Genomic DNA, 121,896 nt, shown 5'->3' with positions numbered 1-121,896 from the left:
CGTGCAGGATGAATGTTGCAAAGCCATTGTGGTTGTTTGTAAGGGTGAACAACTGCCATGATGCTGCAAGATTAGTAGTTTCGGGTCTTGTTTGCAAACCCTAGGGGCACTTGTTCCATTACTTCAAACATTTGCTAAGGGAATGCTCATAACCTGGAGATTATCTGTAATTTTTCATTTCTAATGATGGAGCAAAATGGGTCTGCACCATTCTATTCACTATTTCTAATATTTTTATTCAGAATTTTGTTTTGCATAAAGAACAGCAATATGATGATTGTGGAAGGATTGGTAGGACTTTTATTGTTCATGTAAAATGCCATGGAAAGCGGAGGTGGGGATACTGTCTCAATGATAGATAGACATAAAGGCAAATCAGAATGCTGCTTATTATGAGCTCACCATTGTCAGTCATAGCATTTTTGGAAACGGAACAATTTGGCTGTGAAGAAAGATTAGTATTCACTTCCCAATTTGGTTTGAGATGTATGGGACCAACTTCCATCAGCTCTAGGAATTCTTCACCAAACAAAAGTTAAAATCTAGGAAAAATAATTGATTCCAGGTACAAACACAAGCAAAGTTTGAATTAACATACATTTTATACAAAGAAAACCAGCAGTGCCATTGTATTACAGGTTCCTCTATATTTTTATGCAATGAAAGTACATATTGCATATTGATCTGAACAACAAATATTGAATGCAAAACGGATCTGAGGAATCAAAAGATGTAGATCCCTTGACTTTGACACTAGAAGTGTGAATTTGACTAAAAATTAATAGGAAACTTGACTAGGCTGGAATACTAAGATGCAATTGGTCTTTTTTCATTCTTCAATAAAGATACTTTCTACAAAGCTGGCTGTACAGGTTTCATGAGCAAATTAAATAATATACTCAGCAAAAGGCACTGATTCCAATTTTTTTATGAGTGTCATGACACCAATTAGCAAGACATAATGGTGTTCTGAGGAGTGCTTTTTCAAAGAACATGGTATAAGTGGGGTAACTTGATTCCTCAAGCCATTTTTCTTATACATATTTACTTATAAAGACATCATGACGAATTGGGCCGCCTTTCACGGGTTTATGGCAGTTCTAATCACGTACTAACGTGTCTGTTGGACCAGAGGCCCATCAATTCCGGCACGAGGTAGCATGAAGTTCATTGGGCAGGAATACGCCGTCCCCAAATCATTGTTACCCGCGTGCAGAAACTTCAACTCCCAGAATCCCAGGCAGCGGTAACAAAACACGCCCTAAATTCTATTCTTAACACAATAAAGCGGATGATTTTGGAATAAATCTTCAAGAAAGTACGCTTGCTAAATAGCTTTCTTCCACGGCGCCGTGTGTCTTAAAGGAGCGTCCCTCTCTCTTTCCTCTTCCTCCGGTTCCCTGGAGAGCAAAAGGACTGAAAGGAGAAAAGGGCGGGCAGAGGGAGGGTGGTGCTCAGCCAGTGTTTTAAAAATCAATACACAAAGCGATAAATATTGAACTCGAGGGACCGGTGGAAGAGAGGGATGCCCCTCATGCTTTAGGCCCCACCGTTTTCGCCAACCAGGGGTCTTCCAATCAGCCACCGCCTCCTACCACCAGCCTTGGGCGCTTTCCCAAGCCTTTTTCACCTGAGCGCAACCGCGGGCGATGACGAAACCTCGGCAACCCCGCCTATTGCCGGTGATCACGTGGATGCAAACGCTTCATACAAGCCAGGATTTGGTCAGCTGTTGCTGCATTTGTTAGCTTTGTGGTGGCGCGCGAGGAGCTTGAGAGTCGTGCTGGTTGCTGCTTTTTGCCCGTTCCCTTCGCTCCTGCCGAGCCGCGGTAGCCCGGTAAGTAATTTGAGGCTGGAAAGAGAGGACGGACGAAAAGATGGGGAGATATAATAGGAACGTGGCGGGAATCGCCTTTCCTACAACGAGGTTGCCCTTGCACGTCGATTAGATTCTTGTACTTCCAAATGGGTTAGACTTCAAGCCCCATTATCCCCAGACAGCGCTGAGTGGGTATTGTGAAATCCCAAACCCTTTCAGGAAGCAGCCGGTTCAGAGAGAGGAAGCTGCTATCCTGGGCCGCCAGTTTCTGAATGGATAGAGACCCTCCGCTCTTTCTTTCCCGCATGAAGACGTTCCTTCGTGTTTTTAAATTTGATTTGATTCCACCCTTCACTCTGATTGCGCTTTTATAGTGATTTGGTATCACCAAAGTGGCTTAACGGAGGAATTTCCATTCCATCATTAACTTTGCCGCCCTGAAAGATTCGCTCCGAAAGTACGGCGCATAGAATCCTTGTCAAATGAGCTCTGGAACCCGAACTGGACCAGAATTAAATCTTGTACTATCGTTTTATTTCCTGGGATCTGATACTTTTGCCCAGGGTGAAAAGATTAGTCAAAGAGAATAATGATTATAATCACAGGGAACAGTATGATTTCCTCTGCTGCATCTGTTTGGAAGGACGTCACTATGATTAATTCTTCCTATATTATTACAGCACTGACTGTAATGAGGAGGCAAATTTATCAGAGCAGGGATAGACTTAGACATCCTTGTCGTTGTCCCCCCGAATTTCGCATTCGTGAAAAACACTGGAAATTAAAACAATGGTATTCTGGGAGCATTTACTTTTTACTGAATTAAGTTTTTCCTCAGTGCTGCAAGATAGACCACTTCTCCCACGTCTCATAGATGTGTGTAAAATATAGTCAGATTTATTCTATGGTGTGATCAAAACTAAAAAGCCCATTGAAAGTAATCATCTTTTTAAATGTGTTGTAAAGAAAAGGGTAATCTGATATAAGTAAATATATAGATTTAAAACCTATTCAGTTATTAAGAAAGAGATGTTGGCTTTGCAGAACCAGCTTAAATTAATCTTTTTGAGTGAATAGAAATAAGTTTGTACTATTTGGAGATAAAATAGCCTTTCTCAGAATATGAACTAAGCAAGGAACAGAAATCAAATCATAAGAAAATTGCTGAAGACAATGGGATGACCTGATTTCTGAAAAGAAAAGTCTATGTATTATATATTCAAACTTGGAACATGGGCTGCACTGCTTGCCTCTATCTCTGAGTGTATAACTACATTTCTGGTGTGAGCCTAACATGTTCATTTGATTTAAGAAGATTTTTTAAAATATATGAACATATGAAGAGGAACTCCAAAATCAGCTGAATTCTCCAGAATTCTTCATCATATAAGAGGTTTGGATAACTTGTATGTTTTTAAAAACATCTTTTTTAAAACAGAACTGTATATTAAAAATATCATTAAAATTGCTTCTAATGTTCTGTAGTTGTGAAGGATTTTGGTATTTTTTTTACATTAAATTAATGTATGAAATGGATGGGTACTATTGTCTTGCCACTCCCCAGTATTCTGTGTTTTGTATTAATGCTTTCAGTGCTTGCGAGAAGAACTCACCACAATTCATTTGTGCCTTTGTGTCATTGTTGATTCCTGAAGAGTTCAGCATTAGTCCCTGCTGTTTTCCTCACTAGAATTTGGAAGGGGTTTGCCTTTGCTTGCTTCCTAGATTGAAAGAGTGTAAGTGGACCAAGGTTGCCTCATTGGCATTGTGCCTCAGATGGAAATAGTATTTATGATCACCAGATTTGTGGCACAGTGCCTTAACTGCTACACCAAACATGCTCAGAATTATTTCAGGCAAACTGGTAGAACTTTATGTATATAAATTAATATACATTCTTATATATATATGGCTGCATGTGTTATAAATATGATAGATTCATATTTAATAACTATTTTAATAATAGTTTAAAAGCATTGTTGCTAGTGCCAGCAGTTGCCAACCGGTGGGCCGCAGCCCACTGGTAGGCTGTGAGAAAATTTTGGTGGGCCACAGAGAAATCTCACCCCAGAGCACCCCCCCCCAAAGCAATTAATCCAGGCTGCGCAGAAATACAAGGCTGCGCTGCCCACATGGCCTGTGAAAACCCTCCCTACCCACTCACTCCTTATCCAGCAAACTTGCCTGCTAAATCACTATTTTTCCTTTTTCCGACCATCATCTGTTCTGCTGTGCCGGGAGACTTAGATTAGCTAGGAAGCAGGAAATGGTTGGATTAATTGCTTTCCAGCTAAGCATAGCCGAACCTCCCTTAGGACTGAAGGTTTGCTTGCAAGCAAATTCAGTGCAGACTCACGGCAAGCAAATTTGAGAGACTGAGCTAGCCGATGGCAGATAGATAGATCACTGAATGATTCTGTGAATAACTCAATCTGCCTGCTTTGCCTGATTTTGGATAAAAGTTGCTTTTTTATATAAAAAATTCAATATTTACATGCATGGTGTGTTGTGAGTTAATTTTATGAGTTTGCTTGCAAGCAAATTTTATGTGACAGACTGAGCTACCCAATTGCAGATAGATAGATTTCTGAATGAATCTGTGATTCTGTGAGCAACTCAATCTGCCTGCCTGCCTGATTTTGGGTAAAAGTTGCTCTTTTTTAAATAAAAAATCCAATATTTATATAAATATTTATAATATTTACATACAAGCCATGCCCAGCCAGTCACATGACCACCAAACCACACCCACAAATTAAGCCACACCCACAGAACCACATAGTGGTCCCTGGGATCTAAAATTATGAGTTTGGTGGTCCCTGAGGTCCAAAAGGTTGGCGACCCCTGACTAGTGCCATTCAACCACAATCTTATCTAATGTCAATCCTTTGTGGTAGGTAAGAGATTCCTACAATGCTCTTTACTGTTGTAGGGTAGAGCAGTGATCCCCAACCTTTTTTATGCCGCGGCCCGGTATCCCCAACCTTTTTTATGGCGCGGCCTGGTACCGGCATCAGCTGGGCGCCGCCATCTTGTTTTGATGAAAAAGTGCTTCCGGTGAGCTTTCTACCCGGAAAAGCTCACCGGAAGCACTTTTTCATCAAAACAAGATGGTGGCGCCCAGCAAGCCAGCGGCCCGGTAGGACTTGTTCCACGGACCAGTACCGGTCCGCGGACCGGTGGTTGGGGACCCCTGGGGTAGAGTAACAGAATCTTGACCCTCCTCTTTCAGAGTTTATCTCTACTCCATCTTAAACAAATCCTCATCTTCGAGTATAAGTTTTTTTCTCCCATTTGTTTTTTTCTCAAGAATGCTTTTCCCAGTAATCTCTTCAGGGATAACCCTTTTAATAGTTCACTCATTCCTTTTCCATTCCCAATGAAATTGGGTATTTGGAAACTAGAAAAAGGGCCTGAAGAAAAGAAGCTAAGGCAGAAGCAAGTGTGGTCTAATTGGCACCTTGTTTGATTCCCCCAAATCCTTCCTATAGTAGGTGGAAGCATGGATTTCACCCTGGCATTTAGGGGGATTGGGAGAAACTTAAGAGCAACATAGGTGCTTTAAAAAGCTTAAGAGCAATATATGTGCCTTAAACATTGCCCATTTGATCCATTAAAATACCAGCTGAACCCCCACCCTATAAAAATGAGCTTTCCTTTGGAATAGGGAACTTGACATGCTGTGCAATCTGTTGTGGCCTCAAAATATGTGATTGGGTTTAATATAGATATTCAGCTGAACACACCTAGATTCCTCTTATGCTATGACAGTTTAACAGACTGGCCAAATACCGTTTGATGTTCTTAGCTATAAACTAAGTTCTGTTTCTAGATATAAGGTGTTGTCCAAAGGTTAAGCAAAGCAACTTTAGCATCTTGTGTAACTGAACACTCCACAGCACTTTAAAAGGAATATTAATACAGGAGGAAAGTACAGTACAACTTGTTAGTCTTATATGAGAGGATTCAGTTACTTGAGAATAGAATACATTTGGTGGCACTAGAGCAGTTTGGTCTAGTGGTTAAGGCACCAAGCTAGAAACCAGGAGACTAAGTTGTGACTTTTGTCGCAAAAGCCATCTGAGTGACTTTTGGCCAGTCAATTTCTGTCAACCCAACTCATCTCACAATGTTTTGTTGTGTGGAAGATAGGAGGAGGAAGAAGTATTAGATATGTTTAGCATCTTGAGTTATTTATAACAATAATATAGATGGGATAATAAGTTACATCTTACCCACCTGTATCCAGGTGATATCTTTTATATTACATCTCTGCAATGTTAAAAAAAGCCAGTAAATCGTCTTTTAACAATTCCACTCTTCAGCTGTGAAGCCAGTGTGTACTTATCCTCAGGAATAAAACTCAGGAATAAAATAAGTTTTTCAGGAAAAAAAAGGTTTTTCAAAATTCTCCACTAGTTTTTTTGGACAGAAAAATTGAGTAGATGATGTGTCTATATTTCTTGAGAGGGAGAAAACATTCTCCAACAATTTCTCAAGAAGTATTGCTTTTGAAAGAGTTTAGCAAAAAGATTTTTTATTTGGAATTGATTGAAGGGTAGGAAACTAGAGAAGCTTCAGGCTGCTGAAGTTATTATGAAGTTATTATGATTATATGAAGAAAGCCAAGACATCCACATTCACCTATCTGCCATCTTGATATGAAGTAGAGTAGTTTGTTTATTAATTTATATGGCTGCCCATTGAAAGTATGTACCATGCATCAGTCAAGTAAAACATTAATTAAATAAAACAATCATTACCTAAAACCATAATAAAATAATTACTAAAAGAGCATTAAAAGCTATAAAAGCAGAACTAGAATAAGAAAAGAAAATGATAGATGGAGAGATGTTAATAACACAGCCTTTTCATGAGATCCTGAAATCCATTGGCTTGCTTCCATAAACAAGTCTTGAGGGACCTCCAAAAGCTCAGAGGTGATGAGGCCAACCTTATCTCTGGGGGGGAGAAGATTCTACAATCCAGGCAGTGTTGGCCTCATCACTCCTGAGAAGAAAAGGTCTGATGCTGTAGTCTGCCAAATGTAGCTCCCTAATTAAATGATTAGTGGTAAGTCAAGGACTACCTGTAGCAAATCTCTTTTCATCGGATAAAATAAATGGTAAAAAGCAGTGCAGGAGGTTTTTTTCTGCCTGGCATTATCAAAATGTAAGATTAGTTCATACCTTCTAAAGAGATGAAACTATTGCTGTATGATTGGTTACTTAATTTGCGGGTTTTATATTCCATTAGTGATGGGGGGATTCTCTATGATACAGTATGTATTACTAACTTCTATATATTTTACATGTTGTATTTCCCTAAAAATATGATCTACCCTGAAGTTTGATTTTTACATGTGCACCCAATATAAGCCCTACCCCCCCCCAAATAAGCCCTAATTAAGACCCCGCCCACTCCAGGGTGTACAGGTAAAAATTAAGGTAGTGTGGGAATGCGGGGATGGAGCTGCCCTACTATTTATTTCAGACAGTTTCAGCCAGGCCTCGCACACCCCAACACCTGCCTTGCTGGCCCATTTCTTCTGCCAGCAAGGCTGGCAAGGCTTTCTTGAAGGCCTCTATAGCCAATAACTGAGCTCCGGATTGTCAGCTGCAGAAAAAGTAGTTCCTAAAAGCCTCTGACAGTGAAAAGTAGGTCGGGGCAACAGGTGTAAGTGAGGGAGTAAGTGGATGACATCCCCTGAAAATGGTGCCTCTTTGGTGGCAAAAAAATATAAGACAGGGTCTTATTTTCGGGGGGAAATGGGTAGTAGCTTTCACTTCTATATACTTTGCCTTAAACCAACAGTCTTAAAACTTGGCAAATTTAAGACTTGTGGAGTTCAACTCCCAGAATTCCTGAGCTAACATGACTGGAGGAGGAATTCTGGCAGTTGAAGTCCACAAGTCTTAAATCTATCAGGTTTGAAGACCCCTGCCTTAAACTATACTTTGTCTTGCTCCATATGAATCAAAGCATCAAAATGTCTTAGATCATGTCTACCAATGCACCCCATAATTAAAAAACTTGCAGTATCTCATATCATAGGACCACAAATCTTGCTGGCCTACAATTAGTAAATTGTAATTCAGCATACATAAGAAGTGACAGGTTGTAGGGAAACAGTACTGATAATCAAGAGAGAAGCAGTTGAGGCATTTTTGCTAAATTATAATTCCTTTATACTGAGTGTGTTTAAAGCAGAGACTTGATAACATCTACCAACGAGTCACCATTCACATTTTCTATGGCTTCTTTGTACATTACAGGAAGTGGGTAACTATTTCTAACTATTTTTTCAAGTAGACAGCCTACTGTTTGGATTTTGCACAGCATGCTAGGTTAGGCTAAAGTAGTTTATATAGTTCATTGTTTAGCGCATTATAAAATCCAGATATTGGCTTAGCATGTTGTGTAGATTTCTGTGGGAATAATATGTCATGTTAATACAGGTATCAAGTTCCAATAATTCAGATTTAAGTGTTAGGATAATCTGTAAACAAAGCATATCTGTGTTATAAGGGATATTTAGGGTTGATGTCCATTTATTGGCATTCTGAGTTTGTAATTATTAAATATTTTATAGATTTGTTCTATCCCTATTAATAAGACAAAAAGGGTACCTTATGTTGAGTGTTAATACTTGCTTCATATTTCATTAGGCAATGTACAAATTATTCATCTTTTATCATTTTTTCTTTATCAAAAACCAATGACATACAAATAAAAATAGATTATTAATGCAATATTTTAGCAGACGATCAAAATGTCAAAAATAGTTTTCAACTTTCTGAATTCTCTAGAGTAGGCAAATATTTTTGTATCTCCTGAAAGGTAGACTGAAAACTCCATAATTTATTGGAGACTTAAATTCAGAACTCTTCTGTGCTATGTTGACATTATAATCACTATTTAACATTAGCTCTCCTAGCTCTGAAAAACTACAGTTGCATGCCTCTCCCATTTCAGTCATTGAAAGAAATCAGTTCTATTGGTGTTTCAGTGACATTTTCTGAATGGTTAGCTAAGTGAATCAACATTCATATGGAATTATCAAGCTCATATGTACATGCTTTGTTTTGATTAGCTTGTTATTTTCTGAACTTAGGTTTAAAAAGAATAAAATTTCTTTTTTGTATTTACATTACTATTTATTTTGTTTTCAAGATCTCTATTTAACATGTGACATCACAGTTTTTCCTGGATGTTTATCATTTTTCACCTTGAAAATTGGCACATATCTTAATCATTGGATGTAAATATGCTCCATTTGGTTATCCAAATATGTGATGTAATTTGTCCCTGTGTTTCCTCTCTCCATGAAGGCTCGCTGCATTCCCTGATTTGTCCATCTGTGTTGGATTAGAGTTTTTCACAACAAATGTGATGGCTTGAGAAAGATTGGCTCATACACAACTCATATAGAGTTATGAGCAGTTTGACAGTGGAAGCAAGGTGACTCAAGTTGACCTGGGTTCCATATTAGAGACCTGCCGCTTAAATCTCTTTGAAATCAGTGGGGATTTTAGACAATATAAATTGTCTTGTAAATAGTATTTGAATCTGAGGGAGGGAAGGGCAAGGCTTCAGTGAAACTCATAAGCTTCTATCCTAATTCCTCTCAATTCTTTCCAAATTATTCATTATTTTGGCCTCTAAAACCTATGTCAAAGGAGGCATTAAAAAATAATGAGAACACCAGATCTATTTTAGCTCCCCTTCTCTCTCATTTGTTTACACAGGTATAAAATTTCAGTTTAGTTGGAGACTAGATTATCTTACTCAGGTGGGCAAGTTAGCCCTGCATGAATGTATGTAATGAGCCAATTTATATCTCTTTCAGGAGCTTTGTAAAACTGGCAGGAGATAATGAGGCCATTACAAACATCTGACAGATTGATTCCCCTGAATTCTTTGCAATTTAATTGCTGAAACTACATAGAAATATGGCTAAATATTTCTATGTAGTTTCATAGAAATATAGCTAAATAAATAATATCATATTACTGCATTTTACAGATTCTATTTTTTCACAGTTTTGTAATAGCAGTATAGTTTTTTTTCATAGCATGAACAGCCTTAATCTTTTACATTATTGCAAAAGTGGATTTATTATTTTATTTATTTATTGGATTTCAGTCTAATTCCCCCCCACCCCCAAAATGAATCCATACAGTATTTAAAAGAGTAAAATGATTCAAAATTGTCATAATTGTCTGGATAAAATTATATAAATAATATGGTAACAACAGATCTGAGAACAGTCCTAGGTCTTTCTTAAGAGCTTCCTGGAACATTTGGAGAATGGGTATCATTCATGTCTCTGGACCGAGGCTGTTTCAGAGTGCAGGGGAGGAGAAGAGTCAAGAGGGCATAGAAAAACCACCTCTAGGCCATAAGACTCTATCCCATTAGCAGGTACCATTTTTGAAGCAATGAATTGTGGTTGTTCTGACAATTGGGGCTGCTCCGCAGTGGTGGGATTCAAATTTTTTTACTACTGATTCTGTGGGTGTGGCTTGGTAGGTGTGGCTTGGCTTGGTGGGCGTGGCAGGGGAAGGATACTATAAAATCCCCATTCCCTTCCCACTCCTGGGGGAAGGTTGCTGCAAAATCCCCATTCCCTCCACACTCCACTAACCTGCTTTCCAGCTCTGTTCTCCTGTGCAGGGCAACAAAAGAAGACCCAGCAGATCAGCTGGGACTCGGGAGGCAGAGAATAGATGTGGGTGGAGCAGTCAGAGGTGGTTTTGGCCGGTTCTCCGAACTGCTCAAAATTTCCACTACCGGTTCTCCAGAACTGGTCAGAACTTGCTGAATACCACCTCTGCTGCTCCCACCATGAAACCGTGTGGCCTAGGGATGGAACTGTTCCTGACTACCTGCAGGGATGCTGAGGGGTGGAGCAACTTTGCCTCCTTCTCCAAGCTCTAACGATCTTCCAAAGGTAAATGTGAGATGGAGGTAGGCAGAAGAGTGTAGGGCCCAGTGGGATGGGAAACAAAGCTAAGACCTTCAGTGACGTAGTATGTGTGTGTGTGTGTGTGTGTATGTGGGAAGGGAAAAAATAGGCTTAAGGATTACAAAGACCCTGAGGTATAGGAAGAGGAACCCAGGGTGCCTTAGGGAGTGGGCAAGATTGCGGCAGGTAAGCCTGACCAGAGGTAGGCATCCCACAGCCTCCCTCATCCCACAGGTATTCCATGTTCTGCATAATGACCTGTGTGGTTGCTTAAGTAGGAAAAGCTGAAAATTCTGGTTATGTTCAGAAAAGGTTTCTAAATGTAAGTATGATAAAAAGAAATATTGCACTGACTTCTCACATTGTATGAAGTTGACAGGTGATCTTTCTGGTTTTGGCTTCTTAAGTTTTGCAGACTCAACCACTTTAATTTGTAAATCGTGTTTGTGGCTTAGCATATGGTGTAATCCCAGCTAGTATGATGTCTGCTTGAGATAAGATAAGAAAATGCAAGGTCAAATAGAAAAAGCTTTTTGAATTGGGTATACAGTATAGGTGAAGAATGAAGCTGAAGAGTTCTACTCAAAACAAGGCATTCATCTACTGATTTGAATTTCCCCGGACAAATAGCAGACACGTTTACAGTAAATAACTGACAGGCATCTTCTTTCTTTTAATCATTCTCAGATTTCATGTCCGGCAACCTAGTTAAAAATGAGATAGGATCTGAATAACAATATTTTATTATTTTGGTTTGTTACACAGTAAGACAAATGTTCACACTGGATTTGGCATTTTAGTCCACCTACCAGACCTGAGATAGGCAGATGTGGATGTATTAAGGATATCATTGCATGATGTAAGTTATTCTGAGTAAAGCAGACTTTTGCAATTGCACCCACGTGTGCCTTACTGTTGGTACAGTTAGTCCTCGACTTACAGGCACAATTGAGCCCAAAATTTCCGTTTGCTAAGCAAAACAGTTGTTAAGTGAGTTTTGCCCCAATTTGCTATCTTGCCACATTTGTTTAAGTGAATCCTTGCAGTACTTAGTAACATGGTTGTTAAATGAATCTGGATTCCCCATTTATTTGTCAGGTCAAAAAGTTGATCACATGGCTCCGGGACAATGCAACCATTATAAATATCTGAAACATCTGAATTGTGATTATGTGACTATGGGGATGCTGCAACGATTGTGAAAAATGTTCATAAGTCACTTTTTTTCGGTGTAACTTCAAATGGTTACTGAATAAACTGTTGTAAGTCAAGGATTACCTGTACTACTTTGCTTCCTTTGTCTTTCTATTTCTATTTTGTCATCTCCAGTTCTTTCTCTCCTATTCTGTGTCTCCAGGTACTGCTATGTCTACTATCAAGACTTCTTTGTTTTTTTCTCATTGACATTTTGTTACATCTGAGGTGTTATGTGGCAGGTGTCTGTTTGATTTCTAAAATCTCAGAGCATTTCAGGTTCTCCATTTTCTATTACTTTCTATATTTTATGATCCTATCAGTTCTTGCTTTCTGGCAAATGCAGATCTTTCCATGCACCATGTTGCTACTTTGTCATGCCATTTTGTTAGTAGTCAGTCTTTTTGTAGCAGCTAGCCAATCTATTATTTTTAAATTTATTTGCTGCCCGTTTTGCTCTTTGAAGTGACTTTGAGGCCATATCCTATTTTATTGTAAAGCTTGCCTGCCTTAAAGTATTTTCATTTCTTAATACTGATTTCTTCCTTCAACTTCTTGTTAGCATCATGTCTTTGAACTCTACATGGGGATAAGAAGATCAAAGTAGTGATTGACTACACTATAGCACTTTTCTTGGAAACATCTCCACCTGTCACCCTCAACACTTGTGCAGACACACGCACATTGCAAGTCACATGGCAAGCTTATAAATATGGCAAGTCACATATTATGCATTTACTGGAGAGTAAACTGATGAAAGCACTCCCTAGTGCCTCTAGATTTAGGCACTAGAAGCACTAGGGTGTGCCATCCTTAGTTTACTCTCCTGTAAATGCATGATATGTGACTTGCCATATTGATAAGGTTGATAACTTGATAAATTTGACCAGGGAGCAGATATATGAGAGCACCTACATATTTTCAATTTTTAAAATATGCTACAAATTAGAAAAGACTAAAGGTCATAATGCATCTGCAATAGTCTAAATTCTTTCCAACTTTCTCCAAATTCTCAATAACTTTTCTTTGCAATTGATAGCCTGTAGAGATTCTCAGTCATCCAGGCCATGGTTGTCCCAAAGGTGACAGGCAATGTACTTTCTTGTTTTTTTTCATTTGAAGACGTTTCGCTTCTCACCCAAGAATCTTCAGCTCTGACAGGAAAGTGGGGAATAGAAGGATTTATATTCCTTGCAGTCAGCTGGTAATTTACATCCTTTTAGAGGGTCATTGAAGCACTTGGAGGTTTATCTGTGTCTTCAGGGTCACCTGAGTAGTGCTCCTGGTTCCTGTAATCTGCAATTTTTCCTCTGGAAACAAAGTTTGTAATTGATACACTTATATTTCAGTTTGCAACATGACATTCATATCTGTTCCAATCCGGGGAGGAACTGGAACTCTGTATTCATAGAAATAAAGAACAGATTTAGGAAAAAAAATACTTGGGGAAGATCCCTGTAAACAGTTCTACGTCTTAAATTAAGTCAATGGAGCCCCTCTCCCTCATAAGTCAGTGCAGATTCACAGCCTAGAGGTACTAGTATGTTGATCCATAATGTAGATTTTAATGGAATGGAATACTTTATTTGACCAAATATGATTAGACAGAGGGAGTTTAGCTCCAGTGCAGAAGCTGACAGTGTACATGCAACAGAGTAATCATCATCATCATCATCATCTTAATAAGAAGGGATAGTAAAGAAGATAAGGAGGATATAAGAATGTTATAGAATAGAATAGAATAGAATAGAATACCTTTATTGTCATTACATTTTACAAATACAATGAAATTTGAAAGCTACTCCAGCACAGTACCCCAAACATCACATCACAATCACACTACAGAGTATATAATAATAATAATAATAATAATAATAATAATAATAATAATAATAATAATAATAATAATAATAACAACAACAACAACAACAATAATAATAACAACAACAACAACAACAACAATAATAATAATAATAATAATAATACCACCTAGTCTAAAGCCATATAACATGGATGAATGTATATAGACATTAGACAGTACTTTGAGAATTGGGTATTCAGCAGTATTATGGCATGGAGGAAGAAAGTGTCCCTGTGTCTAATTTTGGCATGCAGTGCCCTATAGCAGCATCTCAAGGAGAGGAGTTAAAACAGTTTATATCCCAGATATGAAGGGTCTGTAGATATTTTCTCAACCTCAAAATATATCTCTTAATTACAAATACCTCCTTACCTTTAGCATTGTCCAACCATCAGAAATAATTAAAAACAAACAGGAATTGAAAAGTAACATAACTAAGGTATTTCTCACTTTACTGTAAGTCTTTCATACATTACACAATGAAGTACACACTCATCTGAAAGATGGCTAAGTGCATGGCTAGCACATGTCTGCCTGCTTTCATTTCTGTTAGTTTACAAAATATTGTTTTAATATTTATTTTCTGTTTTATGAATTACGAAAATTAATGATGAATGGATATAGAGATACAGCAATTTGATATAATTTAATACCTAAAAATGTTTATTTGTTTTCCTTTGAAGCCTTGAGATTCTACTTCCTTAGTCAGTTACCTTGCATAAGCACAACACAAATTAGTGTTTCTCTGGCTAACTACAAAAGAATGTGAAAATACTGTTTGCTGTTGTCACATGAATGTATGATGTTGAATTATGTCAACATCATTCCTGGATAGAAAAGATAGAATCTAAAAAGAGATTAAATAATTTTCATCCATAAATATTTTATACTTCCAAAATAATGTCCAGAAATATTTTAACAAAAAGAAATTTGTAATATTTTAGATCAAATCACCACATTGCATAAGTATATCCTCTCTGAATATTTTGCAAATAGAAAGTTCAGAATTCATTGGCGATAGCCCTGCTTATTGAAACATATTCATTCCTTATCTATTCAACAGCATAAACTAAGAATGAAAACTAAAAAAATATAAAGGAACAATGAGGAACATATAAAATAATTTGTTTAAATTAACTTAAAATTATTTGTTTAAAAACACTAGAATTATGATTGATTTAAGCTAGTTCAACTTGAAACTGACTGGGCAGTGTATAGTTAAAATCAGCATATTTCCTGAAAACAATAGAATTTTCCCTCCTGTGCCTTTTTACTAGGGACCTAAAGTAATCACATCAGGTCCTCTACTTCAGGGGTCCCCAACCGCCGGTCCGCGGACCGGTACCGGGCATGGAACAAGCCTTACCGGGCCGCTGGTTGCTGGCGCCGCCATCTTTTTGGTAAAAAAGCAATTTTTTCGTCAAAAAGATGGCGGCGCCAGCGCTTCAGTGAGCTTTCCGGGTAGAAAGCCATTTCTACCGAAAAAGCTCACCAGAAGCGCTAGCGCCACTCATTTTGACGAAAATCACTTCCGTGACGTCACCGGAAGTGATTTTTCGTCAAAAAGATGGCGGCGCCCAGCTGACGCTGAACCGGACCGCGGCGCCCAGCTGACGCCGGAACCGGGCCGCGGCGTCGAAAGGTTGGGGATCCCTGCTCTACTTTATATATTGGAGCATTGTTTCTCAACATTGGCAACTTTTAGATGCGTGTACTTCAAATTAGCCTTCTAGTTGGGTAAGTCTGGGAGTTAATCCATACATCTGAAAATTGCCAAATTTGAGAAACTCTTTAGGGCTGGAGATTAGGTCAATGTGAAGGCTAATTTGGTGGAATAGTTAAGACACCTGATTAACAATTGGGAGATAGTGAGTTATACAACAGTCCTCCTTTATACACAAAGACAGCTGTGTGAACTTGGACCAGTCTCCCAGTCTTAGTCCTAGGAGGCAGTGGCAAACTACTTCTGAAGATACTACCAAGAAACTGGTAGAGACCGATTCAGGCAGTTTCCAGGAGCCAAAAATTGTCTAGAAGAAGAAGAAGAAAACAGATTTTGAAAAAAAGAGTTAATAATAGTAATAGCACTTAGACTTATATACTGCTTCACAGTGCTTTACAGCCCTCTCTAAGCGGTTTGCAGAGTCAGCATATTGCCCCCAACAATCTGGGTCCTCATTTTACTCACCTCGGAAGGATGGAAGGCTGAGTCAATCTTGAGCCTGGTGTGATTTGAACTGCCAAATTGCAGGTAGCCGGCAGTCAGCAGAAGTAATTTGCAGTACTACATTCTAACCATTGTGCACCAAGGCTTTAAAAATTTTTAAGAGATATTATTTGGCCCACATCAATTTCCTGGTTAGTTTTGTGATTAAGAGAAATGTGACTATTTTATTATACTGTTTTTCTGTCACAAGACCAATGTCAACTATTTCCATGATCTTCTATCTATGCAGTATCAAATATAGTTTTCACATCCTGTTGTTCTCTATTCTGAGAGAACTGTAGCTGGCATCCTCCATACTTTTGCTTGTGCCCATTTTTTGCAGAGGTAGAAGAATATCCTATGAAAAACTTCAGATAAAATTGTTTCTATCTAGTAGAATTTTACAAGGCTTGCAGTGCTTAGTACTTTTATTCTAAATTGAGTTCCCTAGGTTTCCACATAGACACACTGCACTAGAAAGAGGTTTCACAGCGGTTGCCGTTCATCTGTGTGTGGATGCTTAATTTAGATTTAGGATGGATACCAAAGAACAAAAACACTAAAAGAAGATGCCAGGATGGTAATAAACCTTTTAAAAAGTTTATTAAGAATTTTCCCTTAAATATACAGGTAGAGCCGTGGCACAGTGGGTAGAATGCAGTATTGCAGGCTAATTCTGCTAACTGCCAGCAGTTTGGCAGTTTGAATCTCATCAGGCTCAAGGTCGACTCAGCTTTCCAGCCCTCCAAGGTCGGCAAAATGAGGAGGCATATTGTTGGGGGCAATAGGCTGTCTCTGTAAGCTGCTTAGAGAGGGCTGTAAAGCACTGTAAAGTGGTATATAAGTCGAAGTGCTATTGCTAGTCTGTGCTAGTCATGATTGATGTCATGATCATAATAGAGACTGGGACAGTTGTCTTTAAGCAGCCAGTCATTAAGCAAGATGTTGGGTGACTGCAATTTGTGACCTTCCATGCTGGCTTATCTTGTTGACTTTGTTTGCTAGCTAGGAAGATCACAAATGGCAATCCTGTGATGTGGGATGTCACAATCATTGTAAATGTGCAATTATTGCCAAGTGCCCAAATTAGATCATGTGACTATAGGAGCACTGATGAAGTCAGTACAAAGATTAGCTGTAAGTGTTGTGTTGTACAGTGTACTACTGTACTACTGTTTTTCAGTGCTACTGTAACTTTGAATGGTTGCTAAACAAATGGTTGTAAGTCAAGGTTTATCTATATTTACAGTACCAGAAAAATATGATTCCTGTCAACTGAGTGAACCCCAAACAGTAGGGTGAGCCCAAAACTGGGAAAGGTTTTTGAAATAGTCACAAGAAGTTGGGGGAAAGGTAACTCTTATAGCATCTCCCACACACTCACACTTTCTTTCCTGCCCTTCGAAATTCTAACCCCAATGTTTGGATAATTATCAAATGGAAATTAATGTTTATATTTAGACACATTGGAGAGGTGGATATTGCAAGAAGTAAGAAAGTACACAATGGGGACTGCGCATTGAAGGAATGTGCAAATAAAAGCCTGTAAGATGAAACTGATTAGGGCCCTTTCAGTTTCACATAGTAGCTGTGAATGGACCAAACCTTCTAATTAACAAGTTCAGGTTAATAGCTGAGTTTGTTAACTTGTAGTGGACTCTTTTTAGGAATCAGATCTGAGGTGAAGAAAAGCAGCTCAGAAAGATATGTTTAGGCAGTTTCTCCACTTTGGGGAAAAAGAAATACGGTCAGGAAGTCATGCTGAGTATATAGAGATACAGTAGTTGTCTAACCCAATTTAAAGCTAATTTTACTATTCAGCATTAAATTATTATCAATCACATAGCTACTGTTCATGAAATCTGTTATGGTTGAACATTAGCATTACATGAGAATTGGGAAGTCATGTTAAGATGGTAAATAAAGACAAAGTTAACCACAGCATGAAAACCATGGATTGTTTTGGGCTTTTTCTGTTCTGGCCATGTTTTTGCCATGATATGTGAACCAAAATTAAGACTAGCTTGAGCTGCTGTGTTGCAAGTTCAGTTTTCCATCTCATGGGTATAAGTGCGAATTCCTTTATGGGTCCAGGCCATGGTCCATGGCCTGTTAGGAACTGGGCCACACAGCTGGAGATGAATGGCAGGCAAGCGAGTGAAATTAAAACTCTCCTCTCCCTGGTCCATGGAAAAATTTGTCTTCCAGGAAACTGGTCCCTGGTGCCAAACAGGGACCACTGCTGTATAGAACCAAACAAGCTCTAGGTAAAATATGCTTTCTATAACCTATTTGAGATAATAAGAGAACCTACTTTGACCATCATGCAATTACTTTTCTCTTCCCCCACCCCACCCCAATGGAACAAAGTAATAAATACTGGTTGGAGAGCTGTCACAAAATGGATAAGATATCAGAAGATTTTGGAGGGGCAACAATTTTCCAAGTTACCTTGTGCAGTACTCATGGTAAATACTTAGTGTGTCACAAGATATGATGAATAAGTCCACCAGGCTCATGTCTCATAATCATCATTGTACCAGCCTGCTGGAAACTTCATGTACAATGGCATTAGTAATTTTGCTTTATGTTCATAAAGCATTTCTTGTTCTAGTACCTGTGTTTTATTTTAAAACTCTGCTTGCTTATGTTCTTAGTCCAGTTCCTGAACATTTTGTTTACTTCTGCACTCAGCTGAAAACTGGCTGGATGTGTTTTTAATCCTTTCAGCACTAAGGACTAAGCAAACATAATTAAGCTGCATTTGCAAAAAGCTCTTGCTTTCTTTCACTAAGTGTAGAAAACGTGGTCAGAATGTACTTTCCATGTACAAGATCCTATGTCTGAACACTGGCATTTTCAGGAGGGCTATAAAAATAGCCAGTCTGGAAGAACCATTCTGATAGACAGGCTAGGGATCAGTCTACCTAGATAGAAAGTGCCATTGAAAAACAGCAAGTCAGTATTTGTTATAGTTATTTTTTGGCAATCTTCAGAAAGCTTAAAATCACTCAGATCTGATTAGTACTGAGATGGTACTTGGTTAGGACATATAAAAATATATATAATGTCTCGGAGATACATGTTCGGCTTGTGAAGACAGCAGGTGTCTTATGTTCACTGTAGCATTTTGAAGCTGTTTTGAGTAGTTACAGGGTTAATATAGTTCATTACAAAATGGCTTGGAAGGTTCCATAGCTTCTTCACCATAGATAAGGGAGCAACAACTGCTTAAAGGGCATTCTGGAACAGTGTTTCACAAACATGAACAATTTTAAGATGTGTGGACTTTACTCCCAGAATTCCTCAGCCTGTATGTGGTTTAATTGAAGCATGAAGTGAAGTTTGGACAAAAATTTGGGCCAATGAAATAATAAACATACCTATATTTTCTGGTGTTCAATAATGTTGGGTAACCCACATTTGTTGTCTTTTATTCAAGGGAAGAGCTCTTCGATTGCACTAAGACAGTGGCATGGCATATCTCTTTCCTTTTTATTGCCCGTGGTTAATGTAATTTTTGATTCAGTTTGATGTTATTATCTCCCATCACGATTTGGAGACAAACTAGTGTGCATAATTCAGCCTCATATCTCAAGAAAACCATTTAAGCATGTGGTTTGGGTGTTTTTATCTGTGTTCCCTGACTTTTCCCAGTGCAAAGAAAGGGAAATGTTAAGGGAAACTCCATTCCTGTTTTCTCTGAAAGAGACTTGGCTGTACACTATATTTTTTGATTGCAAAAAAGAGAAGGGGAATCTCATTTTTGAATAAGGGCCACAAAAGTATCATATTCATTTAAAGTCTGCCTTTTTAATATATTTTTCTCTGCTTATGAACTAAACAGCAGTTTTTGTACAATTAGATGTATGCTAATATATACAGTATATGTGTTTTCTTAAGTTTTCGTGGGTACTTACATGTATGGTATTCAGCTTTGTTCGGGTATTTTCCCACGTCATTATAGTTGTGCTTTTAAAGTTGTAGCAACGTTTCGGCAGAATCACATCTGCCATCATCAGGCTTCTGTATTGTGTTCGTCTGTGAGCCTGATGATGGCAGATGCGATTCTGCAAACGTTGTTACAACTTTAAAAGCACAACTATAATGACGGGAAAATAATCAACAAAGCTGAATGCCATACATGTAATACCGAAAAATTAAGATATGTGTGTATATACACACACATACATATACATACACACACACACACACACACACACACACACACACACACACACACACATATATATATATATATATATATATATATATATATATATATATATATATACACACATACACACACACACACACACAGACACACATATTCCCCTTGGCATTTAAGAGTTCATAATAGTATGTTTGAGCTACTTTCAGAAAATGTCATATTATTTGTATGTTTATTCTATTGTTTACATGTTTTATTGATTTTTTTTAATTGTACACTGCCCAGGTGTGCATTGCATGCTTTGTGGCAGGGATATATTTTAAATATCTAATAACCCAGCCCAGGAGTAATGGTGTTTTTTATTTATTTTTTGTTATATTTTTCACCAAAATGTTTTGGGCAGTGTGTTCATCTTTACAATAACCATATGAAGTAGGAAAAAAGATCACTGGGCCAAGGCCATTTAGAGGAAGCTTCATGACAGCATGGGATTCAACCGTGTGTCTTTCCATTTCACTTCTGCCTATTCCAGAATACGGAATTGGCAAATTAAAGTACCCTTTTCAATGGTAGTATATTAGTTTGATATAGTAGCTAGAACACCAGACTACAAATAAGTAAACCCCGAGTTCTTGTTCCACTTTAGGCACAAAGCCAGCTTGGTGACCTTGTGCCAGTCAATCTTTCTCAGCTCCAAGAAGCAGCCAATGGCAAACTACTTCCAAAATCAAGCCAAGAAAATTGAAAGCATTTAAAAAGTGATCCAATTCCTTCAGTTGTATTTAACCAGGATTTATTACTTTTTATGTTTTAGATAGATTTAGATACGGCTTTGAAGATGACCCCAAAGCATGAAAAACAGGTAAGCACTGCAGTGTTAACATTTTAAAAATACAGCACTAAACTGGTTTTTGCCTCAGTGAAAGTGGAAGTACAACCAACTGCTATGAATGAACTGTGCAACTCAATTTCCCCTTTTCAGATATTTTTGTAGCATCTTAGGACATAAAGAAGATTGTGTAACTGCTACTCTGAAGAAATGGCAAAAAGCCCTTTTCACTGAATATGAAATGCACGAAGCCACACATGTATGGCATTTGAAAGTACAGTTGCAACCAGAGGAAATTTCACTGTCACTTTCTGTTTCTTAAGGTTTGAAAGCAAAGAAAAGCTAGAGAACCTCTGGCATGTATATTTCTTTAAAATATTAAACTTTCTTGAAGTAAGTTTTTCCCAACTGAAATTTCTGACCTAATTGTGAATATAGAGATTAGAGAGGTTCTGGACAAAATGTCTCTTGTTTCCATCAGAGGACCCTGACAATTTTACTTGGCAGCAGGGATGATACTAGTCAACTAAGTCAAGGCTCTCATTTTAATTTCCCACAGGATCCTGGTAGGTTATACAGAAATGTTTTTCTTGTAGGTGAACAATTATAGTGTTTTTGCCCTGTTGCTATTATTTTTCTTAGCTATTTTCCCTTTAGCAAACATAGCTTCTATTTGTATCAGTGTGTTTTTAATCTTAAATAACTTTGCTAGATATTTATACACACACATAAGCACCCCTCCCTTCCTTTACAACAATACAGTAATATCTAAAACTAAATGGTCTATCCACTGAATGGGTATTATAATGTTCAGAGCTTGAGAACCATGAACATTACAAAGATTTGATTATGAATCGGAACAGGGATGATATTTCTTGGGTATTATGCTTAGTGCAGTTAATATATGCATGAAGTTTATTGAGACTTTCTCTCATTTGGGAATCTTTGTAACCCAGATTCCTTTCATGGTAACCCAGTCTTCTTTGTAACCCAGATTCCTTTCATGGTAACCCAGTCTTCCTTTCATGGTAAACCAGATTCAAAAATCAATACCAGGTACATAATACTACTATTATTATTATAAAATCTTGCAAATATGAATGTGTATTCAAGTCAGCCGCTTATCTTTGCCAGGTCCACTTGTTGCTATTCTCCCGGTACTTGAAAGGCAAAGGGAGTGGTGGAAATGGCAAAAGGGAGTGGCTGGCTTGAGTGTGGTGAAGACAATGTGGGGGGTGAAAAGCAGAGCATGAAATGCATTAGTCATGGAGGATACCTTAAGAGACTCAAGACAGAAGCTGATTGTTTCCCCTTGGGAAGACACAAGGACACCCATTGCTTCCCCTTGGGCCCATGCCTCTCTTGCCTGCTTAACAACCCATGCATTTGTTTAATGACTGTGTTGGGGAGAGCAGAGATGGCGATAAGTGAGACAATCACATGGGTGCTTCACTTAACAACCCTCTGACTTCAGTCAGTATAGGAGGAGCTCCATTACAGCCATAGGTCGAGGAATACCTGTAAAATTAAAATGTCTAATTAAGAATAGTGTCCAATCTTTAAATGTATATTGTATAAATCTTAAGACTAAATTTATTTTGACTTCTTGTTTTCCTTCTATTAGCATTAGTCTTACCTAACAGTTTCTTAGAGAACTAATTTGGTACAGTGGTTAAGACATCAAGGCAGTATGAAGCCAGCTAGGTGAACCTGGGCCTTCCAATGTCAGCCATTGGAAGATGACATTGGCAAACCACTTGTGAAAAATTTTGCCAAGAAAACTGTAGGAACCTGTCCACTGTCTCTGAGATTCAGGCGTGATTGAATACAATGGAAAAAAACAACAATTTACTACAGAGCTTGAAGGAATTGAGTAGCAAATAATGAATGATTTCAGGAAGAAAACTGCTGAATTGTCAACATGTTTTGTAACTAACTGACATTTTTCCCATTGTTGCTTCCCCTTCCCTCTTGAGAGGTCTACTTCTCTTTGGGATCCTGGTTAGACTGCTTCATTCCTTCAACCTGTCCACTAATACCTGGAGGGACAGGAAAGACTGCTTAAATGAAAGACCCAAAGGTGCAAGGCTATAGAATCTACCTTGGCTGGGATACCAATTAGTGATACATGCACATTCTCCTATTTGGGTTTGCACTGTGGCTCACCACTTGATGGCATGTACTGGATTTATTCCAAGTGCGCATTAGACTTTGTGCCGACAGTAATTTTTTTCTGTGCTCTTCATTTCTTGCTTATACTGCAATGTGCTATACATTAAACAATTAATACATAAGACTTAAACTTAGGACTTTGGAACTGAACCTTTAAACAAATACCAGTACCTTTTTAATCAATAGTTTAAACATTGTTTTTCAACATCAGCAAAGGTATTTAGTATTTCTGGATATTATGACAAGTTACCTGTAAAGAAATAATGACATTTGTTTCCATTTTTTCAGCAATAATATTGCCTGAAGGAGACTAACTGAAAAATACAAAACCTTTATTTGTAAAAAAATACATTTCCTGGTTGGAAATACACAGCATTATCTAACTTAGAATTTCCCCCTTGGCTAGTTGACAAGAGATGAGTCATTGCTTTCAAAGTAGTTGATTGGTGTAACATTTGTCTGAATGTTGTTTTTCCTCTTTCAGAATGATTACTAATACGTATAACTTACAGTGACAAAAATATTTTTAGTCAGTGGAGAGGAGAACTTTGTTAAGACTCTTTATCCAGTAATTGCTTTATTATGCTCTTGCAGGAATTTGTAACAGTATTGGTGCGAGATCCCAGGTTACAGAAGGAAGATTTTTGGCATTCCTATATAGATTATGAAATCTTCATTCATGTAAGTAGTTATGCTCTTCTGTGAAAATGGTTTTTAAGGCATTTCTAATATTTGAACTATATATGTGATAAGCTATGTGGAGGGTGGTCATGAACGATTCACTACCCATCCCAATTGTGGAATGTAAGAATTTTGAAATATGATCTATACTTTTCTTAAAGTCTACAGGATAGGGAAGGCTGTCTTAGAAAATGAATGGAAGTTGAACCTTTAGGACAGTAGAGGACAAAACAATAGCTTTCCTAATTTAAATTGCTACTCAAATAATTCCTGGCCAGCATATAAAAAAGCTGTTCCTATTTTTCAAGGATAGAATCATAAATGCATCTTTGGTTTAAAATATTACGGGGATTAGTGTTTTTTTATTTGATTGATTTCATTGTGATTTCTTGTTTGATTTTTGTGAACTGCCCAGAGTTTAGTTTCATACAAGTTTCATAAATTATTATTGAATGATTCCTCTGTTTTTGTTTCTTTTTTTCCTGACTTGAATTATTTTCTTCCTTTTTATAACTCTTCACACTGAAGTCAACAACTTTGCAGGAATATCCTGCTTTAGTAACAAAACCTTGCAAATCCTAAATGTGCATTCAGGCCAGCCGCTTACTTTTGCCAGTTCCACTCTCTGCTGTTTTTCAATGCTTGAGGTCAAAGGCAGTGGTGTTAATGGCAAAAGTGAGTGGCTGGCCTGAGTGTGGTGAAGGCAAAGTAGGTAGCAAGAAGCAAAGCACAAAATGCCTTAGGGCATGGGGGAGATTAGATTTAGTGCCATGGAAAAGCTGGAGAATTTTGTGTGCTGAATATTTATACTGAATATTTTAACATTTTTGCTAATAATTTTTTTTTGGGGTGGGTGGGTGGAGGAATCGAGAGTTATCCTTTGTCAAATGTAAGAATTTTCTCACTGGCAGAGGGATAGATAGAGATGGAACAAGAAAGAAAGGTCAGTGGAAATTTACTGCCAGTCTAGTTAGTCAAAATCTTGCATTGTCAGATTATTGGTTCTGGGAAAATACTGTGTCACTAAACTCAACTAATGTACCAAACGCATTCTGTGTTTCTGCAGACAAATAGCATGTGTTTTACAAGAAAAACATCTTGTGTCCGACGCCGTTTTCGAGAATTTGTGTGGCTCAGACAGAAACTTCAAAGCAATGCTGTATTAATGTAAGTAATTTACAAAATACTAAAATAATTCAAAATTTATACAGTGGTATAATCCTAATTGTAATCTGGCGCATTTCAGTGAATAGGTAGAACCTGTAAAATCCAAAAGATCGTTTATCTATATATATATAAAAGCCAAGTACCACTCATTCATCATGAAATCTCCAGAATTATAAAGTCTACAAAATTTGAAATTTGGCACGTATGTTCCTCTTGGCTTCTAGATGCTTGTTAAGAAAGGAGTTTTCAAAATGACCATCAGATCATTAGTATTTCTTATACAATTATTAACACACTCTGATGCTAAGGAGTTCTACTCCCCCCTCCCCAGCTGAAAAGAACTCTGTTCCAACTGCCAGTTGCCTTATAGTAACACACTCTGATGCTGAGGAGTTAGACATTCTACTCTAAATTAATTTGGCAACATTACATATTAAAAATCTCAAAGTCCTCAAAATCCCATGTCCTTGTGAGAGGTGGTAACAGGATAAAGTAAGAGATTGCTAAGATTGCTAAATTATGGCGTAGCCTGGTGCCATAGGACTATTATGGCAGCCATGAAGGGCAGCCTGAAATGGCCTGGCTAAGGGGCTTTGGTGAAGTTGCAACAGACTCTGCAAGCTGGCTATTATATTATAATATTATATAATATTATATTATATTATATTATATTATATTATATTATAATATAATATATTATAATATAATATAATATAATATAATATAATATAATATATATAATATAATATAATATAATATAATATAATATAATATAATATAATATAATTAATATAATATAATATAATATAATATAATATAATATAATATAATATAATATAATATAATAATATAATATAATATAATATAATATAATATAATATTTATTATATTATATTATATAAATATATTAATTATATTATATTATTATATTATATTATATTATATTATATTATATTATATTATATTATATTATATTATATTATATTATATTATATTTATTATATTATTATATTATATTTATTATATTATATTATATTATATTATATTATATTATATTATATTATATTATATTATATTATATTTATTATATTATATTATATTATATTATATTATATTATATTTATTATATTATATTATATTATATTATTATATTATATTTATTATATTATATTATATTATATTATATTATATTATATTTATTATATTATATTATATTATATTATATTATATTATATTATTATATTATATTATATTATATTATATTATATTATATTATATTATATTATATTATATTATATTATATTATTATATTAATTATATTATATTATATTATATTATTATATTATTATACAGCTACACAAATCCACATGTGATACAAATGGACTGATCCAATGAGAAATGATCCCAGCAATTGTCAAAAGACCAATAGATAGGGCAACAAAATACAAAACAGGAACTTTGAATATGACCAGCATGGCAAATAAAATAGAAATTTTGGAAAGAATGGAAAGAAGAGGGATTAAGATCATGGGACTAGCCGATATAAGACACAAAGAACAAGGAAATTCAGAAAGGATACTTATCTACTAAGGAAGGGACGTAGCAAAAAATAGAATGGGCTGGGCAGATTCAGATATAGCAAAATGCATCCTAGACATTAACAACTATTCAGACACAATATCATCATCATCGCCATTGTCTTTCCACTGCAGGATGAAGGCCTCTTTCACATGTTTCCAATCAATACAGTCTTGAGCTTTCTTTTGCCAATTGGGCCCACAACACTTGCTGATGTTATTCGATCCATCTTTTAGGTTTCTTTCATGGAAGGTTTTTATCAAGTGGGATCCATTCTATGACTGCCATCAGTTCTTCTTGCTTCTTTCATTTCAATTCTTTTACTCTTTTGATGATATTGTATACTTTTGCTTGTTCTCTAATCCATGTGCAGGTCTTTCTGTCTTGTCTTCTAATGCTGAATATATATCTTTCCATGGCTGTTTTGCACCACTCATAGCCTTTGTCTCAATTGTGAGGTTAGTGTCAATGTTTCAACAGCATGTGTTAGAGCAGGTAGCACAAGCCGATTGAAAATTTCTGTCTTCAGTCATGGGAGTAAATTGTTTTTGAAAATTGTGCTTAGCTTGCTAAATACCCACCAACCACATTTAACACACCATTCAATTTCCTTTATAGTATCACCTAAGATCTATCGGCCAAGTTTTATGTAGTGGCTGACTACACCTACAGTAGGTCTCCAGTCATTAAAAAAATCCACTCTTTGGTGAATTTATTAAACATAACCAGGCACTTTTTCAGGTTTATTTTTAAGCCAAATGATTCTTCTGCTTTTGCAGCTCTTGTATGCATCTTTGTAGCTCTTCTGGATCTTGTGAGAAGAAAATAACATCATCTGCAAATCTTAAGTGATTTAATTAGGCACCATTAATTTTTATTTCTATCTTTTGTCCAATCTAGTTTGCAAAATACTTTTTCAAGGCAGGCTGAGAAAAGGATAGGTGATATTGTTGTACACCTCATTCTATGTTGATTTCCACTAAGATCATTATGGCAAATTGTCACTATTGTTTTTTCATATAGATTGTAATAAGTTTATGTAAGCAGTGTCTATGCCTTGGTTGATCAATTAAATATTGCTTGCTGAAATACTTAGTCAAAAACCTTTTTGTAGTCAATGAAAGCCACGCACAGAACATGGGATTGTGTCTTTCAATGACTTGCTGAACAACCTGGAAGTAATCCACTGTTCTACTTCTTAATGCACTTCTAAACCTTGTTTGCTCATTTGGCTGTGCATCATTTAATGTTTTCAATATTCTTATTGCTATTCTCTTGGTGAAAACCTTATAGATGACTGAAAGATGACTTATTGGGTGATAATTTTTAAAATCATCCTGGCCCCTGTCTTGTGTGAAAGAATCACTTTAGCATTTTTCCATGCATCAGGTATTTTTTCATCTCTTAGGTATCTCAAGTATATTTCTTTAGTATCTTGTGTAAACTGTGATCGCCAGTTTTTAACATTTCAACCATAACAATCATTTTCTGAAGCTTTGCCTTTTTTAAAAATTTATTTTGAGGCATTTGATACTTCCTCCACTAAAATATCTGACATTTCCTTTTTCATGGGTGTTGTTACTTTTGAGTGGACTTGATCTTTGTATAACTCTGAATAGAATTTTCCAATTATTTCAAACATTTCCTATCTTGTTCTACACAGAGAACCATCTTCATGTTTTAATGCACAGACCTTCTTTCTTGTATTTATAAGCTTGCATTTTGCTCTATTAATCCCTTTGTTTTGTTCAATTGTATTTTTCACAAGTTTTAAATGTTCCTTCTTGACAGACTAATAATACTGAAAATCAAAACTGGAGAGAAAATTGAAACATGTACAATTATATGCCCCATGTAGTGATAATACACAGAAGAACAAAAGGATGAATTTTTCAATGAACCACTGAGGGCATAGGAAAAAATGGAAGCTAACACTGTACTGTATGTAATGGGAGATTTCAGTGCTAGAGTAGGTAGTAATAAAAGGGAGTGAGCAGTTCATTTGCCCATGTGTTGCTAAGAACAGTGTGAAAAGAATGAGAATGGGCAAAAGATGCTAGATTTACATAGTGAACACCATCTTTTTATTACTAATACCTTTTTTGAACATTGAGACTCACGACATATAAATTGAATGAAAGCACTACTAAGTCAGGTCAATTACACATTAAGAAAAGTAAAAAGAAGATACAGAACACTTGATGCAAAAGCAAAAAAAAAAAAAGATATAGAATATTTGATGCAAAAGCAATCCTTGGTGGAGTATGTGATACCAATCACAAGACTATAGTGCTAATAAAAAAGGTAATCTTAATATTAACAGAAAAATACAAAATAAAAATTAGAAAATAATTAATATAGAAAGATTTAAACAGCTACACTAGAAGAGTTACAACAAAAGGTGAAGACACCATTTAATTAACAGTCACCAGAGGTGGGAAATGTGGAGGATGAATGGAAAGGATACAGAACTCCCCGGCTTAACATCATAGAAGAACTATATGGAAAAAGGAAAAGTGGAAAAAGGCAGAATGAACAAACACAGTGGTATGAAGAGGCTAAAGAAGCAATAAAGTTGAAAAAAAGAGTTATGCACATAGTCCTCGACTTACAATAAATAGTTCATTTAGTGACAATTTGAAGTTATAAAGATGCTGGAAAAAGTGACATGACCTTTTTTTCACAACCTTTGCAGCATCCCCATGATCATGTGATCAAAATTCTTGCCAACTGGTTCATACTTATGACCGTTGCAATATTCCAGGGTCATGTGATCCCCTTTTGCAACCTACTGACAAATAAAGTCAATGGGGAAAGCCAGATTCATGTAACAACAGGTTACTAACTTATCAGTTGCAGTGATTCACTTCACAACTTTGGCAAGAAATGTCATTTAGCAAATGTCTCACTTAACAACATAATTTTGGGCTCAATTGTGGTCCTAAGTTGAAGACTATCTGTATAAATGTTGGTAAAATCAGAGAAAGAAGATTGTATAAACTACAGATTACAGTGTAGAGATGCCAATAGGATAATTAAGAAAGCAAAATGAGAATCCTGAGAGTGCTTGGGAAAATCTTTAGTAGACAATGAGAGAACAACCTGCACAATGTTTTACAAAGTAGTCAAAACTATATGGAAAAGAGAGAATTATAACCTCACAGAAATAATTAATGATAAGAATAAAAGGTCACTAATAAAACCATCAGAAATAATAGAAAGGTGGAGAGAATGCTTCAAAGAATTCTTCAATCCCCTAGGAAAGTATCATGAAGTATCATGCAAGACTACAATATAATAGCACTAGAACCAGAAATATTGATTGAACAAGTGGCAAGATTTGTTTAAAGAGTCATGTAACTATAAATCACCAGAATGGGCTACCAACAGAAATAATTCAAACACTTGGGGAAAATAACATCAATAGCTACATAGAATCTGTAATGCAGCATGGACTTAACTAAACTGCATCTAGTGACTGGCAACATGCAATAATAATATTACTATGGAAAAAGAAATGGAGCAAATGAGAGTGCACACAATACTGAGGCATCTCACTCTTGACATGCAAGGAAAGTGTATGCCAAAATAATAAAAATGAGATTAAGACCCACAATGAGCGGAACAACAGGTGGACTTTAGGGGAGACAGAAACTGTACAGATGCAGCTAATATAACTAAAATAGCACACAATAAGAACCTCTTAATCACATTTGTAGACTAAAAGAAAGCATTTTATAGAGTTGATAGGAAATTACTATGGCAAACAATGACCAATATAGAGTAAGTGATCATCTATTACAGGGGTGTCAAACTCATGTCGTCATGGCAGCATCACATGACATATCAGGACTTTTTCCCCCTTCGATAAACTGGGCATGGACGTGGCCAGTGCATGATGCATCCGGCCCGCAGGCTGGGAGTTTGACAGCCCTGATCTATTAGATTATATACAAGCTTACATACCGTGTTTCTCCAACAATACGGCCTCCACCAATAGGAAGGCCCAGCATGTTTTTTGGGCATAAAATCAAATTAAGCCCTCCCCCAAATTTAGGCCTATTTTAAAATATGCAAAATAAGAGGGGAAGGGCGGGAGCTTGCCGTTAGGAGCGCCCAGCGAGCCGAATTCCTCGCCACCAGCCGCTCTAACAGGCGATCATGGCCAAGCACAGAAGCTCCCTACTCCCACCTTTGCTGCAGACACCTTTGGCACCCGCCGCTGTTGCTTTCCCTTCTGCCCATTCCGCTGCCACGTTTGGAGATGGCGCTTCCGTGTTTGGAGTGCACGCCGCCATTTCAGAGCTCAAGCGCGAAGTGGCAGCTCAAAGCTGTGATGATGCGATCTTTTTTATTTTGGTCATGCGAAGTTCAAAGCGAGCAAGAGGGAGACTGCGATGCCTCCATCCGAGATGGCAACCTCACTAGTGGATCACTGGCGTGGCTGGAAGCCGAATCGGCGGGATACGATGGCGATCTTTTTGGAGAGAGAGGAAAGGGAGAGAAGAGTTGCGGCGTAATTTGCAGGAGGAAGTGGGTGTACCCACGACAGGAGCCCAAGGAAGAAGGGCTGGTAGGCAACGGAGAGCGTCCGCGTAGCTCCGGAAGCAGCCTAGAGCGCGCCGGGAAAGGCGCAGATGCTGCCTTGTAGTCCCCAACCCAACTGCGTGCGCCGCCTTTAGTTATGTGCGCTCCGCGCTTTGGGCATGTGATGATCGCTTCCGTGTGATCGCGACCCTGTCCTTTCCACCTGGCGCCCTTGCTGCTTTCTGGCTCTTTAGCAAGGCATCGCGGTCTCCCTCTCATGCTCGCTCTGAACCGCGCAGACCAAAATAAAAGATCGCCCACCGTCATGTTTTGAGCTTCCACATTTGGAAGCTTCATGCCGCCATTGGAGCTCCAAACAGCGGCAGTGCTCCAAACACGAAGCCGGTTGCTAAAGAGCCAGAAAGCTGCAAGGGCGCCAGGTGGAAAGGACAGGGTCGCGATCACGGAGATGCCCAAAGCGCGGGCGCACATAACTAAAGGCGGCGCACGCAGTTGGCTTGGGGACTGCAAGGCAGCATCTGCGCCTCTTCCGGGCGCGTCTCTAGGCTGCTTCCGAGCTACGGGACGCTCTCCGTTGCCTACCAGCCCTTCTTCCTTGGGCTCCCTGCCGTGGGGTACACCCACTTCCTCCTGCAAATTCGCCTCGCAACTCTTTTCTCCCTTTCCTCTCGCTCAAAAGATCGCCATCATATCCCGCCGATTCGGGCTTCCAGCCACGTTGTGATCCACTAGTGAGGTTGCCATCTCGGATGGAGGCATCGCCATGATCTCCCTCTCTTGCTCGCTTTGAACTTGCGCGGACCAAAATAAAAAGATCGCCCGCGTCATGTTTGGAGCTGCCACTTCCGCGTTTGGAGCTCCAAATGGCGGCGGCACTCCAAACACAGAAGCGGCAGCTCCAAATGTGGCAGCGGAATGGGCAGAAGGAAAGCAACAGCGGCGGGTGCCAAAAGGTGTCTGCAGCAAAGGTGGGAGTAGGGAGCTCTCTGTGCTTGGCCATGATCGCCCGTTAGGAGCGGCTGTTGGCGAGGATGCAAGGGGGGGAATTAAGTCACCCCCGAAAAGACGGCCTAGCCGTTTTTTCGGGGCTCAAAAAAAAATAAGGCCCGGCCTTATTATGTGAGAAACACGGTAGCACTTGCAGAAGTGTAGTTCAGAACAAACCAAGCTACATAATAATATCTGGAGTAAAACATGGTTGCATTTTATCACCTCTATTATTTATTTTACACTGACAGCATAAGCAAAGAAGCCAAGCTCAGAAAAGACAATAATATCAAAGAACTATTCTTTCCAGATGATCAAGCATTGATAGCAAGTACAGCTAAAGAACTGCAACAACAACTCATGTCCATGAATCAAGAATGTAAGACAAATAATAATGAGAATTAGTAAACAAAAAACAAGTGATGGTAATCAGAAGAGAAAAGTATACCTTAAACATAGTAATAGAGGAAATAAGCATAAAACAAGTATCAGAGTTCAAATATTTAGAAACAGCATTTACTGAAACGTGGGAATTGCATACCATATAAGGCATACATACAAAGAGGAGAAGGTCAAAGAGCATGAGGCAGACCCAGAAGAAGATGGAAGACATCTTCAAAGCAGCATTATATAACAATATGCATGGTCAAATAGTCTGTATATAAAAGAATATATGTTTAGAGTTGCTTTTCTGTTCCTATTTCCCATTTCTCAGCACTTCAGTAAGCAGCATAATTTCAGGAAATAGAACCGTTTTCATTGAATTGACAGTTTAGACACTTAACAAAACCATACTTTCTAACCCAAATGTGAAAATTCACAAATCAGAGTTTATCAATGCAGGTATCATATCAAACTATTTTAAAACTTTCCTAACCATGAATTCAAATATTAAGTCATTGTTTTCAAGGGCTTTACTTTATCCTTGACTTTACTTTATCCTTTATCCTCAGACTTGGAATAACCCTTTCTTAGGAGGGAATGTCATTTTCTTGGGATAGAACAGAATAATTTTAATCCAATAACATATCCAATAAATAATACTCCTGGATCAAAGTGATAATCCAATAAATTCTGACAAGCAGTCAATTGGGAAGTGAAATTCACTTAACAACCATGTAACTAACTTAACAATTGCAGTGATTCACCTAACAACTATGGCAAGAAAGTTTGAAAAATGGACTAAAATTCACTTAACTTTCTCACTTAGCAACAGGAATTTTGGAATTTTGTGGTTGTAAGTCGAGGACTATTTGTACACAAATCTCAATTCTGTCCATTCATTATTTTCCATGGCGGGCTGTAAAAAATAGCCATCTTTACAACAAATGAACAGAGCTGACATTTGAATTGACTCATAAAAATCATGAATCCGTTTTTTTTCTTTTTCTTTTTGATAAGAATCCAGTATTTCTTTTCTAATTTAAGTTATGTATTCATTTGGAACACTAATTATTCTTTTCTTTTCTTAAAAGACAATTACCAGACCTTCCATCTAAAACTCCCTTTTTTAATTCAAATAATTCTCAACATGTGGACCAGCGTCGCCAAGGATTGCAAGAATTTCTCCAAAAGTGAGTAGATTGACTTGAGAGTTGTTTGTTGCTTATTGACTTTAATGAAGTTGTTACTTTCCTATACCTGGAATACCAGTTCATCTCTTGTGCACGGCAGCCACCTTGTGGCCATAATTATGAATTTGTACTTCTAATCTTCTGTGGAGGAAGATTACATAGCACACGTGCTTTCTTTACTCTTTCTTGCCTTTGAATTTTTTTGGTTTCCTTTTTGAACCAACAATTTGCTAAATAATGTATTGTTGTTATTTAATTTGAAAACCAAGTTCTTTTAAAATAGCAATACATGAATTAATCTTTTAGCAATACAAAAGAAAAGCAATAGAATTTAATTAAAGCTGAAGTCCATACAAGGCAAAAATATGTTCCATAATCAATCATGGTGGAGGTAATAAAGAACCAGCATTCTCTGATATTTTTAAAGAAAAATGGCAGTAAAGCTTTCACTAGTTGAATATTAGACATTCATCAGATTAGATAAAGTATGACAGACCATCGGCCACATGACTTTTTCTGTGATTCTCAGAAAATTTAAATATTGATATTTATTAACATTAATGTTAATACTAGCTTTATATTTTCTTTCTAAAAAAAACTTAGATGTTTTGGTTTTAGAAAACTGTTTTAGAGTATAAAGGAAGATGACCTGTACAATAACCAATTAGTTAGGCAAAATGGATTGAAACATTTTAATTGTTAACCTTTAGGTCAGGGGTGTCCAACCTTGGCAACTTTAAGACTTGTGGACTTCAACTCCCAGGATTCCTCAGCCAGCAAAGCTGGCTGAGGAATTCTGGGGCTGAAGTCCACAAGTCTTAAAGTTGCCAGGTTGGACATCCCTGCTTTAGGTAGACCAGGCAAGGAAATCATCTCCACATGAAGGCTAAAACACAAAAGGCTTTGAGATACCTCCTAAATTACAAAGAGAAAACTAAATTAGTTTTTGATGCCAAATATATCCATGGTATATGGATGACTTGGAGTATGCGATAGATTATATGGAAACAGGAGTCCTGTAATTATCTTGACTGTAAGCTATGTAAAATAGCATTATCAGCATCTTGAAAGACAATTGGCAACCAATAAGCTATTTCAACATGGAGATAATCAAGAATCTCAAGAGGCTCCATTCATCAACCATCTTGCCATGGTTGGGCCTAGCTACATTTTTTTCACATTTCAAGGACTTCCTAGGAAGAGCGCAATAAAATAGTTCAGGCTTGAGGTTATATTAATTGAATATAACCAGCACATTGATGACATCAGACAGATGGTATATAAGACATGTAATTTTGCCCCAAATGACACTGAGTTTGGAATAAATCCAAAATAACTTGTTTGCTAAATTTAACAGATTTAACAGATAATCAGAGTTGGACGTCCCTTGTAGGTCATCTAGTCCAACCCCCCACCCAAGCGGGAGACACTAAAGACCACCCAGTTGCTAATAACAGCTCAGATGGCATCAGGGCATCAGCCAAATGTTTTGCAAGTTTGATTTTCCACCTGGCAGCCTAGAAGAACACTCTTAAGATAGTTCTCTGTGAATTCATCCAGAGAGAAGCCTCACAGCTTTTTCCTTCTAGTTAATTACAGCAGCATAAACCTCCCAATAAAACCTATATGTTTAGTCAGATTTGTTCCTGAACCCGTACCAAAGTTGCTCTAGTGAGCTATCTTCATATTTTATTTATATTGTATTTATATCTTCTATTCTATACCTTGATGTGATAATGCTATCTTGTCAAAGTATAGAAGTGTTACAAATTCAAATATTTGAATTTGAGTAATACTGAGCTCACATGTCTAACATTTTAGGTAAACAAGATTTATGGAGAAAGAAGAGTTATAGATTACATAAATCTTGATAACTGGATATATTTATTTTAATACTGAGTTTATCTCTTAAATTCTTTAGAATGGAATTTCTTGAACCTCTTGCTAATCACCTAATGATACACTGACAAGTGGTCAGCTCATCTTCATGATAAAGATTGTGCTCATATTATGAAACCACTACTCTCTTTTGCTGAGAAATCATTATATGATTTCCATTATCTCCTCCCCACATCAGATCCCAGGTGAAAAGTTCATAGCAATAGCAACAGCACTTAGACTTATATACTACTTCATACTGCTTTGCAGCCCTCTCTGAGCAGTTTGCAGAATCAGACTATTGTTCCCAACAATTTGGGCATTCATTTTACTGGCCTCGGAAGGATGGAAGGCTGAGTTAGTCTTGAACTTTGTCCTTGTCACTTCTTGAAGACTCACCAGTGGTGGCTCACTACTACTGGCAAGTCTCTAATTCCTGGAAACTATCAGATTTGGAGTAGAATTGATTTCTTCTTGCAGAGTGTAGCAATGCTATCTTGCATGGGTACTCAAGTGTGAAATACATAAAAAAGAAAGAAAGAACCAAGTATACCATAAATACCAACTGACTTCCAGGCAACAGTAGTTCTGATGTTTATATCCCAAATGGCTTCCAATCTAGGAACGTGTATTTAACTTACCTTGTGACCCAATTCCTCCTTTCAGTAGTTTATAGCAGGAGAAATTAACTTTGTGCCTGTTATTTGCTAGGGTTCCCTGCAGGTTTCCATGGTTAAAGGAATTAAACAAGTACAGGTAGTCCTTAACTTACTATCACAATTGCCCCAAAATTTCTGTTGAAATTAATGAGACATTTGTTAAGTAAGTTTAGCCCTATTTTACAACATTTGTTGCCACAGTTGTTAGGTGAATCACTGCAGTTGATAAGTTAGTTACCTGGTTGTTAAATGAATCTGGCTTCTCCATTGACTTTGCTTGTCAGAAGGTTCCAAAAGGTGTTCACATGACACTGGAAGGCTGCAATGGTCATAAATATGAACCAGTTGCCAGCATCTTAAGTTTGATCACGTGACCATGGGGATGCTGCAAAGATCATAACTATGAAAAGTGGTCATAAGTCTCTTTTTTCAGTGCCATTGTAACTTTGAACTGTCATTGAATGCATTGTTGTAAATAAATCAGAGTAAAAGAAAAGTTGTAACACCTAAAACAGCTGTTTCAAGAATGTTCATTTTTGTTTCTCTCCATTTAAATACAATAAAAGTTTGTTTCTGTATTTTTTCCTATTCAAGAATAATAAGTTATGGAGGAGCAGGAATAATTATTTTCCAACAATCCATGGACCAAAACCATTGAAATCAAATGGATGTAATACTTTTAAGATTATTTAACTCTGTATTCAATCTTTAAGACTCAGTATTTGCTTTCTTTTTAGGAGGAAAAAAGGGGCAGCCTTATCTACTGTATGTTACTGTAGGTTGAATTTTTAATGAATTCCTTTTGAAATCTTGCCTGTGTATGCATTCAATAGAGGGCACCAAAACACAGGCTGTGCTTGCTTGTTTCTATAGATTATATTTCTCATGAACACATATCCAGAGTCAAGAAATGAAGTAAATAGGCTGCACAAATTTGTTGAAAACAGATCGGTATTTTAGCTTTCAGCACACATACAAGCAGGCACTTGTCACTTTATTGGGCTACATAAGACACTGAAAAAGTTTTAGTTAGAATTAGGCCATGGTCCATTTCAGCTATATGTTCTCTTCTAATAGAATAGTTTACAATATACATAATAAACACAATCTGGCCCCTCTGCTTTTGTCCAAACAAAGCAACATCTAATTTTAAAAATATGGTTTTAGTTTTAAAAATCCAGACTTCACATAGAAGCTCTAAATAAACAAAACATCTTGAGGCCTGCCTTATGCACATAAGTTTATTTTAAGCTTTGGAATTCTGTTAATATATTTAAGTCCTCTAGGCTGAATATAATGGAAATAGAAGCAGTAGATCTGACTGAGGAAATACAGGCTATTTTTCCACTCTCCCAACTTGGGTAGCTTTTAACAATATATAGATCAATACTGAGCACTAGCATGCACAAACATTTAGTATTTTCCAATACTTTGTGTATATACCTAATATATCTCAGTAATATCTGTTTGATGAAAAGTAATTGATACCACCTTAAATTAAACTTTTGTAACTTAAGATGCATGATTGAAAGATTCATAATAATTTTAATACTTAATACTTTCAGTTATCTTGTATCTTAGTACCGTACTGTAGAACTGTTCAAACACTTTCAGTTTATGCTTATCTGTTCCCGTTTTCTTTTCCTTCTTCCCCACAGATGTGTGTGTTTGAACAAGGTTTTAATTAGCCTCCTTGAAATCTGAATCTTGTCAGAGTTTTAGCTCAGAACGTCCATCAGTCCCATAACAGTACTGCCTTAAGAAATTTGAGACTGATAGGACTTATGGACTTAATATCTGCGATACCCTTGACAATTATTTTCTTCTTCCATACATCATAAGCTAGACCAATTTGTTGGCCTTGTGTAAATGAGATTTTATGGTATGTGTATGACAGTAAGCCAGCCAGAGTCTGCCTGGACAGGAAGATGGGGGTAGGCATATACATTTAAAATAAACAAATGATTGATAGAATGAATGAGTAAATAAGTAAATAAATAAAATAAATAAATAAATGATAGCTCTACACACACACACACACACACACACACACACACACACACACACACACACGATTATTGTTATCTCGGAAATAGATTTGAGGCTGGAAGTGCATTTGGAGGATGTGGCCTGCTAGCTCATTTCCCAAATAGTTGCCCACTCAGAAAATGCCTGCCATGTCATCCATTTACTGGAAGGGAAAATTAGCTGCTGAGGATAATGTCAACCATTCCAGTGTGGTCTTATTCTACCATCACAATAATATATTATGCTAGTTCTTGTTTAGTAGTAAGCCAGTTTCTTAGTTATACCACAAGAATCATTAAAAAAAGTGGTCAAGACGTAGAAACTATAGAAAGAAGACACTTAGTGGCCACAGAGACATTTCCTTACTCAATGGTGCTAAAAAACTTCCCTTCATTTCAAGTCAATATTTTCAGCCCATCGTATTCTCAACAATTTGTTTGGCCCATCCTGGCGATTATTAACTGCCTTAAAAAGAGGAAGAAAGAAATCCCATTTTCAAGCCACCTCCCTTCTAGGCTTTTTGCTCTTTAAGCAGTTCTGTTTCAAAGGTTTCTTTGCACTGATCTTTCCATCCTGTCATTGTTTCAGGCTGCAGGCTGTCTCCATTCCCCCCGCCCCCTGCAGTTTGTTTGCATTGCTCTCCATCACTGTAGCCAGTGACTTTGCTTCTTTCAGCAAAATATAGTTTGTAAATATTTTAGTTTAGAATGTGTCTGTCCTTGTCTTAACAGTTGAAATGTTTGTGAATGTTCTAGAACATTTGAATCAACTAGGCCAATTGCTGTTGAAGGCTTCATTGTCACCTGTGCTTGCTTAGAGACTAAAATGGAAGATAAAATAATTCTTTAAAGCACATAGAAGCCAGTTTATGAATAGAATTGAAAGCGTGTTTTCTTCACCATGTATGCAATTAGGTAATTGGAATTAATATATTTTAAACATTACTATTTTTGTCCAACAGAGGGCTGCAAACGATGGTTTCAAGATCTCAACTGATCAGATGAAACCAAGTTTCTCTTGGCAGCCCTCTGCAATCTAATTAACTTTTCTGATAACTGGAAACAAGGCCAGATCAAATCTCAAGCTGACAAGTTGTGATGCATAAATTCCAGAAGAAATGGCTACAAACATAACTTCAACATCTCCTATGCTTACAAAATTAAAAAATCCCTATTAGGGTAATGCATTTAAATTACTAAGGCTGTACAGGAAGATGACAATTGGGATTGGGATTTCTGTTGCTAAGTGATACTGTCGTTAACTGGGTCATTAAGTAAGTACCTACTTGCACTTTCCTGCTAGCTTCTCACAACCAAAGTCAGTGGGGAAACTAGCAAGAAATTGCAAATCCCAGGTTATTTAAAAGCAGTCTGGCAGGCAAGTTAGTGGCTGCTGCCAGGTGAGGGAGATTGATGAGCAGTGAGGTGCTGTGCAGAGGTCTGGGATGGTTTCTCTGCCGGCTTCCCCATTGACTTGTGGGAAGCTGGCAGGAAAGTTGCAAAGTATGATGTACGATGCTGCAGCTGTTTTAAGTGTGAATTTGTGGCCAAGTGTCCAAATTGAGACCACATGACTGCAGGTGCTGGACTCACTAGAACAGGAGCAGGGCTAACCAGCATTTATTTGGCATTGTCATAACTTTGAATTGTTGGATGAAAGGTTGTAATTCAAGTGCTATCTATAAGCTACGTATTAGATAGTACTATAGCGCCATACTATTCCACAGTATGGTAAAATATATTTAATATTAGAGAATTTTTTTCAAACAAATGATATCTGTAAGATTCAGATACATAATGATCATCTATGTATTATGATTTATGCTAAGCCAAACCAGACTAGCTACATTATAGCTTAGCAAAACCAGGTAAGATGGATATGGAAACAGACTTGTATTCAGATTGGGGTTTATCATGTGAATTTAGTTTCCCCATGTTTCTATTTAAAGAGAAGTGGAGAGAAGCAACAGACTTTGTTTATTACCTTCTCCTGTGATGTCTGAAACAGGTTTAAGCACTGTTTACAAGCAAATAAACTAGAAGCCAAGTGTACAAGGCTGGTAAAAAGCATAATATCTGATCAAACCATGATTTAAACCAGGGAGGTCAAACTGGATTTCTTCAAGGGCCGGATCAGCATTGTAGTCTGTGGGCTGGCAGCAGCTGGGAAGGGTGGCAGGGTGGCAGCAGGACAACAGGATGGATGCCTCCTGCAGCACCCTGCAAGCCAAAATGGGGCATGAGGGATCTGCACAGAGCCCCCGTGCCTCATTTTTGCCCTCCATGGTCTCCTGCTGGCCAAAAACAGGCCATATGGCCCGTTTTCGGGTCATTTTTCAGCCCATTTTCGGCCTGTTTTGGGCCCATTTTCCAACTGTTTTGGGCCTGATTTTAGGCGTTTTTCAGCCCAGTTTCAGCCAGCAGAGTGCTGCAGGAGGCCATGCAGGGTGAAAACGAGATGCAAGGGGCCGCACAAAACCTGTTTTAGCTGCCAGAGGTACCACAGACTGGTCCCTTGATATTTCCAGGCCGGCCCTGTCAACTGGATTCAAGCACTCTGCACAGTGGATCTGTCCCACAGGCCTTGAGTTTGTCATCCCTGATTTAAACTGTACCTCTGTCTCCCATTTCAATCCAAATCTGGATCATGGATCAAAGGCAAATATTAAATATTGTTCTTCCTAAGTAGCAAAATATATGGGAATATAGAACCGACCTTGCGGATACGGAAGGAAGAAACAAGCTGTTAAGGGGAGACTTAAGAAAAAGATTATAGAGTTTTGAGGTAGAGGGAAACTTGGGAATAAAGCCTCAAATAATTCCATGTTTTTACTTAAAATGGGACATAAACAGTATTGCAGTAAGGTTGTTATTCTACTTTATTGCAATAAGAAAAGCATTTCTGGAATTCCTGCCGGCACTTTTTCTTGACCTGGTTACCTCAAAGGACTGACAGATATTAGACCTTTCAATACATGTCTGTTCACACTTGGCATATTTGCATTTCTAGGATACCCTATCTGTTTTTAATTTATTATCTTTGAACTGATCAGTTTTTTAAGCCTCCAGATGGCACTATTAAGCAGAAAAAAGAATGACTGTAAAGTAATGAATCCAGTGAAAAATAAAAGTGGAAATTGAATTGTAGTGGCAGGGAGGGGCAGGAGAGGGCTAATGGTAGCCTTGATGTGCTTAGATCAACCTGTACTCTTATCACTTTTGTTTGCTGTTCCCATATGTTAGGTTACCAGCAAGTTAATAACAGTGCTTTGGCAGTTCAAGGCTTAACAAAATTGCACTGGACATGAAATAAAGCTAAAATGAATTTCTGTCCAATATCATTGACATTAGTGTTCATTATTTTTGTGGTGCAATGCCTCAAACCATCAAAAATCAATTTTAAAGATTACCCATTATTTTACAAAGAAACTAAAATGCATTTCAAACAGTAACAAAGAAGTAACTGTGGTGTAATTGTATCAACAGTTACTTAGGTTTTAGTTTGGTGACAAAATCACACTTCTAAAGCAACCACTGAAAATATCTATTGAGAATTAAATTGTATGATCACAGATGTATGATTACGATAAAATAATACCAAGTTGGATTATCAGTAATATTTTTGTCCCCTCTTTATCTCTATATGCATATTATATGCATACTTTAAACAATAGTGTCTGGTTATGACGTTCTGTTAGTAAATTGATAGGATTTTTCCGTGGAATGAGAAAAATCCTATCAGAGATGGGATGATTAATGCTTAGTTTGTTTGGGATTTCTTATGTAACATGATTCAGCTTGAAATGGAATTTAAAGAAAAGTTGCCTATATTTTTCAGATGAAGGTCACACTTAATCTTTCAATGGGTTCTGAGATAGAGGGTATGCTCCAAAAACAATACTGTCCAATATCTTATATTAATATAGGTATATTGGAGTTGAAAAGGACAATTTATACTAGATAAAAATGATATACACATTAAATATTTTAAAATAATTGAATAGCTCTATGATTAAGATAAAATAGTATTAGTTAGATTACCAGTAATATTTTTGTCCCCTTCATCACGGCCTGAGGAGAATGACGTATGTAGCATCTTTAATGACCACGGCAATTAGCAGAATCCACTAGAGTTGACAAATATCTGAGCTTTGTGTGTAATGTTTATGTTAATGTGCATGCAATTAGATAATATATCAGAGCATTCTTGCCTGCATGTATGAATTATATCTGTACAAAACCTTGAAGGAACCCTTTGATTTGATTGTGGCTTGGGCAAAGCATCCTCTGCAAACAGCCAAACAGCTCTTCATTGCATGCTTTCATGTATTGTATTGGAGCTCTGCTGCATGACAAATTGGCCACTTCATAATGTTCAGTAGTGGTCTGGACATACATATGCAGAATATATTTTCACAGCAGAAAGAAATAGAGATCTAAAGATATGAGACCCTCGTTTTTTATATCAGGATGCCACCTTGCCCTCAACTGGAGGTTGAGGTGGTTCAGACAGGAGTGTGACTTCACAAACTGATAAATCTGTATTATCCAAGATATCCTTGTTTTAAAGACTAAATTAGAAACCTGGTGGAAGTGAATAGGCTAGTTTTGATTTTAAGGGAGAAAGAGTTTCAAGGGTTGGTATGCTTCCTGTTTATTTATTTTATATTTCACTTTATTTCCCCAAAGTCTCAAGGTAGCATGCAGGGTTCCCTCTCCCCAATTTTATTTTCATAACAACTTTGTAAAATGGGTTAGATTTAAGTGGGCTTGGGTAGAATGAAGGAAAATCCAAGAACCTTTATGGATGAGTGGGGACTTAAATTCAGGAAACAAATGAGTATGGATGTCCATTGTGGGGGCAAATGATGAAACAGGCATCATGATATAAGTACTATTTCCTTTATATGTGCATCATGATATTGCACATACTTAATGGAATAATTAGAATTTCAGTAGTAATTTTATTATTCTCCTGCCTAGCTATTAAGGGACTTCGTAGATGATTTTTTTTTTTTTGCTTAGATATGTAAGATGACTGTCTAGATCAAAAGAGATGCCTTCATGTTTCGTTTCCAGCACACATAATTGAGACTGGTCTAACCCTCATTTTATTTCCCTCTTCTCTTATCATTCCAATTTTTAAATGATTTAATTTTTCTCTTCCTTCAATTCAAGAATATGCCTCAGCCATTGTTTTTCATATTATATAGCCAGCAGGAAATAGATCAAACCCTATTTTTCTATTCTATTGACCTGATGAGTTATTATAAAAATATTCTTCACTGCATCAGACTTCCCTAATTTGACATCCTTGAAATTTGTTAGACTACAGGTCCCATTGTTCTGATGACAAATAATGTAGACTCTAATTTTATAATATCTATAAGACACTAGGTTACAAAGGCTACATAATGTCCATATTGATTCTTTCATAGCTATATTTAATAGAATTAATCCGGATGTCCTTTCTTTAAAACAGGGTTATGAGATATTTTGAGATTATTCTTGTACAGAAGGCATAGTACAGCATTGGTTATTCATATTAAAATAATGAGTTCTCTGATAGAAATTTATCCTGAATGATTGCCAATTATAAACCAAAGTTCTGGAATTTTTATATTGACTATCCCCAGTTGGATTTAAGAATTCTGATTAAGAGAACATTTAATGATAAAAGTAATTAACTGACTTCAACAAATATTAAATAAAAAAGTAAATATCTGAATTTCCACAATTTTAATATAGAAGTAATGTTATTTTGGGATTTATATTTGCTGGATTAAATAATTTTTTTAATTTTGAATAAAACTAGATTGGAAAAATAGATTTTATGACATGGTGTGTGGTTGGAAGTAACCCCATAATGATGTTTATATTTAATGTATTAAATTATTTTAAATATTTGCTGAACTGAGCATTCCCATTTTAAGATTACATGCTTAGTCAGAAACACTTTTAAAAATTAATTGAAGTAAAATTAAAAATTAATTGAAGTTTTACATAGGCATTTAATTTCTGTAAATTCTATAATGCCCTTATTTTAAGGCAACAGTTTTATTATTCAGAATTACTGATTATGCATCATTTCCCATGTTAGCTCTCCCACACATACAGGCACACATTCTTTCCCCCCAGCCAAACTAGTAATTGATTCACATGGTAGCAACAGAAAAAAAAGTCCTTGAAAATTACTTATATAACAGATGTTCATAACTATTAGCTATATGTTATTTTACTCACCTAAAATCCCACTTTAATAAAGGTAAGTATCACTTACTCAAAAATTCTAACATTTATACTGCATTCAAATTGCAATGGGTATGAAGTTAAAAGTAACTTTAAGGCAACAAATATTGAACGTTCTTGGAAGGCAGATGAATTTTTTGTATTTTTTTTAAAGGGTACTCCAGAATCCAGTTTTGCTTTCAGACAGTAGACTTCATCTATTTGTACAAACACAACTGAGTCCTGAAGATATTGAGGCCTGTGTATCTGGAAACACGAAATATTCTGTGGCTGAAGCAATCCATGACTTTGCTTGTTTGAAACGACGATTTCCTGTAGAACATGAAGAGAAGAAAAAAGAAAATTATGCCGATTCAGATTCTGAGAGGTTACTTCCTTACATTCTGCTAAACATGCACACATGATAATAAAAACACTTCAGCATTTTTGTTGTTGATGCAATGCTAAGATAATGAAAAAAATTAATTGACTGAGATTTTATTGAGCTGTGACAGCTCATCATAGAAGTCTTTGCATACACCTCCACATTGAATTAATGAATGCAGTAGAAATTCAATTATCTGCATTCTGATTATGTGAATTTCATTTAGTCAGACTTGAATTATTCACGTTTAAATTATCTTGCTAAAAAAATATCCAACTGCACTCCAAATGACTAATTAAAAGTCCAAATTTCCTGTCTCTCTTTTGTGACTGGGGATAATTAAAGTTCTCCTCTGTTACTCAGGCTTTGAGTGTGTTGTGAAAACCAATTTCCTCTCTCCCCACCCCCCCACCCTTTTTTTTCCCTCTGCAGTTCATCCTGTGGGCTTGAACACAGTGGCGATGATAGCAATTCACACAGACATAAAGCAAGCAGAGCTCCCGAAGAACCCTGAAATATTATTTGCACTATGCGGTTCCTGGAATGACAGGCATAACTTGAAAGTTGCATGTGACCTTTCCAACTACTTTCCAAAGCACGTGCTTTCTGTTTTCAAACCAGTTTTGAAAAATATACAGTATATGCAGTAGAGGTCATGTGGGCTGGGAATTATAGAGATATTAGCCCAAGTTATTTTGCAGGCCAAGCAGGGGAAACCTGATTTATTTTGTTGAACAGTTATGAATTACATCTGTAGAGACACCTTCAGTATCTTAGATTTCCTGGTGTAATCCTTTGGGGGTCATTATAAGGGAGAACAGAAAAAACCTCTGAATGAATGATTTTGAAATATGTTGGAATATCTGACCTCAAAATATACAAATTCTATTTTCATTTGGCATTTTAAATAGCCACATAATTCTATCATACATATTCTACAAACCTAACAATTCTAAATCATAGGTAAAATATTTTTTTTTAAAAAAATACTCAGTTTTTCATGAGACTTATTGCCAGGTAAGTATGCAATACAGGAATAAATGACTAAATTAGTTGTAAATAAACATTCTAAAATATTTGCTTCATCTCAACAAACTTGAACCGTGTTATAATCAAAATTACAGAGTATCAAGTGCTTCAGTCATTCTGTTTAGATAAAGTTGAAGTCAGTAGGCTTAAGCTTGCCTAACAATTGTCACAGGCCATGTTTCAGACCCATAATCTCATTGAAATTGAAGTACATCACATTTGAGGGTACTAGGTTAAAGGAATTTAGTATGCCTTGCTTTTTGATGCAGTAAAGAAATAATGTATATCAAACCCTTTTTGCATTATAACAGAATTATGCTATTTTTTTCAATTTTATTTTTTCTCTTTATAGATGTAACAGTGAAGGAATTAGATTTTATCCAGAGGAGCAGGAAATAACAAAAGACAATTTAATTTTTTAGGGATATATATGTTTAAAGTATCTAGCTGGACAACTTCGAAAACTCAATTCATTTTGGAAATCCTCAGTAAAATTAAGCAGTTACTCAATCCAAAAATGTGTTTACTATGTATTTACTAGTTTTCATATTATATTCATATTAAGTAATACTTTTTGAAGGTCTTGGAGTTCTTGCAGATTATTTTATTTTATTGAATTGGATAAAATTATTTAGGTCTAATTACAAAGAGTGCTAGCTATTTATGTTTAGGTAACTGCCTGAACATGTAAGTAAAATCACAAGTGCAGTGTTTGCTGCTGTTACAATAAAATGAACAAAAGGCATCCAACTGAGGAAAGGGAAAAAAAACCCAAATAAAGTGGAATAAGTATTGCTGCTTTACAGAAGTATAAGTATTGTTGTTTACAGAAATCAAGAGTCATTACTGTGAAGTAATTTGAAGCAATGTGTATGCTATAAATTAAGTGATTACTAATTTTAGTTTATGATGTCTAAAGACTTATGTGATGTCATTTAATTGATGCCTGCTGGAGGATAAACAATTATTTCAGTCTTAAGTATAGCAAATAGAAGGCTTGGGAACCACTGCTACATTCGAATTCCACTGTGAATTGCTGGATTTGATGCAGTTTGTCATTTGGTTTATAAATATGGGGCATATTAATCATGATGCTTCAGTATTACCATATTCATACTTTTCATACAGCAAACCTTTACATGGTCAACATGAAGTAAATATATTTAAATTGTTTATTTTGGAATGCATCTGATTGCAGATGACCCTTGAAATATTTTATGTCTATCAAGTGTCTATTAGTGAAATACTTAATCGCAACCGTGTGGACTCTTAAAATGTTTAGAAAATGCTTCTGTTTTGTTAAATTTCAAAATAAAACATTTTCTTTGTTGATTTATTTTTGTCTTTGCAGTCTTGATATTTTAAATTGCAAGATTATATCATATACACACACTTATGTATAGTGTGTGTGTGTGATGTCATACTGAACGTAATGACATATTTTAAGATAGCACAAATAAAACAATTTTCTTTTTTAAAAAAGCCCATTAATTTTCCAAGTCACACCTCCCATTTTGGGATTCAGTTTGTTCTCACTCATTTTATTTATTTTATGCAATATAGACAAGGAAAAGGAATTTGTTTTCTAAGTTTATATATTTTTCATAGTCTGTCACCCATATTTTTGTATATTATAGTAAGACAAATTTTATTACTTACATACAATTTAGGTAATTCCCACACCTTCATTTCTGAAGATTTTTTGTAACAACTTGCTATTACAAAGCTTTGCAAATAAGTTCATGTAATTGTACAGCTCATTTTATAAATTAAATCTGCTAAAACTTCATGTAAAGCAGGCAAAAATATCTAGCAGAGTATGAAGTCTATTTTCTTAGTAGTTAATAGTTATAAGCAGTAGTGCATTAATTCAGTGTTTTCCCTAATGTTTTCCCTTTCTAAAATTGATTGTTTTTGCAGTGATACTTTAATTTTGCTTAAATTTTTAAAAAGTTTTTGTTCCTGTTTCTAACAAATCCCTTATAAAACCTGACAGCCCTTTCTTTTTAGTAGATCACATTTTACAAAATTTAAAGTGGAAATAAATTATTTTTATTATTGGAAAATGTTTAGCTCCCCTGCAAATACATTACCCTCTCTTCCTCATAATTTTATGCCGATTAGAAATAATTTTAAGAAAATAAGTATTTTTACCTACAGTTATCCATCAAATAGGAAGAATTGGTTAGCTTTCCAGTTTAACCTCACATAAAATCAGAAAAACAGAGAATTATAATTGCAAAAGGCCAATGGGGTAAGAATCAAGTGGACACGGGCTGACGCATCTGAACTTTTCGGCTTTTCAACGTAACCCTTTCCTTGCTGGCCTTCTCTGCTTTGCAAACACTCGCTTCCGACAAGCCAACTGCTTAGAATTTCGCCGTCGTCTCGCTTCTTCAAACTCAAAAACTTTCCCTTTCATTGGTTAATTGTTACGCTGGGAAGGATTTTTTTATGTTTAAAAGTACTCTATTCCGTTCCCCGCTACCGGCTTAGTTTTTTTGGATCGCCTGAAACTTCCCGTCTCTGATTGCTATCTCCCTGCACGAAGCAATAAATAAATAAATAAATCCATTCGTAAGCCATCTGGCTTCATTTTAGGAGAAGCGAAACAGGGATGCCTGGCCATCAGTTATAGCCATTAGCTTTCCTCTCTCTCTCTCCAAACCTGGTTTCTTGGGCCAGTTTTGCACCTTCGACCTGGCATAGAGTATAGTAGTTCGCTGGTTTCTTACCTCAAGGCTTTGATCCATTTTTTTCTTGCCCGCCCCCCTGTTTTCAACCCCGCATGCTGGACATTTTGCCCCCGCAGCTGCAAATGCCGCACGCGGAATCGCCGGCGCGCACAGAGCGCTGCCTCAGCAGCAAGCAGCAAGCAAGCAGCAGCACTTCGCTCGCTCGCTTCCCCCCTCCCGCCCGGGGAATGTGTGTTCCAGGCTCCCTCCATGTGCCTGAGCTTTGCTGGGGGCTGTTTGTCAGGGGGAGAGAGAAAGAGAGAGAGAGAGAAGGCTGTCGCCGGCCGTAATCCCGTAACCCATAGCAACGGCCCAAATCAAGGGAGCAATAGCCCGCTGCTCCAAAAGGCCCATAGAGAATACGTCAACGCGCACCTCTCCCTCCCTCCTCCCAGAAAGTGATGCGGTCGCCCTGAAACATCAATGCGGAGAAGGGGTTGCAAACGACAAAGGGTTTTCAAGGCATCGCTCTCCTTACAAATACTTCATTGCTTCATCCTCCCCCCCGCCCCCCCCTCGCCTTTTTGGATGAATGTATGAAATGTCAGACAGAGGAGGCTGGAAAATGAGAAGCAAATATGCTGCGGGGGCGACGGGAGGGGGAGGAAGGAGGGCGAGGGGTGACGACGACATTCCCAGGCGTCGGCTGGATGGCAGGCTTTTGTTATGCAAACGCATAGGCAGCCGGCTGTCGTTCTCTGTGCAGGGACCGAGGTAGTCGGATGACTCCTTGAAATAAAGGTCAGCGGAGCTGGTGAGGGAGGGCGGACAGCAGAAGCGGGTTATTGTTTTCTCAACGCTATGCAGTGATGCAGAGGAGCTTAAACGCTGGGAAAGAAACGCAGGATGTGATGGTTGCAAGCCTGGTTTGGGAGACTGAACTCCTTTTAAAAACGAGAAAAAAGACTCCATGGTTTTAAAATATCCTTAAAACCCCAAACCTAGGACACCCGTTTTAAAGAAAACACAGCAAGACTTTTTCATGCTCAGTAGGCCATGAATTTTTCAGAATAAGGTACAATCGTAATTTTTCAAGATTCTCTTGAAATAAAAATCTCCACATATCACATGGTCATGCAACATACTAAGCTATGATTGGCTTAAACATGATATATTGAAGGAATCACAGCTAGAGAGTTCACATAGTTCACAGATGTCAAACTCACGGTGTCATGCTGTTATGTGACATATCAACGTTTTTCCCCTCCGTGGAGCTGGGGTGGGCGTGGCCTGTGCTTGACGCATCAGGCCCACGGTGAACCAGTTTGACACTCCTGACATTGTTTATTAACTATAAACTATGGCTTATGAGCCCACTGGTTGGCGTTAGCATCACACACTAGTAAAACTAATCCCAAATCCTTAGAAAGGACTTGATAGGTGGATAAAAATGCCAAAACTAATCTAAACATCTGGCTGAATGTGCAACCAATAACAGTATAAAATAATGGAGAAAAAGGCAAGGAAAAGGAGTCTGCAACCTTAAACACTCAAAGATCCATTTGGACCCATTTTCCACAGAAAGAAAACCACCAGGAGCCAATAATTTAACAACTGGTGTGACTGGGTGGCGTGGCCAACTCAATGTCACTCACTCCCACCCAGTCATCTGCTCTGGAATATGGAACGAGTCTCCATCCCCTGCCATCACCCTTACCTTCTCAGGCCAGGCGAGGAGTGATGGGGAGCCAGTGGTGGGATCAGCCGACAGGGAGCCACAGCAGAAGGCCAAAAGAGCCACATGTGGCTCCAGAGCCGCAGGTTGCAAGGAGCAAGGAGGATCAAGCATTGACTATTTACCAATTCATCAGCACCATCTTGGTGAAGATGAACTGTATGAGTGTTGGCATTGAACTAATATGCACACGTTCATTGCCGAACAGTTTAGTAGCATACCACAAGGAAGTGAAATTTAACATTGTTAACATTTTGCAAATCCTATCTGATAATGCAATGTTCAGCAAAAAGGGCAGCATCCTGCAACTACAGGCCAATTATCTGCTTAACAAAAACTTTCAATTGCTGAATGGTATTGCAGCTGATACAGTCCAATAGCATTAGTTGAAAACAAGCTCTTTCCATATGAGCAAAAAGAAAATCTTTAAAGCCCCGCATGCCATGGTTCCAGGCTATGTGAGGAATTGTCTCGTCCAAATGGACTGGCCTGCTCCACCTGTCCCAGCAGAAGGGGCATGCGGTGAACTCTGTTGTTCAATGAATTTCATCTGACAGGGTCCAGGCACCTGCCCTTTGAAACATCTCTTTAGACCACCCATAAGGGCCTGAAGATCTGGCTTTGCCAGTTGGCTTGGGGCCCCAACAATGGTGCATTATGCTGGAGGTGGTTGATGGATTAAAAGAAGATTCAACTTTCCCCCATTGTACAACCTGCTCTCTTCCTCCCCATCTTTTTAATTGTATTTTTACTGTTATTATAAATATGTGTTTTTATGGTTTTATTGGCTTTTAATGTTATAAGTTGCCCAAAGTTCTGTTGAGGTGAGATGGTAGCAAACCAAACTAAAAACCAATCAATAGATCAATCAATAAACCACAAAAAACAGAGGATCAAAAGATCAGGTCCTACCTTTTATTTACTTATTGTATGGCATTGGTCATACAGTCACATATGCAATACTGATAAGACACATTATATGTACAAACATAAATACAAGTTAAATAATCAATAAATACACACACACACACACACACACACACACACAGAGAGAGAGAGAGAGAGAGAGAGAGAGAGAGAGGATGTGGATGATACCATAGATGAGAGAAAATATTAAATTAGGGTAAAATTATGATAAAAAATCTCAATAATAAGCCATAATAGGATAGATGTTATAATTTGATATCTAAGAAAGCTAATCATCTAACTGCTTCTGGTTAGATGGCTATGATGAGATCATCCCAGGTACATTGAAATTTCCCAAGGAGGCATTCTCAACCTACATGTGTATTTGTTCTGATGCACCACAGTTGTGGCTTCTGAACCACATTACTCAGAGTTTTGCCTTAGTTCTGGCATTGATTTGTTCTGATTCTATTCAGGTGGCTTCATATTTTTATGGAACATAGTTCCCAGAGAGTAGATCGACATTAAGATTATCGAAACAGTAGAGAAATTCATCTTCCTGGGCTCTAAAATCAAAGTGGTGACTGCAGACCTGAGAACAGAAGACATATAGCACTTGGAAAAATTGCAATGTCTGGCATGAATGAAGGCATCAGCCACACAACCAAATGCAGATTAGTTAATGTAATATTTTTCCCAATTCCTAATTATGTCTATGAAACTTGGACTGAGGCAGATAGGAGAAAAATGGATGCCTTTGAACTGTGGTGTTGGAGGCAACTATTACACATCCCATAGATTGCAAAAACAACACGTTCTAGGTCAGTGGTCGCCAACTGGTGGGCCGCGGCCCATTGGTGAGCCGCAAGAAAATTTTGGTGGGCTGCAGAGAAATCTCACCCCCAGAGCATCCCCAAAAGCAATTAATCCAGGCTGCACAGGAACTCAAGCCTGTGCTGCCCACATGGCCCACAGGAACCCTCCCCACCCAGTCACTGCTTACCTGGCAAACTTGCCTGCTAAATTGCTATTGTTCCTTTTTCCGACCATCAGTTGTTCTGCTGTGCAGGAAATGGCTGGATTTCTTGCTTTCTAGCTAATCTTTAGATCTTCGGCTCTGCTTTTAAGCACAGCTGAACTTCCCTTAGGACTGAAGGTTCTATTATTCAGTGCTGACTCACGGCAAGCAAATTTTATGTGACAAACTCAGGTAGCCAATGGCAGATAGATAGATCACTGAATGATTCTGTGAGCAACTCAATCTGCCTGCCTGCTTTGCCTGATTTTGGGTAAAAGTTGCTCTTTTTAATAAAAAATTCAATATATAAATATTTATGATATTTACATACAAGCTCTGGCCAGCCAGTCACATGACCACCAAGCCACACCCACAAATTAGGCCACGCCCACAGAACCAGTTAGTGGTCCCTGGGATTTAAAATGATTAGAATAGAATAGAATAGAATAGAATAGAATAGAATAGAATAGAATAGAATAGAATACTTTATTGGCCAAGTGTAATTGGACACACAAGGAATTTGTCTTGGTGTAAATACTCTCAGTATACATAAAGAAAAGGTACATTCATTAAGAATCAAGAATCATAATGTACAACACTTAATGATAGTCATAGGGTACAATCAACAATCAAATCATACTAGGAAACAGTCAATATAAATCGTACGGATACAAGCAACAAAGTTACAGTCCTACAATCACAAGTGGTAGGGGATGGTTGATAAGGAGTGATGAGAAGATTAATAATAATAATAATAATAATGCAGACTTTGTAAATAGCTGGACAGTGTTGAGGGAATTATTTGTTTAGCAGAGTGATGGTGTTTGGGAAAAATTGTTCTTGTGTCTAGTTGTTCTGGTGTGCAGTGCTCTATAGCGTCATTCTGAGGGAAGGAGTTGAAACAGTTTATGTCCGGGATGTGAGTGGTCTGTAAATATTTTCACAGCCCTCTTTTTGACTCATGCAGTATACAGGTCCTCAATTGAAGGCAAGTGGGTAGTAATTGTTTTTTCTGCAGTCCTAATTATCCTCTGAAGTCTGTGTCTGTCCTGTTGGGTTGCAGAACCAAACCAGACAGTTATAGAGGTGCAGATAATAGACTCAATAATTCCTCTGTAGAACTGTATCAGCAGCTCCTTGGGCAGTTTGAGCTTTCTGAGTTGGCACAGAAAGAACATTCTTTGTTGTGGTTTTTTGATGATGTTTTTGATGTTAGGTGTCCATTTTAGATCATGTGATTTAGTAGAACCTAGAAATGTGAAGGTCTCTACTGTTGATACTGTGTAGTATTGTAAGAAGTGGTAGTATGGGAGGGTTTCTTCTAAAGTCTACCACCATTTCTATGGTTTTGAGTGTGTTCAGTTCCAGATTGTTCTGGTTACACCACGAGGCAAGTTGTATAACCTCCTGTCTGTATGCAGATTCATTGTTGTCTCGAATGAGACCAATCACTGTTGTGTCAACTTCAGTATTTTAACAGATGGATATGGATCGTTTGAGATGCAGTCATTGGTATATAGGAAGAAGTGGAGATAGCACACAGCCTTGGGGGGGGGGCTGTGCTGATTATACAGGTATCGGATGTGATTCCGCCTAGCTTCACCTGCTGCTTCCTGTCTGTTAGGAAGCTTATGATCCACTTACAAGTGTGTTCAGGTACCGCTAGTTGGTTTAATTTACTTATGAGTTTGGTGGTCCCTGAGGTCCAAAAGGTTGGCAACCCCTGTTCTAGACTGAACCTCAAAAACAAACCTCACTTGAAGCCAGATCACCAAACAGAGACTGACATTCCTTGGACATATCATGAGAGCTGACTCATTCGAAAAGTAATAATGCTGGGAATGATTAGCGGAAAAAGAAGGGGCTACCTGGTACCTGCTTGCTGGACACTATAAAGGATGACACCGGATGATCATGGTGGATCTGAAGGAAGCAGTGTGAGACAGAGACTGGCAATGATTTTGGAAAACTGCAAAAGAAGGAAAACCTTGAATGTAGTTTGGACTAATTACAAGAAGGCATTTGACTCCTTGACCCATGACTGGATAATCATGTATCCAGAAATAACAGAATAACAGTAGAAACACCAGAAGATCTGTGCAAAGATCAGTACTACAATGGTGATAGATTGAGACAGATTAGCATCAAAGAGAGGAATCTTTCAAGGAGACTAGCTATCACTACTACTGTTTGTCATTGCATTGATTCCTCTGTCAACAAAACTGAACAAGTCAGGCCGTGGTTATCAAGCATCAACACATCTGCAAGGCTATTCTACCTCCTTTACATGGACAACTGAAACTATGGATAATCTTCAAGTTACAACCATTTGTTTAATGTCATTCAAAATTACAATGGCAGTAAAAATTTTGAATGTCTGTATTTTCACATTTATGACCATTGCAGCATCCCCATTTTTGCTGAATCAAAATTTGGTAACTACCCATGTTTCCCTGAAAATAAGACACTGTCTTGTAATATTTTTGCCATCAAAAAAGGCACCAGGTTTTATTTTCGGGGGTAGGAGATGTCCGCTGACTCACCTCACTTGCGCACGTCGCCCCCAGCTTCCTTTTTGTTGTCAGAGGCCTTTTTTGGCCATCAAGGCTTTCCTGAAGGTCTCTGCAGCTGATAACAGAGCTCCAGTTTGATCCAGAGCTCTGTTACAACTGCAAAGGCCTTCAGGAAAACCTTGCCAGCTGCAGAAGAAATGGGCTGAGGTGTGCGAGATCTGGCTGCAGCTGTCCAGAGGTAAGTAGTAGGGAAGCTCCACTCCCCATCCCCACCCTAGCTTAATTTTTACCCATGCACCTTGGAGTGGGCGGGGTCTTAATTAGGGCTTATTTTGGGGGGTAGGGCTTATATTGGGCGCACATGTAAAAATCAAACTAGGACTTATTCGGAATAAGTCATATTTACAGGGAAACATAGCTTGTATTTATGATGGTTGCAGTGTCCTGGGATCATGTAATCCTATTTTGCAAAGGGAAGACAAATTCACTTAATAACTTGCTAATTTGACAATTGCAGCAATTTACTTAAGAACTGTGTCAAGAAAGTTTATAAAATGGAGCAAAACTCATTTAACAAATATCTCACTCAGCAACATAAAATTTGGGCTCAGTTGTCATAAGCTGAGAACTACCTGTAATGGAAAAACATGGAATCGCTGCTCAACACTATCCATACATATATCCAAGATATTGTAGTGGAGTTTGGACTAGACAAATATGCCACCCTTCACATGAACAGGAGAAAAAAAAATGAAAATAGAAGAAATCAGATATCTCATGGAAATAACATCACAAGTCTGGATAAAGTTCACTACAAGTACCCAGGCCTCCTTCAGGTTGACAACATCAGGCATAGTGAAATCAAGAAGATTAGTACTTAATACATCATGAGAGTGAAAAAGAACTAAAAGTTCAAATTTACTGGCAGGAATATCAAGGTGAATAATACCTGAGCAATTCAAGGGATTAGATATACAGCTGAAATAGTGGACTAGACTCAAGCTGAATTGGAAGTTTTGGACAGGAGGATCAGGAAAATAATGTCAGTGAATCATATCCTTCATCCACATAGTGATGTTGACAAACTTTATTTACCAAGGAGCATCAGTGGTATGGAATGTTGCAAATATACCAGGCAGTTAAAAGAAGAAAAAAGAACATTGGAAGAATATCTGAAGGACATTATATAAGATGCATCATGGCTATACTAAGAAAGTTTATTGAATGCCAACAAACTGGCCTATAAGAAAAACAAAATGAAGAATAGAAAAGAGGCATGGCCAGGCAAAGTTTTACATGATCAATACAGGTAGTCCTTGATTTACAACCGGTTGCTTAGTCACCACTGAAGTTATGACAGACCCACCCTTAAAGCTAGTTATGATCCAGTTTCAAAATAGCTGTTGCAGTATTCACTCAGCTCCTAGCAAACTCAGGTGCTGTTCTTGTGACAATGTAGAGGGCTCCATTTTTAAGGAGACTTTATTTCTTTGTGGAATATTTGAAGCTTTAAAAAGGGAGGCCGCTATAGGTTTTTGAGAATAACATTCTTTGTCACACATTGTTGAGTGTTCTGGACTCTGGAGCAGATCATGTCCTGCAAGTTATAAGGCAGCTGGAGGCTTGCAAGCTGTAAGTCCACAAAGCCTGATTTCCCCTTGGTCAGGGAAGGTCATCTTGGAAGTTTGCAAGCTCCAAATGGCTCAAGCTTCCCTTGGTCACTGGAGGTTTTCAAGCTTCAAATGGTGTAATCTGAAACCCTGATTTATTGAATTAACTGCCTGGATTCATGCAAGCACACCTTCCTTATACTGGCTGGAAGGTGTAGAGGAGATGGGAAATCCTAACTGGGAATTGAAGTACAGTACTGTAATCCTTAAATTGCATTCTCTTGCATCTGATATTTAACCACATTATACTGTATTATTTCAGATCCTATTTTATCATTTACTGTGGTTGGCCTTTTTATTTAAATGTTTTTATTCACTAAGAAGTGGCTTTGAAGGAATACCAGATTGAACATTTCTTACAATGAAAGACCTGGAAAAAGAATTATGGCTGTATTGAAGTTTACAGTTTTTTTAAATAGGAAAATAAAGGACTTGGGACCTTTAAGTCCTGCAAATGATATTGATATTGAGTTTCAATTTATAGTCCACCTTTTTATTCAGGATCTAGTATAAAATGGTATAAAAATGTTAGATTATGAGGAGCAAGATCTAGCTTCTAGTCCACCCTTAATATAGAAGGTCTGCAGATGATTTTGGGCCAGTTACATTCAGGCCAATTTATTTCACAGAGAGGATGAACCTTTTAGATTTCTACAGAAAAGGTGATGGAATATAAATTCAATAAACACGTTTAACAAATAAGACATAGATTTAACAGGAAAAAGCATGACATGTCATTGATAAAATCTATGTGACCCGTCCCCCCCAAGGTTATATGTATTGATGTGTCATCAAAAATATAAGGCTATGTGGATGAAATGGCAGATTAGAGTTTTCTATTACTGCAAAATTTCATTTTCTTTATCAATCCAAGTGCAATCATATGTAGTTAATATCCATGTGTTCTATTGTCATCAGTGATCGTTAATGAATAATTTCTTAATTCTAGAAACATAGTATTCATTGCTCATTCTTATTTTTAACTGGAATATGTCAGCCTGAAAAGTTTCAAATCCAATTCTCATAATTTTAGCAGTATGGTAGTAACTGGCAGTCATGTGGAAGGAGTGAACTATTACATTAGCCACAGTGTGATCATGATGATTATTTGCACAAATTAAACTTTACTCTTCTATATTTTAAACCACAGAAACATGACCAGGAAATGCCACATCTCACTAGATGAAAAAGGAACATTCCATCGGTTTTATTGCAGTAAAGTGTTCTTGGGAATGTTTTAATTTATCCAAAATTGAAATCCAAAATATAAAGATATTACAAGAGTTCTGTAAAAGGTATTTTAAGAGATCTGTAGCATGCTATTCAGCAGGTTTTCCCCCCTAATTTAAAGCTCTCCTAGTGGGAATTTTAGGAATTGCAGTCAAAGACCTTTGGATGATGGAAGCTGAGCAAGGCTGTTACAAAGTTTACACTCTCTCAAAAAAAAAAAGATATTGCAAGTCTAGAGATAGTAAATGCAAGTATGAATTTTCCAATAGTTCCATTCATGTGCTACAGTGTCATATAAATTCCTACATGCAACTTTTAAAAGAACATAAAGGTATTAAAAGTAGTTTGGGAATAATCAGGGAAAGTATATTGAACACTGAAACTAAAATTGTGGTAAATTTAGGTCTTACCACAAGGGGGCATGAAAAGACGAAAGGTTTTGCAAAAAATGCAATAATCTGGTGTAGATAGAGAATAAGAAAAGTACAGTGTCTTCTCATTGGCTACAGAATAATCTAAATCAAGAGCAAATGCTGCACATTTGATCACAACATCTGAAGGTAGTTTTTAAAGTCTATATTTTTCAGGCTTTATCCAGTGAAAACCTATATGAAAAATATAGTTGACTCTGGGAGACGCACTCACATTCATTGAGTCAGTTTCACACTAACAAGGATTTGCAAGGTCTCCATGTCCTCTCTCCTTCCTGAAAGCATTACTGTGCTAAAGCTTTTAATTTAATTTTTTTAAACAAAAGCAATTACAGAAAAGTGCAAATCCAGTGCATGACATTTAACACTTCTTGGTGGCAGCCAAGCTGAGCTTAAATGAGGGGCCTTTTCGTCCAGAACAACAAGAGCCAAAAGGCCTTGTGTCATGGAGTAATGTAAGACACAATCTTGCTTGAAAATGCACAATGAATCGGGAAGGATTTATGTAATTAATTGACCAGTCTTAACCTGTTATCGTGATGTAAGGAATTTGGAACTCATTAATTTGGGCGCTGACAGATTTCATATTAGAGCTGGCAAATATGGATTGAGCTTCTTATTCATGTAGCAGCTGGAATTTCTATGACAGTGAGGATTAGTGAAGAAGACCTATTGCTGGAGTCAAACTGCCTCTTTGTAATCAGCAGCCCTGCTCTGCATTAAACGAATAATAGGAAAAATACAGCTGGGCGGGGGGGGGGGAGCTTATCCTGACTGCAGGGGAAAGGATGGCAGTTTTGCTCGCTCGGCTAATATTTATACTGAACACCAGCTTTTGCATTAGAATGGAAATATTAATTGCAATCATAAAGTGAAGGAAACTCTTTTTGGAGGAAAAAAAACAGAGAAAAAGCTTTTTTTGAGAAAAAAGCTCTTATTATCAGGCTATTTTATTTTCATTATTTTAAAATGGGTTTTGTGGTTACCTTTTTCAAAGAAGATATAGCTATGGAAAACCAAAGAAATGTTAAGCCCCAAAGCACTCAATACAAGCAGTATAAAAAGTATTAAAAGTATATAAAAATATATGATAAGGGTGGACAGCTCTTCACTGTCTATAGGTAAGGGTTCACTTGCTCTTTTACCCCACTTGGCTGACGAATTCATGCCTTGGGAAGAAGCGTGGGAAGAGAGATCAAATCTTTACCTTGAACTCATTTAAAAACATTAGAATTAAGCAATCTTAAGAGTTGAACATTGCAAGTTTTGAATAGCACTGACAGCAAATTACAGAGCTGAATTTTGGCTGCAAATCAAATCCACTGAATAGTTCCAGGCCCCGCAAATGGATACTAGGGGAAGGGTCTGTTATACATTTCCAGTGGGTTGCCAATACTGATATGCGATTGTGATAGTATGGAAATTATTTTGTGGAAAATACAGTGATATTGCCACCATAATTGAAGAACAATAGTTCTCGTTTTCCCCCTCCTTCTATCCATGTGTGCCTCTGATCTTTCAGCTGCTTCAAATACTGTATTTCCTATGAATGTGCATTTGGTGCTCTTATACCATTTGGAGTATGAATGGCATATTTGTGTTCTTTCTTTCTACCTGTAAAGCCAATAGAAGACAATTAGAAGAATGGAACCTTAGACCTCATTGAGGAAATGGATTTAAAGCAGATTCAAGACTCAGATTGTCACTAGGACAATCTATGTTACATTCATGCTTGTTTCTGAGTAGACATTAGTTTCTTTCAGGGTGAGTTTACTCTTGGTTTCAGTTAAACTTAGGTGACTTGGAGAGAACCGTTTATGCTACAGTTTTAGAAGAAATTCAGAATTTATATATAATAAGGAAATAAAACCAGAACATGTTGGATTCTGCCTCACTGCTTTTGCATGTCTGTTTGTACACATGCAAATCATATTGAAAATCAGACATGCATAAAGCTTAAAATAGTTTTCTTAATAGCTGGGTTCATACATTTTGTTAACCATATTGAGATATGCTTGATTCTGACTGCTATGTGAACTTAGACATTGTAGTTTATAATCCATGGTATATAGTTTAATCAGTTGTGTAAATCCAATCAATCTAAGTATAGTAACAAACAATGTGGCAGATGTGAATCTTAGGCAAGTACAGTAAAGGTACAAAACAGGCTCAAAAACAGTAACTATAAGATAGATGTTGGAGTCCTATTAGGCAATCACTTAAATATGAGCCAGCAGTGTGTGGCAGCAACAAAAATAGTTATGCAGTCCTTGGTTGCATAAACAGGCATAGAATAAACTTCATGTGAAGTATTAATACCAGTTTATGAAACCTTAGTAAGACAACATATGGAATACTGAATTCAGTTTTAGTTACCATAAGATACAGAGGCTTTAGAAAAAGTGGAGAAAATAACAACTAAGACGAGTAAGAGCCTGGAGACTAAAACATATGAAGAATGCAGGAATAGAATATGACTAGTCTAGAGAAAAGAAGGATTTGGGGTGACATAATAGCATTATTCCAGTATTTGAGGGGTTGTCACAAAGAAAAGGAGACAACTTATTTTCCATAGCATCAGTAGGCAAAACAAGAAACAATGGATGAAAACTAATCAAGGAAAGAAGCAACGTAGAATTAAGGAGAAACTTTCTAATAGTGGGAACAATTAACCAGTGGAACAGCTTGCCTTCAGAAGTTGTGGCTGCTTCATCACTGGAGGTTTTTAAGAATATTCTGTAACTAACTAGCAAGTAGAGTTTTTTTGAAGAGAAAGAAAAGTGAGTTGAGAATAACAGAAAAATGGTAGAACCCTAGATATATCAACTCAATAAATTTATTGCATTCAGTTGGACATACTCCAGAAAAGTGAGTATGGTGATGTAATTCAAGTAGGAAAAATGTTTTCTTAAGAATTTACGTTATACTGATTATAATTTGCTGTAGACCTTTTGAAAGGTAGAAAGATTTCAGTAATCTCCATATAAGTAAATTTAGACATTTGGATAGCTAGAATAATAGATGAAAATTGTATTTGGAAATAATGCAGCTGAAGAATTTGAGACAAGCAAAGGAATTTTGATGTTAGAAACACAAATATGTAAACAAACAAACAAATTTTGGAGGTAATGTCTAATGGCAAATTTTGGAGGAAATTCTCAATCGTCAAAGCTGCGTTTCAAAATGTTCCAAAGCTGTGTTTATTATCAATTTGTTCATATTTTTAACCCTTGTTCATTGAACTGTACATCTGAATGAAGATATGATTGACTGTCTTGATGAAAAAAATAAATCTCTGCAGTTTTTGTGTACATATTACAATATTTTGGATCCATATCTTTAATAAGAATTATCCTATTTGGGGGATTAACATATATCCCCTCCAGAAGGCTGTAAGCTGAAAAATGCTTAAGAAAGTAGATGCTTTTTGCATTCCAGGTTTTCTGTCTATATGCTAGAAACTATTAAACAACCTTAGTTTTATACTTCTGCATATATCTTAATTTTTATTATCAAATTAATACTTTTATTTCAGAAAAGATGAGCATTTTTTGCCTCCCATTATTATTATTCTTAGAAAACCAATTCAAGATTATATTTCAAGCATTAAATGTCTTGGAACCCAAACCTTGAAACAGAATTATACAAGGCTGCCCATACACCAAGCAAACACTAAGCTTTTCTGGTAAGATTCTTGTTCAGATGCAGCATGTTACCAAGGGCAAGTTATTCAGTAGAAGACAAACTTCTGACATTTAAACTCTGATTATGGAAGGCATTCACCTGGAGCTCTCGCTGCAGTACTCTGGACACCAGACAAAAGCACTTAACTGAACCAAGCATTATAAATTATTTTAATGTCCCACTCTTCTGAAAAATAAATCTTTATTGCTATTTTCTTCATTTATTTTATATAACAACAAAATTTTGCATTGCACTTCACCCTGAAATTGGAATATGGCAAGGAATGACATGTAAATGTGTTCAGTAAATAAATAGGTCTTCAAAAAGGCAATATTGTAAATGGAAGCAAATATTATTTTGTGATTTGTGTCCATCAGTCTTCTCTAACTTTCAGTCGTCAAGGGGAGCAACACCCAAAATTTCTGGTTAAATTTTTTTGAGGCTATAGTTCCAAAGTACCTTGCAAGCTGTGAGACTACTCTAGAGTTGTGGCTGCCAACATTAGTCCCAGATATCATAATGGATTAAAACTCACATTATCTGTAAGCAGAAGGGTCTGGAATGATTCATGTTGTAGCCCAACAATATTTGGGAACATAAGACTAAGAATTTCTGTTCCAAGCAATAGAAATGCTCGAGGCTGTAAAAATAATTTGATGAATAAAGGTCACCCCCTACAGACTTGGAGTCTTGGATTTGGCATTTCTCGCTTCCCCGCTTCACTCCTTTATTGGCAGGTAGTGCAGATAAGTTATTATGATATTTACATATCTGACTATCTCCTGCTTACAGGTCACACTCATGCTAATTCTCGCAATAGCTCATCTTTGCGCTGATAATCTTTTTATAATTGTAAATAAAATAGCATAGAAAAGACTGCATGCTAAGGTCTAGCCCTTCTGCAAAAATACAATACTTTGTAAAGTAAGATAAGGAAGACCTACAATTTCTGCTACCTCATTTTGTACACCTGGTTTATAAAAGTATGCATTAATTCTAACAATGGGTTGAGTTATTCACTAAAGGATACTAATTTTTGGTTTGTCCATCTCCAGACCAAACCACTTAACAAGTGACTGAATTAATTGGATGCTATAATATCATCCAGTTTTGTAGTTTAACTATAGAAACACTGATGACCAGAATTTCAAGATCAGAATTTCAGTGGGAAATTCAGTCAGTGGGATTAAAATGCTATAAAGATCTGACTCTTTTAGAGTGGTTTTCATATTTGTATATGAATATGAAGAAAACTTTTACGCAACTAGGAGCAGACTAAAGAAATTATTCTAGTACATAAAGTGTCAAGACAGCTATTGCATGATCAATCAAGAATGTCTACTAATCTGATTCTATAGATCTTTTCTAAACTTGATCCCCTTGAGGTCACTGGATCTTGGGCTTGTATAACCAGGTGCAAGATTGCAACCATTGCTTGTAAATCTGGTTCACAGCTGTGTACTGTAAATAATGCAAACCAACTCCTCAGGACTGCTGGCCATGGGATTATGAGCTGATTCTCCCTCCTGATTAATTTCTTGTTCCAAGTTGCCAACTGTGCAATTTTATCTAGAGATGTCAGCTGCTTACTTGCTTTGCCTCTATTGCCTCCATTTTTACACTATAAAGAATTAACTGTTGGGGTGCTGTCATCTGCCTTGTACAACATATATTGCAGCATGAAGGAAGAATTTTAACAAGACCTCAAAGGGGCTTCCTGACATGTTTAGTTGAAAGGTTTCCTACAAAACAAAAAAGGAAACTCCCTGGAGGAATAGAAAGAAAAAAACCTTCTTGTTGAGAAAGACTCTGCTACTCCATTTTATTGTGTATATGTCACTATAGTATTGCTCTTGCATGAGTCCAATAGGCTGTTCTCTTTCCCACCATTTTTTATGCAGCTGGTACCTGTTGAACATTTTCATTTCAGACCTTACTAGTTTTTTAGGGTTCCCGTGAGTTGGCTACTGTTGAATTGACTACTGTGCTCTGGTATACATTTGAGGTTTGCTTTGTACACAATATATACAATATAAATGGGATAAATTCCATTTGCCAAGTGTGACGCCTTTCAAATATTTGCAAAAAGATTATTGAATGGGAATGGGGTACATGAATCAAGCCATGAAGCTCATGCAGTGGTTCTGCTACCTTAAATTGTACCCATTTGGCATTTTATTTCTTTGAATTTGGCCCTAAAATGTTGCACAAATTCAGCCTTTGTGGTTTATAAAGTAATATGTATGAACTCAATTGGCTGTAAATTATTCAGTAAACCATGACTAAAAGAAATCATGGATATGTGAACATTGCCTACTTGATCTTTGTATAAGAACCTGCATACATGCATGTAACTTGGATGGCATTTCAGTTCTCAAGTGTGTATGTCTTCTTTCCGCCTTTGATTTGCAGCCCTTTCCCCTGATCCCCAGGGCCCAATGCCTCCTTGCTTCATAGGATAGTTAGCATTCGTATAGTACTTCATAATGTTCAAAGAGTTTAAGAGTCATTTATTTCATTTTTAAAAAAAGTGAAGTTCTTACTTCAGCTCATAGCTCAGACTTTAACTGCTACATCCTACCACATTTCATAGTCCTAGTGAGAGAAATGCTTAAATTAGGGCTCCTTCATGTGATTGCCAAACAACCTGGTTATCATAAGCTGGACAAAGAGGTAGGAGATTTCTGCTCCTGCCAACTTCTGACAATTCAGATAATGTCCCTCTTTATGTTTAATACTCTTATTGGAAAAGTGTGGTTGGTTTCAGTTGAATCAGATCTCTGTCAGCATATATAATATATGCTATAATTCAAGGAAAGCATTCCTCATAGTATGGACTATTTCATTCTTATTTATACATATAATTATTACTAGACCAGGTTACTTGATTGTTTGCAGACTTAGTAAATTAGTAAATGCATAGTGTTATTATCTTTGAGACAATCAAAATATTTTAAGTCTTTAAAAGTATAGGTCCTACGAGATAAATACATATAAAAATGATGTAAGATCATTTACAAGATATTACACTAGCTATTTTGTAGAAATTCATAAATGAATATAGAACTTTCAGGTTGTGCTCCAATGAATTGTTCTGTAGCACCTGTCAACTGTAAATTATCCATTCAGTTTCTATTTGTACAGTTGATTTGCTGAGTACAGCAACAGTATTTCAAAATGTGATGGCTGTTGCTGGCTGTTAAGGATGCTTTTTTTTTCATTTTGTCTATTTTAACCAAAATCTGAAATAAAATTGCTTTTGCTGTATCTTTGTAATATCTCATACCTTTTCCTAAATAGTTTTATCTTCACAGATAAATGTTTATGTGAGGAAAATGTGTATTTGGTTATTTTTTGTCATCAGAACATTTTGATTTGGCAAGCATATATCCATGTATGTAGACAAGGAAGATGCTGCATAAAGGAAAAAGACTGCCCCCACCCTTATATCAGCAATATTTATTTTTGTAGTGGGTTAATTCTACATCAGTCCCAAATCAACTGTCTGAGTCAGCTATGGAACTGGTAGACCAAAGATGAGGAACATGTTACTTTCTGGGTAATGCTGAACTGTAATATTCATCTTCTCATATCAATAGCTAGGTTGGATAGGACTGGCACAGACAGGCACAGATTCTCCACTCACAATAATAGCTGATTTATACCCTGCAACAATTGGTCATACTGTCACGGCTCCAACTAGAAATGGGAATGAACTGCCATTTTACATTTCTCACATTGCCTCAGATTACTGCTACAGCTAGTTCTTTAAAGTTTTCTGGACATTTTAAATATGAAGTAGAGTACCACTACATCAATATAATCAAGGTAGTCTATTTGTCCAGTGACAGAAAATAAGCCCATAGCATTGGAAGAGGGTCAGGAAACAGGTACTTATTAAGTCTCGCTCAGATGATTGATAATAAAATAGTTCAATATCTGATTTGTTAAACCCATACCAATATTTCATCACCCATATATGTTAATAGAAAGTGATTCTCATGTAGTTCTATAGAAGTCTAGGTCTAGGTCTATTCAGTGTCTATAGTTACATCTTTGATCTGCAGTGGCTAAACAGCAGCTGCTATTATATTTTTCACCCTGAACGAAATACAGTCAAGCTTACATTCAGATGAATAGAATGTCACAGAAATTCTGTAAAAAAAATATCAAACAAAAATGAAGTAGATTCTAATAGGACAACAGTTATTGTATATGTATTAAAATCTCCTTAATGCTTGAAAAAGAAAACGTTGTCTTTCTGTATGCTAATTGTCCCTTTCTGAATCTTCAGTAGGAATGCTTACTGCCTGCTTATTCCATGGGTATCTGTTTTGAATCAACTCATACATTATTAATCATACATGTGTAGGTCAAAAGACTGCTAACGCTGGCAATCGCACCCTAATAACAATATTCTCCCTTTAGCATTAGAAAGAAAAGATGGGATTAATCAATAGTCAACATCCAAAACACATCATCTTCAGAGGTAGTGCAGTATATGCACTCAAGAGAATGGGCTGTAGATGAGGGTGCACTGAGAGCAGTGCAGAGACCCAGATGTTTACAAAACCTGTCAAGCATACATTAATTTTATGAGATGAATAATGTGGCAACTTATGAATTTTTAACATGCTTAAAATAATGAGACTGTAAGATGATATAGGCAAAAGTAAATTTGATCAAACATGAGATTATTTCTTATCAAATGGAAATAGTGAATACCCTAATAATAGTGTTTAAACATGTATTTAGGTGCATATACTATAGCATGATAATGAAACAATATTTATTTTAGTTTGTCCTGGGATGTTAAGTAGGTCATTTAATAAATTTGCAAATTTAATAGTAAGAAAAACAGAAGCAATGATTTTCTGAATTCTCTAAAACAAATAAACTCTACTGATTATTATAGTGGTAGTGGTTATGGCTCTTTATAGCGGTATTCAAAATCTTGAAAGCTATTTCTGATTTTGAAAAATTCTGAGCATTCAAAATTCATAAAAATCTGGAGAGAGTCCATTAACAGACCAGTACTTTCTGCCCTTCACTGCCCAGTCATTGCATGCTGCATTAGCTATAGCTTCTACTCTTTAAGGACAATTACTTTATATTCTAAAACTTGGGGATGTGTTTGTGTGTGTATATGAATGTATTGCACATGGAGAAAAGAATGTTAAGTAGTACACATCTTAATTTTCCTTTCCTTTCCTCACTATAGTCTCATCTGTGGCTTGTAGAGAGTCAATTTGGCTCTTGGATCAAAACATGTTATCCACACTTGCCAGGTTAAAAGGCCAAAGCAGAAAAGCACAGTGGATATAGAAAGTCTACACATCACTTTTTAAATGGCAGGTTTTTGGCATGTAAAAAAATCAGATCAAGATAAACCATTTCAGATTTTTTTTACACCTTTTAATATATAAGCTATACTGAATTGGTGTGTAGACATTTTATATTCATTGTAGAAGGTAAGAATCCATTCCCAACAAGCTACTGTAATTCAAATTAAGCAATATGCAATAAATACCAATCAAAAATTGTGAACATACACGTGTCCTAAATACATTATCTGCATTAAATCCTAGACATGCACACCTATGCCAAATATAATTAAGAAATTAAATATGTGTATACATTTATAAAAACAGATGGTGCATGTTAATGAATATGGGTTTTTAAATATTAGATATATTTTATGAGAACCTCTGTTCCCCCTAGATCTGAAGAAAATTAAAGTGTTAGTGAGCTTAGATAAGCTTGGTGGATACTTAAAAAAATAAGCACATTATGCCCATTTCAGTTTTACTACTACTTCCACAATATAATAATAATGAGCAAAGGATGTCACAAAGAACATTTTAGCAACAAAATTTATTTATAGTATTTGGATGGAAAAGAACAACTGGTACATCATTGTGGTTTACATCTGTAGTAATGAAATTATTACAGTGTATGACAAAGGAAAATAATTATTAAAAATGTACCAATGAAAAAGTATGAACTTATTTGTCTTCTTGCTGAAACATCGATGCTGGTTTTAGATATACCCCCTGCTGTCAGTAGCCAAAGACCAGATCCACACATGAAGGTTCAATTAAGCTGATTTATTGCTAAAAGCCTATGCATAGGAATCTTCTCAACTAATGGACAGCATCTGCTTAGAATTAGATAAGGGCCAATGACACTAAGGGGGGAAGGTTGTTGGACTTAATTCTCTTGTAGATACATGGGATTCTAGGCAGATTCCCCCCTCTTTTCAATCTGCTACCAGGTTCTGCTATCCCTCCTTCTTCACCCCATGTTTACTCCTTTCCAAAAATTAATAGAAGTGTTTCAGTTTACTATAGGCTTCATCTGAGTTCACCAAAAGTTTGCCACTGGCTTAGTGAGGCCAAGAACAGACCTTTTATTGGGAATTGCTAAGAAACAACCAGAACAAATTGTTTCATTTATAAAATGTCAGGAAGAAATTACTAACCTCTTACATTTATTAAAGCTACTAATATATTTTTCAGTAAAGGGGTGGAGGGAGACAATTAATTGTACATATCATTTTCATTACAAAGAAAATTTGGCTTTATAAAATAAAGCCTTTTGCTGCCTGTGTTGTATAGAAGAATATAATGTATTTGTTTCACAGGATCTGGAGAAAATTAACATGTATCTAATTGTTAATATTTGATCCTTCTTTAATTATGTATGATTTCAAGGAATGAATCTGTCAAGTAAATAATGAAATGCGTACATGCAGCATATGTAATTAGGTTAGGTGCATAAATCCAAAATGTTCACTTAATAGTTGTCAGTGCAAAATTTATTAATAATGAGAAATGCTAAGTGAAGAAATTCCCTAACCATCTACTCATTAGTAAAGGGCTATGTTCATTGCAAAAAAAAAAAAGTTCTTACTTATTTCTTCAGCATTTAGGGTGATTGAGAAACCATGATGCAATTTTATTTTCTTTCTGTTCTAATGAGAAAAGGATTATTCACCAAGGAATTGGATGCTAGAGAAACTTTATGAACAGATGCCAATTGTTAAGATTGTGGAAGTAGCTAAAGACATAATTTTTCCAGAGCCATTTAGCAATCAGCAAATATTTTATAAGGTGTTGCTTAGGTTTCCCCTCCCAAAAGTTAGTGTGTTGCATATAGTTTGATTAATTGCTAACGGGCTAGTAGTTTCCAGTTTTCAAATTAGTTGAAGTTGTATGGTTTGATTGCACTCTTTAAAAGCTTGTGATAGGAAAATTGGTTTGGAAAAACAATTGTAAAATGCATTTCTGATCCTGCCAGAAACCCAGTAGATCTATATCTGTCCCCACATACATCTAGAAGGCATTCTTTGTAGTCTTATTATCTCTTTTATCTAAATTGAACATATTTTAATAATATTGATGGTCAGAAGAAGTCACTTAGTACCTCTAAATCTCAAAATAGTATAAGAACGGTTGTATTGAAATACTTAAGGTTGAGGAATCTACTATCTGAAACAGAATGTGTTGATTCAGGAGAAATCGGTTCTGGTTTTGCATGACAGCAATTTTTGAATCATAACTCAAAACCCCCAAGAATAGTTTAAGGAATTCAAACTAGGAAACAAGACTTAAGGATGTTTCACTTGATACACCATTAGCAGTAGAAGAAACTTCTAATCTAGATTGTACTGCATTTCAGGATGGGGATATTCAAACTGAGAAATCAGGCTTGGAACTCAATTTCTATTGGTTCTCAAGTCATAGAAGCATTATATTCTTCTTGGCCAATACAGAGTAAGACATGTAATTCAGTAAAGTATTTTAGAACTGTCTGATGACTCAGAGAGACATATACACTGCCAGAATTCCTGGCTTATATCCTGTACTATTCTGTACCAAAAACATTTCACCTAGCACAGGGGTGTCAAACTCATGTCATCATGGTGTCGTTACGTGACATATCACAACTTTTTCCTCCTTTGCTAAATTAAGCAAGGGTGTGGCCAGTGTGTGATGCATCTGGCCCATGGGCTGCGAGTTTGACAGCCCTGACCTAGCAGTGTACAACTTCTATCTCCCCTAATTCTAAAATAGAATAGACTACCTTATGCATATTTTGAACTTTGTTGCTCATATACTAAAAGGAATGTTCGGCCTTTTCCAATAAACTGTCTCCAGTTACCTGCTTAGCTTTGCTATTTCCCAGTTCTACTTGTCTAGATATATAACTCCTTTGTCTTTAAACTGCTAATTGACAAGTTCACTTCAATGTAAGATATTATTGGGAAATGATGTTCCAGACAATGATTTGCCACTCCTTCCAATTGCTCAAATGCCCATAGGCCTTTTCAGAAACAAACATGCCATGAAATATTAACAAAGCAAGATATCTTTGCACATATTTTTTACATCATAGGAGAATTCAGGTCCCTCCAAAGAGCTTAAATATAATCAGGCTTCTTATTTACCACAAAAGTAAATGGACCCAAATAACCTTAGGTTTTGAACAATCATTCTGCATGCTGTAGATTTAATCACCTTTGCCATTTAGTTTCCCTCTCCCTTCTGTTTTTAATAAAGGAGGGGAAAATAGCCCATTTCTTACCAAAAAAATCCCCTTCTTCAATGAATGGCATTTCTGCCCTCTAAAAATATCCCATTGATATTTTTCTTATTTCATCAGCATGGTAGAATAGTAAGGTGTCAATTCCTTTGTCTTCAGTTATGCAGTTGACCTTGGTGATAAATTCTATCTCCAAATGATACTGTGTTGACAATGTTATAATATTAATCAGATCACTTTGTCAGAATTGTAGAAAATTTGCTAAATGTTTTATTTTTTAAAGATAAACTGGCATCTTTCTCTTTGTTGCTACCTTTCATTGAGCTTTGATGGACAAGGAGGTCAAGTCAAGACTATCCTCCCCATATCTTGTACATATACACCAATGCCTATTGTTTGAAAAGCTGGGTCTCTTGACTGCAAGATGAGTGGGAGGAGAGGATAATGTCTTCAAGAGAGATCTTATTAAATTGGACAAAGGCTTGTCTGCCTTTGGGCTACCTCTCAGGGCTTTTTCTGCTGCAGTATGCATGTGGAATGCAGGAGAGTGTGACGCAGAAGCCATTTGCATTACCCTGCAGTCATTTTTATATGTGGAGGTAATGAAGTTGTCAACAAAGCTCTGAGTGTGCTTGGGCTTGATATTCAAATAGACATAGCACTCCCCTTCCTCCCCCTCCCCATAGCTGATCAGAAAACAGCCAAGGGAACCATTTCATATATTCCACAAACGCTTATTCTTACTCTCACTGAATGCTCATCCTTGATCCCCTCCTCCCTCTTGTTTTCTGCATTGGGGAAAAAGCATTACAGCTGCATCTGCATTTGTGAAACTATGGGTGGCCACACTGGCTCAGACTGGTTGCAGATAGTAAATGTCACAGTCTGACTGCTAATGACAATGTAGTTGTTCACACTCACAGGAGGTTCTTAAGGCAGTATTTGCCTGTTTCTGTTGCATTATGCTGGATTACTTTTTTTGATGTCTCTAACATTTCATAGTTACACAAATTGCTAGAAATCTCAAGGATATACAGCATTATAGTACTTTATAAAAGTACCACTAGCAAATTTTATATTTTAGATGTACTTCTAAGGACAATCTACTGCTATCTTTAGGCAGCTGTATACCTTTAATAAGGATCATTTTCAGGGAAAAATAGAACAATAACATGAACATTGGCAAAAATGTGCATGCTCATTAAACAATTAAAGGAGAAAGAAAAGTTGTTATGGTGAGTAGTGAGAATTCTGTGTGCTCTGACACATTGAGATATTAAAGCTGGATTTATTTTCTGCTATGTCAGTTACTTTTCTCAATAGTAATTAGGATGCTTTCTTGATTGGCCCTGAATATTTGTCCTGAAATTCAGGTTTTAGTCACATCTTTTCCAATTTATACTTTTATACAAGATCACAAAGAGGATGTTCCATAAAAACTTTGAACAGTTTTTACATTTTGCATATGGTTGCTATTATCATGGCATTCTGGCAGATTTTTGAAAAAAAAGTCTTAGATTCAACCACTGCCAGCATCTGCAGGGATCTATTGATTTGCATATGAATTCCATGGTAGAGGGGGATATAAAACTAAGGGTGATAAAATGTGTATTTTAAATTACTAAGCACATAGAAGCAGGCAACCACAAAATCTCTGCATAGAAAATTTGTGTTAATAAATTGTGTGAGGTCAGCATTCCTTCATTCTACTATACTATAGCCTCAGGAATACTGTTATTTATTCTTTTCAGAATAAGATGCTATACAGTCCTGCTGATGTGTCTTCCAATAACCTTGTGACATAGCTTGGTATGAGTCCTATTTCACATATGAAGAATTAAGACCATGAAATAATCAGCAATTGCCCAGATTTAAGCAATTTATCCATGACAGCCAAGGATTTAAATCCATTTAAATTCTATACATTGAACTGCATGGTGTCTTTTGAAGTGCAATCTTATGCATAGTTACTTACATGATTTTGGAAATGTTATAATTGGACTCTGATCTGAGAAACCTGGACTTCTCTCTTAAACATAGTATTTGCTGATTTTCTTGGGATCATAGAATTTAAATGGGCCTCTTAAGACAATTTTGTCCATTCTCCTGGTCAACAAATGAAAGCATCCCATCAGGTGTAAGTCATTGTCCAAGTCACTCTCAGTTTATCCTACCAAGGTTGCTCTTGTGAAAATAAAATGAGAAGAGATCCCTAGTGTTGAGGTTCCAGAGAAAAGGCAAGTTACAAAGCAGCTAAATAATCTAAACTTCACAATGTGAAAAAATAGTCAGGACATATTTATTTACAGTGTTTTAAAACTACTACTCAACAATTTGAGTAGTTTCAGTTTCCAAAACAATATATACCCAATACATGCCCAAGTTACTGTTTGACATTAACCTGCTTCAATACAATTATTTGATATCAAACATTTCAACAGCACAGAGTTGTATTTTAAAGTAATAATAGTGGCAGTGATTATTTTTTTTGAATGCTAACAAAATTACTACTTTGTTTTTTGTTTTTAATTTTTGTAGTTTAGTCACTTTGTTTTGATATTTTCAATGTAACACCATAGACTTTGGGCCATTAACTGACTGGTTTTATTGATAACTTTCCATGCCAATATTCTCTTTCTCAATGTTAAGTCATTGATTTGTTAATTATTGACAGTAAAGTATACTTTCAGTGCACTTATGAAAATGATCAATAACTATTAGTCCTGAAATCTCTGGAGAGAAAAAAATTGTTAGTAGTATTTTAGAGGCATTGGATCATTAATAACCTTTATAGAAATCTAAGCATTGCGAAGCTGACTATGGCTATGAACAATTTATCTTCCCTCACTCCTCATCCTTCAGTTAGAAAGGTGATTTGTATTTCTTTTTGTATGTACTCATTTTTTGCTTATAACTTTTCCCCACACACATATTTATACACAACCAAACTAGAAATTCATACACTATAAAAATGCAATAATGGATACAAAAACGTTGCTAAAGAAATTTAAAAATGTTTATAGAATTTTATATTACAAAAAGGACTAAGGCATTTGTGTGAAAAATGTACAGCCAAAATTTCATTTAAAAGAATCATAGGGAGAATTGCACATATTTAAATAGATTTTAGAGCCAATAAGCTGTAAAAACTATACAAAATTTATACTATATAATTTGTACTATTATCAGTAATAATACACTTAGCTGAATGAGAAAATAAACAAAAAGGGAGAGCAAATTTAAAGGCAGTATTATTTAGAATTCATCATATTTTCCCTTATTAGAAAGCCTTGCTAAACCACTGCTTGAAATTAGAAGATAGACTTGTCAGCAATTGGTCTCCTAGGAGAATTTCATATCATACTCCCATCTGCAATCCTCAGAAACTAAAGAATTCATTAAGATTGATCTGTTTTAGGATCTGGTCATTTGTGGGGAAAGATGCTTGTTGAATATGAAAATTGACTTGTAGAATAATGCAGTAGCATTGCATTTTATTACAATTTATTGTATTGTATGTGCTAATAGTGCATTGTAATTGATAAAAGAATAGCACTGTATACCAAATAAATGCCCATTGCAAGTGTTACACCAGCAGCCCCCAATCTTTTGGGCCCCGGGGACCGGTTCCATGGAGAGAAGTTTTTCATGGACCAGCAGGGGGATGGTTTTGTGTGCTGCCCTTGTTTGTGGAGCCCAGTTTCTGACATGCCTCGGCCCAGTGCTGGTCTACAGGCCGGGGATGGGGAAACCCTGTATTACACTATGATGAAATTTACTAGCTCTTATATGAAACAGTTATTTTACTAAAGCCACTGACTCCATTCAGGGAACATTGTTAGCATTACCTTTTTAGGTGCAATTCTTTGAAGGCTAATATTTTTACTATTAAAGAAGAAAGATGAATAAAATGGTATACTTCCTTTCTTTTAGTTGTGCATAATTAATGCGTTAAAAACTCCTCCAAGTATTCACTGACATTATAAACAATACATAAAAAGAGGTATTCCTAAGTGTTCATTGAATGAATACTGCAGAAATTGTACAGCCCTGCTCTATTAATAATTCTTTGATTAGGATCCTCATCAGTTTACATTGATATGATGCCTTGGAGTATGATGGCATTGTAAATGATTCAAGGACAAAGAAAGCGCCAGGTGAAATCTACTAAGATAAGAGCTCTTAAAATCCATAGGAGAATCAGGATTTTTCTGTATGCAGGAGATATATTCACGGAAATAGACCTACATGTATATATTCTGAAGCACTGTTATATAAGAGAAAGTTCCAGAAAATATATTGATGAACAGTGGATTAAGTTATTATAATTATTTGAGTATGGATAATGCCCACAATTCCTTCCTATCTGTTTCCCAATTGTAATCATTTGGTCATTGTCCTTAAGCATAGAAGTTAACTGGAAACAGGAATTTGCAGGAAGGGAAGGTAGGTGAGCTGATATCAGATCTCACCTAAACAGTTTGGTTTAACGGTTAAGACTCCAGGCTAGAAAGCAGGAGGCCATGAGTTCTAGTCAGTCCTACTTTAGCCATGAAAGTCAGCTGGGGGAACTTGGGTCAGTTACTCTCAGGCCAACTCATCTCAGGATTGTTGTTGTGGGGAAAGTTAGAGGAGGAAGAGGTGTTGGATATGTTCGCCACCTTGAGTTATCTGTAACATTTATCAAGGGGGGATACAAATATAAATAAATAAAGTTCCAAACTGCATTAGACAGTTTGCCTACCTTTCCAAGCCATTGGGTAATTGGGCTTGATCTATTTAATGAGAATCTGGACATTAAGAAAAATACAATTTAAAGGCAGGTTTGCACAAAGAATGATACATAGTGGTTTGTTCATCAACAGATTACTCTTCTACCATGTCAGAGATTTTTTCTTTTTATTTAAAAGAGCAGGGTTTTTTCCCCCCACACGGAGACAGTGGTTAAGAACCTAAGAAATTTCCCACCTAAGCAGGTTAGGAAATAAAATGATTTCTGAATATTAATATTATTAACCAGCTAATACTGGGATTTGATAATCAAACTTTTTCCCTTTCATCTTCCCTTTCACTTCCTTTATCCTAAAACTAGTTAAAAAACATCTGATAATTTTGTTTTCTAGTGTAGTAAGGACAAAAAACTAATTTAATGACTGTCATTCTTTAGTCTTACCCAAGTAGCTGAGGAGAAACTGACACATGGGTGGCTCCATAAGTTTCCATGGCAAACACTTGTAATCTGTAACCAATAAAACTTGCATTTTAATTGCAACCTAAATATGTATGAAATTAATTGCCTCTTTCTGATATGTAATTGATACATGTCCCCCAATGATCACCTATTGAAACAAAAGAACAAGCATGAGAAAGCAGGAAGATTTTTCAACATAAAACAACATGTCTGCCTGCCCCTCCCCCTCCCCCTCCCTTCTCTCCTTCCCTCCCATATTTCTTAAGAATTCCTTTGTGCACCTATTTCATTTACAGATACAGATAATCAGAGTTGGAAGGGACCTTGTAGGTCATCTAGTCCAACCCCCTGCCCAAGCAGGAGACCCTACACCATTTCTGACAGATGGCACTCCAATCTCTTCGTGAAAGTCTCAACCGATGGCACTCCCACAGCTTCTGAGGGCAAGCTGTTCCATTGGTTGATTGTTCTCACTGTCAGAAAGTCTCTCCTTGTTTCCAGGTTAAATCTCTCCTTGTTCAGCTTCCATCAATTATTCCTTGTCTGGCCTACAGGAGTTTTAGAAAATAGCTTGACCCTTTCCTCTCTGTGGCAGCCACTCAAATATTGGAAGACCACTATCATGTCTCCCCTGGTCCTTCTCTCTACCAGACTAGCCAAGCCCAGTTCCTGCAACCGTTCGTTGTATGTTTTAGCCTCCAGTCCCCCAATCATCCTGGTTGCTCTTCTCTGTACTTTTTCTAGAGCCTATTTAAGTAACTCTTGTTATCTGATCATAAACCCCATAGCTACTGATTTTAGAAAACAAAGTGATACCAGGTCAAAATTTTATAAGAAGCATCTATGCAGAGAATCCTATACCATACCCTCTATCTGCAGGACTCTTTAATCTAACCGGGCCTATCAGCTTCTTAACTCATGGCATTTAAGCCAATAATTTTAGGGCAAGCTGCTATTTTATCTAAGAAGCACATCTGTTGGTTGAAAAGAGCTGTCTTCAGTCAGTCTTCACTTGCACTGCTCATCCTACCCTCAACGTGTTTCTGAGTTGCTGCCAAAATAGTGTTGAAAATTGTTTTCACATAGTCACATTAAAGCCACCTGGCCTTTTCTACCATATGTTCTGGGAAAATAATTTTCTAGGCGACAGCTGTACGGAGTTATTTTATTTTCTTATAATAGTGGTTTGGTCAGAAAAAAACAATGGTACAGTGACCCTACATCCTTTAATATTTTATGCCAATATTTTAAAGATTACTTATGGAAAAAAAATTGAACTACATTCTGATTTTAAAAGTGTCTTAGATGTTTTGGCAAGAGTAGTATAGAATAAAAATCCAGTTAATACTACATAACTATTGGAAATACGTTTCCTTTGGAAAATTGATTCTGATTGCGTTATAAATTCAGGGTATTTGTGTGAGAGAGAGAGAAAGAGAGAGACAGACGGAGACTTTGGACATAACCATTCCATAAGCCAACTGCACCCATATACAGTAGAGGTAGTTCTCAACTTACAACAGTTCATTTAATGATTGTTCAAACTTACACCTGTAGTGAAAACAGTGATTTACATTCATTTTTCACACTTACAGCCATTGCAGCATCCCCATAGTCACAAGATTTACATTTGGATGCTTGAAAACTGACTCATATTTATGTCAGTTGCAGTGTCTTGGGGTCATGTGATTACCTTTTGTGAACTTCTAACAACAAAGTCAATGGGGAAGCCAGCTTCACTTAACAACCTTGTTACTAATTTAACAACTGCAGTGATTCACTTAACAAATGTGTCCAGAAATGTTGTAAAATGAGGCAAAATTCACTTAACAAATTTCTCACTTAGCAACATTAATTCTGGGCTCAGTTGTGTTCATAAGTTGAGGACTACCTGTATTAATATCTATCTAGTTACACCTTTTACCCCATCGGATATAACAGTTTTCAACATTCACTCTGGATTTGTTTTCTATTTCAGAATTTTTTTCTTAGACACTAAAAAATATAGCTTTCATCTTAGATTTACTCAGATATACCACTGCCATTTCCATACAAGACTTTACAATATTACTTTTCTCTATGCTTGACATCAGTGTCATCCCAAATAATTCCATTTTGGAATTTATCCAGTCTTCATTCACTCACTTCCAAAACTGTTTTATTTCCATCAAAATCATTCTTCATTTCCTCTCCCTGTTTTAACTTTAATGTATTCCTTTCAGTCCTTGAATACAAGCTCTGCAACTGTCCTTTTCTCTCTACACAAACCGTCTAAATATTTTTGTAGAAGATTTGTATTCTTTATAATTCTATTTTTACTCTTCCATGTTCATTTTTCCCAAGACCCATTCTACTACTAACAAAAAAACTACCCTCCATTCAGTTGCTGTCATTACTCTTGGTTTGTGGTAGTAGTGAGGATCAGCATAACAACAGATTGCCTAAAATGCTAGCCAAGTTTAAAACTGAACAAGAACAACATATCCATATCTAAAAGAGGTCATTTATTCTTGACGGCATGTAAATGAACACTAAGTGAAACAGCATGCAAAAAAATGGCACATATTCTAGGATTTAAATGTCAGAGGATAGTGCAATATCTCCAGAGATTTATACTGCGAGTGGCAGAGTTCCTTGACCCTTTCACTCTACTGCTCAAAACAGACACCAATGGCAACGAGAGACATAAATGACAAAGCTATCAAATGCTGGCATTCTATGATGCCAGCAGATGTAGAATTGTGACTGTCAGTTCTTGAGATGAATCCAGAAATGGCAATTTTCTACTTCCAGAAAACTCCAGAAGTATGCCCAAACTGAGCAAAAGTGTGTTGCACCAATGTGATGATTCTCAAACAACATTTATAGGCTTCCTTTAAGTGATTCTCCCAATAATATACAATATTTGCCTAGGTAAGAGAAAGGTCTGAGATTTAATGAGCTGCCACAAATCAATCAGAAACCAAAAAAATGAGAAATGACCTCGTGTTGAATGTTAACCAAGTGCTTTGTCTCAGCATGCATTAAAATCCTCTAATCTAGACTCCATTCACAATTTAGAAGAAATGGACACTTAAAAAAGCAGCACTGAGTGCTTCAAAGTCTATCTCTTACCAGTTTCTTCAGTGTGCATGCCATATAGGTGATTCTAAATTAAAGCTACTGGTAATATAAAATGTTGGTTATTGCATACACCTATCACATTCAGCATGACGTTTTGCACATAGAGGAACACTTACAAAATCACAGAATCAGTATGCTAGTTCACAATGATTTGAAACACTTTCCAAGACTATTTAGGCATTATTTAGTGCAAAGAACATGCAAAGCTATTTGCTTATTGGTCATGTTAGGACAAAAAAACCTACACAAATACCAAAAAACATCGTAGCAAGCTGTGAATTGTCCCAAAAGAGTAACTCCACCAATGTTTATAACGATGTCAAATAGATCCTGGAAGAGAAGTGGAGCTGGTATTTGTAAATGTAGGTATCAACATATTTTATTATAGGAACTGACCAACTTTTGGTACCATAGTATAATGAATGTTAAAAATCGTACAGTAAAATAGGGAAGGAAAAAGATAATAAGAAAGAAATATAAATGCTAATGCTAAACTACTTAATTAAATACTTTTAAAAATATAACACTAATCATTTTCAAATCTACTATATATATACTATGCCGTATCCTCCCTCTTGCAGTGCCTGGAGGCTGTTAGGGGCTGGATGGGGAGCAGTGGGTTGAAACTAAACCCTTGTAAGACTGAGTGGCTCTGGGTTTGGGGTTTGTTGGCTCAGGCAGAATTGCCACCTTTGGTCTTGGATCGGGTGGCACTACCCCAAACAGACCCTAGATAAAAATCTAGGGATTTTTATTTATTTATTTAATTAATTTATATTGCCACCTATTCACCCATGGTGACTTTTTTTTTCTTTTTTCTTTCCTGGACTCAAGACTCGAAGAGCAGGTGGCAGTCGTGGTTAGCAGGGCCTTTGTGCAATTGAGAGTTTTGTGCCGGTTATGCCTTTTCCTGGACCAACAGTCCCTACTCACAGTCACTCATGTCCTAGTCACTTCCCGTTTTGACTATTGAAACATACTCTACATGAAGCTGCCCTTGAAGAGCATACAGACGTTCCAGTTGGTGCAAAATGAAGCAGCCCGCATGGTTTTGTGCAGATCCTGATGTGCACACGTATCACTTCTTCTGTGGGAGCTGCATGGTTGCTGATTTGTTTATGAATAGATACCATTTAAGTGGGAACAGCGCTCTGTGATATCTTCCTGACCACATGACCACAATGTCTTCAGACAGTGCTGGTTCGATGGTTTTGAAATGGAGATGAGCATTCTCCTCCCACAGTTAGCAATAACTAGTGGAATTAAATCTGCAGGGATTCCTTTACCTTTTAATGTATGTAGGTTCAGATAATACAAGGAGTTGCATAAAATTTTATAAAATCAATCTATAACCCAATATGGCTATTATAATATACTGAGCTCTCTTCATCTAGCAACTTTAAATCGTAAATATTTCATGGTGATGTATTATTTTATCAAATTATAAATATGACTAATCTTACAAGATCTTTTGCTATGTATTGCTTTAAAAATGCAGTTTAAACCTGTTAAGCAAATTCTAACAGAAGAAAATCTATTCTTAGCTTGGTGAATTTTTAGACCAAGTCTAAATGGCCAAATCATGAAATGATAGCTGAAAAACCAACTAGCTTGGGAATCAATCTTGTATAGTCAATAACTTGATTTCAACAAAGTCCATGCATCAGATACAAAATGTGGAAAACACTCATGGAATGCCTTCTTTGGCAGAATGACTAAGTGTGGATTAAATTACACCATCAGGAAGTATATCAGAACTTGCAACTATATAGGACAATGCCAGATATCTAGATTTTATATTATCAAAACAGAAAATCACAACAGAAAATGTTCAAAGCTACTTCCAGAGAAGAAGCAGGCCTCAAAATAACAGACATTTTTAGAAACATGCTCAAACATAATAAATTTTTCAGCAAGTTAGAATTCTAAGATTATGTTGATGTAACCAAAGAATGATAGCATCTAACTATCTTACAGGGGTGTCAAACTGGCAGCCCATAGGCTGGACACATCACATACAGACCATGCCCAACCCAGCTCAACAAATGGCAAAAATGTCCTAAAACATCATGTGACAGCAATGCGATGCTGTGAGTTTGACATCCGTGAACTGTCACAATCAGATTAATATTGAATAGAATCAAAGAGTGACAGAGGCTAAAAGAGTTAGGAGCTAACAATGAGAGTACAATAAAGACAAACAGGATTTTTAAAAGGCAATAGTTTACTCATCCCCACAAAATTTAGACATTGATAATGTTGATGTATATTTCAGTATTGCATATGACTTATGTCTTAAAGTCAGGATATGATCCTGGTCAATAAAAAAGTAGTTAAGAAATATATGTAGAAAGGTTTTGCTGGGAAATGAGACCTTATGTTAGGATAAACAGGATCTGTCCCTTTCCACTACCCCAAATTCCATACACTTTAAATAACTAAATACTCTCCATAATGGATAACAATTTCCCATTCTACCTAATTAAAATTGCAATTTGATGATGACTTTCAAAATAAGGCTAAGGGAGAACGAAAAACTGCATACACCTAAAAAAGAGACATCATTCATTAAAGCAATTCAATTCATTTATGCAAGTCATTCAGACAGTTGTATCCATTTTTCAAGCTTGTGCAGAATCTTAAGAAAAAATACCCCTGTTTTAAAGAGGTGCACTCATGCATCGGTATACTTCTCTTCAAATTATTGTCAAAGCATGGACAATAATGCACCTCATCTTAGAACTATTTCTTCTTCTTCTTCTGCTTCGACAGTGTACTTAACTTCCCTTCAGATTTTCTTTTTTTTTGGATGTGAGGTTGATTTCTGCAGAAAGAATAGAAAGTATACTGACAATATAATTTTTGCTTATTTGACCATGCAACTAATTATCTTCCAATATTGTCTTCTACCTTTCAGAGCAAGCAATCCAATTTTGTATTACAGGGAAATACATTTGATCGAAAGAGAGTACTATATCGTTAATGGATAACCATTAATGTATTTTGTGATGAAATGATGAAATACAGCACTTTTAAAGATAAGCCTGAGGATTTATGCACTCTTAATGGATAGAGATTATTTCTATAGATAGTATAAATATCCTAAAGATTTAATGAAATCATGAAGACATTAATTAGGTAACACAACCGAACTATAAAGGTAATATTTTATAGTTTTAAATATCAGTAAACATCCTTTTGTGCACTTGAAATGTGATATTTATATCCCTTTTCAGTGAATTTTTTTTTCATTTTAATCTGCCTGGAGTTCTTAGGATACCTCTTAGTGCATTATATAAATAATAGACATTCCCTTTTATATGTATATAATATACATTATATACATTAAAAAAGGTAATGTCTGTCATCTTTATAATGGACTAAGAAAGAGGCATTCTAAGAACTCCAGGCTAGATAAAAAAATTCATTGAAAAAATATATAAATATCATTTTTACAAATAAAGCATTTAGGATCCATGAACATTACTGTAATATAATAGTTCTACTGCGTATATAGTATAACAGCAATTGTTACAGCATATCCTATCTATGTATTCAGTATCTTATGTTCCTTTATAAAACCTCAAGTGCTTTCATCTGTAATTTCTTTTATCTATTGGGAATGATTCCTGGCTGTACGCAAACTAATTTAGGTGTGTCTCTTTCACAAACAAGGCTGGTTGCCCAATTAGTCTTTTCCTTAATCATCACAGTGTCTTTTAGATGAGATTACAATTCCCAACACCTCACACTTGTCTTAATTGCATTAGTTTCCATAGCACATGCTGGTAGGGATTATGGGAGCTGAACTCCAATTGTATGATTGACAGAGAGCATTGGAGAAAGGTGTGAACATACCTGATTATGTTCCTTGGCTATAATCCAGAATTCCATAAGCAAACAATATAGGCATTCCTGACATTGCTAGTGAAAATGCTGAAAAAGCATTGATGGTCTTGGCATCTAAAGACAGGAACATCTAATGTAGCCTTCTATGAATCAATTTCATGCCTGAACAGGACAACCACTTCTTTTCTGCCTCTGCATATATGAATGACTTAAATGACATTGCACAGCATTCACTAATTATATTAGCTTGCTGAAAAAATGGAGGGAGTCTTTGTGAAGATAGTACAGATTTTCATGAACATCAACAGTTAAAAATGTGTCAGTTCTTGTTAGCTTTTTAAACACGATTATTCAGGAATTTATCACAGCTTGAGGAATATTTAGAATCATATTATTTTCTCAAATCCTCCTTGTTAGGATCTTTTCTATTTTGGCACAGAAGGCTGCAAGTTCAAATGCACATAAAGTAATAACTGCCAACTTTCATGTGGCTATGTGTACATTTTTTTGATCTTAGGTAAACATTTAGACAGTTATTTTATGCAAAAAACCATGGTGACATGAAATCCATTGCAGATAGCTGAGAATTCAATCAGGAACCCTATATAAAGATAAAAGATTTTGCCAATGAGAAGTGAACTTGCTAAACTACACCTTTCAATGAATTTGGACAAAACTGAAAAATGTTGTTGATATCAGATCCTTAGGCTGATTACTGAAGTGTTCGATTTTTCAACATGTCAATTCATCACTGTCTACCGGGTTATATTTAACACTTTCTCCTGTTGCCAGTGCATCTGCTGAGATAGGCAATCTCTGTCACATGATATCTGCTTCACAAGGAGGTCAGTAGACCAGCCTTTTTGCTCTGAAGCTGACTTTGATTTTTTCCATGCACGATGCTGCTGTGGAGTCTCTATGTCTTATGGCATCTAAAATATTAATAAGCAACATTTCATTTTTCAAATGGCTGACTGCTCTTTTTTCTGGTGCAATAGAATTAAGTGGACAGAAAGTGTAAAAGATTTTTTAATAAACATAATTGTGGATTATTAGAAGCTGCCTTGTAGTGAATCAAACCGTTGCTCTTCTGATGTATTATTGACAGCACTGAGTGGAGCGGTTTCTTTAGGTTTCAGATAAGTGGTTCTTCAACTTACCTGGAGATGTTGTGAGTTAAATTTGAAATCTAAAGCATGCAACACATATATTTTAACACTGGAAATAATTCCAGTTGATTTTTACATTTGCAAAGCATATAGTCTCCATACACAAGGAAGAAGTGAGGCTGGCCAAACTATATCAGTCCACTTTCTCTGCCATTGTACTCATTATGTAGGAAACAAATATAGAAGCTCCCATGCATTTAGAATATTTATTTTGATTTCCAAGTATTGAAAATATGCTATAATGAATGCAGAATCTAAATTAGTGTAACTGTATCCTAACTACATCTCTGTGTTTTCAAGATGCTTTGAGTACATCCATTGAGTGCAAGATGCTTTGAATACTATATCCATTGATTTAGTGACTGTTCAAAGTTACAATGGCACTGAAAAAAGTGACATGACTTTTTCACACTTATGACCATTGTAGCACCCCCATGGTCACATGATCAAAATTCGGACTCTTGGCAACTGGTTCATATTTATGATGGTCGCACTGTCCCAGGGTCATGTGATCACCTTATGCAATCTTCTGACAAGCAAAGTCATTGGGGAAGCCAGATTCATTGAACAACTGTGTAACTAACTTAGCAATTTAAGTGAACCAGTTAACAATTGTGGCAGGAAAGGTCGTAAAATAAGGCAAAACTCACTTTAAAAATATCTCACTTAGCTACAGAAATTTTGGGCTGTATTGTGGTCATAACTAAAGGATTATTTGTATTACAATTTCCCTTTGGAAATGGAACTTTCAAAGGCATAGGCAAATGATTCATTTCTGATATTCAAAGATAATCAAGATAAAAGGAAGAAAAGGCACATTCTACAAGTCTGTTGCACAAGGTTTTCTTTCACAATGTATCTGTCTGATATATTTTGTAGTGGTGATATTGTTTTGCATCGGGGTGGGAATGTATGCTTTCCAGATATTGCTGAACTGGAAATCCCAGTAATCTGCACCATTAGCTATGCTGCTGCATGAAGCAGGGATCTTATCTTGTTTATAGACTATGAGGAAGGTTTTGGGTTTAAATGTAGTATCTTTGTTGTTTAGAATTATTTTATCCATCTTTTTGGTAATGATACTGCTGATATTCAAAGCGGTCTAATAGAATAACATACACATAAAGCAGATAAATCTGTGCATAAAACGAACAAGAAAACCAAACCACACATGAGGTCATTGTGTTTTGGAGGGGGGGGGAGGTTTGCAATGAATCATGGAAATCAAATCTCCCAATAGTCTTAATCTACAATGTGCTCTTGATCTGCACTAAGACCTGATTGCCTACTGTACTAGAAGAGGAATCTCTTATGAATAAACATAAAGTGTACTCAAATTATAGCTACCATTTATTGTTTATTATAGGCTTGGATGACATTTCAAAAGCGTGTTCCAAAAGAGAAGCAAAATAGCTTCAGATGGTCTTGCTCCTGAGAACTCCTCCACCACAGCTTTGATCAGCCTTTGCAGAAGCCGAAAGAAGCTTCTTTTCTGGCTCAAAAACCTCTTTGGATCATTACAGAAGCTGGCTGAAGTTGAGGCTTTGAAGCAAAGGAAACTGTGTTGCTCAAACAAATGAAATCAAATCTTGAAGTCTTGTTACAGGAATATTTCCCTTTCATATATTCCTTCTCTTTATTAGTTTATCTGGACCAGATTAGTCATATTTCTGATCTCTGTTGTAGATCACTAAGCAGAGTTACTTACCATTAAGCAGGTAAACCTGCAAAATTTCATTCATGGGATATTCTAGAATATGTCATTTAGTGATACTTTACAATACATTCCAATTTTCTCACCAGAAAAGGAAATAACACTTAGGGGTAAAGGACAGAATATACAGAATGTGATTTAATTGGTAGCATGAAGTGCTTTCTTTCTGAAAGGTCTAAGTGACAAGCTGTCTTTTCCCTCTGGAAACTCTTGAGATGTTTATGGGTGGTCTGCCAAATCATGGCAGATCCATTTAAAGCTTTGGGTTAATCTGAGTGCGCCTGATAAATCACATGTTTGGTGATACTAATGTTTTGAAAAGAAAGAAAAGAGAATCAGAAAACTAAGTATTAGGTTCCTGACACTGCCTGTCAATGTATCTTAGGTGAGATTCTAATAAATAATCCAAAGCAGTCAGGTGTAGTTTTTTTATTATTCTTTTCTGAGCAACCTGAGGAAAACAGTGATTTCCTCCTTGATGTTTTTAGACCCAATGATTAAACTGCACCACATTGCTGGGTTGTACCAATTAAAAATAATAACTGTCTATTTGGCAGTTCTTTAATGGAAAACAAAATTCACTTGAAAGTGTATATCATGCAAATACATATATCATATGGTACACAATTAAGATCATTTTAAAAGGATATTACTTGTATAAGTTCATATTCCCTTGCTGCAGCTCAGTAATGGACATCAATTTTGTTAATTAAGAATTTTTAAGCTCTGCAAATTTATAGCACAATTATGTTTTACTTTGCCCACAGAAAGGCCTTTACCCTGCCACGACTATTAACCAAATGTCCCTTTATATTATTTGCTGACTGTTTCAAAGGCCAATGAGTTTTTTTTTTTTTTTTGCAAAGAGTAACCATTTCTTCTTTGCCTACTGTACATCAACTATTCATCAGCAAAACTTTACATTGAGGACTTAATTTTTTTTTAAAGAAAAGCCAATTCATCAGGTTGAAATAGAATGTTGTGCACTGTCTCAAGCCCTGCTAAAGACAAATGGCTGTAAAAATTTAAAATCAATCATTAACAGATTAGCTCTTAGTCCAAAGTAAATAGCAATCAGCTTATTAGGCACCAGGCAGTGGGAGATAAAGGGGAAGAGTTATTGAAAATGAGGATGTTTGCTGTGGCTATGCTGATGGAGCAGAACAGGAAAAGGATGTATGTTGTTGCCCTAATTATGAATGGAAAACAAGCATGTAGGCTGAATGACTCAAGTCTTTGCTTGAACAGAAGGCAACACAAGGTCTATTTCAGCACCACTGCTTAATCTAGTTTGATAATCTCTGATATTTTCTCCAGGTTTCTTCTTCACTGTGGGACTCAGTTCTGTATTTGCTACCCCAAATTCCCAGAAAAGCTGCTGGAAGATTTTTGCTTGAATGGAGAACGTGACATTCAAGCTGATTGGCTCCACATTTATTAATTGACAGGAAGTGGAAATAAATGGAAATGCTTCGAGGCTGAGATTGGGGATTCTAATAGATCAGGGGTCGCCGACCTTTTGGACCTCAGGGACCACCAAACTCATAATTTTAAATCCCAAGGACCACTAACCAGTTCTGTGGGCATGGCCTAATTTGTGGGTGTGCCTTGGTGACTGGCTGGCCATGGCTTGTATGTAAATATTATAAATATTTATATAAATATTGAATTTTTTATAAAAAAAGAGCAGCTTTTACCCAAAATCAGACAAAGCAGGCAGGCAGATTGAGTTGCTCACAGAATCATTCAGTGAACTATCTATCTGCCATCGGCTAGTTCAGTCTGTCACATAAAATTTGCTTGCAAGCAAACTCTTCCCTTTTTGCCTTCTTGATTTCTCTTTAGTATGTAGATGTTATTTATGTCCATGTTGGCTAATTCTGGACCTGTGGAAGTAAAAAGGACTCTAATATCAAATGAAATCATAATTTCATACGCATCCATTGTCATGTCTTTGATTCGTTGAAGGCATTGTCACGGGGGGTTGATGGATTATTTGCTTCCCCCTGTAAGGAGGTGCTCAAATTTTACTTTTAATTTTTTTGTGATGTTGTAGCTAGGGGTCTCTGGTAATGATATAATTGGACAGAGAGATAATAGGCTGGTGTATTTTGGGATATTCATAAAAGCCTGGGAGGATCTCATGAACACCAATCCAATATAGAAACTAGATGATAACTAGATTAAGAGAACTCTCAATGGCTTCACTAAGAAAGACTAAATTCCTAAAGAGGAACGGTGGTGGATGAGAAGCAGTGGATCCATCCTCCTATGCTACCTTTCCTGGATATCCTTATCAGCACAGATTACAATGGCAAACTAGAAATATAGGTGTACAGAAAAACCAAAGCAGATACTACCAAAATAATAACCTGACCTCCATATGAGTAGCTGTGTAAAAAGACTATTTAGTAGAGCACAAATATCCTGCAACAACCTTGAATAGCAGAAAAAAAGAAATAGATCATCTATAAAATATCTACTAACAAAATGGATATCCACACTTTATCAAAAAGTGCTAACCCGATATAGCACAACCAAGCCAAGCCATAAAAAGAATAACATTGCTATACATCAAAAGCACCCCAGAAATCACCAACAGACCATTACAATTACATGCCATCAGCATAGCACACAAACCAATTAAAGCCCTCCTAAACTCTGACACTAAATAAACCAAAATATCCAGAATCTCTGGAAGAAGAAGAAAGGAATAATCTACAGCAGGGGTCCCCAACCACGGTCCGCGGACCGTACCGGTCCGCGGAATAACTCCTACCGGTTGCTGGCTTGCTGGGCGCCGCCATCTTTTTGATGAAAAGTGCTTCCGTGAGCTTTCCGGTAGAAAGCTCACCGGAAGCACTTTTTCATCAAAAAGATGGCGGCGCCCAGCTGATGCCGGTACCGGGCCGTGGCGCCAGCTGATGCCGGTACTGGTCGCGGCGCCCAGCTGATGCCGGCATTAAAAAGGTTGGGGATCACTGATCTACAGCATAGAATGTAAAAAGCCACTAAGTAGGATAAACAGGCAGAAGACTAATAAACATCCATGAACATTAACTAGCAGTCAGAAAACAATATGAAAACTCATTAATTTCACAACCATAGTTTCAACTGGGTAACCATGACAATCCTAGATGGCTGTGCACATGGATGCGGTGGCTGGCCGCTCCTTCTTTCAGTGTATGGGGCGTATGATTCTGTGTGTGTTTTGGATTCTTTCCTTGATTGAATCCTGTCAGGCAAGGGGCATCTATAGTCGGCAAGCCTTGTTACAAATTGAACTGAAATGAGAAAAGGCTATTACGGATGATTTTATACATTCTCATAACATACAGAAGGAAGCAGCTAGGACCCTCGGAGGGCCATGGATCACTATCCCTGTAGGAAGGAGGAAGAGGTGGCGATAAATGAACAGAAAGAGGAAGAGAGGATGCCATGCTGGGGTTCTCTTTAGGCTGAATAAGTTTCCACATAAGCTTTCAATTCCAACTATATTTCTTACCAATGCAAGATCTCTGATTAACAAAATGGATGAATTAAGGCTGCAGATTGCAAAGACTAAATTCATCAAGAACTGCTTTTTTTGCTAATTACAGAAACTTGGCTTCACTCACTCATTCCAGATGCAACTGTTGAGCTGAAAGGCTACATAGGTCACCGGCAGGACAGGAGTAAAGATGCTGGCAAGAGCAGAGGGAGAGGTTTAAGCCTTTATGTAAACAAAAGCTGGTGTATCAATACAAAGACTGTAGACAGCCACTGCTCCATGAATCTGGAGTATATGACTCTTAAATGTAGACCCATATATCTTCCATGGGAATTCAGCATGATTTTGATTACTGCAGTCTATATCCTGCCTGATGCCAATACTACCATAGTTCTAGGATTCTTGTATAACATTGTTAGTAATCAGCAGAATAAGTATCCTGATGCTGTGCATATCATAGCAGGCACTTTAATCAAGTTGATTTAAAAGCAGTGCTCCCTAAATTCTATCAGCATATTAAATGTAGAGGAGCAAACATATTGGACAAAGTATATGCCAACATCAAACATGGCTATAAGATTATACAATTACCACATTTGGGACAATCAAACCATATGTCACTGCTTTTAGCACCAGCATACATCCCTCTTAGGAGACAAGCTCTGCTTATAAATAAAGACAGTGAAATCTTGGCCAAAGATGCTTCCCAACAACTTAAGGATTGTTTTGAGAACACAAATTGGGACATCTTTTACCACCCTGACCTAGAGGTGCACACTGCAACTGTTCTGTGTTATATCAAACATTGCACAGATACTATCACTGTGGATAAACATATTAGGATCTATCCCAATCAGAAACCCTGGATGACCAAGGAAGTCCAGCGCCTCTTGCATGACAGGACCAAGGCCTTTAGGTCAGTGATGGGGCATGATACAGCATTGCCAGAGCTAGTCTGAAGAAAGGTATTTGGAAGGCCAAGACTGATTATAAGAGGAAGATTGAGGATAATTTTACAGCAATAACATGAGGCAGGTGTGGCGAGGGATTCAACAAATTACCAACCATCAACCAATCAATGTCATCCTTGCTGAGGGGGGTGCTTTATTGACAGAGGAACTAAATCATTTCATTGCTCGCTTTGAAGTGGAGACATCAGAGACAGCTAAAATACAACCACCAACCAATTGTAGCCCCCACTTCATTGTGGAGGAACAGGAAGTGAGGAACATTCTGAGGGCTGTGGACCCTAGAAAGGCTGCCGGTCCTGACAGTATCTCTGGCCGAGTGCTTAAAGACTGTGCTGATCAGTTGGCTGGAGTTTTTACCAGGATCTTCAATTGGTCTTTATCCCAGTCCACTATTCCATCTTGTTTGAAGGCTTTTACCATTGTTCCACTGCCAAAGAGGTTCCCTATCAATAATCTCAACGATTATAGACCAGTGGTGCTCATTCCTATCATCATGAAGTGCTTTGAGAAATTGGTCTGCTGGCATATCATTTCTGGTCTTTCACATACACCAATTTGATAAACACCAATTTGCATACAGAAGAAATAGATCTACAGAGGACACTATAGCCATCACTCTTCACACTGCTCTGACTCATCTACAATAGTGTGAGGATGCTTTTTATGGAATTTAGTTCTGCATTTAACATAATTCTTCCACATAGACTAGTGTTTAAACTTCTGGACCTTGGACTTCTTATTCAATCTGCCTTTGGATTATGGATTTACTGTCTGGCTGCTTACAGAGGGTCAAATTAGATAATAATACCTCTTCAGCCCTTATTCTTAACACTGGTACACCACAGGGTTGTGTGCTGAGTCCCTTACTCTATACTCTTTATGTACATGACTGCAAATTCACTCATGCGAGTTATACTATTACTAAATTTGCAGATGATACAACAGTAGTGGGGCTCATATCCAGAGGGGAGATGAGTCTGCCTATCGAGATGAGGTGGACCAGTTGCTTTCATGGTGTGGAGACAATAATGTGGTCCTCAACACCAATAAGACCAAGAAGCTTATATTGGACTATAGAAGGAACAGATCAGATCTCCAGCCCTTGCTTATCAATGGAGACTGAGAGGAGCAAGTGGCCAGTTTTAAGTTTCTGGGTGTTACCATAAAAGAGCACCTGACCTGGGGTGCTCACATTGCAGTACTAGTCAAAAGGGCCCAGCAGAGATTATACTACCTGAGACTTCCCAGAAAACAACTGAGTGAAAAACTGCTGGTGACCTTCTACCGCTGCACCATAGAGAGCATTTTAACTTACTGCACCTCTGTATGGTTTGCCAATTGCACAGTGGCAGATAGGCAAGCACTCCAGAGATTTAATGTCATTGCCCAGAAGATCATTGGTTTCCCTCTCTATTCTTTGGAAGAGCTTTATAGCTCCCACTGCCTTAAGAAAGTTCAAAACATTCTCAAAGATCCATCTCATCCTGGTCACCCTTTTTTTGAACTATTACCATCTGGCAGATGGTACAGAATAATAAAACAAGGACAAATAGGCTGAAAAACAGCTTCTATCTCAAGGCAGTAGCTCTGTTGAATTCTACTGTATAGTGCAGTGTCGGTGTCGGGGTTTTCAATTCAATGTGTGGAGTGTGAAGGATGTGTGTTTGTGTTTATTTTCATGGTCATGATGTGTACTGAAGATCGTGTTTAATTTCATTGTATGAGGTGCAATGACAATAAACTAAACTAAACTAAACTAAACCAAGTCCAAAAATGCGAGCAATTTTCTGGAAGCCTTTCACTCTGACAAATTGGCCATCAACAGATACATGGACATAAACAGCTAAATACTGTGCAAAAGAGACAATCAACAAGAAAAAAAGGGAAGAAAAAAACCAAAACATCTCCCCACCAGCAACCAACAGCCAGGTAAGCATAGATTAACACTAAGATTTACATCAGACCAACAATCAAGAAGTGAACAATACTCCAAGAAGACAAAAAATTGCAAAACAAGCCAAAAGTAACAGCCCACCCCAACCCACCAGGACCACTCCCAGCAACACTGACAGAGCAGGCCACCAGAATATAAATTGAGAGGAAACCTTACTCCTCAATAGCATAATGATGTTGATGTTTCCTACTTTAGATAATGAAACTTCCAAAAAAACAGCAAAGCTCAAAGAGCACCAAGAATCTCACACCTTCCTCAATGTATTTATATCATATTGCAACAATCTTCATTTGTACAATACTGCAACAACCATCAATCCTAAACTGGTTGAAGATGACTATTTTAGAAAGTATACACTTTTGCTCAAGTCTCTCTTTAATTACATGTAAAAGTTAGCAAATCATACTTTCTCTACTTGAAGATGTACAGTATTCAAACTGTATGTACATTTCTGTTTTAATTAGGTTTTGTTTCTCTTCCATAGCTGATCCATAAATATAATTTCTCCTCATTCTCCTTTCTTTTTTATCTTTATGTCACAGTTTTTTATCACTTTTCTTCTAAGTGTTAAAAACACTTTTTCAGGGCTAAGTTCTAACCCAAGGTGAGTAATCCATGGATCTTATAGATTGCATGTAGTCTACAATATCCTGATAATTGAATACTGAAATTCAATAGTAAAGTGGCTGAATTTTTGTAAAGCACTTTTGTCCAAATTAAGGAAAGGGAGCAATAGCAGTAATCACTGCTTTGTACTTTTAAATTCCATAACTATACTCCAGTCTCCAAACAGCCAGATGAATCCCATTCCTATTCTGAGAAAATATCTACAGACCCCTTACATTCTGTACATAAACTATTTCAATTCCTCCACTCAGGACATCACTATAGGGCGTTGCATGCAAAAAAAACTAGGGACAGTTTTTTCCCTCGTGCCACCACTCTGCTGAATACCTAAGTATTGTCTTATGTCTAAGGATATTTACCCATGTTGTATGACTATATTACTATTATCCTTCTCATATTTTCTATTGGTACCTTATGATTATATTACCTTGTTGTTTGTATGTACACTGAGAGCTTATGCATCAGAGATAAATTCCTTGTGTGTGTAATCACTCTTGGCCAATAAAGCTGTTCTGTTCTGTTCTATTACGTTGTATTCTGTTCTGCCTTGCCCTGCCCTGCCCTGCCCTATTCGATTCAATTTGATTTTACTGTACTCTTGAACTGTGATTAAATGACTAGAATGGCTTTTTGCACATTTCTGACCTCTTACAAGAATCAAAAGTATGACATCAAACGTGACTTATGTGCCTCCTTTACCTAAGAAGTTCTATGGACCAGATGGGGTATTCTATCAGATTGAATAAAGGCCATGGATAAGATTCCCCTTCCCTGGTTTTTCATAGAATAATTAATAGAAAGATCCCAAGAGGCAATTATTGTCCATCCTTTTTACCATTGTATCATTTACAAACATTACATTGTGGAATAGCATCACTCTATTAACTTAGTACTTCACTTCAAACTGAAGTAGAGCCATTGATGAACACTTTTTGGGTGCAGTTGTTCAGCAAATGGTGGGCCTATTTTAATAACAGTACCAGCAGCTGCTGCTATGCTAAAGACATTACTGATAACTTTATAATTCTATAACTTTATCAAAGTTTGTTTATATGAAACCCACGCTGGCTCTTATTAATCGAAACATATTTAGTCATGTACCTATAAACAAGCTGTTAAATGATTTGCTTGAAGATTTTGCTGAGTATGCACATCTGGCTGATACATCTATAGTTTCTGAGTTCTTCTTTTTTGAATATGAACATAACATTTGTTTTCCAGCCTTCTGGGACCTTGCCTTTGGGAAATCTCAATAATTTCTGAGAACAGTTTGCAATTGTATTCTCTTTTCCCTTTAATTCTGCATATTAATCCTTTTCTATTCCCTTCTGTTCACCCTCCTCTGTCTCATTTCATCTTTGTTCATGAACACATTATGGTTGAATGTGTTCATTTATGTAAATGACCTCTTTCTCATGGTGCAGCTGTTACGTGAACAATCCCTATTCTGCTGAGCTGGTCCTTCTAGTGCAAAAAGGGTGTGGCAGAAACTAATCCACTCCAGAAATGGATTTTTGGTTCACAAACTACTAGAACAGCAGTTCCTATGTTAAAGAAGTACTGTGCAGTAATTTACAATATTTGTGAGAGTGTTGGGAAAAGAATTAAATATACCAATAGGCTTATAGGAACAAACAAGTGAGTCTGAAGATTATGATACATGTTTGCTTATATGAGGGTCTTGAAACATAACCTATTGTGTGGCAGAAGATAGGAAGAGAACTGTAAAATGTCAAAAAAAAAAAAAGGGAAGACTTCCTTTGAATGAACATAGGTGTTATGGTTGAGATCAGGGGTGGGATTCTACCAGTTCTGTCCACCTCTGTAGAACTGGTAGCTCTGAAGAGCAGCAGACATAGAATGGGTTCTATTCTGCTGCTGTTTTGGCCCACCTGTCCACCCGGGCTCTTACCTGACATTTATTTCCTGCTTTTTCAACCTCAGCTCCTTTTCACGGCACAGCTACGGTTGAAAAAGCAGGAAAAAGGTGCTTTTTCAAATGCTGCGCACTCGCGCGCAGCGCTGCTCAGTTGTCCAGGTAGCATGCTGATGATATTATACACATGCATGCTGCAAAACGTAAAATCACCGAACCGGTAGTTGTAGTGGTCGGATCCCACCCCTGGTTGAATACAAGGCAATCAGATTTATTTAGAGCAGACTTTAAAATCAATGGGATTCAGTTAATAATTAGTAACTTACTTCAATTGGATCTTTCTAAATTTGCCCAGTTTAGAAGCCATCTTTTTAAAGCCACCTACACTCTCTCTATCTATAACCTGATGATAAGGCAGTGATAAGACAGAATCTATTGCTGCACTTACTAGCTTACACAGTCCGGTATAAAATGGGAGACTTGCAATTAAGATGGATCCATATTTTTGTTCTCCAGTTACTGCTCCTTCTTCATGCACTGGTAGAAATCTATTGGGATCTTGCTTTATACTAAACAGGTGCAATAAAAAATTATCTGGAGAGTTCCATTCTGAAGAAAGGCCAGAACATGTTTTGGAGTTCCAGGAAACTGTTGTGCAAATATCCTAAAATTTAACATTCCTGAAATATCTGAATAGCTAAGTTAGATATTTTTAACTGTTTTTATTTTGAATTGGAATTGACATTGCTTAGTTCCTTTCTCTCATATTTCTTAATAAATTACTGAATCAGGAACAAAATATCATTTAGTATTTTTGACTAATTTGGCCTGGGCCTTACCTATGTATTGTGTCTTGTGAATCTGTTGGGTACATCATTACCTAGTTCTTGACTAGAAAAAAGTGATGATGTGGAGGTGAGATGCATATCCCTTTACAATGATGGAAGCCTTTCATTAAGATGTATTTGGGATGTATTTACAATTGCTACAAATTATTGTAAATCTTGTAAATCATGGTAGCACATTTACCTCTGAAATTGTAATGGATGGGATCTAAGAATCTGTTCTGTCTCATAAAATTAAAAACTTCAGTTACTTCCTGACTTTACATGATTAAACTAGATTCTTTGGCTAAGACCTGGAAGAAATCTCAGATAGAGAATTCAGCTAGATAAGAATATGCATTGAAAACATAATTTGAGAAAACTCAAATAATTGATTTTCCACTACCAGTGAAAATATGCAAGTGTACCTTATACTTTAGTAGTTTAAGTTATTGTTTACCCAAATTAATGGACTCTTTGTGGAGCATTTAGTGTTCTAATTTGAGTGAGTGACCAAATAACTGACATCTCTAGTCTGAGAACAATTGGTTTTCAATATGCATCTCTCACATCTTTGTTGGTAAAATAATAATGATAAGAAAGGTCTGATAGAATGCCAGGGATATAGAAGCTAACCTAGTAAGGGACCAAATTAATTATAATGTTCAGTATTTATCACAAGTTTATGTAAGGAAGGCTCCCCAGAGGAGGAACTATGGTTATGCAATCCTACCAAAGCTTTTTCATCAAACAAAATTAGATCCAGGTACTGGAACCAGGTTATTTATTTATTTTGTGGATGTTAAAAAAAAACTTTTTAATTGTTTTATAATTTTAGAATTGTGAGCCCAAAGGTGTTTAATTGAGTTTGGTAGCTATAGAAATTGAGTAAATAGGACTTCCGATGGTGACGTCGTGTCATGGCGGTACAGAGGAACAGTGCTCCATTCCCTGTACCGGGATTTTTGTGTTTGGTAGCCGACTGAGGCAACGTTCGGTCCCAGAGGGACAGCAGAGAGAGGGGAAACTCTTGGAGATGGTAGGAAGAGTTGCGGTTCCCAGCTGATCAAAGAAGAGAGCCCGCAGCCTGATGTGAAAGAAGCCAGCCTTAGGGAAGACTTGTAGATGTGGCGAGCCAATCTGAAGAGGGAAGGAAAGATAGAACGCAATATGGCAGCCACAGGTGAGTTGTGGATGTAACCGAGTCTAGAAGATCGGTGAAGATTGGGTCGGAGAGCAATTAAATCAAAAGGAGTTTCCAGCATGGAAGGGCTAAGCATGAAGAGTAAGCAGCACAGGTTTCTTTTTCCCTCCTGCTCTGGGAGAAGATTGGCAGTTGAGAAAAGGAAAGACTAAAACTATAAGATTATAAAATTAGAGGAGAAGAAAAGGGGAAGAGGAAAATCTTTTCTTGGGAAAACTGCCTTTTGAAGATTGACACTGTGTAACTCCGATCGGGGGAAAAGATAGAACTGATGGGTGGGAGGAAGAATCGTGGATAAATGACTGTGAAGATCGTATGAGATCGCCATTGTGAGAAAGAACAAGAACAGAGAACTGAGAATTGATGCAATACTGACAAGTGATGACTAATGGGTTTTTTTCTATATGAATTAATACTATCAGATTTATATTAATAATATTTACTTTTACTTATATTTATAATATCTAATCATCTGTATTAATATATCATTATTGAATTACTAAAGCTAATATATTTATAAATAAGAAGTTTAAGATAAAGGAATAATTAGATTCCATTCCTTAGTAGTATTATTTACATAACTTTCATATATAGATTATATTTACATAAAGTTATATAGAGCATATTAGAATTTGTTTAATTTTTTAAAAATAATTTTTGAATATTAAGATTGGAATTGATTTACATACTTGAAGCATTTATAATAATTTTAGCAGCTGATAATTAATATTATAGTATAAGCAATATAATTATAGTATTATTGATATTATTGCCATCAATTAGTAAGCATTACGTATTAACTTATAATTAATTCATAGTATTTATTGCATTTATTATATTGCATTTTGTATCTTAAATAATTACTTTTTCTTCTTAATTGTACTGACAAATTATTAACTATTAACTACTGATATTAATTATTATCTGATAACTGATTATTAATTGATATTACTTATCTTTATTAATATTTCTTTATTAACTAATTTATTGACTACTAAATTGAGAAACAACTCCAAAAGAAACTAATTGACCCAGATGGTAATTTGGGAAAACATCTATAAGATATTAGGAGAACAGCATAAAATTATCAGAGCAATGACCAGCATTACAACCGTCAAGACAGGGAAAAAACGTACATCGTCTGTATCACTATCCAGTCTGGCAACATCAAATTAGTGAACAATTGAAGGAATGCTCGCTACGGAGGAACCAAATCCCACCCCTAATATGCAGATGATGCAGACCACTCTACTATTGATACAGGAAAAAATGATCAAATTACAAGAAGCTATGTCAAAAAAACCACATGGAAATTAAATCTGAAATGGGTGAGATGAAATTGGAACTAAAATCAGAGATGGGAGAGATGAAACTGGAAATACACAACCTGGATGATAAGATGGGTCTAACCAAGAAGCGATTAAGAAAAATGAAGATAGAATAAAAACGATCAAAAATCAAATGAAAGATCAAATTCTATAAAGGACTTACAAGGCCTAATATTGAGTATGATGGTTAAAAATCATGAGGACATGAGGAATGAGATGGGGATGGTGAGATCTGAACTAAAAGAAAAAATACAAATAATAGATGAGAAATTTGAATCTTTTCAACAAGATGTCTGGAAAAATCAAGAAAAAATTGTAGAAATTGAGACTAAGATGGATAAGGAGGTAAAAAGGGTAGATGAATTAATGGATAAATTGGAAAAAGTTAACAAGTAATTAGAGACAATGGTAATTTTCTTGGAGGTGGAAAAGGCAGCCCACTAGCTAAGATTTCACAATTTGAAGGAAGAAAAAGGGGGAAATTTTCCGAAGCTGATGGAGGAGATATTGGCAAAGACATTAGGGTTGGACAAAGAAGAGATGTTCACAGAGATGGATGAGCTGTACAGAGTACAGACAAACTATGCAAGGAGGTTTAACCTCCCAAGAGAGGTCCACCTCCGATTAGTTAAAAAAAATCCATCCAGGATGAAATTTTACACAAGACAAGACATGAGCCAATTGAATATACTGGAAAACAATTAACGGTCCTAAAACAAATACCGAGGAGAGTAAGAAAGCTAAGAAGGCCATACCACTTCCTAACAACAAAGCTGATAAAATATAATGTGAACTTTATGTGGTTGGTACCCAAGGATATCATCGTTACGTGGCAAGAAAAAAGATATAGGCTGGATACACTGGATCAAACAGAAGATTTGTTTAATCAGCAATTTATAAGTTCAGAAGAGATAGAAGAAGAAATTCCAGAAAAGGATGCAACAGAAGGAAAAGTAGGTAAGCAATAAACACAGAAGGAAATATAGTAGATAATAAAGAGAGAAGCTATGAAAGAAGAGAAAACAGGGAAGAAAATAATGAACCTAAGGAAATTAGAATTACAAGAAGTACTAGACAGAGGAACAAGTAAAAACCGGGATAGATGTGAATTGACATCACTGAACATTAATGGCATAAACTCCCCAGTAAAAAGAAAAAAAAATGTTTAAGAATCTACAAGGATTAAATGTTGATATAATAGCCCTACAGCAAGTACACATAATAGAAAAACAAAAACATATGATAGACAATAAAAAATTAGGGAAAATTTTTTCCGCACTTGATGTACAAAAGAAAAGAGGGGTGGGAAGTTCCAGTTTGAGCCTCTTCGCGGACAGACCGAAACCGCGATCGTGCGCGGTTTCGATCCGTGCTCGCCGCTGGAACTCCCTGAGTCGGCTGGTTTCAGGGCTAAGCCAACCCGTAGAGGTGGTGAAGGGGGGGAGACTGCCAGCAGGGTTGAGGAGAGCCGCATCTCTCCTCTTCAACTGGCCATTACTCCCTTTCCCAAAGGCGGTTGCAGCGGTGGTCAGAAATGGACACCTCAAAGAAGAACTCGACCGGGAAAGAATGTTCAGGAGGAAGATAAGAAGAGAAAGTTTTGGTTGATCGTGTTAAACTGCAAAAGCAACAACTGAGGTACCCTGGAATTTAAACTAAAAAAAAGTAACATTATTCCCAAAGAAGATTTTGAAGCAGCGAAGGAGAGAGAAAAGGGAAAGGATTTGGTTTTTCTTCTTCTCTCCTTTTCCCTATACTGACAGCTAAGAGATCTAAATAAGAAATTGGAAAAAAAATCCACTTTCACATCAATAGGCATTTAAGCTGAAATAAAATGTCAAAGGGATAATAAAGATTTCTGGATACTTAAAACCTTTTAAAAGCAGGAAAGGAGAGAAAAAGAATAAAAGGGCAGGATCTGGAAAAAAGGGAGGAGACTGCCTGGAATTAAAAGGAATTTACAGTAAAACCTCAACAAGACTTCTAAAAGATACATTTTAACTGAAACTTGGCTACAAAATAGTAGAACCCCAGGAAGAGAAAGTGGAAAAAAGAAGCATGAAGAAACAGCTTGGGAGTATTTGGATTATTTGGTGATCTCTGGATTTTTGGTTATTGCATTTGAATGACTAAAATCAATCGGGTGGTTGTTTAAAAGTGTTTTAAAATGGCACTACTTTTAGATGAACTGAAAATGGAACTTAAAAAGTACAAAGAAGATGCACACGAAGGGAGAGGTTCTTTTGACTTCGTATTTCAATTCTTAGAAATGGAGATCTTGAACTATGAGAAACAATGAGAAATGCCTGCAGAACAAGAAGACTGGGACAAAGAAGAAGCCATCTTTAATGAACAAGTAATTTTATGTGGGGAAAAAAAGGAAAGAGGGGAAAGAGAATGAAAAGTATAAGATTTGAAAAAACAACCAAGAAAAGGAATAATAACTTGAAAAATAAGTATAATATTAGAAAGCAACAGAAGAAAGGAATACAGAAGAGAGAATTAGAACTAGAGAGACAAGGGGGTACAAAGGGAAGGGAGAAGAAGAGAGGGAAGAAGGAAAGAAAAATAAGTTATAAAGGACAGAAACAAGATATGGAGAAACAGGGCCTATTTAGAATTGTTATATTAGAAATAGAAATAATTTTAGAAAATATGAAAAAAAGTATGATTAAAATGATGGATAAAATAGTTATTGTAATCTAGTGAAATGTTTGTTAATAAATAAATGAAATAAAATGAATGAGAGAATTGAATTAGGAAAGGATGGGAACATTTTAATTATTTAATGTTTTATAAAATATAAGGGAAGAGAAATAGGGGGGGGAAATTAATTACGGAAAGCTTATAAGTGTTCCCAAGGAAGTATGATATTTAATTGAAAAGTAATGTTAAAGATGTTAAGACTTTAATGAATATTAATGATAGAATTGAATTGGAATGGAATGAGTGTTTTAATTACATATATTTATAATCACTTTTTAAGAATATAGTGTGTATTTTAAGAATGTACCAAGCAGAATTCGATTGGAAGTTATGTATTATATTGAATGTTATACCCTCAAGGTATATATTGAAGCTTAAATAAGAGTTGAATGGATAAAATTAAAAGATATAAAGGTGTCATTTTCCAATTAGTAACTACAGGAGAAAATTTATTTAATGAGAAAAGAAAATATGAAATTGAAACAGGACAGACAAAAGTATAAATATAATGATTTGAATTGATATAATTAAAATAAAATTGAGAAAATTAAGGGAGGAGAAAAACTATGAACAAAATGTAAAACAGTAATAAGATATGGAATAGAACATAAAAGTGAGCATGAAATTGAGTTTGTGTCTGTATGAAGAAGTGTAACCTGTTTTATTTGTATTATGTTTTTTGTGTGTGTGAAAACCCAAATAAAATTTTCAAAAGAAAAAAGAAAAGAAAAGAGGGGTGGTACTTTATTCACTGCTCAAAATAATAAACGGAACACAAAAATAAGACATCCTAGATCTGAATGAATGAAATATTCTTATGAAATACTTTGTTCATTACATTGTTGAATGTGCTGACAACAAAATCACACAAAAATTATCAATGGAAATCAAATTTAGCAACCCATCGAAGTCTGGATTTGGAGTTACACTCAAAATTAAAGTGGAAAACAACACTACATCCAACTTTGATGTAATGTCCTTAAAACAAGTCAAAATGAGGCTCAGTAGTGTGTGTGGCCTCCACGTGCCTGTATGACCTCCCTACAATGCCTGGGCATGCTCCTGATGTAGTGGCGGATGGTCTCCTGAGGGATCTCCTCCCACACCTGGACTAAAGCTTCCCCCAACTTCTGGACAGTCTGTGGTGCAACGTGGCATTGATGGATGGAGTGAGACATGATGTCCCAGATGTGCTCAATTGGTTTCAGGTCTGGGGAATGGGCGGGCCAGTCCATAGCATCAATGCTTTCGTCTTGCAGGAACTGCTGACAAACTCCAGCCACATGAGGTCTAGCATTGTCTTGCATTAGGAGGAACCCAGGGCCAACCACACCAGCATATGGTCTCACAAGGGGTCTGAGGATCTCATCTCGGCACCTAATGGCAGTCAGGCTACCTCTGGCGAGCACATGGAGGGCTGTGAGGCCCCCTAAAGAAATGCCACCCCACACCATTACTGACCCACTGCCAAACTGGTCATGCTGGAGGATGTTGCAGGCAGCAGAACGTTCTCCGCAGCATCTCCAGACCCTGTCACATCTGTCACATGTGCTCAGTGTGAACCTGCTTTCATCTGTGAAGAGCACGGGGTGCCAGTGGTGAATTTGCCAATCTTGGTGGTCTCTGGCAAATGCCAAATGTCCTGCACGGTATTGGGCTGTAAGCACAACCCCCACCTGTGGACATCGGGCCCTCATACCACCCTCATGGAGTCTGTTTCTGACCGTTTGAGCAGCCACATGCACATTTGAGGCCTGCTGGAGGTCATTTTGCAGGGCTCTGGCAGTGTTCCTCCTGTCCTTCCTTGCACAAAGGCAGAGGTAGCGGTCCTGATGCTGGGTTGTTGCCCTCCTACGGCCTCCTCTATGTCTCCTGATGTACTGGCCTGTCTCCTGGAGCGCCTCCATGCTCTGGAACTACGCTGACAGACACAGCAAACCTTTTTGCCACAGCTCGCATTGATGTGCCATCCTGGATGAGCTGCACTTCCTGAGCCACTTGGGTGGGTTATAGACTCCGTCTCATGCTACCACTAGAGTGAAAGCACCTCCAGCATTCAAAAGTGACCAAACCATCAGCCAGAAAGCATAGGAACTGAGAAGTGGTCTGTGGTCACCACCTGCAGAACCACTCCTTTATTGGGGATGTCTTGCTAACTGCCTATGCTTTCCATCTGTTGTCTATTCCATTTGCACAACAGCGTGTGAAATTGATTGTCAATCAGTGTTGCTACCTAAGTGAACAGTTTGACTTCACAGAAGTGTGATTGACTTGGAGTTACATTATGTTGTTTAAGTGTTCCCTTTATTTTTTTGAGCAGTGTATAAAAGAGTGGATTCCAGCTAAAGAATTTTTTTAAAATAATGAGGGTAGGATTTTGATGGTTAAAATTGACATGGGAAACAGAAAGGTTTTATTGGTGGTAATATATGCACCGAATGGCCCATAATAAACTTTTTTTCATAAACTATATAATAGACTTAAAGATTTGCAGTATGAGGAAATTTGTATTATGGGTGATTTTAATGCGATGGTCGATAAATTAGTAGATTATAAAGGAAATAACACAAAACTAGAGAAAAAAAACATTACTAATTTTTTTTTGATTTGAGGAAAGAACTTAATATTCAGGATGCATGGAGAGAAAGAAATTTGGAAAAAACATAATATACCTATTACTCTAATAGACATCAGTCCTGGTCGAGATTAGATATGGGATGTATGATGAAAAAACTGATTTTGGAATTAATTGATATTAACATTGAGACAAATTTATGGGGAGCTCATAGTATGATTAGATTTAGTTGGATGGGGCACAAGAAAATCCCAAGGTGGACTCTTCAAAGGTCAATTCTAAAAGATAAAGAATTTAACACTAAACTGAAAAAAGAATTGGAGGTGTTTTTTTTTTTTTTTGAAGAGAACAAAGAGGAGGATACCTCTCCACAAAATAATTGGGATACAGTAAAAGCATTGATAAGAGAAGCGGCAATAAATTACATGGCGAAAAAAAATAAAGAGAAAAAACAACAAAGGAAAATATTTGAACAGGAATATAAAGATCTGGAGAAGAAACTACAAGAAGAACCTCAAAAGAAATAAATAAAACTACAAATGGACTTAATAAAACATAAAATAAACTTAGTAGAGAAAGAACTACCCCATCAATTAAAAATGACAAAGCAATTTTTGTTTGAAAATGCGAACAAGTCAGGTCTTTGGTTGGCCCACAAACTGAAAAAACTAAAAGAAAAGAGATGGATTACCAAATTAAGAAATGACCAAGGAGAGATTTGTTATCAAGAAAAATAAAAGAGAGAGATAATTCAAAAATATTATGAGAAATTACATAAGGAGGAGGAATACCCAACAGAGGAAAAAGTAAGAGAATGTCTTTAAAAAGCAGAACTTATTAAAATTTTGGACAAGGAAAAAAATATGTTGAATTGGAAAATAACAATAGAAGAAGTTTACTGGGCAATAAACAAACAGAAAAATGATAAAACCCCAAGCCCAGATGGACTCCCAGTGGAGATTTATAAGTCTCAACAGGACATTCTAAGTAGTAAAATGCTTAAAATATTTAACAAAGTCCTAGATGAGGCAAAAATTCCACAATCTTGGAAAGAAGCCATGATTACAATTATCCCCAAAGAAGGAAGTGACCAAATAGACATTGGGAATTATAGACTGATATCTTTATTAAATGTAGATTACAAAATTTTCATGACAACTATAGCAGAAAGATTTTAAAAATTCTTAAATCAATTTATTCATAAAGACCAAAATGGGTTCCTCCTACATAGACACCTCAAAAATAATATTAGGACAATCCTAGATGTCATGGAATATTATGAAGATCATAGTTGTGACCAGGTGGCACTATTGTTTTTAGATGTCAAAAAGGCATTTGACAACGTGAAGTGGGACTTTATCTTGCAGCAAACCAAATGTATGGACTTAGGGCAAAAAATTTTAAATGTTATATTGGCAATATATCAAAAACAAGAAGCTAGAATTTTGGTGAATGGGGGGATAATAAATAAATTTGAAATCCAAAAAGGCAGTGATGCCCATTATTGCCACTTTTGTTTATTCTAACTTTGGAGGTGTTAGCGAGAATAATTAGGAATGAAAAAGAAATCAAAGGTTTAAAAATAAAAAATAAAAATTAAATTGCAAGCCTTCGCTGATGATTTACTTTTTATATTAGAAAAACCACAAAATTCGGGACCAAAGCTTATAGATAGTTTAGAAAAATTTGGAAAAGTCACGGGGCTAAAAATTAACAGGGAGAAAACAAAAACGATTACCAAAAATATGACAAATAAACAAAAGGAAGTGTTAGTAGCAAAAATGGACATTCAAATAGTAGAGAAAGTTAAATACTTGGGGATGATAATTTCGGTGAGACACACAACACTTAAAAAAGATAATTATGATCCATTAATAAAACGAATATATGAAAACTTGGAAAAGTGGGATAAATTAAGACTAAACTTCATGGGAAGGATAGCGGCTATAAAGATGAATATATTACCCAAATTATTATTTCTTTTTCAAAATGCCTCCATAAAACTGGAAAAAAAGTTTTTTGATAATTAGAAAAAAACAAGAGTTAAATTGGAGTTGCTGCAAGATGCTACAGAAAGAGGAGGATTTGGCCTACCGGACTGGGAATTGTATTACAGAGCTGCAATTCTAACATGGGTGAAGGATTGGATAAATCAAAGAAATAAAAGAATATTAGTATTAGAGGGTTACAATGTGCAGTCGGGATGGCATACCTTCCTCTGGCAGGATAATCAAACGGGTTATAGTTATGTTCAAAGACATAAAGTTAGACAGACTCTCCTAAATGCTTGGAACAAAACCAAAAGACAAATTTATGTAGAAACACCTATCTGGCTATCAACCTTAGAAGCATTGATGCATCCACATCCACTTAGACAAGGAAAAATTATCACCTATGAGGATATATTAACTGATAAAGGGGAACTACAAACTAGACAGGATTTGAAGGATCAAGGAATTGATATAGAATGGTGGGCTTATTTGCAACTCCAATCGAAATATTTGAGGGATAAAAAAGAGTGGGGAATTAGCAGAACCAAAACAAAACTAGATGAAGTACTATTAGTAACCAATGAGAAAATGCTTTAAAAAATCTATAAAGGTTTTTTTTTGGCATTTAAATTGGAAGAAGTAAAGGAAATGATGGTGGTATGGATGAAAAATTTTGGCTATAGTATCATACCGTTTAAGGAAAATTTGTATAAATTATTCTACAGATGGCACATACCCCCATCAAGATTGGCAACAATGTATCCAAAACTTTCCTCCACTTGCTGGAAATGTAATTAAGAAAAAGAAACATATTACCATTTGTGATGGAATTGCAAAAAATCCCAAAAATATTTGCTAAAAATACAGAAATGGCTGAAAGAAATATGTGGGATGAAAATAGAATATAGACTGGAGTTTTTTTGTTTTGTTAGGAATTAATATGAGAAAATATGAGAAAGACAATATATACTTAATAATCCATATAATTACCGCAGCAAGATTGGTGTACGCAATGGAAAATGGAAAAGTAAAGAAACTCCAAATGAATTTGAAATAATTAGGAAAATTTCGATATGCGTGGAAATGGACAAATTGACAAAGGAATTAAAAAATAAGGATGAATTGGACTATTATAAAATATGGGATAAGTTCTATGGTTGGCTAGAGAAAGAAAGGATCAAGAGAATAAGGAATAATTTAATGTGTGTATGTGTGTGTGTGTATGTGTGTGTGTGTATATACACACGTATATATACAATATATATATACTGTATATATACTGTATACATATTGTATATATACTGTATACATATTGTATATATACTGTATATATATATATATGTTTTCTTAAGTTTTCGCGGGTACTTACATGTATGGTATTCAGCTTTGTTCGGGTATTTTCCCACGTCATTGTAGTTGTGCTTTTAAAGTTTTAGCAACGTTTCAGCAGAATCTCATCTGCCATCATCAGGAAGAAATAGCTTTGGATTATATGGTGATTTTTGGAATTTTGGGTGTTGGATTTCTAGTGGTTTGAACTAAAATTAATTGGGTGGTTGTTTAAAAGTGTTTAAAATGGCAGTACTCCTTGAGGAACTAAAAATGGAACTCAAAAACATGAAAAAAGAGTTACAAGAGGGAGAAGGATCCTTTGGCTTTGCACTTCAATTTTTAGAAATGGAGATTCTGAACTATGAAAAACAACAAGAAATCCTTGAAGAACAAGAAGGGCTGGACAAAGAAGAAGCCATCTTTAATGACCAAATAATTCCATGTGGAATGGGAAATGGGAAAAGGAAGGAAAGGGAGTAAAAAACTCAAGATCTGAGGAAACAACTAAAAAAAGAATAGTTTGAAAAGTAAATATAATATTAGGAAGAAGCAGAAGAGAGGATTACAGAAGGGAGAATCAAAGAGAGAGGGGGACAAAAAGGGTGGTGAGAAAAAAAGGGGAAAGATAAAAAGGAAAAGAAGTTATAAGGGATAGAAACAGGAAATAAAGAAACGGGAAACGTACAAGGATTAGCAGTATTAGCCTAATTAAAAGACATAGAGATAATGGTTAAAATATAAATTAAAAGAGGATTCTGCAAGGGTACAAGAGATAGTGTTGTTATATTAGAAATAGTAATGAACTAGAAAATATGAAACATACGTGATTAAAGTGAAAGACAAAACTGGTATTGTTATGTAATGGAATGTTTGTTAATAATTACATGAAATAAAGAGAGAAAGGGAACAAAAATAAAAGAGGGAATAAGAGGAATGAATGAAAATGTTTTAATTGTTCTTAATGGTTTATAAAATATAATTGAAAAGAAATGTAAAAGATTTATAATAAAATCAATATCAGTTGTCAGGATGAATTTGAATAGAATAACCATTTTATTCATTATTGTTATATATTTTTTCTTTTTTTAGAACTTATTGTGTATTTTTAAGGGGAAGTATCAACTGGAATTCAGCTGATAAGAGTTATATGATATAAAATAGATATTAAAAACTGAACATTATAATTATATAATGTATAAACTAAATGTTAAATGAGATTTGAATGGATAACAACTATAAGATATAATGACAAAGGGGCCGAAGGGGCCACCGGGAGAGGCCACCCCAGCAGTGATAGCGCCCACCCATCCATGGACAGGGAGGCAAGGCAACGGCCCGCAGCGCATCCTCCGAGTTGAGCCCCGCCGAGTGAGCGCCTCTGCCTGATGCCTGTGCCGCTGCAGCGTTTGAAGCTGCTGGTGCGTTTGGAGATGCATGGGGATGTGGACAGGCTGGGCGAGGGGTGGAAAGGATGGGCGGCTTTGGGCTCTCTCCACCGGACCCGCCGGCCAGGAAAGCAGCGCTGCCATCGCCTCGCCTCCCTGTCCGGGGATGGGTGGCCGCTATCACTGCCTCGGGCAGTGTCTCCCAGTGGCTCCTTCGGGGTCGGGCTGGAGGGACTTGGGAAGGAAGCCAAGCTCAGGTCAGCCCGGCTCTTTCACTTGGCAGGCGGGCGCGCACCCATGACTCACTTTCTTGGCTCTGCCCAGCCCGCTCGGCTCTGGCGCAGCCCTGGTGGGATGAGCGGAGGGCCCAGTGGGGAGGCACTCGCTGCCTTGGCCAGAGCTCTGCTGCTGGGCAGGAGGGCCCGCCTCTCAGCTGTGCTGGGTGCCCCAGGCGAAACTCTTCACGCTCTGCCCGGCGCCAGACAGGGATGGCAGCTGGGTGCTTCTACTGGGGTGGGCTGATCCTGCGCTGCGGCCCCGGGAGATTCGCCTCCCCACGTGGGGTTGGGCTGCCCTCTTGGGCAGGGGAGGCTTTGTTGTACCAGTAGTAGGCTGTCGTTTTTAAAAGAATGGGCTTTGCCTTCGAACGATGCCCAGGAAGGCGGCGACAGGAACGCCTAAAGCTGAGTGTTTCTGCCAGGCTCCAGTTGCAGGGAGGAGCCCTGGCTGACCGCGCGTGGCTGCGCCAAATGCTGCGTGGCTGTGCCAAATGCCACATGGCTGCTCCAAACGTTGCGGTGTTGCTCTAAACGCCGCGGCAGCATGGGGAGAAGGGAAAGCAACGGTGGCGAAAGGTCTCCCAATAAGAAGTGCCCCACCAATGCTGAGGTCAACGCAGGCAGCACCATATCCGGGTGTGCAACAAAAGTACTTCCTAACAGCAAGCCCCCCCACCATCCCCCCCCATTTTGCATGTTTTAATATAGGCCTTAATTTGGGGGGAGGGGCTTAATTTCATTTTATGCCTATAAAACATGCTGGGACTTCCTATTGGGGGAGGCCGTATTGTTGGAGAAACACGGTACATACATATTTATATTAATGTACTTTTTGTTTGTGTTTGTTTGCTTAATAAAGAAAAATTTAAAAAAATCAAATGGAACAGACAGAAAAAATTAGAGGCAATGGACCAGAAGATAATGGGATATAATAAAGAAATGGAAGAATCTCTCATCCATCTCAAAATGGATCAGGCTTCTTTTTTCTTAAGATTCCAGAATGTAACAGAAGCAAAAGAGGAGGATCTAGCAATACTGATGGCAGAGCTATTGGCAGAGACACTTCAGAGGGATAGTCAAGAAATGATAAAGGAAATTGATGATGTCTACAGAGTGTATACCAGTTATGCCAAGTGCCATAGACTCCCGAGAGAGGTGCATGTAAAGTTTGCACAAAAGAAAGTAAGAGACATTATCTATAAAATTACTAGGGAGGAACCATTGATGTATTAGGGAAAAGAAATAGTCATATTGAAACAGATCCCCAGGAGAGTTCGTGTACAGCAGAAGGATTACCAATTTTTGACAAGCCATTTAAATAAAAAGAACATCCTGTTCCAATGGATTACACCAGAGGGAATGGAATGAAAATAAAATAAAAATTGATAACCTGGGAAAAGCCCAAGACTTTTATAAACAGCTGGCTGGATCAGAAGAGGAAAGCAGTAGCAGAGAGGAATTAGATCCACCTAGTCAAGATGAACAACAGCAAGAAAATAGAGAGAAGGAGCAAGAAAAGGGAAATAGTGAGGAGAAAGTTAACCAAGAAGAGGAAGGAGTACAAACCAGAAACCAAAGAGAAACTAGAGCAAACTGAAGGCAGAGCAATCTCAGAACAGAAATAATAATGGAACAAAGACTAAAGTTAGTATCAATTAATGTGAATAGCTTAAATATACCAACAAAAAGAAGACGAATACTACCCAAAATAGAGAAACAAAAGATGGACATTGTGTGACACAAGAAGTGCACATTAAAAAACAAGATGAGAGACTGGGAAGAAAAAGTATACTATTGGTAGGTATATATGCACCCAATAAAAATCAAAGCGAGTTTTATAAAAATATACATGATAGAATTATTGAATTAGGAAATCAAAATGTGTGTGGAATTGGTGACTATAACGCAATTGTAGACATCCAAAAAGACTACACCAATGAGCAAAAATGTAAATACAAAACAAACATACTACCAAAAACCTTTTTTGAAATGTCAGAGGAGCTAAATTTAATGGATCTATGGAGAAGAACCCAGGAGAAACCCAATTCACTTTCTACTCCAACCCGCTTAAATCCTGGTCAAGAATAGACATGGCCTGGGTAAATAAAGATTTAATCAAAGATATTGAAAGAATAGAAATAATGCCAAATAGCTAGGCATCCCCTCAAAATAATATGGAAAGGACAGAAGAGGAAAAGAGGTAGATGGACGGTAAATGCACAAATTCTAAAAGAAAAAGAATACATCCAAAAAATCTCGGAAGAATTTGAATAATTTCTCAAAGATAATAAAAAACAGAATACCTCATTACAAAACCTATGGGACACAATGAAGGCACATTTGAGAGTAATAACAATAGCCTATATGACAAAAAGAAATAAAAAATGGGGAAATTACAATATATTAGTGGGGGAGATAAAGGAATTAGAAGATAAATTACAAAAAGAACAGGGGAAAGAACAAATTAAAAACAAATTGGCCCTAACAAAACACAAGCTGAACATTTTAGAGCAAGAAGAATTGGCAAGAAATTTAAAATATACAAAACAAAATAACTTTGAGTATGCAAAAAAACTGGCAGATGGTTGCCCCCCCCCCTTACCTGAGCTGAGCATGTGTGAGCCTCCCAACTCTTTTTTGGCTCATTTGAGGCTGTTTTCACCCTACTGGAGGCTCGAGGGAAGACTCTGCAGCCTCAGGAGGCCAAAAAATGGGCCTTCTGGAAATACCAGAAGTGCCCTTTTTAGCCTCCAGAGGGCCTCTGGAGCCCAGGGAGGCCATTTTTGCTTTCCTGGGAAGCCTCTGCTGGGGAAGCCTTTTTGCTTTCCTGGGAAGCCTTTGGAGGCCATAAAACAGGCCCATTTCATCACTTCTGGTATTTCTGGAAGGCCTGTTTTTCGGCTTCCCGAGGCTGTAGAGGCTTCCCTCGAGCCTCAGGGAGGGTGAAAATGGCCTCAAATGGGCCGAAAATCAGCTGGGAGGTGTGCGCATGCACAGTGCAAGTAAATTTGTTTGGGGCTCGCATGCCGGCACAGATGACTCTGCATGCCACCTGTAGCACATGTGCCATAGATTCACTATCACGGCACTATAGCTTCTAGTTACAAAATAGATTAACTTTGAAATAAATTTGTATTCAATAGGTACTCAAACCACTGCAGACAGAGATCAGGCTTGCTGAAAATTAGGAAACAGGTGAGAACGTTTTCTCTTAGGAGCAGCACTACATGATAACGTTTTCTCTTGGGAGCAGTTCATTGGGGAAACAAAATCTGTTTGTGGGGCTGTATGATTATGCCTGGCTAACCTTTTACCATAAACATTTATGTTCTAATTATTTGTAGCCTGGATCCTGTCTTCTCTTCTTTTGTCTTTCCTCTCTAGAATCTCAGCTAAAACTCTGTATATTAGTTGACTGATACTACCAACCTTCTTCAAAATTGAAATCAGAGAATCATAAAGTCAGAAATTTCGCAAGAATTCATGAAGTCCAAGCCCTTGCATGCTGCAGTATTTGCTACACCATTTTAGATAGATGTCTATCTAAGTCTAGAGTTTTCAAACTTAGCAACTTTAAGTTGTGTGACTGGGGAATTCTGAGGAGTAGAAGTCCACTCATCTTAAAACTTGCCAAGTTTGGAAACCCTCATTTCTTTGAAAATTTCCAGTGAAACAAAAAAACTAGTCTGTATAGTAATCTGTTGAAGAAAGCTGCCTGTTGTTTTTTTCCTCTCAAAGTAAAAGACTTAATTCTTCCTTTGTAATATTTTCCCAGTCAAAACTATTTTTTCTTTAAAGTACTGGTTTAAACGTATTTTTGAATGGAAACTTTTTGGTCTCACACAATATATTAATGACAGATTTATTTTATTGATTCATTCTAAGTATTTACTTACATTCATTAATGTAATAGTAGTTATATATACAGTTCAGACAGAACTGAACTGAAAATTGAATGAATAAATAAATAAACAGCTGATTATTACAAAATAGACAAACAAAGAGAGTTGTTTAATATAATTACTAGAAATCCACACATTAATATGTTATGGTTGGGCATGCTTCAAAATGGATTCAGAAATGGTGTTCCAAAATGCATGGGAGCATGGTTGGAGCATCTCTTTAAATTAGTTGCATCTTTATCAGGTTTTCACGCAACAGCTTGAATACATCTCATTAAAGCAGCGGTGTTTTCCCCTAGGCTCCCATGAAATTCTGAAAAAAGACCCAACTATTTTAAAAAGCTACTGTGCTTGTGCTCCTGAATGTTATGAAGCACTTTCTATGATAATTTTCTCAGCATGCACAGCCTTACTATATTATTAACATTTTAAAATAAGCACCCTCCTTTGGAAAATAACACAGTTTCTTATTTTGCAACTAATTGAATGAGATATATTTAACAATGAAAACAATGTATTATTCTGAACCAATAATTAGGCATGCCTTTGTAAAATACATTAAATAATGGAAAAGGAGGAAAACAAAAAACTATATTGTGATTTTCAAAAAATATGCATAATATATATTCAATGCTTTGTCAAGCCACTATGCCTTTTAAAAAGATTTTCCCTTCATATCTGAAGATCAAGTACCTTCTTTTGACTGAAGAATTCATCCCATAGATATTTGCAAATGAAATATGGAAAAAAACATTCTCTAGGAAAGAGCAATATATCAGTTAAAATATGTTGCATTTTATACATAGTGTATGTGTGTTTGTGTGTGCGTGCATATATAGAAATAGAGATATAGATAGGTGTATTGTGTATCATGTTTTAGTTCTTTTTTGCTTTCACTTGAGAATTATTGAGAGAAGTGGCCAAAGACATTTTGCTGCTTGAGAGAACAAAATGTCAATTACCCATCAGACATGGAATTGTATGTAAATCTAATCAAATTCTATTGCCATGTGAGACTGGGTATTGAATAAACTCCTTTCCACAGCAGGAAAAGCACAGTAATATTAAATAAGAAGCAATTCTCTGCTTTTCATGATTTCTAGAATCTTTTGATTAAGGTAGCTGCCTGAAGTCCTAACCCAGAGGTCACTGGATGGTCACTCCTGTAATGAACCAAATCACTTACCAGTTTAGTCAACCATTAGCTATTCTGATCAGCAGTCAATTATAAATACTCTTGTCTAGTGTGGTGAGATGCTGATGCAAAAATAGGAGGCTTATATCACATGTAAGTAGAAGGATCTCAGAATTTTGGAAGAGAAAGATACTTTAAAAAACGGTATTAAGTCTATTTAGGACATTGTAAAAAAATAGCCGTGACTTAGGAAACAATATGAAATATGTTAAAGTTGAAAGGAAATGGCAAGCTATTAAGGAGGGATCTGTGCAAGAAAATACACAGTCCAGAAATAGAAGGAAGCATGAAAAATAAAATAATTGTGTCTTGATTTTGGTTAGTGTAAGACAGGACAGAGAGCATTCCGTAGGGCAGGGGTCGCCAAACTTTTGGACCTCAGGGACCACCAAACTCATAATTTTAGATCCCAGAGACCACTAACTGGGTTCTGTGGGCGTGCCTAATTTGTGGGTGTGGCTTGATGGTCATGTGACTGGCTGGGCATGGCTTGAATGTAAATATTATAAATATTTATATAAATATTGATTTTTTTTATAAAAAAGAGCAATTTTTACCCAAAATCAGGCAAAGCAGGTAAGCAGACTGAGCTGCTCACAGAATCACAGATTCATTCAGAAATCTATCTATCTGCCATTGGCTAGCTCAGTTTGTCACATAAAATTTGCTTGCAAGCAAACTCATAAAATTGGCTAGCAAGCAAACTCATAAAATTAACTCACAACACACCATGAATGTAAATATTGAATTTTTTATTTAAAAAAAGAGCAACTTTTACCCAACATCAGGCAAAGCAGGCAGGCAGATTGATTTGCTCACAGAATCACAGATTCATTCAGAGATCTATCTATCTGCCATTGGCAAGCTCAGTCTGTCACATAAAATTTGCTTGCAAGCAAACTCACAAAATTAACTCACGACACACCATGCATGGAAATATTGAATTTTTTATTTAAAAAAGCAACTTTTATCCAAAATCAGGCAAAGCAGGCAGATTGAGTTGTTCACAGAATCATTCAGTGATCTATCTAGCTGCCATCGGCTAGCTCAGTCTCTCAAATTTGCTTGCCGTGAGTCTGCACTGAATTTGCTTGCAAACAAACCTTCAGTCCTAAGGGAGGTTCGGCTGTGCTTAGTTAGAACGGAAGAAATCCAACCATTTCCTGCTTCCTAGCTAATCTAAATCTCCCGGCAAAGTAGAACAGACGATGGTCGGAAAAAGGAAAAATAGCAATTTAGCAGACAAGTTTGCGGGGTAAGAAGTGAGTGGGCAGGCTATGTGTGCTGAGCAGCCTTGTGTTTCTGTGCAGCCTGGATTAATTGCTTTGGGGGAGTGCTCTGGGGGTGAGATTTCTCTGCAGCCCACCAAAATTTTATCACAGCCCACCAGTGGGCCACGGCCCACCAGTTGGCAACCACTGCCTTAGGGCACCATGTCTTGAAAGACAAGTCTATTTAATTGGTTAGTTTTCCTATTGGTTCTGTGCTTTTCCATTTGAAATTTTAAAACCATAATTATAAGTTTTGAAATCATAGACTAAATCAATTCTGTATAGGCCTAAAACAATCAAAACTACTGACCTAAATAAAGCATTAGGTTTGAAGTTATGTTGGAAGAAAGCTGCTGTTCCCGGTTTCTTTAATCCTCCATAGCAATTGTTTTTGGCAATGGAAGAAATAGTACTACTAGTAAAAAAAAAAACTAGTTTTCTGGTTTTCCTGCATGTCTTGCTAGGGCTATTCTTTGGGTGATGTGTTCTCAAGAGTGATAAAAGAGCATAGCTGCTGTGCATGGATATTGTTCTAGGTTGGCCACTAATTTTAAGTTCAGTAATCTTTTCCTACTGTTTTGGTAAAATGCTTCTGGCTAAACATACAATAACGGCAGGTGCAAGCAAAACCACAGTGGTGGTCATCTAAGCTAGATCATCAGCATAGTTATAAATCATATTGACTTCAAAAACTGTGGAGGCCAAGATGTCTCATGAATGCATTCAAACTGTGCCTAAAATTTCAGCTGCTAATTGCAGGAAGTCGCTATAAGGATCTTCCATAAACTATTATTATTAAGTTAATATGTATAAATCAGCCAAGATCTGATATCAAATCTGAATTTATTTGAATTATTAGTTTGATTCAAACTAGCAATTGAGTCTGAAAGACAGAGTTATACCCAAATAATACTAACTACTATTGGATAATTACTATTGTAAAAATTCATTAAATCTTTGAACTGATTTAAAGGCACCTCATTTGATTAGATGTGTTTACAATACAGAATGTTGATTGGATTCAATTAAATTGTCTTCAATCTGCCATGATATATTATTATTAAAGTCTTATAAAAATGACTACATTTATAATTTTACAAACCAACACCTCTCATTTTCTCCAAAAATGGTCCAGAAGTAGTTGTGAAGTTGTCAATTCATAATCAAGCTAACAAATATCACTTTCTAATAACAATTGATGTCCCATTTTCTTAATATCAGTTTGACATCTGTCTTCCATTCTCCACCAAATTTTGTCCTTTGTTTCATTTTAAGCATGATTTAGAATTTGTGATTCTCTTTATTAATTATTGTTGGCTATATAAAGATTTATTTGAAACTTCAACAGGCACAAAAATGCAAAGATGGGACAGATACTTGTACAATGGAAAATACAATGTCCATTAAAAATAAAGCAAATGTAAGATTCTAGCACCTCTACTGAGGAAAATTTCATTTTGCAATTAAAATTGTATTTTTCTATTTAACAATTGAAATAGTTTTAAAGGAAAAATGGTGAATTATTAGAATAAATAATATCAAAAATGAGTATTATAGATTGAAATTAGGAGCCCAACTTTTTCAGTTCCCACCTAATGTCCAGTGACTGCCACCCATGCCAAATTATTTTTTAAGATTCTTTGGTGGAAGAAGGATAAAAAGACAGAATACAATATAACTGCCACGTTACATTAACAGAAGTTAGATAAATGTAATAATGAAAAAACTTATATTGTAATTCAATATTTCACATTTTAGTGGTCCTATTTTTGCATGATCTGATCCAAACAAGTGGAAAGTATTTTTTTCTGAGTATTTATTTTAGTAATATGAGGATTGCAAGTGATCTCTCTCTCTCCACCATTTGCATTATTCTCAAGTATGCATGATGTTATGTTTTGCTGAGGTGACTACTTCATGACAATGCTTTGCTCAATTCCATTTAATTTCATTTAATTGCTCGATAAAATGTAGTGTTATGGACAAGCAGCCTTAATTCCTCAATTTCCATCACGAATGCTTGCTTCTAACAGAAGCTAAATGATGTTATTTCAAAGTTGTACTACGCAAAGTAAACACACATTCAAAAATGTCAACAGCCTTCATTTTGTGCATATGATATTTATATTTTTGGAAATAATGTGTCACTCTTTACAAGTTATCAAAACAAGTGTGAACCTATGGTCAATATCTAATGCCTTGCAATAAGTTACAATTCAGTCGTATAATGAATAATTATGAAATAATGTATTCAGAAAACGAGTTTGATTCTTACCTCAGGCAGCTTGGCTAGTTTATTTCCTGAATGTGAATTTAATCAAGACTTGGTAATAAGACTATATCTACCATAATGAACTTCAAGCATTGTAAGTAGAAATTTTCAGAGCTCAGTTCTTGAAATATGCTGCTTGTAATTGGAAAGCTTTATATCTTTGTTTCACTTGTCATTTTTCTAATTCTCCTTCAAAGGTATTGCTTAGGCTAATATCTGGCATTGTCACCTGCTAATTTCAAATGAGAATAAAGAAATGTGCTTCTGTTTTCTTTTTAAATGAAAGGCTAAAATGTTATACAGTTCAGTTATTTATTGAATAGCTGCATTTGTACGGATATGCATAATTTGACTACTTTATGCCCTTTAGTCTTTGCTGCAAAAATAATATGTAAATAAATCTTTATATACATATGGATCATATGGATTGTTACATAAATTTCACTATATCCTGTCTATTGCCCTAGCTTGTGGATACTTTTTTGTGATTAATGGTTCACACACACACACACACACACACACACACACACACACACACACAAAGAGAGAGAGAGAGAGAGAGAGAGTAGGGTTCCTTTAACTCTGATATTACTATCATCATCATTTAATATAATATTATTACATTCCTTATGTTACATCACCATTAATAAAACAGTCTACAAAGGACCTAATAACATTAAAACACAAGTATATTTACCTTAGTAAAACTATATAAAAATAAAGTGTATTAAAAATAAATCTCAGCCAGTTATTTTTTTAAAAAAATCAAATTAAAATACAGGTATACCAAACATGCAAAATCAAATGAATTGCTCAGTCTGGAAGTATTTTACTTGGTATAGAAACTTAAGAGGGTAGAGACATGTTAGTAATAGTAGAATAAAATACTTAAGTTGACTTCAAATGTATTGTGTGATACTGTAAGCTAAATATAGTTCTTCTTTTCTGCATCATAGGAACATAGCACCTACTTCTTGATTTATAGGTTTTAGTTCATCATAACATATAGGTTCTTGACTCAAGGTTTTTGAGGCATCTTGTTCAGTCTAGCTTTTATTCATTTATTCATTAGTCAAACCTATAGGATGTTTTAATAGTAATTTATAGTTTTTGAAGGCTTACAACAGTGAAAATAAAAGAAAAATCAAACAAAAATCATAACAGAGCAGTATACTTTATAAAATCAGCATGAAGAAATAGTAATATCCTTTACAGCAGTGATCCCCAACCTTTTTGGCGCTGTGCCCGGTACCGGCATCAGCTGGGCGCCATGACCCAGTGCACGGCATCAGCTGGCGCCGCCATCTTTTTGATGAAAGCGTGCTTCCGGTGAGCTTTCTACCGGAAAAGCTCACCGGAAGCACTTTTTCATGAAAAAAAGATGGCGGCACCCAGCAAGCCAGCGGACCGGTAGGAGTTGTTCCGCGGACCGGTACCGGTCCACAGACCGGTGGTTGGGGACCCCTGCTTTACAGAACAATAAAAACATCTTTCTGTGAGCAGAACAACAACTCACTCTGTCCCAAACCAGTTGGAAAAAACTAGGTTTCAAGGTTCAAGCAGGACAGATTTTGTGGGGAATGCTTTTCCAGAGGATCTGGGCAGCAACCAAAAAACCACCAAGATGAGAAAAGAACATTCCTGCCAGATGATACTGTTTACCAGTGGAACCATGTCAATTCTGTCAAATCTGACTGAGCATTTTCTTACTACCTTTCAGACCGTCTGATCTCCTAGAGAAGTAGTTTAATTGAACTATTGAACTATTCAACTTAGTTTAATTGAAGTGAAAGATACTTTTACTAAGAGATGCTGAGTATAGTAGAATCAGGTGGAATCTGAAGTTCCCATGTATCAATACAAATTTTCCCCAGCCCTCCCTCCATGGTCAGCCCATGTATAGTCAATCTGGCACCGCCAAGATGTTTTGGGAAGTGCTAAGGTGTTTAGGCTGGTGAAATTCCATTCTCAGGGTATACAGCCTTGAAGATGCCAGAACATAATAGATTCTAAAACACTCTGTTCTTCTTCAGCTGTCATCCCTTCCTACCAATTTCCCACCATCAAGATATACATTTTTATTTCCCATTTGTTCCTCCCTCCCTTCCTCGGTTCATTGTTGACAGAATACCAGTGGGGCGCCAAGCCAAAGGTAGTGGATCTGACACTCCTATTTTCAATTTATAGCAGGTATTCCAGTGTTATGATTGGTGTTTGTTTTGTGGTCCACTCTGTCAGGTAAAATGAAGCCTTAGCATTTTGTTTTAATTACATTAAGATGTTTAACTATTTATTGTTTAACTATTTAAATAGGTTGGTTTTTTATTTTTTAAGTTGTTTTTAATTTATTTATGTTTTGATAATTATTGGCTCTGCAGAAAATAATGTAAATAATTAATTACATAGCTACATTTTTCTATGTTATGATTATCATTTAAAATGCATTAATGGGTGATTGCTTCCAAAATAGGAAAGATAAAGTTATCACATTGCCTATTAGTTCAAAATCTCAAAGTGATTTTTTGGATAATAACACTGTGTGGGTCCAATTGAGAAAATCAACTCTAGCTGATCAGTTATTCATTCACTTTCTAAGCTATGCAAACAATAAATGAAATGTACATGGAGGTTTTACATTATTATAATTACATAAAATGTTTATTATCAGTTACACTATCATATGTTATTGTACTTTATGAATATCTATACTGATTAGGTCATACTCAACATTTGCATTTGGTTCTATTTTTATTGCATCAGTCTATATAGTTCTGGTGCTCGTTCACCAATCAACCTGTATTAACTTCATCATAAAACTGAATGAAATACTTTTTGACATATGTTTACACGACAAGGAATAGTGCATTATTTGCATCCAATCGATTCTTATTTCAACCCCAGTGCTATATAGTTTAGAATTTAGATAAATCACTTTACATGGACTTTGATCTAATTTTCTATAAAACTTACAATTTGTATACTTACTTATAATTGGTTCATTCTGGATGTGGCGTTTGGAAAAGACTGAGCTGAAGTCTTCGCTCTGGTCCGTGTTTCCAGTGGGAACACGGACCGTTCCTATTGGCTGATGCCGTTTGACAGCTGGCTATAAAAGGGAGCTGTCAAACGGCATCAGCTGTTGTCTGCCGGCTGGCTACCTTGTTAGCGCGGCAGCCGCGGCAACCCTTTATTGCTACAATAAAGTAAAAGCTGAAGTTCGCTCCGTGTTTGCCTCAGGTTATTCTGCCGCTCCACAACACTGGTGATGAGGACGGGATACCTATAAGAGGCAACCGGGCAAAGAATCGCTGAGCGAAGTCACTATAAAAAGAGCTGAAGTCACTACCGAGCTGAATGTCACTTTAAGAGCTACTGTCACTATTCGCAAGCACGAATTTCAACTTTCCTTGAAAGATCCGGCACCGCTGAGTCGAGATGACTTCGAACCCTGCATTCCCGCCTTTCAGACCGACAGTGGGAACATGGGAGTCCTACAGAAACCGATTTGACTGTTTCCTAGATACCATAGATCTTGCTGACATTTCCAACCATAGGAAAAAGTCCTACTTTTTAAGTTTTTGCGGAGCCACAGTGTTTGACACTGCTACGGCATTATTGGCTCCACGTTCAATTAAGACTGTTCCACAGGGAAGAATTGCAGGAAATTCTTTCCAACCAGTATTCCCCTAAGCCATCCCAAATTGCCAGGCGTCATGCTTTTAGGAGACGGATTCAGGCTGAGGGAGAGACTATTAGTGGGTACATGGCTGCCCTACGAACAGCTGCCTTGCATTGTGGGTTTAGAGACTATCTGGAAGACATGTTATTAGACCAACTAGTTTGTGGAGTCAGGGATTTAAGGCTACAAAGGCGTCTATTGGCTAAAGGGGATTTAACCCTTAAATTAGCAATTGAAGAGTCTCAAGCTGCTGAACTATCAGCACTTTCAGCAGCAGAAATTCAGGGAAATCCAGTTAGCCAGGGCAGCTCAGCCATCCATTATGATGAAGCCTCCTCAGAAGAAGGCTATGAAGAGGCTAATGATGTAAATCGCCTCAGGCAGCAAAAAACCAGTCAAGGGGAAAACAGGCCAAACCCCAATCTACCTCCACGGCCTCAGCCCATTTGTCTAAGCTGTGGGGAAAACCACCTCAGGGCATCCTGCAAGTTCAGGAATGCCATTTGTCTAAAATGCCAGAGGAAGGGTCATTTAGCCAGGATCTGTCAAGCAGGAAAGACTTTTGCCCCAAAGCCTCAGACAATCCAACATTTCCAAAAACAAGTTGAAGACTGTTTTACCTGCTATCAAGCCAAGCTGACTAACAAAGGCTCTAACAAAATTAGTGTTTTTGTTTCTATAGAAGGAAAACCTTGCAGGATGGAGGTTGACACAGGCTCAGCACTGTCCATCATCTCATGGAGCACCTTGAAACAACTACTTCCCAGAATGGCTAAGAAGAAGCTTCACGGCTGCCAGTTAACCCTACGCGACTACCAAGGCAGAACCATCCCAGTCATTGGAAAAGGCAAGTTTTTTGTACAATTTCAAAATTTTAAAGGTCACTTGCCTTTAGTGGTAGTGGATGGTGCCCTCCCTAGCCTGTTGGGGTTAGACTGGTTTCCTGCCCTTGGCCTCCATATAAGTGGAATCCACTCTATTACAAATGCTGAAGTGGACACCTTGTTTAATGACTATGCTGATGTGTTCAGCGAGGGGCTGGGCTGTTATTCAGGAACCCCAATATCTTTCAACTTGGACCCTCAGGCAGTACCAATCCGTTTAAAGCCTCAAAGGGTACCTTTTGCAATCCGCCCCAAATTAGACATGGAGCTTGACAAATTAATTAAACAAGGTGTATTAGAGCCTGTGGACTTCGCAAAATGGGAAACCCCAATAGTGTCACCCCTGAAGAAAGACGGAAGCGTAAGAATCTGCGCAGATTACAAGACGTCATTGAACAAATATTTACAAATCAGCGCCTATCCAGTCCCTGTTATCCAGCACCTACTACATTCTTTTGAGCCAGGAACCATTTTCGCTAAATTAGACATGTCACAGGCCTATCAACATTTCCCTGTTGATGACATAGCCACTGAACTACAAACTATTGTAACGCACAGGGGCGCTTTCAAATGTAGGCGCCTCCAATTTGGCGTAAGTATAGCACCAGGAATTTTCCAATCCTTAATGGAAAGACTTCTTTTCAAGGATTACCGGGCGTAATTCCATATTTTGATGACATTTTAATATCTGCCCCTGACAAGCCTCAGTTACTGCAAAGAGTCAGAGAAGTCCTCGATC

General features: G+C 36.8%; 1 protein-coding gene across 4 annotated transcripts; it reads left to right on the top strand.

The window, feature by feature from the left end:
* Nucleotides 1-1,624: 1,624 nt before the first annotated feature.
* Nucleotides 1,625-47,297, top strand: SNX10 (sorting nexin 10). 4 transcript variants are annotated; one of them, XM_087946396.1, is made up of 7 exons: nt 1,625-1,837; nt 21,038-21,081; nt 23,815-23,901; nt 24,968-25,068; nt 33,657-33,755; nt 44,723-44,935; nt 45,365-47,297. In XM_087946396.1, exons 2-7 carry the CDS (start codon nt 21,058-21,060, stop codon nt 45,444-45,446), a joined length of 606 nt encoding a protein of 201 aa, XP_087802522.1. In that variant the 5' UTR covers nt 1,625-1,837; nt 21,038-21,057; the 3' UTR covers nt 45,447-47,297. The 4 variants fall into 4 exon arrangements, with proteins under 4 accessions (XP_087802522.1, XP_026529401.1, XP_087802523.1 ...); XM_026673616.2 differs by having other exon boundaries at nt 1,683-1,837; nt 21,034-21,081; XM_087946397.1 differs by lacking the exon at nt 1,625-1,837 and adding an exon at nt 2,471-3,212 and having other exon boundaries at nt 21,034-21,081.
* The last annotated feature ends 74,599 nt before the right edge of the window (nt 47,298-121,896 follow it).

Source organism: Notechis scutatus, chromosome Z, assembly GCF_049901735.1.
Source record: "Notechis scutatus isolate UNSWTSFEM ecotype Mainland chromosome Z, rNotScu1.2, whole genome shotgun sequence".
NCBI lineage: Eukaryota > Metazoa > Chordata > Lepidosauria > Squamata > Elapidae > Notechis > Notechis scutatus.
The sequence above is the reverse complement of the archived record's forward strand: the minus strand, read 5'-3'. Positions and strand labels throughout refer to the sequence as shown.

Excerpts from the sequence above, each read along its gene's own strand:
- SNX10 (XM_087946396.1), top strand. The coding sequence starts at position 21,058 with ATGACCCCAAAGCATGAAAAACAG. Across the intron at positions 23,902-24,967 it reads ATTATGAAATCTTCATTCAT|ACAAATAGCATGTGTTTTAC; the intron begins GTAAGTAGTTAT and ends GTGTTTCTGCAG. Across the intron at positions 33,756-44,722 it reads TTGCAAGAATTTCTCCAAAA|GGTACTCCAGAATCCAGTTT; the intron begins GTGAGTAGATTG and ends TTTTTTTTAAAG.